This window comes from Squalius cephalus (genome assembly GCF_949319135.1).
Source record: "Squalius cephalus genome assembly, chromosome: 21".
Classification (NCBI taxonomy): domain Eukaryota; kingdom Metazoa; phylum Chordata; class Actinopteri; order Cypriniformes; family Leuciscidae; genus Squalius; species Squalius cephalus.
The window spans coordinates 19,245,022-19,353,607 of record NC_137142.1 but is presented as its reverse complement, the minus strand read 5'-3'; the positions used below and the strand labels follow the sequence as shown (position 1 = coordinate 19,353,607).

General features: G+C 36.9%; 5 protein-coding genes across 17 annotated transcripts; 3 read left to right on the top strand and 2 right to left on the bottom strand.

The window, feature by feature from the left end:
* Positions 1 to 3,049: 3,049 nt before the first annotated feature.
* wdfy4 (WDFY family member 4) lies at positions 3,050 to 49,476 on the bottom strand. Its single transcript, XM_079855400.1, has 62 exons — positions 49,326 to 49,476; positions 48,137 to 48,373; positions 46,881 to 46,992; positions 46,444 to 46,550; positions 45,733 to 45,885; positions 45,277 to 45,466; positions 44,523 to 44,712; positions 43,482 to 43,642; positions 42,123 to 42,584; positions 41,932 to 42,033; positions 41,536 to 41,726; positions 38,565 to 39,172; positions 38,228 to 38,318; positions 37,756 to 37,970; positions 37,551 to 37,633; positions 37,188 to 37,407; positions 36,788 to 36,864; positions 36,358 to 36,570; positions 36,089 to 36,267; positions 34,430 to 34,661; positions 34,194 to 34,345; positions 34,002 to 34,113; positions 33,704 to 33,894; positions 33,467 to 33,619; positions 31,995 to 32,065; positions 31,662 to 31,823; positions 31,411 to 31,502; positions 31,197 to 31,287; positions 30,874 to 31,076; positions 30,595 to 30,761; positions 30,364 to 30,483; positions 29,902 to 30,063; positions 29,604 to 29,774; positions 28,572 to 28,698; positions 28,260 to 28,411; positions 27,929 to 28,167; positions 27,086 to 27,207; positions 26,593 to 26,784; positions 26,286 to 26,398; positions 23,320 to 23,397; positions 23,038 to 23,229; positions 22,563 to 22,647; positions 22,276 to 22,448; positions 19,287 to 19,435; positions 18,577 to 18,697; positions 18,293 to 18,378; positions 18,129 to 18,185; positions 13,914 to 13,956; positions 13,643 to 13,762; positions 13,443 to 13,560; positions 13,099 to 13,208; positions 12,047 to 12,200; positions 11,824 to 11,915; positions 10,620 to 10,832; positions 8,906 to 9,038; positions 7,413 to 7,570; positions 7,120 to 7,278; positions 6,843 to 7,022; positions 5,503 to 5,685; positions 4,949 to 5,045; positions 4,155 to 4,275; positions 3,050 to 4,045 (listed from the first exon to the last, which is right to left on the bottom strand). The coding sequence occupies exons 1-62, from the start codon at positions 49,344 to 49,346 to the stop codon at positions 3,979 to 3,981; spliced, it is 9,525 nt and encodes a 3,174-aa protein (XP_079711526.1). The 5' UTR covers positions 49,347 to 49,476; the 3' UTR covers positions 3,050 to 3,978.
* lrrc18a (leucine rich repeat containing 18a) lies at positions 14,900 to 17,183 on the top strand (the record flags this gene model as incomplete). The annotated part of the gene is made up of 2 exons (XM_079855809.1): positions 14,900 to 14,932; positions 16,334 to 17,183. The coding sequence occupies exon 2, from the start codon at positions 16,338 to 16,340 to the stop codon at positions 17,181 to 17,183; it is 846 nt and encodes a 281-aa protein (XP_079711935.1). The 5' UTR covers positions 14,900 to 14,932; positions 16,334 to 16,337.
* Positions 49,477 to 51,094: 1,618 nt separating the features above from the next.
* LOC307149585 (uncharacterized protein) lies at positions 51,095 to 59,793 on the top strand. 2 transcript variants are annotated; one of them, XM_079855970.1, is made up of 10 exons: positions 51,095 to 51,409; positions 53,681 to 53,816; positions 53,929 to 54,039; positions 54,198 to 54,330; positions 56,902 to 57,080; positions 57,415 to 57,488; positions 57,575 to 57,737; positions 57,835 to 57,917; positions 58,010 to 58,200; positions 58,983 to 59,793. In XM_079855970.1, exons 1-10 carry the CDS (start codon positions 51,301 to 51,303, stop codon positions 59,439 to 59,441), a joined length of 1,638 nt encoding a protein of 545 aa, XP_079712096.1. In that variant the 5' UTR covers positions 51,095 to 51,300; the 3' UTR covers positions 59,442 to 59,793. The 2 variants fall into 2 exon arrangements, with proteins under 2 accessions (XP_079712096.1, XP_079712097.1); XM_079855971.1 differs by having other exon boundaries at positions 51,158 to 51,409; positions 53,664 to 53,816.
* On the top strand, positions 59,061 to 89,633 carry arhgap22a (Rho GTPase activating protein 22a). 5 transcript variants are annotated; one of them, XM_079855968.1, is made up of 10 exons: positions 59,061 to 59,120; positions 67,292 to 67,479; positions 69,786 to 69,873; positions 81,933 to 82,061; positions 83,638 to 83,845; positions 84,629 to 84,761; positions 85,824 to 85,897; positions 86,002 to 86,123; positions 86,196 to 87,087; positions 88,221 to 89,633. In XM_079855968.1, the coding sequence occupies exons 2-10, from the start codon at positions 67,306 to 67,308 to the stop codon at positions 88,441 to 88,443; spliced, it is 2,043 nt and encodes a 680-aa protein (XP_079712094.1). In that variant the 5' UTR covers positions 59,061 to 59,120; positions 67,292 to 67,305; the 3' UTR covers positions 88,444 to 89,633. The 5 variants fall into 5 exon arrangements, with proteins under 5 accessions (XP_079712094.1, XP_079712090.1, XP_079712091.1 ...); XM_079855964.1 differs by lacking the exon at positions 59,061 to 59,120 and adding an exon at positions 61,161 to 61,259; XM_079855965.1 differs by lacking the exon at positions 59,061 to 59,120 and adding an exon at positions 62,942 to 63,100.
* Positions 89,634 to 92,609: 2,976 nt separating this feature from the next.
* On the bottom strand, positions 92,610 to 106,767 carry mapk8a (mitogen-activated protein kinase 8a). 8 transcript variants are annotated; one of them, XM_079855973.1, is made up of 12 exons: positions 106,685 to 106,767; positions 104,714 to 104,883; positions 104,491 to 104,620; positions 104,328 to 104,386; positions 104,016 to 104,154; positions 101,310 to 101,475; positions 99,553 to 99,624; positions 99,138 to 99,320; positions 98,416 to 98,540; positions 96,385 to 96,448; positions 95,450 to 95,527; positions 92,610 to 94,773 (listed from the first exon to the last, which is right to left on the bottom strand). In XM_079855973.1, exons 2-12 carry the CDS (start codon positions 104,833 to 104,835, stop codon positions 94,628 to 94,630), a joined length of 1,284 nt encoding a protein of 427 aa, XP_079712099.1. In that variant the 5' UTR covers positions 104,836 to 104,883; positions 106,685 to 106,767; the 3' UTR covers positions 92,610 to 94,627. The 8 variants fall into 8 exon arrangements, with proteins under 8 accessions (XP_079712099.1, XP_079712100.1, XP_079712103.1 ...); XM_079855974.1 differs by lacking the exon at positions 99,553 to 99,624 and adding an exon at positions 100,848 to 100,919 and having other exon boundaries at positions 106,546 to 106,754; XM_079855977.1 differs by lacking the exon at positions 99,553 to 99,624 and adding an exon at positions 100,848 to 100,919 and having other exon boundaries at positions 92,610 to 94,698; positions 106,546 to 106,754.
* Positions 106,768 to 108,586: the final 1,819 nt, after the last annotated feature.

Here is a 108,586-nt window from a genome sequence, read left to right as displayed (position 1 = left end):
ATGGTTCTGCCTAGGTGCTATAATTTATTTGATTTAATTATTCAGAAGAGCCCAAATGGTTTGACATTTAATATCATAAAATCAGCGACGTATTAAAATTGAGATGGCTATTGTCTTTTCAGAAGGTCATTTGCTTCTCTTCGTGAGATATACGGTGATTATTTTCCAGTCTATTAAGCGCCTCTACTTAGCACAATTAGCCGCATGCACAAAGGTTAAAGAGAGCGACTCTCCCCCCTTCCTCTTCCTCGTGGTCACAGCGCATATTAATGAGCAGATGCAGCGTGAGAGAAGGATGGCAGAGAGGGAGTGACAGTGACAGAGCGAGATACAGTTTCTCTTGCGCCCTCAGCTCTGGATCTATCTGAAACATTAGCGTCAAGCGTAAACACAGCTATACTCTTCATCAAACCCTGCCTGTGTCGTCTCATCTAAACTTACGATGGCCTTCTGCTGCCCCGTTTTGTTTTTGCTCTGCAGGAGCATTTTCTGACCGGGTCTTCTCAGAGAGAGAGAGAGAGAGAGACAGCTGAGAGAGAGAGAGAGGCCTCATCTGTGCTGTTTTGTATGAATACGTGCAGATGTTGCGAGCACAAAACCCAGAACAAAGCAAGAATTTCAACTGTTCTCAAGGGAGAGAAATCCACAAACACAGTTCACCACAGAGATGCTAACATATAAGGCCACCAAAGCTGGGCAAATTCATCTGCTCTCAATTCTATTGTGTTTTTGAACAACACCCTTCCTTGACTAAATAAGGCAGAAAAAAAAGAAAAGAAAAGAAAAATCGCATTTTTTCACCGCTCCGAGCTGCAACTTCAGCAAAAAAGCAAGAGTCTGTGATTATTTACTCGCACTCATGTCATTCCAAACCCATATGTTGTTACTTTCGCGGAGAAACTCCAAAAGGGCAAAATCTGAAGGATTTTACAACGCTCTTTTCCTCACAGTGACATATAGGGAAGATACAGTGAGTAACATTATTTTACTCGAGTCGGTCATAAAAAATAAAATAAAAAAACACCACAATCCATTGACCTGCCCACTGTAGTATGGGGTATGGACCCTTCACAGACTGTAATACGCGTTTTAACTGTGATCAGCATCGTAAATCCTGCAAAGTTTTTATTTTATTTTATTTTACATATTTTATTTAATTTTAAATGTATGTACATTTATAACACTATACTTTGTATTATATTACATTTGCATCAAATTATTAAAATATAGTCAACGCTGCTCTGGGTGTGTTTCTAAGACAATGGCTGTGATTGACTGATGGTAAAATTGACATAGGCCTATTTCTCTCTTCTGTTATCAATATCTCTATTTTAATAACTCTTTTTGAAAGTTGTGAAAACACTATTGTGGGGTTTTGCTATTTGAGTAAATGGGGGGGGGGGGGGGGATTAAAAAAATATATAGGCCTATATATATTATATATTTATATAAATAATGTAGTCTTTCATTTTCCTCTATAGAAGTTTACCCAACTATGACTTTCGCTTCTGAGAAACCCGGAAATGTGAAGGTCTCGGCCTCATTTTCATTCCTGTCAAAAATTAAATATGCCGCTAAATTATAGTCTATGATTCTGATTGGTCAATCGCACCATCCAAAGGTCCTGGCATTTACGAATATTCACTGTTGTAGGCCTACAGTACTTGTCCATAGCAAACGCTAAAACCGCCACTATTTCATGCCTCTCAGTGAATGGCTGATATGTACACTTTGTGAAATATGATGTTTTGTATAAGATATATATATATATTAGGGCTGTCAAGCGATTAATCGCGATTAATCGCATCCAAAATAAAAGTTTGTGTTTACATAATATTTGTGTGTGTATGGAGTATAATTATTTTCTATATATAAATACACACACATGCATATATATTTAAGAAAAATGTGTTATTTATATATAAAATATTTATATATATACACACATACACACACACACACAAGTATATATACTGTTCAACAAGTTAGCTTGTATATAGTCTAATATACAGTAATATATATAGAGGCCTACACAAAACATACATAGCATCTTACGTAGGCCTACAATCTTACTGCAGTGATTACAGTGGACATTAATATTTCTTTATTTTACGCATTTTGAGAGCAAGTATACATTACATTAAATCCGGTCACAGTGGAGATATAACCTCATGAAATGGTTGATCTCAGATTCCCACCCCTGTTTTTTTTAATGGGCCGACCCCCATCGCTGGATTATTCATGCTGCTTAATGATGACTATTAGGAGAAGACAGTCTCCAAAGGTTGGAGGGGAGCAACAATTAGCCCTCTTCCCCAGAGAGGGAAGTGGAGCGTGGCCTGGTGGGAGTTCCCAGTAATCACAGCTCTTTCCCTGCTGTCCGCCTGCTTGAGAGATCCAGACTCGGACTCACTCATGTGCCAAAGAGACCCTTAACACAGCAAAGTTACACATCTGGACAGCGGAAGACCAGAAGCTTTTTCTGCTGTTCTGTTCAACAAGTTAGCTTGTATACAGTCTAATATACAGTATATGATATAATAAATACATTTATAACATATAATTATGAAAATAAGTATATTAAATAATTATACTATGCATTTCCAGGGTCCACATTGCAATTTTGTTGTAAAAGTTTGTTGTTCTGCATGCAGTGACCCATATTCTTAAACTTAATGGACATCTGTGTTGATTCTATGAATTTAACTACTCCAGCAGCCCTGACAACTACCGAAAACATTACATCAACTGCTGGATGCTGCCAGGGGACCACATGTACAAACGGACAATTCACAGAGAGCTTATATTCGCTAGCATTCCTATATAATAAACATGCTCGCTCATTCATTAAGGATGTCAGAAAATACAGGCTATTATTAATCGTGGCTGCAAGCAAACAGAAGCGTCATTCAAGGTCATGACTAAATGATGCTATTCAAATCATAAGATTCATTAATATTCCTGGCATCTTTAGCAGATGATGTTACACATTTACACTTTATGCGTTTGAAGACATCTGAGAAATTAATCAGATTAAATATGCATTAGTGGGTTAAATAGATATATTCTACATTGTAAACCTGATGATTTTTATTTATCAAAATTGATCAAAAGTCAAATAAATTCTGTTCTATCATACATTCTATTAATCACAGAATTTGAAATAAAATGCATCACAATTTTCAGAAAAATATTAAGCAGCACAACTGTTTCCAACATTGATAAGAAATGTTTATTGAACACCTAATTAGGTTTTAAAAATATATAAAAATGGAAAGTGTTAGCAACTATACAGTCTATGGTTAGCAATAATAATCCTTTACACGGATAAAACAGCATATCACTGTTGTTTCCTACATGCCATAATTTTGTGGCATTTATTTCAGAATTCCCCACATCATGGAATGCGTGTAAATGCAGCTTTACACATCCGCACCCTCTATGACGGGAACCCGGGGCACATCGCCAGTGGAAACTCTGACTCTAATTGGCTGAAGAGGGGTTGATTCAGCCCTATCAATAACTGCTGCTTTACAAAGTACACATATCCATTCAGTATGTCCACCAGTGTAATTTCAAGCAAAAATATGAAATGGCACACAAGCGAATGGCTTTGAAACTCCAGTGTTTATAAAATAAACATTACTTTGGCTTTCTGAGAGTCCAGCGAGAGAAAGAGAGCTACCATACAATAAAACCGATACACCAAATGGGCCTAATTTTTTATTTTTTTTTAAATGGCATCATCTTTCATTTCTTAAATAAGCAGTGTTGTGTTTCCGGCCCTGGCCAGCGAGCCTCACCCAGTCCAAGAAAGAATGCGTCATCCCTGTAATTCACCAGACCCAGAGTGGGTCTCCTGAAGTCAGCAGTCCTGCTGGAAGTGGTGAGAGCAAAGTGCATACGTAGGCAGCTCTTAAGATGGACTCTCCGCTGGCATTCAGCTGCAGTTACTGACTGACGGAGGATTGATTGATCCTAGCTCTCGCAGGACCAGCTGTACACCCTGCCCCAGGCATCACCTACCAGCAGCGTGCCATGCGTTCTGAAATCACATTCAAAAGATACCTTCAGAAGAATCTTGACTTTAATCCTGCACTGAATCATTTCAAAAAGGAGAGCTTTCAGACCACATTTTGGTCCGAGAGCAATACCTGGATATGCCCAGAGCCGTAATCGCAGGGTTATTTTTGCAGCGTCGCCGAGAGACGGCCTGGTTGCGGTTTAACTCTCGGCAGAGCACCAGGTGTCTTTCCCACTTCCTCGAGCTGCTGTCTAAGAAAAGCAAAAGCAAGAGTGAGATATGAGACAGAGATTATTTATGGTCAGCATGTTGCTAAATTGAGAGAAATACATCTAATATAAAGCCTTCACTGTTACAACGAGTTCCCCCAATTTAATTTAAACGTGTTGATACTTACACGCGCTGACGCTGTGCTGTAACCAATGTGTACCAAATTGGATTTGGTTATTATTGCTTTCTAAATTGCATGCCTACATCAGCAAAATTGCTCATCAGTGTTTACAGGCTGTATGTTTAATAACTTTGCCCCATAATTCCTCGCAGCTAGCCCTAATGCGTCGCACAAAACAGTAGATCATTATGAACTTTTCTTGCGGATCGCTCAAAACCGAACCTCCGGCTGAGTGTCTGTACTATCACACTTAAGAACACACGTAATCCGATTTTTACGGCATTTTTGAAGGATGTCTAGTATTTGGTCTGGCTATTTAATTTCAAACATTACTTGTGTATTAGAAAATAACGATTCTCGTGACGTCACAAAGTACATTGTTTTCCAATATTCTGAGCGAGCTCCTGTTATTTCATGCTGGCCATTAAGGAAGCTTGTGGGTTATACCGCTCCTATGGCCGGAGGCGAGAGCAAAAGCGCATATTCACGCTCTTGTTCAATTCTGCACTTAAGGTGAAGTGTATTAGTGTTACCTGCTTCCTCAGGAGCTGACGACAAAACATGCCCTTGAGACACCGAGCACTCCTCATGTCCAGGTAATTGTACTCTACTATATTCAGTCTTCCATATCTGGAACAGAACCACACGGTTAATGAAAAAAAGGGGGGAAACAATCGAATGCAATTGAAGCTATATTCATAAATCAAATCTGCCGGCCATTGATGTCGCAGGTCCAGGCTCCAATTGATGCCTAATTTAAGAAGCATTTTGATTTAATAACTGCTCTTACCTCATCTAAACTGAGCACATGTAACTATTAATGCTTCAGTGGGACTTCTCAGCCAAGCCTGTGAGCCCCATTTCAATATCCCAGTTACCATATTTTAATATTTTTTCAGCTATATTACCTGACTATTAAGCAGGAAACACTACAGGAAAGATTTATTGCTTAAACACAAAGGTGTAGTCTTTGGAGAAGACTTCTCATTTAAACGCTCTCATTATAAAGTTCGCTACGCCCTATCATCTTTCAGTCAGAGCTTTCGGAGGAGCATTGAAAAGGCCCGTTCTGAGGATCTGCCCGTACCCGGACGATGCCATCTGCGCTGCCGGTGATGATCACGTTGCGAGAGTCCCACTCGCACTTCTGTGTGAAACAGCAGCACAGAACGTTTCCTTCAGGCCAACAGGAAGGGTTTACGGATGCCAGCAGCTGGCCCTTCATGGTCCACAGGTACAAATGGGTCCCGGCACATGACGCAATCTCACCCTGAGAGAGACAGAAAGGCCATTAATGATGCACATATCAGGCAATGATCTATATATCCATCTACACTTCTGTTCCAAAGCTTAGGGGGTTTTAAAATAAATGACTACTTTTATTCGCCAAGGATGTATTAAATTGATCAAAAGTGACAGTAAGGACTTTTACATTGTTGCAATTTTTTTTTCAAATAATCTTGAAAATCATGGTTTTCACAAAAATATTAAGCATCACAATTATTTTCAACCATAATAATAAATGTTTCTTGAGCATAAACCCAGCATATTAGAATGATTTCTGAAGGATCATGTGACACTGAAGACTGGAGTAATGATGCTTAAAATTCAGCTTTGCCATCACAGGAATAAATCATTTTAAAATGTATTAAAATAGAAAACAGTTTTAAATTCCAATATTTCCAAAATATTATTTTTTACCATAGTTTTGATAGAAAAACACAGCCTTGGTGAACATAAGAAACAGACTCTAAACTATAATTTAAACGTTCAAACAAGCCAACCATCAAAGCTTGACTTGACAAATGTTGTTGTTCTAGTTAAAAATGACACTTACATGAATTTATTTCAATTTAAATTAATTTAAATGCTATTTACATCAAAATTGCAATTCTGCATCCTGTGTGCTACAAGGAATTTTATTTAAATTTAAAAGACATTTAATTCATTTAAGGCACACAACTCTGATATTTACAGTGGCCCAATAACCTATTTGGACATTTAAAATGAATGAAGAAAAAATAACACATGGTTAAATGATCTTAAAATGTATGAAGAAATAATTACACATGGTTAAATGATCTTAAATACTTTCAATTTGCTGTTTTGGAATCATTCATCTATACTTGTCTCTTGTGTTTTTAGTAGGGGGTATATTTCACACTGTGTAAAGGGGTTTAAGTGTTAAAGCAGGTCTGAAGGGAAGGATGTGCCCACCCTTTCCTTCACACAGCTGGCTGAAGGGAGTTGCAGAAACCACTCTGCGAGTGCAAATGAGCCGGTATAAATGTGTCATCCAGACGCAACACGAGCCGAACGGCCCTAACCAAATTAAATGTGCGGGAGTGAGATGGATGGAGAGAGATTTGGGAGGTAAAATGCAGGCTGACCTCAGGCTGATGTATGTTTTTGCTGGAGGGTACTCACGGTCAGGTCATTAATAGCCAGGGCAGACACGGCAGAGGAATGTTCTGGTAACTGTGTGATGTAGCTGAGGTCCTCCAGGTCCCACAGGATGCAGGTCTGGTCAAGAGAGCCGCTAATAATCACGCTATGCGCTTCTGATGCTACCAGACATGTCACAGTGTCTGTGTGACCGTACAAGACCTAGGATGGAAAACAACAGAACATTTATTTTTAAAAAATGAAAAAACATCACAAACCTGCTTTGTGACACCTAAGCGTGAACATGGCTCTTAATGACCTGTTTGAGTCTCATGTGTTTGAGTTTGTCCTTGCCAACGGAGACGTCCCACACACACACTACAGTGCTGGTCCCGGCCGTGATGATGGTGCTGTGGTTGGGACAGGCAGCACACACAGCTTCTCCCCAGTCCGACAGGCTCTCAAACACGGCAAAGCTCTGCAGCACAGGCAATAAAACTATCAAACCTTGTTAAATCATAAACAATAATTCAGTTACACAATAGGAAAACATTACAAGCAGGGCCGTCACTTTAATTTATTTATAGATCTAGAGAAACTATAAAAGCAAACCTTTTCGGCTGTGTAGCTCCCAAAAGAGCAGGTCTGGTCACAAGATCCCCAGCTGAAGTATGTGTTGCAATGTGGAGGGATGAGAAGTTTGTTTTTTTCCACGACCAATACATCCTTCTCTCTACACACTATTTGACCAACAGGCCCCAGCGAGAGCTCTAAGAAGAGAAACAACAGGAAATATCAGCTTCATCAACATACTGCAAAATGTTTTAATAAGTATATATATATATATATATATATATATATATATATATATTTCTTCAGTGTCACATGATCCTTCAGAAATCATTCTAATATGCTGATTTGGTGCTCAAGAAACATTTCTTATTATTGTCAATGTTGCATTCTTTAATGAAAAGTTCAAAAGAACAGCATTTATTTGGAATAGAAATCTTTTGTAACATTTTTTTACTGCCACTTTTGATCAAATTAATGCAGACTTGCTGAATAAAACCATTAATTTCTTTCAAATTTTTTTTACTGATGCCAAACTTTTGAAAGGGAGTGTATATATATATATACAAAAATTGTTAATAATACATGAGTTAATTTAATTTGTACGTTAATTTGTCACAAAACTATTATTAAAAGTAATATGTCATGAAAACTATTTAAATAAAACCAAAACACTAAATGAAGATTAAAAATATTGGAAAACTTGCTATTACAATAAAAGGTTGTTATTAATTAATAAACGTGGTGTGTAAGTGGTTTTAAGACTTTTTGGAACTCATTGTATTTACACAAAAATCTTGATGTTGAAATGACCATGTTTTTTGTCAGCCACCTTTTTAGACTGTTATTGTATCAATCTATCTCAAATTTTTGAATCAGGCATTTGGGACCTTTTATTTAATTTGGAACGATGTCTCAGGTTTAAGGATAAAAGTACAAAAAAAACAACAACTTGTGGTCAAGAGGAAGGAGTATTCTACTTTCAAATGACCTACATACTGTATCCGAGGACACAGTCAATCTCCTCGCTCACTGACAGTAGAACAGTAACAGAAACCATAATGAAGCATGAGACGATTGCAAATCTGTCTCGAGATGCCCTTTAAATCTTTCCTTGTTGGATTTACTGATCAGTATGATAAAGTAACGCCTGATATGAGAACAAGATATTGAGTGAGAGACAATAGAGCGAGAGAGATGGAAACACAGCGAAAGAGAATCATCTAATTTTCTATGAGAGATCCTTTTGGGATATTCAGATTATTAAATAAGCCTCAGTGGCTGTATCATCAAGAGCGGCCTAACAAATAGCAGGAGCTGAATGGAGCCGAGCTGAGCTATGACTGAGAAAATTAGCCTGTGAAAAGTCTAGCCAGCATCTTCTGCCTCGCGGCTCCTATTGCTCCCTGTAGACGTGGCCCCATCTTGTAAAAAATAATTGAGGAATGGAATAAAATAACAAGGTGACTATGAATGATTAAATGGGGGGTCTCGACCACAGAGCTGAGAATGTTCATTTTAAGCAGGCAGTGTACCTTTTATTGCCTGGGTGGAGGGCTTGAGCTTGTCCAGTTTAAAGAAAAAGGGGGTTATCTGACTGGATACCGATGGCTCTTTCGCAGCAGGACCCTTGTAAGATGTGCGGCTAGGGTGTGGTTTTGTGTAGAGCTGCAAGCATAAAACTTCTTTCAGTATGGCATTTAACATGCAGTACCACAATAAATCATCTCATTAAAGAAAAATGTTCTTTTCCTCAAAAATGCTAGTTAATGTCTTTGCCTTGAACTGATTTTTAGTTCACACAGTGCAAGCTCAGATCAACGAGGCCTGCGATCAATTAGTTCCAACAATAAATACAAAACCTGTTCTAATTAAAAGAAAAGTTAGAAGATTTAAAAAGACTGAATCCTATATTTGATGATAATATAGCATAATGAGTGTTTTAAAAGCAATTAAAATAGAGTGCTTATTTTTCAATATTTTTCAACACAGCAGAAGGGTTACACTGTTTTTTGCTATTTTAGCACATATTAGGCATGATATTTTGGAACTGTATTGGTTATTGGCCTTTATTGGAGATTTTCTTTTATCTGTCGATATTGGATATTTAATTGTGCATTTCCCATACTTTAGATTACCTTTGGTGTCATCTAATGCTGAATTTTTAAAAATAGTAATTTAATAACACTGTTAAATGTGATATTTAGCAAATCTCAAAATGAATATCTATTTCATACTGCACATTATAATCAGGGCTTGACATAACTTTTTTTGTTTTTCCAAAGTAACTAGTGCACTCAGCATTGTCACTGGCCATGAGAAAAAAACGCCATATAAATATTTTCAATATTATCTCATAATTTGGCAGCAGGTTTATTAGGCTGCTGTTACTTTAAGACCTGACGCATGGATCCATTTTACTGCTACACATGCGTTTTCTTTCTTAACTTTTTACGTTCACTTAATACATAACAACTGAGTTTACGTGATTATTCGCCAAGACCGGTATTTTGACGTTATGTTGTGAGTAATTGACTGTTTACGCGCAATGAACAGTGAAAAATAACTAAATTTAGTACTGAGAGATGGCTTTATGTGCACACACTTTGGGTGTGAGCATAAAATCTGTGGGAGTGAGTTAAATCCCATGCTGAAATTCAAGCCCTGTAACAACAATATTCAACCGGAGCAATTGAAACGATTGAGTGAGGGGAGGCAGGTTTGTGTCAACTCGCTGTAGGAAAGATGAGAGAACGAGAAAGCGCAGCTAGTAGCGTGCATCTATTCTGCGGAAAATGAGTATTGAAAGCATTTCAGATATTTTAGTACCGATATGTATCGAAAAATCTATACTATAACACTACATTGCACTTATTTCAGATGCCTTTTTAAAAGACTACAATTGAAAAATGTATTACACGCCACTACCGAAAGCCACCCGCATTTAGCAGGTTGGCGAGTGTTAATGTTAAGCCCTGATTATAATGTTGTGATGCCTAAATTCACTTTTTGTTTTATTTTAAATTTATTTAGTCAAAACAGAATTCTAAGATTTTCCAGTTATCAGCCATAACATGAAATAATTATGGGCTTTTCAGTACTGGCCAGAAATATAATATCTATGCATCTCTCTCTAGTATATATTGCTGTGAAAAGTGCTTCAAAATTACATTCTGTATTTACAACCAAAATAAAAATGAGAGGAATAGAGGTTCTCCTTATTTTCTTTAAACTGTTCAACTGGCGTACCTGTTTTGGCATTTGGCCAAAGTTGTTGATATACCCAAGCACGGTACTTTTCACGACAGGATCCTTCATGCTCGCTCTATCGTGTTTGTCAGTGTAGAAGTACGGGTGAAAGGTGTTGACGGCCTCTACTGCAGGCGAACCCTGCTGTCTGTAGCCGAAGATCAGATCAATCCAAAGATGCAGGCGTGCACTCACGTAATCGCTCTCAAGAGCCTGCAGAGAGTGCAAACTCGGTCAGTCAGCAGATCTGGATGGATCTAAAACACTATCAGTGATGCCGTAACCTTTATTTCTGTAGCAGTGCAGGCGGAAAAGCGTACCCATTTCAGGTCAAAGAGATTGCACAATAATGCATTTTAAAAAGATATTATTCCATCCGGGCGACTGATTACAGTTCGAACAATCTGATCTAAAAATTATATTCCAAAAGTTTGTATTCCTATTCCATGTTAATACTTATATTTTGAAAAATATTGGAAAAATAACTTATTTTAGAATTGGTTAAAGAGCCCAAACATAACATAAACATACACAAAAGCAAAAAAAAAAAAAAAAAAATCACTTAAAATAACAAGTATAATCAAAGCAGCTCTAAGTCACAAGCACTAAATTGTGGAAGATCCCTATATTGCCCTTCATTTGCATATGAAGGAAGGCGAGCGGACAGAATAGCTCATTTTATACTATCTGGAAATGATACAAATATTGCTCTGTAGATTGGGAACTGATAAAGCCTGGCCCTTATATGCCTGCAGGCATAACGTAGTGAGAAAGAAAGCATTCATTCCAATAACCAGCAGGCTTCTGTAATGGAGTTATAGGAGAGTGCAGATATTGTACTTGCGCTGAATTGGGCCTGTTATCTTCTAATTACAATGGCGTTAAACAGAGTAATGGGGCTTCCTTGATGAACTCAACAAGTGCTTATTATCTCAGGAAAGGCAAAAAAAATAAAGCAGCTACAAAAATGATTTAACTATTGCCAAGTTTAGCTGGATATGAATGGTGCAGTGACACTGATACCGTTTAACCCTATGCTTGTTTTCATGAAACTTGGTATGTGCTCTGATTGCACTGACCTTTGTTGCCTTATGTATAGCCTAAGAGTAAGTATAGCAGCCTTTAAACTAGAATTAGATGATATGATGCTTGTGGTCCACAAAACAGGCCCTTTTTTAAGACAGCCTTGACCAGAGAAACTGACCTCTCTGTGTACTCTGATGAACTCCTGTGGGTCTCCTTTGGCCCATGGTGGCAAAACCACATCATCTAAAAACGTCCCATCCTGCATGCAACCTATATTATCAATACACACATTTACAGACTTAAGAAGCAGGTAATTAAAAATAAAATATATAAAAAAGCCTCTTTGACTTCCATTGACTTCTCATTTCCATTCGATTGTTGAGCTAATACTGATATCTTACCGAAGTCAAATTGGTTTGAGTTGACAAGAAAGTCTGGGAGGTAGAAAAATTCTGGAATGAGCTCCCTGACATCACTCATATTGTCCTTAGATGCAGATTCCCACTCGTTCTGAATGCTGTGGAACATCCGCTCTGGGACGTCAAACGCTCCACCCTGCAATTTTTTTTTATAAATTAATAAAACAAAATTTGAAACTCAAGGAAGGGAGCACTTTTCTAATGATATTTGAAACCAAAGTGGCACAATGAAAAGGATTCAGAGCAAGGGAAATTATTAAGGATGAAAAAAGACATGCCATCATATGTGTTTGTTTAATGCATAAGCCTGGGAGCTCCACCGCCAGCTAGTCGAGAACACTAAAACGGCCCCATGTGTGTATATGAATCACAGTCAAGCAACAACTGCTTAGATTCGAGACATTTTCAAGCAATTGATTCAGGCTTTTTATTTTTCAAGGGATGTTATATGTCCTGATGAAAATCTCTGGAGAAGTTATGTAATTTGCAGGAAAAGCAAATGCCCTAATTGAATGAAAGTAATATACTGTTAGTGGCACAAATATGATTATGAATATTACTGTACGGAGGAAAGCTGCTCAAGTTAAGCAAATATCATTGCCAAGTGTTATCTTAATGTTTGCATTACATTACACCGGCTATCAAATATGCATGACATTTTATTTTAATCAATTGGTTCCATGTGTATAAATGAGATATTCTTTAAAATCTAAATGCGGTTTTGCAAGCAAGTGATGCAAAAGAATTTATTTATTTGCATACATATTAAAATCATACCCTAATTCAGTTTTGGAAAGAAAAAAAGAAAAAGCGCACCCAAGCCCAAAAACAATAAAGCTTGTTTCATCAAGTAACTTCAATTTAGAAAAATTGAATTTTATAGGAGAAGTTCTGTCATGAAGACATGTTTTGTGCTTCATTTGATAAAGAAGAGGCCAACGCATATTATTTATTTCCGTTTCTGTAGCACTGTGTGCCCTGTAACAACAGTAGTGTGATGTATTTGAGTCTGGTCACACAGGTGAGAAGTTTACCTGAAGCTGGATGAAGGTCTGGGAGAAAGGCTCCATCCTCACCAGGTATGAGGCCACTATGATGGCTGAGGAATAGTGCGTGCAGTAATGACACTGAGCCGACAGATCACCTGTAATCATGATATTCATTAGTAACATAAAAGCATTTATTTGATCATTTAATCCAGTCCTGCTGCTTTTTTTCTGAAAAACAGCCCTGTCTTTATGTTTCAAAGAAAGAAAACAAACAAAAAAACATGGGCAGGTGAAATATCTGCAGGTGAAACTGACAAAGCTATGAGCATAAGGTCTCAGTTACAGAATAGTTGCATATAAAACAGGTGCATATAAAAAATATTCTTTACCATCATTATTTTCCACTTCAAGGAATCTCTGAATGAACTTCGCTTTTCTCTTCTCAGTTTGAGCTCCCATTGGTTTGGACAGATCTCTGAATGTAGCAGGACAGGACAGATCCAGAGTCTAATCGTCAAACAAACAAGAATTTTCAGCATCAAGTCCTTGAAATTCAAAAGTTTCAAGTTCGCATGCATGTTAACTTTACCTCTGATTCATAATCAGCAATGATCCACGGAAAAACAGGATATTGCATCAAGTCGTTGTATGTCCGTCCAGCAAGAGTGTTTAGATGCATAAGGTATTCAAAGTTACTTATTTCTCCCCTCTAAATAGTGTCAAAACAGAAGAAAATAAAACAAAACACATCTGTAGAGAGCTTATGTTTCTATTACTGCATTCAATCAATTTGCAGGCTGCAGGATGTATATCACAATTGATAATGGTTAATAATGGTAAAAGTAACTGAAGACTCCAACCTGCCATTTAATTAGGGCCATCTTCTCAACTGCTGCTGTCCTTCTGTATGAACACAGCAAAGAAGTATTTAAAGACAAATATTATTCAAATATTTTATTGTGAAGAATTTGACATCTATCTGACATCTGCGATGACACCTGACATGTAATGCAAACAGAGCTGTTTTCTTTTAATTCTTAACAGTGCCTTGAATAAGGTGGATTTCGAAATAGTCATCTGAACCAAGTCTACTATAGTTGCACAGCAACAGGTTAAGGAATAAAAATAGCTTATGGTTTTAAACCAAGGAGGTACATCTTTCATCAGACAAGGGGCAATAGAAACATGTACTGTACATTCTTGTGGAAATCAGGGTTGAGATTTTTTTCAGTCATGTCGTTCCCTCCTTTAAAGGAGTAAATAGTGCCATCTATAGGTTTTTTAAAATGACTGTGAACACACAGTAACATATTACCTTGATAGTTTGGCTGCCCCTTCACCCATATTACTGAATTACAAGATTACGAAGAGTGGCTCTTACAACAAGCAACCCAAACATGCAAAATCAAAGCTGTTTTGACATGCATGCATGCTGATGATCAAACACCACGACTATTGAAACTGGTTTGCATTTATCACCATTTATTCCCATATGTAAAAAGAAAGAAAGAAAGAAAGAAAGAAAGAAAGAAAGAAAGAAAGAAAGAAAGAAAGAAAGAAAGAAAGAAAGAAAGAAAGAAAGAAAGAAAGAAAGAAAGAAAGAAAGAAAGAAAGAAAGAAAGAAAGAAACTATTAACGTCCCAGACTTCAAAGAACATTCTGGAAATGTAATCTGAGGGAGTGTACACATACACACAACAATTCTTTCTCGCCTTTCTTTTGTGTGCGCTCCGGTCACAGGACAATAAAACTCTTGGCACCCCACGCAAGTGTTGCTTGGTAACAAAAGTTAAACAGGACAAAGCTTCTTTTTGGACTACAGTCTGAAGATCCTCCCCTGATTCTCAAGCAATTCAGTTGTGGACCTCGTTTAAAAACCGTGAGTAAGAAAAACGTATTTAAGTCTTCCTTCACACCAGAAAGGGGATGAAATGAATCCTGGGTAACAATAGCTGGTTGAGACAAAAATTACGTTTTTTACACACTTTTGCGTTTTACCCTTTTACCTTTAATCCTTTTAGACTCTCTGAAGTTCTTGTGAAGCTTGTTTATGCACAGAGAATTTGTTTTTTAAAGTCTCACAAATGACAAAACGTGTTATGGTTAATGATAAACCTATAAAAATATGCTTACAAAATGTGCCCAGACTGTTACTAGGTACAACTAGTGGCACAACTAGCAAAGTTAGACACTGAAGCTTAATTCTATCACAGTGTTTATGTATTTTTTCTATTACAAAAAATAGCCATTTCATATTAACAATTTGGATCATACAGTAGTTTAAAACAACAAAAATTACAAATGAGAAAGTGACTGTACTCACTCTTATCTGTTTTAAGTAAGTATGTTATATCATTGGTACAACATTCAAAACAATTAAAAAAAATTATTAATGTTGATTTGGTAGAATTTTGAATACTCTAAAAGACTTACTAAACAATTGTTAGTTTTCAAAAGCATATTCATCAATTAGAAAGTAGCCTAATATTTTGGTTACAAATGATATCTGGTCTTAAACCATGTAGTTGTGGCATCTATTATATTCCATATGTCACGAAAACAGCAACACCATCCAATTTTCTCTCCGTTTGGAGGATTCAGAATCAGCGAATCACAAACAACATGAAGATGGATCACGTCGATGGTCAGCTCTCTGTAATTGCACCTCTCGGATGCAATGGATTCAAAAACAAAAGGTCTAATAGAAACAGGATGAACCGTATTAGCCCATCTACCAATGTGATTAATGAGTCGCCAAAGGGCTTACAATGCAGACACTCCTCCTTTTTAATGGGAAGATATGAAGGGAGCGAGTTTAAATCTCTTACCAGTGTCATTTATCAAAGTACTGATTTGACTCTCTTCACACAGTCACACGGACTGCTAGCGCCGCCCTGGATCAATCAGATGGAACACAAACAGCTTTTTTCAGAATATCTTTTGGGCGCTCGCCGTACCCACTGTTATCTGGTATTAGCCTTAATTAGAGAACGACATTATCCTAAATTTTCCCTTTAGGGTGAGTTGGGTGAGTGAATCGGGGTTGTAAACATTTACACCCCTCTCATTCCCCAAACGGCCCGACACCTCCTCGCCCCCCGATACTGCCTGCGGGCATACATGATACCTCTTTCCCAATGCAAACAACTAAACTGTCCCGTCATTAAGTCATACATGTTTAAAGCTACGAGGTCCTGAGATAATAATTACATGACTTGAGTTAAGACTTAATCAAATTGATGCTTCAGAAGCGTTTAACCATTAATCTGTGTCTGTACAGCTCCATGGCTAAAGGGAAGAGAGCAAGTGGAGCCAAAGGTACGAAGATAACATTGAAAATGGCTAAAAATGCTCTCAGAGTAACTCCAGATGGCAAACTACGACTTGATCTGAGCAACGTAGGCATCGCCACATTTCCCAAATGCCTCCTAAAGTTAAGAAACATAGAGGAACTTGACCTGAGCCGGAACCAATTGAAAACAATCCCAGAATTCATTAGCCAGCTGACTGGACTGCGTTGGTTAGACCTTCACAGCAACCAAATCGAACAACTGCCTGAAAGCATCGGACTCCTGGGATCTCTAGTCCACCTCAACCTCTGTAACAACAACCTTGACTCTGCTGGCTTGTCACCTCAAATAGGAAATCTGAGAAACCTCCAGGTTCTCAACTTGGGAATGAATCGTCTAAACGCTCTCCCGCCCACCTTGGCTTTCCTGACAAACCTGACAGAGCTGGGACTTTTTGATAACTTGCTAACACAGGTACCTGAATGCATCCACTTACTGCCCAACCTGATCAAGTTAAACACCAAACGCAATCCTGTGGCCTACACACAGCAAGACGGCAAAGACTCTGAGTCTGTAAGGATGACCGGAAGTCTGCATTTGTTGAGAGAAGGAGATTTGTGCAATCCTTGTCAAGAGAGGAGCAGAAGGAAAAGGCTGCTTGATAGGTCGCAAAGGAAGATTAATTTTTCAGGGCTGATCTCGCCAAACTCGGTAGCTCGAGGTATTCAAGAAAATTGGCGGCAAAAGACTACTACCTCACCTCCAAGTTTTCACAGAGAACATGACAGACCTGCTGGAGACACCAATAGATTGTCTTTTATTAATAATCTTATTACATAATGACTGTTTTAACATTTGAATCTACTCCTGAATTGTTATTAAATAAACTGTAGGTTTTGCAAGGGGGGGGGTCCACCAATTATGGTTTGATCTCAAACTCATTTGTGTGGAAAACAAAAAAAAGTGTGTCAAACTAAACTACGACAAATTTAACTTCAAACGAAGCTAAAGTTTAGAAGGTTCAGCTAGTTGTTTCATTGTCAAATTAAATAGAATTAAAATGTTATGTACCAATATATGAATTTGTACATCATTCATGATTAATTAAATATGTAAATGCATTAATTGTCACTAGTAGAAATGTTTTTATAGGCCAGGTTTAAAAATGCAACACTTCGTTTTTCACAATATGCTCCATCTCTCTGTCCATCAAGGGGTCCTTTGATCTGTAATCTGTACAGTCTCAGTAAAAAAAAAAAATGCATCAAATTACTGTACATTTCCCACTGTAAGAAAAAAAACTGTGGCTTTGAGGAAACGGTACTGATATTAAGTCCATTCCCTCTTCATCATGTCAAAAAGTCAGGGGAACTAAACATAATAAAACTAAATTGAGCAGAAATTGAAACGGTGAGTTAAGGAATGATAATTTGAAACAAAACAACATATGAAATAACAAATAGGTAGAAAGCTTATGGCTCCCTTGTAGACAATTAAAAACTATAAAATCTTGACTATTGGCAGCTTATGACTTCGAAAAGTTACTGAGGCTGTTTTAATTGGTAGCAAGTGCTGAAGATGCAGTAATTGTAGTTTCAGTGTAATGCCCGGATATTGTTGAGGGGATTGAGAGTCTTCCTGTCAATATTTAACCGCACACATATAAGAATGTCTTTTCTGGAAACTTTGAAACCACAAAACACTGTTTTAATATAAAAGCATCACAGTCTCTCCAACTGAAGTGGCAGCTGTCTGCAAGATCTGGTAGATGCTTTTGACACTCACCTCACATTAAGTACAGTCTCTCCCCTTCCCTTTAATGAGGAGACCACAGAGCATAGCCTGGAAAGCAGGACAAATTGAAAGAGAAAAAAAAATCAAGATAAATCAATTTAGTCACCTCACACAGTTCTTTACCTGGCTAAAACACAAGCACTATCTCGCTTTACCTCTTATATGCATTGATGTGGTCATTGTTGAAGAATACCAGGAACACCGAAGTGCCATTTTTTAAGAATATTTCCAGAGCGTTGTCCTAAAGCATCATAGAGAAAAAGAAAACCAAAAAAAACATTTACAAACTACAAAAACATAATGGCTAATAACTGCACTGGACAACACAGGCATGCATTCTAAGACCAACTACTGTATACAGTAATTCAGTAACAAAGGTACAGGATTTGTGCTTTAAAATAAATATATTTAATTTAACTATGGGCTCTGTGAATCTCACCTCAAGCAGAAAGCGCATGAAATTGGCCTCTTTGATGTCATCATACAACCAGCGTTTGCAGCTCGGGCTCACTGAGTTTTTCTCTTTATTCATCATGTTGCAAATATATGAGTCTCTCACACTATAATAAGTACAGAAAATTTAAGATACTGTTGTATCTATAAACAAAAATAAATAAAGCTTCTCTATCTCAGTAAAATGAATGTTAACCTTCTCATTTATCATGCTTTAATAATAAAATAATGAATTATCACATAATCATATACACAAAGCTTTTTTTTTTTTTTTTTTTTACCATTCAAAGTCATTTTTAAAATGAATACTTTGATTCAGCAAGGATTCATTCAACTGATAAAAAGTGAAAGTAAAGACGTTTATGATAGAGATATATATATATATATACACACATGTATGTATGTATGTATGTATATATATATATATATATATATATATATATATATATATACACACACACACATACATGTATGTGTATATATATATATATATATATATATATATATATACACACACACATACATACATACATACATGTATGTATGTATGTATGTATGTATGTATGTATGTATGTATGTATGTATGTATGTATGTATGTATGTATGTATGTATGTATGTATGTATGTATGTATGTATGTATGTATGTATGTATGTATGTATGTATATATATGCTGAAAGAAAACAGTTGCTTTTACTTGGTCTGATGATGGATTCTACAGCACACATCTCCCGTGGAGGTCAACGTGAAGCCCTCACATATGTAGAGGTCAGCTTTACCAAACAACAGCACTCCTTCAGTCACCACGTGACCACTGACGACCACCACGCAGTGTTTGGCTTTGACCTGAAGTATGGACACATTACAGCAGACAGCATGTGTATCAAGTAGCTTACACAGGAATCCGGATTGTGCATTGAACTGTCTAAAATAAAGCTGTAATTTGTTTTACAAGCTGCCGAAATCAATGTATGAGTAAACACGATGTCAAGCCAAGTTTTCAACAGTTGTACGAAGTGTCACTGCAGCCTGCCTTTTGAATTGTGCCCTGGGGCTAAGGTGTCAAAGAAGCGCCACCCTGGCCTTGATTGATCACTGTTACCACTTCATTATCTAAACAACATGGTGAAAAGACAAAAATTAAAGGGAGAAAAAGGCAAAATGCTGAATGGTTGGGGTGTTTGTGAAACAGGGCCAATCCTCCGCAGGCGGAGTTCGCACGAAACCTCTCGATTATGCACGGCTAATTGTATTGTCTCCCTTCATTTCACACCAAGCAGCTGCACCTGGCCTCAGCCCTGAGTCACCGGGACTCTGGGCTCGGGGGATCCGCGTCCCCTAAACATATGGGGTCCAGCCGTACTGCCAGCCGCTCCACAATTAATACAAATCAAATCAGAGCCTCCTCTCCATGCAAGCGCCCCCTCACCAGAGCAGAGAGAGGGCCCCACTGTTTATTACCAGAATTAATCAATGACACAGCAACAATAGCAACACACTAATTGATTAAGGCCCTGTTTAAATATATGGTCCACCTGGTGGGGGTTTGGTTTCAGACAGAGCTTTAAAACAGAATCAGCCCTGACCTGAGTCGGTCCTAATTCTGTCTGGTCTTGGTGATTTACAGCAACAACTTATTACACCCTGCTACAGAATGTTTTTAAGAGTGTTCGTGGTAGTTCACATTAGAATTGATATGCACACACACACACATACATTCACTCACACATTCATTCGCACATACATTTACACATACACACACACATGCATACATTCTCACACACACACGCGCACATAGATAGATTCACACACACACATATACATACATATACATACATACATATATATATATATGTATATATAATATATATATATATATATATGTATATATAATATATATATATATATATATATATATATATATATATATATATATATATATATATATATATGTATATATAATATATATATATATATGATGTATATATAATATATATATATATATATATGTATATATAATATATATATAGTTACGTCCAGAGCCATAAGGTTTGTGTGTGTGTGCCCAAGCTGTGCTGTTTCTCTCTCTATCCTTGTCTCTCTTCATAGGAGAAATGGTTTCCACCTGATGCAAATAATCAATGCCCTGCTGTGATTGGATGCTGGGAGGGGAAGGAGAGAATTTAAACTGCGACCATCATCAGAGCCGTGTTGGTGGTGGCTTGACTGTGTGCAGCAGCTTTGAGGTCTCATCTTCAACCCCAGACCTGATGTTCTGTTGAAGCCAGTGGTTGATAGTGTATCTCTACCTCATGTTGTGTTCGACTTATTAAAGTAGTTTTCTCTCATTAGTCTCTTTTTGATCACACTATGATTGAGACTTAAAATGCAGAAGTGAGTAACTTTAATGATTATTTATTGTATGGTTAATGAATCCGTTTTTCTCTTAGTTTATATGAAATTTGCTAGTTAATCATTTATTTCTTTATTTGTGGGGTTAGTAGGGAGGAGGGTGCCATTTATTTAGAATTTGACTTTTTCTCCTGTTTATGTTAGTAAGGGAGTTAGCTTATTTTGCTGTACTCTTGTTTTCTTTTCTTTTAGTTTAGGTACTCTGGGTCTGGAGACGGGGTGGCTTCATGCTGTTGCACATTCATTTCACCACCATCCATTTTTTGCTGTTGCTTTCCTCCCCTAGATCAACCAGGAAATCGTAACAAAATATATATATATATAATGGTATGTAATAATGAAACTGGTTTCAGACTGGGCTAAGCAATCATAATGACACATCTAATGTTACATCTAGAATGAGCTTTAGGTATAAACAATACTTTAAATGACTACAATTCTTTTTTCTCTTTAGAAATGGTATTGTAAAGTAAAAAAGGTGGAAAAATATTGATATTTATAAACAAATGTACAGCTTTCAACCCTTCCATCAGATTTTTTTTCTATTCATCACCAAACCACACACAATAAAGTACAATATTATTAATTTCCTCTCTTATCTTATCTACTCCTATAATAGGTGCCAAAATAAAAAATAAAAAATATTATTATTATTATTTATTAAACAACAACAACCATTTGTTTTGCACCTATTGATAGGAATAGTTAAGAGAGAGCAGGAAATGATGGGTATAGGACAAGGATTGGGAAATTAAATGAGCTAGATTCAAACTTACATTGCCCACATGAGCACCACAGCTAAATGTGTCAGCATATGCACTTAACAGCCACACATCGGCTCTGTATAAAAGCAATAATTAACAACTCGTAAGATTGCATCTGTGAAGTTATTTCCTGTTTGAGTAATAATGAAAAGCTAAGCCTCTGAGGACATGGTGCCTGTAAATTACAGTCATCACATTGCCTCTGGAATTGAGGCGTAGGCCGCGTCAAGCGTTTGCATTTCTGTATTAATAAGTAAGGAGAGGGCAATTCGGCTGGCACGCAGCACAGCAGGACACACCACCTACTGAATGAATACAAGACAGGAGACATCACCCCCTACTGTTCCTTATTAATACTTCTGTCAGCCACTCTCTGCCCTGTTAATGCTGAAGAGCGCTGTCAAGCTCAAAACACACACACTGCAGCTGTCCACACTTAAGCTCAGGAATGTTTTGTTTTTTTTCATACCAAAGGAATGTGTCTCCAGTTGAATATATGATCATTCTCACCTCTTCAGTGGGTTCCAGCTCCTTCAGTATGAGCTGAGTGTCCATGCACTGATCTGAGATGTCCTCGGGCAGAAGTGAGGCGTCGTTCAGCACAGGGAAAAAGGTCAAATGCTCACAATCTAAACCAGGCTCCTCATCAACCTCCCGGCCTGCCTCACACAGGATCCTGGGGTCTGGGACACACATTAAATATATGCATTTAAAGAGATGTGCAGATTCAGCTGTTGCTGTCCAATATAAAGCATGTTATACAATTAATCATAAAAATGACATGAAAAATATGATACCTGAATCAGCCTCAACAACTTCAGCAGCTCCTTTGCTTTCTTCAGTGAAATTCTTCTGAATAAGGCCCGAAGTCAGTGTTGGCATCTATTTAAAATAAATATACAAATAAATATTAAAAAAATATATATTTAAAAAATCTTAATATTTATTTAACAGTATAGAACTGAAATTAATACAGAAGACAAATCATTCTCCAAGCATACATATTCAACAGGGATAGTACTTTAGGAAAAATTCTAATAAAATACTTATTATTATTATATAAAATTAAAATAATACAAAAATAAAACCTGCATTTGATGATTATTTAACAGTGGTAGGAAAAACACTATAAAATAATAAAAATAATAATAATAATAAAATAATATAAAACCTGCAATTGATCTTTATTTTAATTCACTGCTAAGAATGTTATGCTATTAAGATTTTCCAGTCAGAAATGATTATTCTTTGGCATGACAGCAATTAGTTCACCTTTTTGGATCGACGTAACTGCTTTCTGCGAATTCGGGATCGTGTGCGGTTGCGGCCTTCTGCGGTGTTCTGCACCCAGCCTCTTTTGAGGAAGACTCCTGGACCAGGGCCGAAGAGACCCCTCTCTCTGAGCAGGTCTTCCTCTATTCTTAGCCACTGAACGGCCATACGATCATTCTCACTATGAGTCATCTACACAAAACATAGAAGTAAAAGAATGAAATGTTGGATTCCTGGGCCACAGCATTATACTGTATGTACAAGTGTAAAAAAAAAAAAAACCTGTGCATGACTCCTCAACATGCTATCAAATATGGTCTCACAAGTTTGCCAGTGTGATTCCATGTCCAACACGAACCCCTAATGGAAACGAACACACACACAAGGTACATTACAACAAGCAGACTGTTATATGTATGTAAACGGTCCTCTGTAGCTATTAGGTTTGCACACAGTTACAATAACATTTCACAAATTGCATTCATGTGGGAAAAACAAGCTAGTGGCTATTTAACCATACAATAAAGCTGTCTCCAATAGTCCTCAGTGTGCTCTAATTAACTTAAAGTATAATATAAGCACAGTGTGAGGTGGCTGCTGGCCCTGCGCCATGCGCTGTGTCCTGCTGATTTATTATACTGATAGGCATTAGCCCTTCAGGAAGCCTGTGTACTTCACCACCGACCTGCTCATATCCAGATTTACTTAAAGGCTCATTAAACCAATCATCACAGTGGTGTCCTCTCGGAGCCGCCCAATAGCCACACTGACTGCAGTTCAGAGACAAGAGGAGCACTGAATCCAGCAGCTCAAACTGTGATAAGTATGAGTTAAGAAGGCACAAGATAAAACTAAGATGAATAAAAATCATCTCAGATCATTTTATGTTTTGTTGATTTACAGTGGACTTAATCTGGCTTTTTGGTACTTAAAATGGATGAGTATTTTAGCTATATGCAAACAATACATTTTGATTGATTTGTAGAAATGTTTTTCTGTTATTTTTATGTGAAAATCAGAAAATTAAATCATCTGTGGTAAAATATTGGAAAATAACAAAACATGAAAACTTCCTAGCCTAGGTGGCGTATACTTTTTTTAATAGGCAGAGTGCAAAAAGGATTTTTGCATGTAAACAGGAAAACAACATCTCAAAACATCTACAAACATGTTATTAATTCACTGGGAAAGCAATAAAATAGTTTTAACTATTTTAAAAAGTAACTCAGTCCACTTGTTTCACCAATGCTGCTTTGCATGCCATAGCTAAATGAGAAAAATCCACACAAAAAAAAAAAAAAGAGGAAAAATGCAATTTGGGAGACAAGTTATAAAATATAGTGACAAGTTATAAAACTAGAAAAATAGGAAATTGTGCATTTGTGTGTGCCAAATGGATGGCGGGATTAAGAAGTGTTACAAAGGAGTTCACAGGAGTAATTACGGCCCTGTGTTGACAGATAAACACTGAATCATCGCCTAATCATATTCTTTTATTTAGAGAATCATAAGTAATATATAGCATTAATTACTCCATTTACCCAAACAGCAAACTTATTGGCCTTGTACGAGCGGCACATTAAACAGCATCCCCTCTGCAATTAACATCACACTGATTTCCATTTTAATTACTTTCCACAGAAAAAGACTACCTTTGATGATAACATAAAATAATGTCAGCATCATTTTAGGCTGTTGGTGAATGTGTAATAAACTTAACTTGATCATTAGCTATGTTAATTATCTTTCCATTATGAAGATATAATTAGTCTGTAGCATATATCTGAAATGAATCCAGAGGAAAGTTTGCCTTGCGCCGTGCTGTATGGGTAAGTTTTGTGGCGTACAGGCAACTGGATTAAACTGTGTATACCAAATATACATTTTAAAATGATGAAATGGATTTATCACCCATAAGACACAAATTATGTAATAGTAACAAATAACTAGTGTAAAAAAGGTCAACCTCATCAACTGACGACATTTTGACCAGTGATTTTCTGATCTTTTTTTTTCTCCTTCAAATTTTGTAGTGAAATAGGAGTGGGGTAAATTGTACCATTTTTACTTACTGTAAGTTTTCTCTTAGGCAAGGAGAAATGAGAGGTAAAACTAATATTCATAATTATTTTTTACCGCGCTATTAACTAAAATCAGAAGAAAGTGTCTATTGCATATGGTCATATAATCAGAAAAAGGTGCCAACTAGCCTCACATTATGGGAAATGCATTAACGATGTATATATCAAATAAAAATGTGAAAATAAATGAGAGATATTATCTCTCAAAGCCTTATCTTGCTGGACATTAGTCACATTTTCATAAAACACCTAAGAAAAGGTTTAATATTTAGAGTATTTGAAATAATTGTCACTGATTTATAATACTGTTTGTAATAGCATATTCTGCATTTTGAGCAAAAATTACTATTAGTTGAGCAACTAACAAATCTTAATAATTATGCGAATCTTGCTTTTTCTGTTATGAGCTTAAGTTAACTTTCTATCAAAACTCAAAGGAAATTAAAGTATGATGATCTGAAGTATGTGTGTACCAGTACCACATGATGTACAACAAGACTTTTCAGGAGAAATTCAGAATCCACAAAACTCACAGCAAATTTTAAGCGGCACGTTTCTGAGGAGGACAATTCATCAAGACAGCTGATAGGCTGTCACAAACTGATATGATACAGAGTAACAGAAAATGAATGTTTTCATCGGATCGGGACTGCCTATAATTACCGCCCCCCTGTTTCTGAGGCGGAGACGGAGATAGCAGCAGTTGCAAAGAAACAGCAATTTCATGCCCTTGTGCCTGAGTAATATCTCTGTGCATCCTTTTCCAGATGGCGACGTCTTCAGTGGTGGGAACTAATGATGTGGGCTGCGTTTTCGGGGGGGAAAAACAACAATAACAGCGTCTTTAACCTTCAACAGCAAACGCAATGTTCTAGTGAGTGTTCCCATGGAAAAAATTAACAAATATCAATTACATTGCCCACTGAGGTGTACTCAGCTGCAATAATCCAAATTGATTTAGAGACAGGATTGAGACAGAGCCACGGGGTAGGTGGTGGCGTCCGGCTGCGGTGACATTGGGACGGTGTGAGGGCACCATGTGAAGGAATTCTCATTGACTGAACCACTCACGTTTCTGTATGTCCAAAGTGGTTCTGGACGTGCATCACGTAAAAGCACCGGAATCCAACAGATACATTTGTGTTAAAACAAATTTGATTGTCCTACCTCAGTGCTGCCGGCTGAATCCTTCCCAAACCTCTTCTGAACAGATTGCAATGCACTGCTGAGAAGTCCTGCCCTCTTCTGGTGAACGTTATTTGCTGTTTTCTTTTGAGAATCTGAGAGAAAAATGTTAAATGTAATTCTATGCAGGAAAATCTTTTACTACTTTTGCAACATGCAGTATAGAATTCATGTGTATTCTCCTCTGTCATGTCAGTCAAATACAACCGAAACTGAAAACGAAGGATCAACATAAGAAAGCTGACAGTAATCTCAAATGTTGACACACAAGTAGCAGTGACTGACTGACCCATAAAGAGCTGCCAAGCTTTCGTTGCCGTCTCCTCCCACAGAGGGCTCACATCACCCATAGAGACCTGGCCCTCCTTGCCGGCCGGCTTAGCGGACAGGTCGATTTTGTAGGCCTCCTCCAGCGCCTGTCTCCGCTCCTGCATGACTCTACTCCAGGTGTTTTCCACAAGCATCATCAGCTCTGACTCCACTACAAGGATCACAAGCATATTCAAAACTTTTCATTTTACTCATGAGCCTGGCACTTAACAAATTAAAGAAAGAAAGAAAGAAAGAAAGAAAGAAAGAAAGAAAGAAAGAAAGAAAGAAAGAAAGAAAGAAAGAAAGAAAGAAAGAAAGAAAGAAAGAAAGAAAGAAAGAAAGAAAGAAAGAAAGAAAGGAAGGAAGGAAGGAAGGAAGGAAGGAAGGAAGGAAGGAAGGAAGGAAGGAAGGAAGGAAGGAAGGAAGGAAGGAAGGAAGGAAGGAAGGAAGGAAGGAAGGAACAAACGAACCTTCTGCTGAATCAGCGACATTGGTCTGCGACATCACCCGGCTGTTCTTGTGTGGGAAAAGATGCCTCCAAATGTTTCTTGAGGGTTTTTTATGGACTTCACATCCAAAGCCTTCAAGAAAACTAAAAGACAGTAATAAAAAAAGAGGGGAAATTCTTTAATATTTGACTTATTCAGAAAATGATCAGTGAAAAGATGTTCTTGACTAGAGGAAAATGTTGCTCAAACTAAATGCTGTATTAGCTGTTTTATGTTATATATTTTTAAAAGTAGATTTTGCAACCCTGTTATCAAAATATTGTAAAACATACAGTTTATCTAATGTCAAAACACCTGGTTTATTATTTTTTATTTATTTATTGCAATATTAAAAGCATTGATTATGGATTATGAGAGATTGTGGCCTCTAAATAAAGACTTTTGAAGATTTCTCTCGAAGGTTTGCAAGTTTTTGTGCTTTTTTATAATGTTTTCTCTAGCAATAAACATTAATAATAATAACAACAATAAAACAATGCCAGAATGGGTCATAGAGTTGCAGTTTGGGATCAAAACACTGGTTGATAGTTATTTATACTGTATGTGCCTAATGAAGACTTGATGGTCGAAACGTTGCGCTTTCCATCAAAAGTTGTTTGGAGCTGTTATTTGCAGTGCGCGGACATCATGCTACCTTATATTTTCCATAAATACAAGAACAATAACCAAAAATAATCATTCAATAACCAAAGAAATTGCACAAATCTTGAAAATAGAATGAGATGTGGAATTTTCACCTTTTAATATAAAAATTTTTTAGTGGAAAGTGACAACTACTTTATGATCACTAACAATGAAACCCACCTGCCAGAGCGTATAAGGACGAGGCAGTGCATGAGACAGTTGATGAAGTGGACATTGGCATTGTATGTTGCCATGATCACATCCCAGTGCTGCTGCAAAACCTGAAGTGTTTGAATAATGAGTTCCTGCTCAGCTTGAGTCTGTCTGGATCGGGACAGGAAGTAGAGCAGGGCCCGGTTCAAGCTTTTGTACAGAATGCTGACCGTTATCTCCCGATGACCTGGACCTCTCTCCAGTGCCTGATGTCAATACAAACATGCAGTGTAAATTACAGGTGTGTCTAGGCTTAAAACAATCATATGGTATAAGTGAAATCAGAAGATAAACTCACCACTGCTATCTGTTCAACCATGAAGACCAAGAGGTTCTCTGGTTCCACCACAAACATGCCAGAGTAGAGTTTTTCCACTAGCTTTTTACTGAAGAACCCCACATTCTCAACCAAAACGGCAGCTTTTCCTTCCTGCTTGGACTTGGACGGGTCTTAGGATAATTTAGTGGGGCATGTTAGCAGTATAAATGCACCCTTAAAACCTTGCTTATTATTTTTTAAATATAATTTCATCGAAAAAGATGAAAAACATTTCTGACAATCAACGAATTCATTAAAAGCATTTTTATATAGTGTCTGATATATTTTTACCATCTCTGGCCACATGTGTAGACTGGCCCTCTTCCTGTCCTGTCATGTGGATGATGTCCATCATAAACTCCAGGAGTTCAGTCTGAAAGCTCTGCCTCTGCTCTTGACAAACACCATCTTGGGAAAACTAAAAACAAAACCTTCAGAATGTTAAAATAATGGCTTCACTATAGTCCACAAGGGCACTACTGGCTAGACTGTATAAACCGTAGTTATCGTCCTCCAGTGAGCAGTAATGTGCATCTCGTCATCAAAACTGAGCAAAGAGTGGCACCTTATGGAGGAAAGATATTATACACAGCATCAGATGCTGCTTGAACAGCTCATATGTGACCCCCGCATTACAAAAGTAGTATCTTTTATTATTAGTTGTATGTAATAAAATAATTTATATAATTATTATATTAAATAATAAATAAATAAAATTATACACACACACACATATACATATACATATATATACACATACATATATATACACATACATATACATATATATACACATACATATATATACACATACATATATATATATATATATATATATATATATATAATTGATAATTGCAATAAATAATAATACATAAATTCTTGTTACATTTATTTATAATTTATTTAACAATTTTTTCTAACAATGCCAATTAATAATAATCATCATCAACATCATAATCATAATAATAATATTTCTAGAATTTATCATTTATACATGATTTATAGATACATAATTGTGTAGAAAATATATATATAGTGCTGGGCAATAATTAATCGCATCCAAAATAAAAGCTTGTGTTTACATAATATATGTGTGTGTATTGTGTATAATTATTTTGTATATATAAATACACACATATGCATGTCTATATTTAAGAAATATTTGCATGTATATACTGTATATATATATATATATATATATATATATATATATATATATATATAGTTATATATAAAAATATATACACACACATGCAAATTAATTATACACAGTACACACATACTTTGATTTAATAAATGTCAATATTTGTCATCCCTCACCTCTAGCAGTTGCATTAAAGGATGAATGCCGTCTTTGGCAGGGATGTTAATGAGGCTGTCCATCAAGAGGATGCGGATGAAGTCACACACCTGTTTCCTGCCTGGGTGGGACGGGCGAAGCTCCCCCACCGCATCGCTACTTTCTTTGATACCCTGAGCACCTGTAGTGTTCTGTACGATAAGATGAGAAGAAGAATATCACTTCTGTAAACTGCTTGCCTTTGGGGCAATAAAATGTCTCTTGGGTATATTTTTAAGTTGCACAGAAAATGTACGGTACAATCCCCAAAAGTCTCACCTCTGGGGTTTCAAAGGGGAAAACAGCACTGGCCAGTGAACTGAGGAAATCAGGGGAGGTCCAGAGAGGATCTTGAGGAAACAAACTGTTCACCAGGCAGAGGAACTGCATCACACTACCTGGGTAATGGACTTCCCAGCCATCTGCACTTTCTGTAACAGGCTTATTTGAGAAATAGAAGTACACAAGAAAAACTTGATTTACTGGTATTGCATCAATGACTATGCAATGGATTATGAAACCTGTTTGCAAAAAGGGACTGTAATCATGCAAACTGCCACTCAGATAATATGTTATGTAATATTACATCCAGCAGACAAAGAAACTGTCTGCAAGTCTATTTTAGTATTGCCTTTTTGAACACTAGGTGGTAAAATACCTCATTTAGTATGTAGAAACTGCTATCCTATGATGTAACATGTTATCTTATGCCAATAAATTTAGCAATTTAGACACACTTACCTTAGTAATGATAATCTTAATCAACTCTAAAAGGACACAAGCTGTTTCTGCACATAGTTGAAAGCCCTCAGATCCACTGCAGCTGTCAATCAAACTCTGAAGCATCACGTCAATATCAACCTGCCATCCAAAGGACAGATAGGGGAGTAGGTCATTTAACATCACAAATAAATATACATGCCAATAAAATACATTTTGTCACATGAGACAAATAGGCAATGTGAGCACTACCTGTCCAGCAGGAACCTGGAAATCAGATTTTCCTATAAGCAGTGCAGCTAGAGCTCCATAAATTTGAGGCAGGTGGATATGGCTGACAAGAAGCTTCTGCAGGACTTCAAACCCTGGGCAGATACAGCTCAAACACTCAAACGACCATGAGCGAGACTTCAAATTATCTAGAGGAAAATGGCAAAATCAAAAATACAAATATTTTATTACATTTTTTTAAATAGTCACATACAACCATATTAATGGACACTTTTGAAATTCCATCCAGAAATACAGTACCTGTAATACTGGTAGGCATCTCCATGGTCTCCACTAAAGTTCCTGGTGACACACCTTCTCTAAACTTGCTCAGGATGTTCGGATACGACAGAAAGTGAGTAAGCAACGTGAGAACCAGCAGCACTGTGCTAGTGTGGATGTGACCCTGTAAGAAGAGGAGAAACCAATCCGACCCCAGTGCGAAGAACACCTCTTCCTGGTTACTGCCATTTGAGAAACATTTGAGAACGTATTTAGAATTCAAGATATGTGTCGATGGGATCACGTAAACAAGGATAAAGAGAGCAAGAGTTGTCGCTGTTACATTGCTAAACTCGACTCACATGCTAGAAGTGTTTGGGATGATTAGAGAAGACAGCATTGAGAGCAACTGGTTCCTGATCCAAACTGATCTCCCAGGAGTCTGACTCCACCCTAGAGCCACAAAGAGTTTAAAGAGCATGTAAGGAGTGAGCCTCATTCAAAAGTCAAGATTTTGGAGTAGAGCACAAATTTAAAATCATGAACACAATGAATGTTTATTGCAAAAATTTGTACCTTGTGATTGATCATCAAAATCCAAATCAGAGAAAGTGCTTTTCTCGTTCAAAGTAGGAGGCAAAAGACTATGAACTAAGAAGAGTCCAAGCCTGATTGAACAAATAAAAATGTCAAGATATCACACTGAGTGACTTTTTTTATTCATTTGGTGCCTTAAAGCTTTAGCGATTTTCTCAAAATTGTCATGAAAATTGAGCTGAAACAAATGATTCAATTTAAACTGAGCCTGTAAAAGTTAACAGACATGCCTCTTGATGTCTGTGGTGTTGAAATGTTCCTCGAGGAGGGATTTGATGATGGTACAGATGACTGACACCTTCCTGCGGGTCACACTGGGGTCATGCAGGAGGATCAGGAGTTTGCTCATCATGTTGAGTATGTGCATGACTTCAGCATTCTTTTGACTCCCACTGGAAACAAACTCACCATCAGACACACGTATCCACAGCGAACAGCATGTTTCCAGTAACAAGGTTTATGCAAGGTGAAAAACAGGAAGTGGGCAATGCGTTTCACATCACTTTATGCTGCAAACTAAACATGAACTCACAACAACTTGACATCAGTAGCCAACAACGTACCTTGACTTCAGGATAGCAGCAAAATGATTTAAAACACAAATGTCAAGATTGTCTGGAGCATGCTGCCACACCTACAGAAACAATATAAAGGAAACTTCTTATGATTTAAGCAAAATGTTGCTGTTGTTTCTTGAATGACAATCCTGTTGCAATTTAAAGTTTTGCAAAACAACAGAGCTGCTAAGCTTGTTGTCCTAAAACAAAGAGAATTATAATTTGGGAATTCTAAATTCTCCTATGAGTTTTTAGAATGGCGGTAAAATATGGTCTGTGTTTAACATTGCTTGATGAGAGATTTCCCCTTTTTGCTCTATAACATTAATTATGCACACTTGCACAGTCATATCTCAAATCTGACTTTTGCAACTGCTATGTGCTTTAAAAATGTATCCTACCATTAAAAAGTAAGGGGTCAGCAAGATTTACTTGTTTTTTAAAAAAAAGATATTAATATTTTTATTCAGCAAGAATGCATTCAATTGATCAAAAGTGACAGTAAAGACATTTATAATGTGACAAAAATATTTCCATTTCAAATAAATACTGTAAAAAAAAGTGTTGTAATTGTTTCTACAAAAATATTAAGCAGCACAGCTGTTTTCAACATTAATAATAATAATACATATTTTTGAGCAGCAAATCAGCCTATTAGAATGATTATATTTTTTACCAAATAAATGCACCCTTGGTGAGCCTAAGATACTTCTTTCAAAAACATTTTACAGATTAAAAAAAACTTTTAAATGGTAGTGTACATTGCCAAAAAGTTGCAACATAAGGACGATACGAGTTGTTAGCTTAATTGCACATCATTAATCAAGCATGCACACTTGCATTCTTGTTTTGCATGCAGAAAGTAGTGTTAGTGCTATTTTCACCCTTACAGAAAACCACACGAATTTCACATGTGCAAAAATACATGTGGCCACATGTGAAGGACGTGTGAAACACATACATGTGGTTTTGGAATAGTTCCCATGTGAAATCCATGTGATCACATGTGAAACGTGGTGACGTTGTCCACATGTGATCACATATGGAAAACATGCAAGCCCCATGTATTCAATAACTGAAAAAAACAACAACAAAAAAACAGAAACGGAACATAAAATAAACCAGTCAACCAGTCGGTCATAAAATAAACCAGTCAGTCATAAAATAAACCAGTCAGCGCAGTCGTCCAGCAGCTAGCTACTTTCTAGCTAGCTCTAAAAAGTGAATTTCTATGTGTCATCTCTTTAGACTGCCTGTGGTTTACACTCTTATTTAAAGAACAAACTTATTTATCACTAAATATAGACTAAGCCATGACCAGCTTTTTATAGAGACAGCAAGTTGCCCTCTGGGTTAGTCTACAAATTGACGTCATGACTGAACAGCTCTATTAAAATTCATTCAGAAAGCTACTGCATTCATCAAAGCAGATAATATTGTAGCTGTGAGGAAACACAGCACACCAATCTAAAACTTACCTCAAAGTCACAGAGGACGTCCTGGAAAGCGCTGATGTTTGGGATACTAGTAGTGACAATGCCCAGCTCCATTGTGCCCACTATAGACAGAATGAGCTGAAAAATCCTGAAGCTGATCAGCTGAGACTTCATCTTCAGCAGGAAGGACAAGAGCTGACAATACAAAACAAAATCAAATCTGCAGCATGGATTTGTAATACTGTAAAGTCTTAACTTGCTTTTAATTGATAGCACTACCTTGTAGCCATTAGTACGCTTCATCTCCTGCTCCATCACAGGATTTGTCTCTAAAACCGAGAGCAGAACTTTGACAGCAGCATACAAGGATCCATCATCTGAGGCCATCGCCACCAAACTCAGAATGGCAGAAGGTCCGCCAATATACTGGAAGCTACTAGCAGCACTGAATGACTTGAACGTCCTTACACCTGGAAATAAAAGAGTAAAATCAGAAGTTTACTACATAAACAAATGCTGTAGTCTTGTCTTACAGTAAGCACTTTAGAGCAGTAGCTAGTGGGCTTTTGCTTTTTACCAAAACAACCAACCAGGGCTGCCCCAATCGTCCGGGCAGTTCCACTGAGGTGCTTGCTGATATTATGAGCCAGGAAGACAGGAGTAGAGTTATCACGTGACGTAATCCCAATCTGTGATCAAAATAATAGAAGAATCAATCATGATTCAATCATCAAAATAATTAAATCCATGAATTAAAAAGGAAAAGCACCTCTTTGGCTATAAGGCGACAGTCCACCTCATTGTACTGGTCTCTAATATTTACTACTGTTGTCATGGTGGAAACCGCTGTGTTTATGGCAAAGGAAATCCTCTCTGGGGAGACCATCCTATTTTGGGACATTGCACCGTCTGTCTCACCTCCTATTAAACATATGTACGTGTGTGAATACGGATTCCCATAAAATTCTGGACTATTTTTGGACAAAGAGTAGCAAACTTTCTCACCTTGAACATTGAGAGCAAGGTAGTTGCCAATGTATTTGGTGCCTTGCCCATAAATAGTCTCCACCTGATCAGAACTCAAAACTTCCTCGAACAAGTATGTAGGACCGACACGCCAGACCAGAGCTGCATGCTGTTTCCATAAAGATGGAGTTCCAATAATCCCACACACGTCAATGACTGCAGAGGGATCCATTGAGATGGACTGACCGGGAAACGGCTGAATGTACTTAACCTGCAAAAAGAGCACGAAATCATATTAGAATGATTTCTGAAGGATCATGTGACACTGAAGACAGGAGTAATGATGCTGAAAATACAGCTTTCCCATCACAGGAATACATTAAATGTTCAAATATATTAATATAGAAAACAGATATTTAAAATTATAATAATATTTCACAATATTAATATTTTACTGTATTTTTGATCAATTAAACACAGCCTTATTAAACATTAGAGACTTCTTTCAAAAATTATTATTATTTTTATTTATTTTTTACTTCTAACTGACCCAAAACTTTTGAACGGTTTGAATGCCCGTTTCACACATACTCCGTCTGCAGTGTGTATGCGGTGTGTATTTTTTTCCGTACCCATGTTAACAGGTTAGAGCTTTCACACTGCACGCGGTTGCAGTCCGTCGATCCGTTCCAGGTGCGGTGCGTATATAGCAGTGCAAACACTGAATTAAAGTGACCGCGCATGTTTCGTGGTCAAAATGAACACAGATTGACCTGAAAATGTAGTCATTTCACCATAAATGCGTTTAATTAAATAAAATGTAGTAATCTCACCATAAATGCGTTTAATTATATACTACTATTTTTCACAGTCATCTTTTTACTTACCGGGGTCTTCATTAGAAGACCGGGGTAAATCAAGAAAAACTATAATTTACTTCAACAAGGCGACATAATGAACACTCAGTCTCAGTGGAAAAATAAGTTATTTGTGACATGCAAGATTTATTATATAAAGATTTAAATTATGCAAAAGAAAGGCTATGAGTCTGCTGTATTTGTCAATTTTAAGTTTTAATTTAAAATGTATGCGATTTTAATATAAGTACATGGTTAAATATTTTACCACTTGCTTGAGCAACTTAATATATAATTATATAGAAGTAATGCATTGAATAATACGTTGTTTAAATTGTGTTTAAACGTGAATACGTCTATTAAAGAGTGTATATGTGTACAAAGAGAATCGCAATCCTGACAAAACTTTTTTTTAAATAAAAGTTGCTGATAACTTCTGGATTTGAAATACAAATAGTGAGTATGTGTTTGTGGTACAGCCGCGGATCAGTTACGCACTGCAAACGCAGCATATGTGAAAGCACTATAGTGCGTGCTGCTCCTGTGCCACATACAGTACACAGAGTATTCACAGAGTATGTGTGAAATGGGCGTAATGTGTCACAACGAACACATTCAACTATTTCTTTTTTTAAATATCCTTCATATAACAAAACATCAAACATTCATGCAAAATGTAATTTAAGTCAAACATTCATTAAATTTTCGAAAAATTCACTATTTGTGTTCGACAGGAGAAAGTCAGTGATATATAGCTAGTATGTTTGAAACAAAAGGACAGTGAGTAAATTATTTTTTGGGTGAACTATTCTTTCAAGTAAAATAAACTCCCTGCACCAACCTTTGCTGTTCCGATTGGTGTTGCATTCAGATAAACAGTGACTAAACATCTCTTCTTGATTTCTTTGGCCATAACCACACAAAGTTGGTGCCACTGGCCTGGTATCAGCTGTTTGGAACAATTAAACCGCACTGAGGACGGCAGGGTGCTGGGAGTCTGCACCTCTGGCTCCATCATGTCTGTAGAGTAAAATAAATACTGTAAATAAGACATAGCTAAGTTTGTAGAAGAAAAGTGCACATTAAAAGTAATCTCAAGTGAGATTTCACCTAAGAACTGATATGCTTCCTCCTCGGTGGAGATCACCAAGTAGCCTTCAGAGATACTGACAGACAGGCAGCTGAACTGCTGCTCAGCACGAGACATGTGGCGCACTACCGTCAGCAGGCGCACAGGGTGGGATTCAAAAGCCGAGCTGAACCTACAGATCATAAACCAGCAGGAGAAAGACAAGCCAGCTGAAGGAGGGAAGCCTCTGCAGTCTGTGGAGATAAAAAAAGGATATAAAAGAAGAACCGGACATGCATCGCGTTTTCATGTATATTATAAAAGTGTCTGGTAAATGGGATCTTTATGAAGCAGATAAATCCATTTGGAACCAACCTTTTATTAGTTTATTAGTATATTAGATTTTCATACCAAAAGAATTTTAGTTGTACTTATATGTCTCATGTGATTTTATTCTATAGTATTTCTTACCAGTGCCCAAGCCTCCAGTGGAGATAAAGTCTGCACTGACACCTTTCACTGTGGCAAGGGATGGCAGGAACAAACACCTGTGGAGACAAAATAGTTTTTTTTGTCATTTAGCAGAATAAATAATTCTAGATTAATATATCAGTAGTTTTACTTCCAGTGGCATCTTGCGTTTGGCAATAATATGGTAAATTCAACGTCTGGTGCAAAACTTCTTTTCTTTTTTTAGTTTAATTCATCACTAATCATTTTATTTTTAGATAAAGCCCCTAAAGCAGTGGTTTTTAACCATCTTGATTCGAAGGCTCCATATTGCCCAACACAATATTCAAAGGAACTGTTTATTCTTTTAAGGACATAAATCTCTACTGGTATGTCAATAAAGCGATCTGCAAACATTTACCCATAGCCACTGTCTGTCATGTCAAACTCCACAAAAGAAGGGGAAATGGAGATTTTGTGTGGCTGAAAGGACCGTGGTGATGTGATGGAGACAAGACTTATTATTCTATGAAGAGGAACTGCCATCCCACTGTCTGTAGAGGTTTTCAGTAGACTGAAACTTCTTTTCATTGCTTTTTTCGAGGATTTCCTGTTATCCTCTTCAGAGTCTTTTGTCTGGTCTGTGCAATAGATAACAGAAAAGTATAAGTATCAATACAGTCTCTTCAAACAATAGATGTAACAATCTGATCAAATGCTTTTTTCTTCATGAAACAGGAAGTAATCCAAAAGGGAAGTCTGTAAGGACTAGGAGGAACTGTACTTGTGCTGTTGGCCTCTTCACAGGAGACAGACAGCAGGTTTTCTCCACTACACATCAGAGGATCTCCAAGACACAGGAACTGCCTAAGATAAAAGTACACTATTGTAATGGCATACAAAATATGCAAACTTATTTTTATCCTATAGTATATTTAACATTTTTCATGAGGAATGCATGAGCGTGTTAACTGCAAACGTATGCTGACCTCAGGCACTTGTGATCCATGGACTGAGAGGCGAGTTTCTCAAGAATCCGAACTATGGGCAGCTGTAGTGAATGGGAATTGTCGATGAGGATACGTTTGCAGTGAGTCAGCAGTGTGGACACCAGACCAAACTCACACATGATCTGCCTGTTTCTCTCTGACTTCACCAGAGTCTGCACATGATGAGCCACAGCCAGCTGCAGCTCTTCAGACAACTATAGGACAAAATGTAGCCCATTATTGTAAACTCTGCTATGTGTTTGTTCGTTTAATCTCAAGTTTCAAGTTTATTTATTGGTCATATATTCAAAAGACAATTTGTACGTTGAAATGCATTTGGTTGAGGCTCAGGCATTCAACAGTAGTGCAATATAAACAATTCAATACAATTTAGAAAGAAAAAAAAAGAAAAAAAAAATACACCAAATACAAATTATGTCCGAGGTATGACTGTGATTGTGGTCTTACTTACACAAGGGTCACTGGGACAGTAAATACTAGGCAGGAGAGTCATGATCAGCTTAACAGCTCCAGGATGAAGAATGGTGAGGTCAGAGTAAACCCTGAATAAACAATGACACGTTTGTCAATCATAGACAGACAGACAAAGCAAAGATGAAATTGTCCCAGTATTGATTTACTGACTTTTCTGGACAACAGCAAATCCATGGCAAATTACTGTAATGCTGTACAGCCATTTTTTGTTTTTTTTAAATATTTTTTTTATATATGTGATTAAATAAATAAAAACAGCTATCTAATATTAATAATATAATAATCATAGATAAAAGTTGATTGAGAGTACCTACCTCCCAGAATCTGTTGATACTAAAGACAAACTTGCGGCCTCAGCGCGATTCAACAACTCCTCCTCATTGGATGGCTCCCTTATCCTCTGACCTGAGACTGTGATCTGACTCTCGCCAGCATGATTATTCTCCTGCAAGCCAGTGCATGGATCTGCAGCCAAGCTCACACCAGTAGCAAACTGCTCCAGAAATCCCAGCAGCTTAACACAGTCTCCTAAAGGTGGTGGCAACTGGGGCTCTGGCCTCTCCACTGCTTCCACAAACTCCTGGAAACTCCTGAAGTCTGAGCTGTTTTTGTCTGTTTCCACAGGGACCTCTCTCTGAAAACAACCTAGCTGTAGCAAAGCTTCACCCAGCCTCTCGCAGACTCCGGTTGTGTGAAAAAAGTGTCCGTTGACCGGGTGCACGTGCACCGCAAGAGCAATGGTGTGCAGGGTGAGGAGAAGCAGCTCAACAAGGCTCTGGCGGCTCAGTGAGGCCCACATTCCCGTTGGGGCTTCCAGCAGGGATCCTTCCATGTCCACCACAACGGAAAGCAGACCGTTAAAGCCTCCAGCAGTGCGGAAGGCGTTCCAACTGGTTGGGTTCTCCAGAACTTTCATAATAGACTGTGCAAAGGCAAGATGCAAGGGATTATTACAACAATGGGGATTTCTTTAAGACTGCAAGGGAAGCTCGGCTTCCCCTATAATGTCAAAAAATTAATGGTCAAATATATACTATTGTGTTAACATTTTATTGACAAAAAATGCGTTAGAATACGTTCATCTCGAAGACGAGTTCGTTCAGTATCAGTTACATATAGCAGGTCGGCTGACTCGATTTTCTTCTCATACATTCCCGTAGCGTCACAGTGCATTTCCCTGTTGAAGCCTAGCATCCATTGACTTCAATGGGGTTGCTTTGAACAGTTTTTTTCAGTGCTTCGAAACTAGACGGTCATTGGATAAATGCTGCGATTATGTCCCGCCCATGGACGCTTAGCATCTCTAGGGGTGAATGGAGGAGTGGGCTGGCCTGGACTCCGGGCTTCTGCGTGATGATTGGAGGGTCTGTCGAAAGACTGCATCTCCTTTTGATTGACAGCGATTTTGTACTATAAAAAGTCACTTTTCGAGCTCAGTCCCATCGCGGATTTTGCAAGCGTAGTCGAAAGACAAACTGCTGCAACCTATTTCTTGGTATTTGCTTGGCGAAATTGCTAGCCAATTTTCATCATACATTTCACAATTATGCACCACATTCCTTGTTTCAGTTTAACCTAATTACCACATTTCCTCCATCGAGTTTAATATGAAAAATAAATATATTTTATTTAATTTATAAATAAATGTTATTAAAAAAATAAATACGAAAATGGGCTTCCCCTCTTTGAAAGACCAGCCGCCACCACTGTATTACAAGTACACTACATTCAGATGTTTGGGGTCAGTATGATTTTATTAAATGTTTTTGAAAAAGGTCTCTTATGTTGCTCACCATGGCTGAATTTATTTGATCATAAATACAGTAAAACAGTAATATTGAGAAATTTTTGTATTTATTATTTTATTATGGCAAAGCAGCAGTCATTACTGCAGTCTTCAGTGTCACATGATCCTTCAGTAATCATTCGAATATGCTGATTATCAATGTTGAAACCAATTGTGCTGCTTAATACTTTTGAGGAAACCGTGATACATGCAGGATTCTTTGATGAATAGAAAGTTCAAAAGAACAGCATTTATTTGAAACGGAAATCTTTTGTAATGTATAAATGTCCTTAATGTCGTGCTGAATTAAAGGTTTTTTTTTTTTTCATTTTTCTTTTTTTTTTTCATTTGATTTTCATTGTTAGAGTAGTTCTACGGAGCTCCCAAAGGGACAAGGGACAGGTTTTTGCGTTCTCTCAAATATTTTGCGTTCCCCGAGAAATTTTGCGCTAAGTTTCTTGGGGAACACAAAAGTTTTGCAAATAAACAAAAAAATTTTACATCGATTTTTTCCTCCAGTTTCATGTTTTTCCACCACCATGTCCCTTTAGGGCTCCGTATAGTACAGACGTTAATCTTTATCAAATTTTATTATTGATCATCAATATAATTGGAATTAGTTACAAGGTTTTACTACGCCTGCCTAGAATTGTTCAAAATATCTGTTCGAAAATAATGCATCACTACAAAAAGTGAAACGGGAGGGGTCTCATGTTTCAAAGAGCCCAGCACAAAATGGATTAGCCCTTATTCAATCTACCATGCTAATACATCAAAGAGCTAATGTGTCATAAAATGAAGCCCAAACCTAATTAGCACCAATAGAAGTAATCAGAATGGCTTTGACACATTTCACAGAGTGGTCGGGGTGAATCCAATTGTCAGCAGCCTTAACCCAGTTACACTTTAATGGTCTGCAGGTTAGTATTCCTGAGCTTGAATCTAAAAAATGGACATGTACAGTAACTGAATAACATAGTTATACATAATTGGATTTCTCTCACATTTTCTGATCTGATATTGCTCATAATTTTGTGTGTGTCGCACCACAAGGCTGCAGGCTTAATCGAATGAAGCTTGAGTTAACAGCTAACTGTATATTAGCAAATCAATCTGAATTTGGCTATAATGGAATCAGGCTCCCAAAAGCTGATATAATAAATTCACCGGCTCATTATGCTTTAAACATGTTATAATTTGTTAGAATTAAGAATGGAAGCTACATTTACAGACAGTTACAGGCTACCCAAACTCACATTTTAGTTTTAGTAGGTTGTATGAGGTGCCCTCTCTATTAAACCCATCATGTTTTGGAATAACAAATTGTGACTTGCATTTCAATATTTGTACATGCATAATAAACAATACTAAAAAAAGCAAAACAGCCCAAACCAGGAAGACCAAAATAGCCATGGAAATACATAATGGTCTTTACAGTATGTAAATGTGACTGAGGAAGTGGGAGAGCCAAAAATAAAAAGCAGCAACTGAGGAAATACCTGTAAAAGATCCTGTTTGAGTCTGAGCTCACTCTCAGTGGAGGAGCAGATGGCTCCGATGGCGGTGCTCATGTATTCCTCTGGATTCACCTCCGAAAGCTGCTCCAGGATGCACAGAGCAGGACCGCGGAACTGCTCAACATCCAGAAAGATCTTCACATAGGGAATCATCCCCAAGTCCCTGATGAACACTATTAAAGCCAAGAGACTGATCAGACGCCATGACTTGGATGAACTCCTTTCTTCAAATATTACTTGTGCTCAAATACAGAGATTGTTTCCTCCATAAAGGATCTTTATTTTTGTAAAATTTTGTCAGTCTATTTTAATCTTAACATTATTTCATTTTTATTTTATTGCAATTATTTAATTATAAAGAAAATGGCTTCAACCAACCAGTGTTCCTGACTGACTGCAAGGCCAGGGCTGCAACCACATTCAAAATATTCGCGGTCAACTTCCTCTCATAGTTGTCAGCCTTCTCTTCATCCTCACCTGCTGTCGATAAATGAAACCTCAGATCAGCATCAGAACAAACTGTCTTGTTTTCATAATTCATAGTACATTGTAAACCCCGAAGGACTCACCAGCAACACCTGCCTTTCTGATTATCTTCGCCCTTCTTTTAAGCTCAAACAACAGTTGCTCCATCAGTCCTCCATCACTCAGGACTTCAGACAGCAATCCACTGTGCATGATGAGTCTGTAGAAGCAGTCCAGAGCTGCGACGTTGAAGGCCTCCGAACATCCCTGCTTCAGCACAGCTTGGACCTTCTTGAGGGTCTCGTGTGGGATGTAGGAGAGCTGGAAGATGACGGTCTCAAACAGTTCGAAGAAAATGAGGTGAACAGGTGGCGATTTCTGCCACACACACTCAGCCAGCTGAGCCAGAGTCTGAAGAGTCCACTCCAGCAGGAAGAAGTTAGCCTTTTCCCAAGACCAGATCATCTGTATGGTGCGCAGGATTTGGCTGCAGATCACTGTGTTGTCTGAGCGCAAGAAGGAGGACTGGATGATTTTGAAGGCTGTGAGGTTCTTTACTGGCGAACCTGAAAATATGAAGACAGTGAGGCGCTTAGAAAATGAGAAGGAAAAGGGGCAACTGGTCGAGTGTTTAATTAAAAACTATCTAGGCAAAAAATGGACTGTCAATTTTTTGTTTTTATTCAAATAAAATTTTTAAGAAAATAAGAAATAAGGAAAAAATTAAATAAGTAACCATAAAATACACCCAGATAAAATGAAATAAAACTGATTTGAGATGCAATTACTTGACTGGACAAAAAGTACTTTGCATCATGTTTGAGTAGAACAACCTTGTATTAATTGACTATGTAGACTACACATTACATACACAATTTGTAACGCTATTCCTAAAAGTACGTTGTGAGAGAGCAACGTTATTGATGACATTATGAACAAGTAAGAGCTCATGCAAATGAGAAACTGCATCAGTATTGAGTTATTTACACTTATGCTGTCTGAAACTGTGTTATATGGCACGCATTAAAGAGATTAAACCACATTTAGAACATTCCACATCACCACATTTACCACATTCTATATCAACATTCAAATGCGTCAACATATGAGAAAAGACTGATTGGCTCTTTGGACAAAGGTGCACTGATGTATATGGCAAATAAATATAGCTGCAGAGGGTAATAAGATTGAGTTTCACCCATAATTAAAATCACATCAAAGCCAAATTAAATAAAGCTTAAAAAAGGTGCTGTGTTTCTCTCTCTCAGGAGTGAGGTGCTCTGGTGGTGATGAATGGGGAATTGCTGTATGTATGAAGAGAATGGATGCAGGGTGGCTTAACCAGGTTAGTGAGGAGAGCTACACTTCATCATCTTGGACATAATTGCCTTTTCTGTGGCGTTACTATGAGGTGGCGCAGCAGAGATGCAGAGTGGCACTCACTGTCTGTCATGACGGCTTACCGTTAGTCAGGGTGGGGTCAAACCTGAAGCCTGGTGGTTGGGGGTTGTTCACACATATGGCCACCTTCAGCTCAGCCTTGCCAAAAAGCGTAAATGATGCGATGAGGCCTAGAAGGTCTTGAACGGCTAGAAGGTGCTCATCTGTTACTTCCTCCTCACAGCTGCAAAAGGTAAAAATAAATCATTCTCTAATCCAGTATTTCATGTTTATACTTGTACATGTTTGCAACAGCTCAAAGAAAAAATATTTAAATTCTAGTAAAATAGAGTATGAAAGGTATTTTGTATTATTTTTTTCTTTACAACTCACTAAAGTCACTTTGGTCAAAAGTACACTACAGGTCAAAAGTTGTGTGTCAGTTTATTTTTTTTTATAAATTAATATTCTCATTCAGCAAAAAAGCATTATATTGATCAGAAATTACAGTTAAGACATTTCTACTGCTTCTTTCCAAAACATTAAATAATCTTACAGACCCCAACGGTAGTGTAAGTAACAGAGAACTAGGTAACAGTGGTCTCATTTACTAAGCATTCTTACAGTATGTACACACAAACATTTCTGTGGGGTTAAATGTAGATGCTCGCACACAGGTTTTACGTACAAATACATGTCTAAGCATGCTTGGTGAATGAGACCTATTGTTTATTGAGGGCGGTCTTGTCCTGTAGTGACCCTTGCTGTGAGGAAGCGCAGACACACAGTGAGTTAGAGAGAGCTGGCATGTTCAGTAATATGATTGAGCTCAATTTACTGCTGATCTCATTACGAGCTCTTTAATTATTGAATTCTGCGGCATGCAAAAAGAAACTTGCAGGAGGAAGGAGCTGAGAATGAGATGAAGAAAGAGAGCTACAGAAAGGAATGGAAAGTACCTAAGAATGCATTAAGCAAATGCATTTTCTCGAGGTGGTGGTCTACCTAATTTTTTTAAAGCTTCAGAGACATTTAGTCTTCAGATGTGCCTTTCATATGTGCACTATTTAGTGACAATCTCCAATTAGATTGATGATTTTTCCCAACAAAACTCATGAATTTACCGTAACAAGATGGCCTGAAAGACGCCATAGCCGTCGTTGTTCTCAAACTCCTCAAAAAGAGCAGGGCTGGCTGGATAAGAGTCCTTCACAAAGCTGAAAACACTCACAGCCACCCCAGCTAGAACATGACCAGGGACGTCCTCGCTGATCTTATGCATGTTCTGGATGCAGATCTTCATGCAGTTACTAGCTAAAGGAAACAAAACACTATAAATAAGTGTAATAGAATTAAATAAGTACCTGAGGTATACACTAACAACCCAGGAACTAAGTTTCCCCAAGTCAGTCTGTAAATTTGTCCTTATTGTCACTGGCTCCAAGATAGGAGATAAGATCTAACTTGGATTATGTTCAATATAATATCCTAGACCCAGGACCGCTAAAAAAGGGGGTCAACTTGAAGCTTTTGTATGGTGCACTGCCCAATATTTTCTAATTGCAACCTACTGTACCAAAGATCTCCAGCTAAAAACTAAAGTATGGGACAACTAAGTAATTTAATTTAGCATCATGTGAAAGTAAATCAATATCATAGTCATCTGACGATGTGCTTATAGTCTCTTTCCATATTTAGCCAAAATACAATTATTTTGTTGATAAACGTAGATATTACCAAGATATTAAAGTAGAATATTACACCAATGCACTTGTTCAATAAACTAAATTTGAATCATTTATTATGAAAAATACAATCTAATAAGATGCCTTCAGTTGGCCGAAGAATGGACTGGGGCTCGTGTGTGTGGTTGTTGACCTTGCAGTGCAGGTACAGTGTTGCGAGCTTGTGCAGCAGACACTGCTCGGAGCACACGGGACGCCTGCTGTCTCCATGAGGGGCTGCACTGATCCCACAGAAGGGTGAGAGAGACCATCACACTCGAAAGCTCCTGGGTCTCCAGCAGAACCTCCACAAAACAAACATGCCTGCAGAGCTGCAACATCACCTGAGCAGAAGTTAAGGTTTGAAGAGTTATATTTCTATTAGTTGGACACAAATGCATCAGATATGTATGAAAACGTTCTACATGGTCATTCACAGTAAGATTAATTAATTTTTTGCCACTTTTCAAACAATAATAATACTAAAGAAATAGCTTTCTGAAACTGGATGTGCTAATGGAGAAACAGTATCCCATTTTGATACATAAGATGAGCATCTGTAGCGTAATTGCTTTACAACATCAAATAAAGCATATCAAAATGTAAAAACCTGAATAAGAGTGTCCTGAAAAGAGCATTTGACTTCCACTTCGTCATTCTTCTGATGGTCAAAGCTCTCTTTTCTGGGAGGCAAAGCTACAAACAGGTACAGACACTTGACTAATGCAGCAGGTAGACCTGTCTTGATCATAACACCAACCTCCTGTCAAAGAACACAACAGCTTCCTGTCAAAACATGACTACACAGGGTCGAGTCAAACAGAAGACTAATTTAATAATAACAGAACTAATTTTTGTATCAGCAATCAAAACTCGTGATTTAGATATTGATTATTATTGTAAAAAAAATATGATAACGCTTTTCAATAAGGTCTGATTTGTTAACATTAGTTAATGTATTGAGTAACATGAACAATACATGTATTTATTCAATAGTCGTTCATTGTTTGATTGTTAAATCACAGTCCATTAATTAATGTTAACAAATACAACTTTTGATTTTAATGACGTATTAGTAAATGCTGATATTACAATAACTAAGATGAATAAATACTCAAGTATTGTTTACTCTTAGTTCATATTAACTAAAGTAGTTAACTAATGAAACCTTACTGTAAAGTGTTACCTAAAATACATCAAATGCAACATAACTGCACTTTAACTATATCTTTAAAATGTGTAGGTATTGGTAAAACACTAGCAAAACAATTACGAAACTGATTGCATAAACAATTACATCCGTTTTCAAAGTACGACTTACAGTGTCTCTGTTAGACAAAAGAGATATTGATTTGAGCAGAAGCCATCCTTGGTTGCTTTTGACCTCTGACCTCTGAAACAACTGCTCCAATTCATACCGGGCTTCCTCTATTTTAAACAAAGCCATAAAAGCAGCAAAGCAAAATTAAAGCCATTTGATCTTACTATATATTAGCACACAATACATAAGTGAGGTTTTAGGTTCTTTACACACAGACAAACACATTTTGAATTATGTAATTTAAAGTAAATATAAGAAAGAAGAACCGAAAATAAATGCACACGAACAATAGCCAAAATGGTCAACATTCATTTTGTTGCATGTTTGTGAAATAAAGAAGTGGGCTACTTCCCTTTAAACACAGACAGTATTTGCCCTTTAGTGACTTTGCAACTTTATTAACATACTGCGTTGAACTAAATGTTATTTTTAGGTACCTGCCGGCTTTTCTGCCACTCTCTGCTGTATATGACAGACAAGAGCTTCTCCAACCTGCAGCGCCAGGCCCTGGAGATCCAGATCATCGAGGACGCCACCGCTCTCTGAGACCTTATGAAGAGTTAGTGGAAAGATTGTTTATGCTAATATTTAAACATGAACACAATAATTATAAATGGGTTTGAGAGGTTCATGACAAGTTTCTCACAAAGGTAATCGTGTATATAGTAAATTGATAGCATAATCAGCACTTATCACAAGGCAAAAACAAAAACATCTTCACATTTTCAGTTTCATTTCCCTAAGCTGAATTCCCAACTTCAATCCCTACTTCTGTGCGACTTTCAAGCGGATGTGGTGCCTTACTCCTTACTCTATGGTTGGTTAAATCCCAGTAAGAATGCATGAGTGGTAAGTCAAATGAGTCACACGTGTGTGTGTAAACCTCCACACATGCACCACCACAGCCTGTGAGTGTGATTACATCTCAATAGGTCATGAGTGTTTGTCAGTGCAGCCACATACCAGATCAACTGTCTGCTGGTGACAGATCATTGATGGAATTTAAACGGGAAATGAAAGATTTTAGCTTAATCGATGTCAGCATAAAGCAAAGTGCCTCTGTCAAAGGGACGTGAATTTTATCCAATCACTGAAGAGCAGCTAATATTATGAAAGGTGGTATTTAGGTTTTAAATACCTAGGTTTTCTTGGGATTTAATCTATATATGACCAATATACATTATCAGTCAAATGTTTCAACACACCGCACTTGACTTGGATTCTTTTTATGGTGAATTATAAGTTTTTTTAAGTAATTAATACTTTTATTAACCAATTTTCATTAAAATTACCAAAAGTGATAGTTAAGATAGTAAAGTGATTGAACATTCTCTTCATGAAACAATATTAAGCAGCACAACTGTTTTCAACTGATAATAAGCTGAAGCCATTCTAATAAGCATTAGAAGGCATATTATATTATGCTTATTCAGCATATTCTGAAGGATTATGCAACACTAAAGAGTATGAATGAATGAATGACTAGATGACTGCTGAAAATTCAGCTTTGCCATCACAGGTATAGTACATGTGTCTCTCTCTCTCTCTCTCTATATCTCTCTCTCATACAACTATACATATTAAAGCTATTTAAATTATTTTTGTGAATAATTTGAATAGGCGTGTCCAAAACTTTTGACTGCCAGTTTATAAAAATCAGTTCTCCTTCCTTCCTCTCACTGATTTTCTGTACCTGGATGAACAGAAGCAGTAGTCGGCTGAGCTCTTGGTTTGTTTGTTCTGGTGACCAATGGCCCAACTGAGTTAGCTGATCTCTCAGAAACATCACTAGATCCTCATCTGCTTTCAGGTCCCCATTTGTCTCACTGTTCATTTGGGTAGTTTTCAGTTCTGTGCTCTCTGAACTCTCCCCTGACGCACTAAGTTCCCCGTTCTCCTTACTGATTTTGTCCATTTCTCCACCCGGCTCCTATAAAAAAGAAAAAAGGAGATGAATGAAAGGTTACAATGAAATGCTCACACACTGATATCAAAACTCTGCTTTCTCAACAAAGTGACTAACAAGGAAGTTATTGCACAAATAACTGCTTCTCTGATTTTTATCCTTTTTTTTAAATGATTTTATCCATCACATTCTTTCAAAAACAAATGATCTGGTATATGTTGTTATTTTATTTTTAGTTTTAGGGAATTTTAAGTGAAACATCTGAGACAACATTATAAATGAAACATAAAAAGGAACATAATTTATTATTGATGCCTAAAATATAAAAAGGAACTCAAGACTCTATAGCCATAAAACATTTTCTTTCTAAGAAAATAGCATAAACATTGAAGCTGAAGCATATGACAATATTAATTTAAAAGGCAACCGCATTAAGTTGGAGGGCTTTCCTGCAACTTACAATCAGTTGTTTGCACGTTAATGTGATCTTGTGATGTCAAGTCGTAAGCTTGTTTAGCTACAGGGAAGACAATTCACATTCCAGGAGAAATGACATGTTTGCACAGCACATTCCCACCGGTTTATTCACTCTGTGGCTAAATACAGCACATGAATGTCATCTCGTTATTGTATCCAAAGCCTTGATTGCGGTAAAGAATATGTACAGTAGCTTCCTTGTCTCTTACTGAAATGTTTAAACCTGATACAATAAAATATATCTGATAAAATAAATTAGTTTGCGGACAAACAAATTAGGCTAAGAAAGTACTTGACAAAAACCAGTCAAGCTTCCTTGTTGTTCCAGCAAGTTGAGCCGCCAAGCGATAACACTAGTTTGAATACACTTAAGTGAGACAACTACATGACAACCACAGCTGTCAACATTAGTCTCTGTGAGATATCTGAATTAGCCTCTCAAACTAATATGAACCCCAGGCGAAACTCCAGTTCAGTCAGACTGTAACCCGACACATACCTGTTGTTTGGTAGGTGGCATCTCAAGTCTTTGATAAGGCTTGTGTACGTAGATTTATGGCTGGACAGAAGGCTTTCCTCTGGGTTCCCCACATCACAACACTCAGTGAGTGGCCAGCTGAAACATGCCGCCTAATCCATGAACTTTGCACAATGTGAAACTCTGACATCAGCTGCGCCTGGTCATGTGCCTCACTTCCTAGTGAAAAAAGCAGAAGAAACGCTCTATTGCGCATCTGTGTGTTTTCCACATGTTAATAGGCTCAAAATAGGATAATTTGAAGAAGACTATAGTGAAGCAATCGGGCTGATTTTCCTTCTTTTATTCCAAAAGGGAGATTTAAAATCGACCAATCAAAAGTGAATTTGAGGGCACGTAAATAGTATCTGCCCTCTGGTGTTTAAAGTTATTCCAATATTTTTCACTAAGCGCTTTAAGATGCGGTCGATGTTGAGCAATAGTGACATCGTGCGGTGATTTAAGATAGCTTACAAATATTACACGGACTTGGCAACAGTGAAACGTTCTTATTGTTAAAAAATAAAATAAAAATTTCTAATATATAAGCACAATTAAAATCGTAGGCCTACAGCTTTATATGGTATATTCATCTCATAGCATATGTTTAGACAACTGTAACATTTAACAAACTGATGGAGTGGAGAAGTCAAATAGCAAAGTGTGTTTTTTCTATGGTAATGACTGGAGCAGATTTTAAACAGACTGACAGAACGCAACTGTCTCTGAGCGTTTGGCCATGATCAGTCGTAAGTAAGTATCAAATTACATTCATATTACAGGCCTTGTGTGTCCCTGGTATTAAATCAATTCTCAAATTGTCTAAGTGTCGCTAGGACGCTAATCCTTATTTAAGTTTGAGTTATTGGTTGGTTTAGTTGGACACAAAAACATAGTAAAAATCTAAATACCCCCACACATTACTGTCAGACAAAAATAGATCTTCAGATATGTAACTTAGAAACCACATTCGACCGCTCCAGACACGATGTCGGATTATAGAGCAGTGAGGCAACAAGTCAGATGCCTATGTTTTTGGACACAGTGATGCTCCCTGGTTTTCACGGTGCATTGTAGGACTTCTAGGGGGCAAACGTTTCAGTGAAGTGGAAGCATTGTGTGATTGAGACAGCCATTACAATGACAGACTCCCTGATCAGTTGCCTGGCTATTGAACTAGTGAGCTGATTGAGACGTAGCCTATAATTTTATTTTTTTAAAGAGTGTGTTGTAATGGGCGAGGTTTAGCAGCTCGGACGTTAACGTTAACAATTGTCTCTAATTAGCCAGGTAAGATATGTGTCTTAAAATATTATTATTATTTTATTTCTTTCCTCCTGTTTTATTACTTAATTCATATTTATTTCTTAATGAAAATCTGAATGTTAATGTTATTAAAATATATAGTGGCGTTATTCCGGTCTGCAGTTTCATCAGGACGTCTGCTAGATACTTTTATCATGTGGTACCGGTGACGTTTCCCTGCGCTGTCAAGCTGGACCAATCACAGTCGTTTGCGGTTACACCATAGGCATTAATTCCTTTTTTTTTTTTTTTTTTTTTTTTTGATTGCGGAGGTAATAAACATATTAGTATACCATGTTCAACCATGCATTTAAATATATTACAAACGATTATACTGTCTTCAGTGAGGCAAAAAAAAAACCAAAAACCTTGACATTTAAATGCGGTTCAGGGTTTTGGGCCGCCGAGCGCCCACTAGAGGAAACATTAGACATTTCTCTCCTTTCACCTCCAGAGGGCGGGGTTTCCCTTAAATCAGTAGTACAGCATATTTGCATATTATCAGATTCGCTCTTTTATCGAATGAATTATAATCTAACGGGGCGAATTTTGTGATGGATGTAGATGTTTCCGCTGCAACAAACTAACAGAACAATTACATTTGCCCGATAATTTCTTCAGTCGACAGAAGGCGTAAACAAATGGTGGCAAAATGTTGCAGGCTTCTTCAGGAAGTTGTATATTTGAATCCACTCAACGGGGTGAGATCGATCGAGTTTCCTATTTATTACAGCAGGATCGGGGCGTATTAAAACAAAAAGGTGAGTCTTTTGTTTTAAAGGGTCCACAGTGACAGATGATGGCAGAGATTGCACTGATCTAACGTTACTGGTCAATAGAGCTTCATGTAAGCGTTTTTCTCTCTCCCACCTATCGTTCGGTTTATCATCTATTAATGGCCACTATTTAAAGAAAAAAACAAATCGTGCGATAAGTTTCAATGCATGTCGTTTCAATAGGCAGCTTCTTCCAGACTGTTTCCGTCCGATACCTGTTACGCTTTGAAAGATGTCCTCTAACATGCCTACCTTTTGTAGTTCTATGGTAATTCAGTTCAATTCTCATTTATTTGTATAACGCTTTTCACAATACTTTCACGTTTCAAAATAGCTTTACAGAGAAAATGCATGTGTCTACATTACAATTAGTGGTCTGCTATCAGAGGTCACCTGTGTCTACGTTATGTATTTCAGAAATGTACATATAAATCACACAATCTGCTAACAATATATTAAAGGCAGAAAGCAATGAGCTCATTGAAGTTGCTCATTGATAATGAATACATGTTGTTAACAAATGATTAGGATATAGAAAATGTAGCATTGGTTCAGAGCTTGCTTCATCTGAAGTCCTTGCAGGAGTTAGTGCTCTCTCTTTTCACAGGTGTTGGGCATCTGAAGTCTTCATTAGAGTTTGGATCCAAACTGGAGCTGACATACTCTCTAGTTACCTCAGGATGGGCATCCCGAGACAAAAACAGAAAAGCAAATGGAAAATAATTAGCATTGCTGCTCTTCGTAGCATTAAGCAGATAATCATGTGCATTTGATCTGATCTAACTGGAGTACAAGGTTATGAGATGCATTAAATGAATGCTTGGCTAAAGAGATGCATCTGTAATTAGATTTAAAATGGCAGAGAGACTATAAGCCCCGAACAATATCAGGAAGGCTATTCCAGATTTTAGGAGCCAAATGCTAAAACGCTGTCCCTTCTTTAGTGGATTTAGATATCCTAGGAACTACCAAAAGCTCAGCGATTTGTGACCTTAAAGAGGGTGATGTTTTGTAAGGCGATAAGAGATTGGTTAAATACACTAGAGCTAAACTGTTTAGGGCCTTATAGGTCAGTAGCAATACTTTATAATTGATACAGAACTTAATAGGTAACTAGTTTAGAGATGATATAATAATTGATGTTAGCCTATATGATCATATTTTCTTGACCTAGTAAGAACTCTAGCAGCTGCATTTTGGACTAATTGTAGCTTGTTTATTGATGATGCAGGACAACCAACCAGATAGTAATGCATTACTGTAATCTAGCCTAGAGGTCATAAATGCATGAACTAATTTTTCTGCATCTGAAACAGACAGCATGTTCCGAAGCTTAGCGATGCTTCTGAGGTGGAAGAAGGCTGTTTTTGTAAAATTAAATATGACAATGAAATATGCTTCCTTCATTTGCCAGCAGGATTTGCACCGGCCCACACTGCCAAAATAACCAAAACCTGGTTCAGTGACCATGGGATTACTGTGTAATTACTGTGTGATTTCATGTAATATTCTAATTTTCTGAGATTTTGATTTTGTGGTTTTCACAAGCTGTAAGGCATAATCATCAAAATTATAACAAATAAAGGCTTGAAATATCTCACTTTGCATGTAATGAGTCTATATAATATACAAGTTTCACTTTTTTAACGGAATTACTGAAATAAATCAACTTTTTGAGGATATTCTAATTTTATGACCAGCACCTGTGTGTATATATGTATATATATATATATATATATATATATATATATATATATATATATAAGAAGCTGATTTCCATCTTTAAAAATTGTGAGTTTAGTACTGTATAAAGTATATTAAGACATAGCTCTGGTCCATTAGGCCTAAATAATATTAACAGACACAACTTTGGTTTTGATATTGAATTAGTAAATGTTGAAATCAAGTATTTTTCGTTGTTAGTTCGTGTTAACTAATGGAGCAAACTAATGTTATCTAATGGAAGCTTATTGTAAGGTGTTACCCTGCTAGGCATTAACATCATGAAACTAAGTAAAGCTGCTTTAAACGGTGTATATTGTGAAAAGCACTATACAAATAAAATGACTTGACTCTAAACTTTTATAACTGATGAACAATACAGATACATAGACATCCATGAGAGATTATTTTATGTATACACAACTTTTCCACTGCATGTTTATATTTGAATTGTCAACTTTTTTGTTTTGGGATAGTCACAAAAAACTTTTTCAAAGTCTTTTTTTTTTTTGTAAAGTTTTCACATTTCCCCAGGTTGGGGAGGTTTCACAGCCCTCCACTTTGCTGCTCTCCATGGAAACCGGCCAGTGGCTGAGCTTCTGCTGAACAGTGGTGCTGATCCAAACATTCCTTGTGATGCAGGTCAAACTCCTTTTCACTTTGCTTGCAGGTACGAGAGACCTCATCCATCTTATGTTTGTGATTTTAATTAAAACATCCATCATTAACTCTGCTTCTCCTTAAAGATAATAAGTGCTTACTGTACTGTGTTATTCTAACAGAAATGGCAATATTTATATCATGCACAAAATGATGCAGCATGGTGCAGACTTACAGATAGTAGATGAGCAGGGGAAATCGTCTCTTCATCATGCGGTCGGTGGTGGAAGCGTGTAAGTAACTGGGCCTGTTGCAATAGTGGCAGACAAACTAACACAAAAACACTCAGGATTGTTAAAAAGAATTATAGACTTGTTTTGGTGTATGCTGCATACTTCATTATATTGTTCCTCTATGTTTTTCTCAGTTTCTCTATCATTTTCGTTCTCAGTATTGCCACGCAGTACCTCTGGGAGACTGGAATGTTCCGATTCTCGGATGCAGATAACTATCAGGTCACGCCGCTGCATTTGGCAGCTTCCACGGGAAATACTGATGTAGTCCGGTATCTCCTTAGAGCGAATGTAAGCACTTTTACTTTACAGCACTGCTTGTAGTTCTCTTATAGGGTGCAGCTAGGCTAAATGGCCACCAAAACACTGATAGCCAAGAGCAAAATGGCTGAAAACTGCTATAAATTGCTCCTATCACAATGGAATTTCATTTTATTGGAATGCTATTTTTTTTTCTTTATTTTTTTTGTTAGGGTTAGTTGTTCCTAAGGTTTAAATGTTCCTTAATTGTAAACTAGAACAGACTGTGATTAAAGAGACTTACAATAATAGGCTTAGCTGCAGCACCATCTTAAACTTATATATGTTTTAAAGTCGTCATGAAATGGAAATTGCGATAGTCTTTTCTTCTCTATAGAGTGCTACAGTTTTTCGGAAGTAAAAACTCCATTCATTTCCTCCATAAGGAAATTGATATTGAACGATGACTTATAAACCTTTAAAGACAGACCTACTGTGGGCTTTGAGCTTGTCAATCCAGCCGTCAGCTTACATTATTTCATCTTATTTTTAAAATAATCCTGTTTAACATTGGGATTCCTGGTGAAAACTACATTACCCATGATGCTGTGTAGAACATTACACCAATCAGAGAGTCGGAAAAAGAAACATGGTCCAAAATAGCTCTTTAGCTCCGCCCACTCCCACGAAGCAATGATGTAATCAAGCCCATCTCCCTACTTTTTCAAAATTCTGAAATGTTTGTATGTATATATATATATATATATATATATATATATATATATATATATATATATATATATATGCATATTTTGCAATACACTTAAATATATATTGTTTTTGTATATATAATCAACTTTTGTAAATGAGTAGTTTTATATTTCTCCATTGTTTTTAATTCGATTATGCTGTTCGCAATGCTTCATGGGATTGTAGTTCTTTCCCTCACCAAAACTGTTAAAGGGTACATAACATGCACAGTTTTACCTAATCTCATGTTAATCTTGAGTACCTATAGAGTAGTAGTGCATCCTTAATATATCCAAAAAGTGTTTAGTTTTATTATATTTATAATAGAAAAATACAGCTTTCCGATTCTCTCCGGAAAAAGCCGAGGTCCTGGAGGCGGAGCTATAGAGTCAAGCGGTAGTGCTTGATTTCCAGCAAAAGACAGAAATCTGATCCAGTTGTACTTACATGAATGGGGTCTTTTATCACTGGGACCACTCCACGTTTTAATAGCAAACGATTTGCAAATCCAGCGTCGACCTGGGCCTTGTTAATAAAACATTCGTCACTGAAATGACCAGAACACACAACCGCACTTGGTACACTCCGTTGCTGCCCCGGAAAAACAAACTGCATCCACTGTTCCTGTAACACTGGGTTATTTGGAAAACTGAACACGGTAAGCTTTCCCTCACATCCAAAAACACACTTTTTTGGAGACATTCTTGAACAAATCCTATGCAGCGCTGGCTGCCGATGATTTCCTGTTGAAGCGCGTTGATGTGCACGGTCTCGCTCTCCTCTGGTCGACGTGTGCGCGGGCGAGCTTTTCCGGGAGAAATGCTCATATAAGGAGTTCCACTCTGATCTACGTCATTAGATCCACGATCGAAAAAAAACAGCCGAAACTTGTACCAACCCGGAAGTAAGATTTTCGGCACAGAAATTCTCCGTTATTCGTCCAAAATATTTTTTTTAAACTTTGCACATGTTTAGCATGAGAATCCATCTCTTTAACACTGTAAACAACTCTGAATACATGAAACACCATTGTACCCCCCCTTTAAGTACACAGTCTTGTACCTTTGTCTTTTTGGCCAATTTTGAAAAAAATGTTTTTGCTTCAAATCAAAGTTTGTAGTGTTGTGATTCACCTCGTAGCTGATTGGCTTGGTTTATGGCTTATAACACTTTAACAACTATTTTAAAATCCTTTTGGGAAAAAAATACTTTCGGAATCACTGCCGCTGGAAAAAGGGACGGGCACTCTATCGTGACGTATATCCATTATCCAAGTGAAATGTATGGTGTCCCTGAAGTGCAAATGTAACTCAGAAAACATAATAGCAAATCAGAAAACACAACAGCAAATAAGAAAACAACAGCAAATTATGAAATGAGTTATTATTTGTAGGTCCACACATAAGCCTAAGAATTTGCCTGGAAAAGCCATCGATACAGCCATCAACAAAGCTTGTCTAAGCGGTTTTAACTTGTCATACGCTTCAACGTGCCAGATATAGTTTGGAGTAGTATGTGCATCTCACAAACCTACGCCGAGTCCTCCGTTCGGTTCCTTGTGGGTTTAGCTCACATAACAAATGCATCACAGGTAAATGTTTCACCTGCAATCTGTGCTTCTATTTTTTACCCAATTTATTTCTTTGGGATTCTTGAATTCCTGTGATCTCATGTGAATGACAGGTTGTCCCTCGCGACACTAAACGCATCAGAGAGAAGCGATATTGTTGAAAGAGGGAGGGGGAAGTTGAAAGTTCTGAAATCACAGTTTATTGTTTCAAGTATGTGTTTAATCAATGTATTGTTTATATAGTGCTTCAAGGTCTTTTCTTTTTGTGTCTTTTTGTGTCATCTGTTTATATCTTTAACCAGAGGTGCACGCCAGAGGCAGTTGACCACCAGGGGGCGTCAGCACTTCATGTGGCTGCAGAGAAAGGCATGATTGAGGTGTGCTGGCTACTGTTGAAGAGTGCCGGACTCCACATTTTACACATGAAAAACCACACTGGGCTCACACCTCTAGACCTCTGTAATCAAGGGAATACTTTTAGGTCTGTTGAGAACCAATGAAAAATTTAAAGGCTCTAATTTAACTCAGATTATTTATTTATTTATTTATTTATCTTTCCAAGATTTGTAGAAAAAACATTGTGGAAATTCATTCAAGTAAAAAAAAATGTGCGTGGTCAGACCAGGAATACAAAAAGATTATTTCAATTGACCTTCACTGCAATTAACATATAGCTTTAAATGGGGCATAAATATATATATATGCTGTATATTATTTTCGGTTTGTTTTGATTATTTGTATTTCGCCAGTAATGACATTTTATATCGTTAACAGAATAAGATATCTACTTTTTTCTCTCCCTCATTTTTGTGTAGACATCAGCAGCTCTCCAGGATTTTGACACAATTCAGTCAACGACCGAAAGATCTGATTCCTAAGGACTCATATGGTATCATTTTGTTTCCTGTGGGATTATTGAATTGTAATGATATTCATTGGCTGTAATGTTTATTCATGAAATGAACTGTTCTCCAGTGATGTACTTCTGGGTGCTGTTGTTACCGTCTCTCAGCGGGGCAGCGGTTCTCATTATAGCTGCGGCTCTTGGTGAATATGGGGGTATCTTCTCTGCAGTGCTTTTCCCCTGTATGGCAAAAGTCATTCTTTCTCAGTATCACAGACTGAGCAGCTTTCAAAGGTTAGAGGGTTGTTATTTGAAATTGCTTTATCACCGATAATGTAAGTGATGTTGATGGCGTTATAATAACCTTTTTAATCTTTGATTTGGACTGTAGGTTACCAAACCCTGTTTACCTGGGAACACTGACTGCAGGCCTAATTCATTCCACAGCTTGTTTTCTCTATAAAATTTTACCTAATATCCTTTGCAGATATAGCTTATGTCATCAACCGCTTTTACAAGTTGAATCATTTAGAATGTTTTATGTAAATGTTTCCTTAACTGCTCACGTTTTTGGCCAGCTCATACCCTCTTACACATTTCACTTGTCCATTTTTGTGTGCTTGTCGGACTTTTTTGGAAAGTTCTAAATCAGAACCCAGGACAACTCAAAGAAGCTGACACTGATTCCCGGTTTTCCAGCATAGGAGACTTAATGGAAGCCAGCCAGAGCCCAGCCAGATTCTGTATTTACTGTGAGGTGAGCACTTCTTTAACCAGCACTGTTTGCTGACTAACATACTTTGATAAAGTTCATTTATTTACTGCATTAAAATGGTTTTCTTTGGAGGCTTGGATCACCAACCATTACATTTTATATGTTGTTATTATTATTAATCCAATTCTATTATTATTAATAATACTAACAGTAATATTAATTATTATTATTATTTTCTGTGAAGGCTTGGATCATCAACCAGTTTTGGATGGTTAAACAAATCCTTTAAATACAAATAAAAAAATAATCAAATTGAATAAATAATAATAATAATAATTATTATTATTTAATTTTACTTATTAATAAGTCATATTTAATAATAATACTTAACATTTCCATTTGTATTAATAATAATAATACCATTTTATTATCTTTTCTGTGGAGGGTTGGATCCTCAACCACTTTGGTTAAACAAATCCTTTAAGTAAAATAAACAAATTTATTTAATTAGCTATAATAATAATAATTATTATTATTATTATTATTAAATTTACATTATTAATAATAATACATTATTAATAAAATTACATTAAAAATAATAATACAATTAAAATGTAATATTTTAAATAATTATAATAATTAGCACTGGATCCTAATCTGATTGATGACTAACATATTATCAGAAAGTCAATAAAACTATATATATATATATATATATATATATATATATATATATATATATATATATATATATATATATATATTAGTATTAAACCATTTGTTTGTTAATACTTACAAAAATACAAATTTCTATTCTCTTTCAGCTAATTCAAGTGGACAATTGCAAACACTGCCGTTTGTGTGACGTGTGCATCCAAGACTACGACCACCACTGCCTCTTCCTCAATCAGTGTGTGGGACGGGACAACCACCGCATCTTCATCCTCTTCATCATGTCCATGGTAATGGCTCATCTCATCTTCATCCTCAGTGCCGTTTACTACCTCTACCTGAAATTCTCAGGCTTGCAGCTGTCTGACTGGGGCTCAGTGGTGGGGAAAGAGGCTTGGGTCGTCCTGCTGGCTCTGCTCAACATCCTCTCTCTGATCTGGGTGGGATGGTTGCTATACGAGCAGCTTGATGCCATTTCCATGGGAACCACCACCTACTTTAGGCGGTACGACCACAAGGGGCCTTCTAAAAGACAACGGTTGGCAACAGTCCTCTCTTTTCTGCTTGAAGGGAAAAGAAGACGGGAGCACAGTCAGTCTTTTAGCATATAGAACCTTTAGAGACTTTTTGAAATTATAAAGCAACATAACAGTTTAGTCTGTATCTTATTGTTGTTTATAAAAGCTTGATTACACTACACAGCTATCTGGAGGAGTCAAAGCTAGTTGGCGAAAGTCAGAGCCAGCCTGCAGATTTTGTCCTGTCGCGTAGTGTATGATGGCCACCGATTCCGTTTAACAATATTAAACACAATTTAAAATAAATATATTTCGACTCCCATAAGAAATACATTATTACCTAGAGGTCACTGCTGGTTTTCCAATCCCATAATAGTATTTCTGTACTGTGAATTTTTTTTTTATATGTGAAATATTTTAAATAAACGTCTTTGTGTAAATGTATACATTTTAGTTTCTCATTTTTCTCATTAATTTTTAAGTCAAATATAATGGATGAATGAGGCCAAATAAATGAGAAAACAATCAAACAACACACTGAAAACAGATGGGCAGTTATTTATTGGCATGTTATATTGGGATAAAGTATTTATTTTAATTATTCTACAAAACAAAGTTTTGAAACATCAATTTAATCTTGTTTAACACTAAATGTATCTATTGATTTGAAAGTAATTCTTGACCAGACTTCTATTCTGGCTGCTCTGCCTGCATTAGGATTATGAAGCGCTTGCGCTGCGTTCCCAGCTCTGCTTTTAAGACGGATGTCCATCATTAATCATCTGCGAGGCCTGTGTAGTCTGCTGCTAATTTTCCATTGATTTTGCTGCAGTAATACCGTTCAGTGGGGGAATCTGCAGACCTGTATCATTGGTCTAAGTGACATGGCAATGAATAAATGCATTTTGTTTCAACTGAGTCCTGCTAATGCAGGAGAGCATATTCAACATCTTATCCAAGTCTAAGGTTTGATTTAGGACGGGTCATTTATTGTATTTTCTCAGATGCCCTCAGTCTTTTGCAGTGAATCACTGCATCACGTGCTCATCTTCAGTCCCTCTCCATCACTGGATTAAATGATAATTCAGTCTAAGTGCCAGTTTATTCGGTCCCACGCTATGCTTGTATTTTAATGATCATTGCAGACTTGTACTTTGAGTCTGAATTAAAATTTTAAAGTGCCTTTTTATATTTTCATTTCAAAAAGAATTGTCCTTTACACTTAATATTACATGATTTCAGGGCAAGCACACAGTCGACATTGCCCTAAGCTAACTCGACTCCATAAAGTAATATAGTTATTATACATATTACAATAATCCATGACTTTTTACTGGATTATTGTTACTCTTCATTTATTGTAGTTGTTTAATTAGTGCCATAAAGAGTTGCACAAAATATGTAAAACCATTTGGACAACATCTTACAAATAAGGCCATCATAACAGGCACTTGTTCACTGCACTGCTGTTTTCACTTCTGCATTAGCAGTCGTCATTTCCTTAGATGTGTCTGCCAGTCTACCAACTTTCTTGTGACTTTACACTTCTTAGCTTTTGGAAATTTTTTGGAAATAGTGTTTGTGTTAGAGACGGATTACTGAGTAATTGTCTCGTGAGAAGCACTCTTTTTGATGATGTGAAGATATTTTTCTATAAGTTGTGGATTTATTAGATCTGCATTTAGTTCTGACTTGGCAAAATCATTCTCCTCCCCTCAGTTCCTTTAAGGGAACTGGGAGTCTCTTGGTAGATATCACATTGGTGAACTTTAAACTTATAACTGTAGTTCTCCTTTTACTTACACAGATGTTTGAAGCGGTTAGTTTCAAATGCCATACATGAAGATGTTAAATTGTAAGCCCTGATGTACAACTCTCAGTTTTCACCAAGGAGACCATGGAGATTTTTAGGTAATTAGTTGACTTTAATATTCCTGTTTGACTGAAAGTGATTTGTGTAGTAATTTTCATTTGATTTCAACATCTCTTATATGCAAATTATTTGCAAAAAGGCCTGAGAGCTGAAACATTTGAGTAAAATAAAATGACAAAAGATTTTAAATTTTGAGTGCGAATCACAGACCTTGTTTAACTAAATTATTTGTAACAGTCATAACATTTATATGACCAAGGACTATGTATGTAGTATATTGTGCTTAATTGAATGCTTTATTGTTAATAAGTAATTAGAAGCTTTATCTATTACTATGAGCCTTTTAGCAAAAACTTTTTAAATGTGATTCTCAGATCTTCTGGCATACGGTCACCATATAGTTTTGCAGTCAAAACATTATTACTGTTGCAATTGTTGTGAAATGTTAAATGTGTAAAAGGGATGTTGTACTGTTACTAAGAATATATATTTAAAAAAAAAGTGTTTTATAAATGTTTGTGTTTTATAAATTCATAATCAATGCAACTACTATATGTTAATAATACTGTCAAAGCAAAATGAAGGATTAATAACAATTTAAACCTTAAAATAATAATTACGGTTACACTTTATTTTAATGTGTCATTGTTACGGTGTAATTATATATTTAAGTACTGAGTAATATTAATTAACTACATGTGCTTATTATAGGATTAGGGTTTGGTTGAGGGTTAGTTGCATGTAATTATGCATAATTAACTGTTATTACTATAGTAAGTGCATGTAAAATATGTAACAAGGACACTGTAAAATAAAGTGTTGCCAAAATCACCCACACCTATAAGCTATTATTTTTCTAATCTATTTCAAATGAACAAATTTTAAAGAATATTTACATGCAGCTCCAATGCCAGTTCACAATGACCACGTCCGAAAATTACAAAAGTGCCGTTAAAATAGCTCGTATGATTTCTGCAGTATATGCCAATTCTTCTGAAGTCATATTTTATTTTATTTTTGTTTTGTAGCCAAATTCCATTCTGTCCCTCACAATAACCTATTATATGACTTCAGAAGACTTGGAATATAGCACACACATCATAATAGGTGGACTACTTTTAGGTCGTTTTTGTCATTTTTGGAGGCTTGTTGTATAGAAATATCTGTGTGAAACTTCAAAAATCTATTTTTGTGCTCCACAGAAGAAGAAAAAAACAGCAACAACAACATCATATGGGTCGTAACTAGAGTAAATGACAGAATTTCTAGCAGAACTATTCCTATTACAACTTTTCTGTTGTTGTTTGGAAGTCATTTGAAATGAGGAAAAGCTAGAAAATCAAAAGGCGAATGTAAAGTGAAGGAGAGAAATAGAGAAGTACATACAGTAATACTCACAATCACATGCACATACATTCACCAGATTAAAGAGCCAATTAGGAGGGAGGGAGAATTAATGGCAGAAGCCCTTCTGTTTCTGCTTCACTGAATTATTGAGTGTAATCATCCAGGCCTTTAATGGCTGGTCCGGAGTGGAATTAATTTGGGTGGTGTGGGATAAATAATGCATTATGGGTAAGGGTGGATCTGAGCGTGTGCAAGAGGTCTCTCTCCTCCAGCTGCCTCTGCATGATTAGGGTGGGAGGGGCCGGGAAGCGTGCCGCTCAGTGCAGTGGGACATGAGAGAGAGAGAGAGAGAGAGAGAGAGAGGAAGGGAGGAGGGAGGAAGACAGATGCTGTCCAGAGCAGGCGGAAGAGGTGCAACAGGGCGAGGCTCAGGAGGAGAGAGTAGAGTGCGGATCCCAACATGTGGATGGAGGACAGTGTTGCTCTGCTATGAACACCATGTTAAGCCCCAAGATTAGACAGTCCAGGAGAGGTAAGACTAATATGATCTGCCTTTAATTCTCAGCATCACTGTCATGCATTCCCATCCGTAGCAACACCCTCTTAAAGCTGCGCTCACTACCGGCTCATAGTCCGCTGATCTCATAGTGATGTGCTGTTGAGGATAGTGTATCTCTGAGGCTCCATGGCAGTGATCCAACACACTGGGCGGTTGCTTGGTAACTTGATTAGTGGTTAATGAATGTAAGTGGTCTCTGGCTTTGTGTCACACTCCTTAACCAGGAAGTCATGATTCGGATCTTGACACATGCGAACGCTAATGTTTTATATTGTGATTTTGTTTGACTTTTTCATACATGATGGTGCAGGAAACTCAAGAAGGAGTGTGATCATTATATTTCCATGTCATTTTCTATACATGAACTCATGTTCTATTCTTGGTCTATGATGAATTGTAGTTTCAACACTCAAGGGACTTATAGGTGCAATAAATCATAACAGCTGAATGTCAAACTGTTTCACCTGCATGAGAAAAAAGCTCGCTGACAATAGCCTGTACTGTTAGGGCTTACAGTGTACTTAAACTAAATGTCATATAAAGTGTAAACAGTAGCTTGTAGGTTTATTGATCAGATGGCACTTCACAATAAAGTTCAATATATTAACATTGTTAGTTCATGATACCTAATGCATTAACCAAAGAACAGTACTTTTGCAGTATTTTATGATTAAAAAAAAAAAAAAAAAAAATTCGGTTAATTTAGGATTATTTATTTTAGGTTCAATTTTATTTCCAGGCATTTTTAACATTTCCTGTTCTATAAATTAACAATAGTATTATGAACATGAAATAACTATTGACACGTATATTTACAAATTAAACTATTTTGTTAAATAAATTGGATTATTTATGATACTAAATTGAGCCTTATAGTGCAGTATTACCATTGAACAATTCTATGCACAAAACAGGTGTAATATCATTTTTAAAAGTTGAATGTATAATAATTTCCTGTTTTTTTTCTGATTATTTCTCCTCCTAAATGGAGAATAGTGTTGTCTGCTTCAGCAGTTGTGCAGGAGGCTGTTTGTAGATTGATTTCTGCCCTGCTGTGCAACATAAAGCAATCGGGAGCATTTGAAGCGCACTGTCTGTCTGCTGGGCTCTGCATTTGTCATCTTGCATATGGATTGTGTCACTTTTGATGAGGGTGTTGGGTTTGCCGTGTTTTAAGCAGCCACAGCATATATCCCAGCGCAGGGACACCGCCAGGTTTCATTTGCTGACTGGTGTGTCATTCTGAGTGTCAGAAAATTAAGTGGATTTACAATTGCCTTTTAATTTTGTGCTGTACTTACACTTGATGTGTATATATATATATATATATACACACATACACACACACACACACACACACGCATGTGTATATGTATGTGTGTATGTACAAATGCAAAGGTGAACTCATTGTGCATCTTTTTAGGAACTTGTATTAGGCATTTTTATATATATATAAGTCGTGCTATAATCCTCAAGACAATTATAACAGAGCTGGATTCAAGTCCGTAGTGGAACTAAGGTATAATCCAAAACCATAAGAGCTACACAAGATTCATTATTATTCTGTTCCTCATGCCATACTCAAGGTGTCCTCATAAAACACGTCTTGTACCAAACTCTTTATTACGAGGCTATTTTAAGCAGCCTGATCATTTCAGGCGTAGATTAACTGTTGATATTAATTCTTAATCATTCTCAAAGTCTTCATATTTAGTACCAGAGCCCTGAAAGGATATTTAAAGAACAGACACACAAAAGAAAGGCTCTTTTGTCATTCCCCCCCAAAAAATGAGTCTGAATTAAATATGCATGGGCCTGGTCAGACATCCAGTATTTTTAGACTTTGAACATGTCACAGGAGCAGAAAATCCGACAAATGGAGGAAAACTCTGATGCTGACCCCTCTTCCCGGTCGGTTATTGAGAGTTGGCCACTAGGTTTATGGGTAATAAGGAGAAACATCATTATGTGTGTCCCTGGAGAATGTTGTTTAAAAGGTTGGATCATTTTAGGGGTTTTTCTCCCACCCTCTTCCTTCCATTTGTGCTCTCTCACTCTTTCTCTCCCCATGAGGCTATGAGGTGTACATTTACACTGATGAGGCTTCCATTACTTACAGTGATTGAATCAGAGTGGCAGCGTTTGCAGCCCTTCATTCAGATGGGGAGGCAGAGGAGCAGAATGTGCAGGTCATTCCTGTTATACAGTACCTTTACACTCTGTAACTTAGAAAGAAAGAAAGAAAGAAAGAACGTGTTGTAATTTAAAGAAGTCAAATTATAACGTGATTATTTATGGCAAGAAAATAGTATTTAACAGGAGGGAAAAAAAGCATTGTTCACTTATGTGATTCTGTTTAAAGGGATAGTTCGGCCAAAAATGATATTTAACCCATGATTTACTCACCCTCAAGCCGTTCGAGATGCATATGTCAATCTTTTTTCAGACGAACACATTTTCAGTTATTTTAGAAAATTGGTTATACTGTCAAGTTATGGGGTCCACTCCTTCAAGTCCCAAAATGTGCATGCATCCTTCACAAAAGTAATCCATCATAGCTTCACATTATAACCACTGAAAGATCTAAGACATTTTCTAAAATAACTGAAAATGTGTTCGTCTGAAAAATGATTGACATATGCATCTCGAACGGCTTGAGGGTGAGTAAATCATGGGTTAAATATCATTTTAGGCCGAACTATCCCTTTAACGTTTTATATATAATATTATTCAATTTGTATGTATTTTTATATATTTTTTTTCCATATTGTTATTTATATATTTAAAAAATCACAGAATATTAAAAGAAATCACAGAATTCACAAAATCCATTGCTAATACTAAAGATGTCTGGCTGCGTCTGAAATCACATACTCTCTTGAGTAGGTACTTATTTTTAAGTTAATACTTCACGACTAGTAGGCCTCTGTTCTATGTAGTATGATATGAGTGTGTGTAGTATAAATGTAATCCGGACCTATTACATTCGCCATATGTTGTCATTATCATGTGACCTACCAGCATCAGTTATGTCGCTTCACTGTCATTCACAAATCCTCTCCAGTGGCCTCATGGGATGGTAAAGTGTTCATCATATGCACACTTCAGAATCTCGCCGGAATGATCCGGGTACTTTTTGCCTACTCATTTATGAGTACTGTGAACATTCTTCTTTTTTCACATATTGTTTTTCGCCTACTATCTAGTAGGGAAGTATGCGATTTTTCGGATGCAGCCTTTGTGTTGATGTTAGTCCACCAAAAATGACATCACTTCCTAGATGATGTCATTGAGAAATTGGCTTGTGTTAGTTAAAGGGAGGTTACAAAGGACTAACATGATGAAAAATGAAATTGAGAAGTTGATATTTATTTAATATTTATTTTTATAATATAATATTTCCAATGCAGTCATTTTTTAATTCAGTTGACAAAAGGACTAAATACAATTTAAATCGATTTTTTTATATTATAATTTGCATTAAAATGACAATAAATTGGCATTAAAATGAAATAAATTACATTATTCACACAGATGTATAATTACAATTCACACGTTAAACTGTGAAAATGTGATTTAAATACATATTTTTAATATTTTATGAAAATGCACTGAATAATAGGAATGACCCACTGTGGGCCACTGATAAAGGCTAGAAAAAAATCCATCATGACTTAGCAAATAAGAGCAGTGGGACAAGACAGAAAGAGGGAGATCCAGAGTGATCCTGAACACGGCTGTACAAAGGAAGCTTGGGAGTGCACTCTCACGTTTACTGCTATCCTGCTGCTCTCAGCACACCGGAAAGAAAGGATTGATTTTTCCCTTCCGGCCCACGAGCTGCTTGTGTCACTGGGCATGCCTCTCAAAAAACAGCTACCTTTTCTGATCAGATGTCTCTGGTCAACAAGAGGAATTTAAATTCATGAATAAGCCCAATTTTGTATTGCTTTTGAGGAACCTGTCATAAGGCATACATGATACATCTTGTTTTCAGCTGTGGTGGGGAATTGCTGGCATTGCCAAACACATCTAATCATTTTTTATGAGCATTCTGTGCATATGCTTGTCCAAACTAGTGGAGGCAAATTCACTTGGCTTAGATTGAGCAGAATGTAATTGTGACATATAATCTAATGTATGTATGTGTGTTTGCGCTTCCAGCTAGGTCTAAGAGCATGGTCATGGGGGAGCTCTCCAGGCCGTCGTCCCCCAGCCTCCAAGAGAGGGCGCTGAAAGCAGGCTGGCTTAAGAAACAGCGCAGCATCATGAAGAACTGGCAGCTGCGCTGGTTTGTGCTCCGGACTGATCAGCTCTACTTCTACAAGGATGAGGAGGAAACCAAACCACAGGTACAGTGGGAGGAGGACAGACCAACCTGAGGACTTAGAATAAGGATACATGTTTTGTTATAATATCATTTATCTGAAATATAAGGTTGTCTTTTTTCCCTCAGCCACATTAATCAAAATAAAATCTGACCCTGTTGTGTCTAAACAGTGTGAAGTTAATGTTCCAAAAATAGATTTAAAAAAAAAGAAGAGACCTTGACCTCTTATTTCATATCTGATCAATAACCCTACCTCTAAAAAATCAATATGTTATTCCTCTTACTGATTTAAGCATTGATTGTGAGAGAAATAATGACTTCACTATTTTCAAGTTCAACCCCTCGACCCACAATACACACCATCTATTCTACAGGATATTGGACTTGTATCAGTGGGAGGGACAACACTGTATTTTTATTTTATTTTTCAGAAAGTGATCCTAAAAGTTTTACACTCTTAAAATGTACGCATTTCAATGCATTAGATATTTTAAGTGCTTCAATAATTTTTGAGCCACTGTATGTTAAAAGTTTATGAATATATATATATATATATATATATATATATATATATATATATATATATATATATATATATATATATATATATATATATATATAGGCTACTATTGTTCAATAGTTTTTTTTTTTTTTTTTTAAATGAAAGAATTGTATACTTATATTCAGCAATGATGCATTAAACTAATCAAAGGTGATAGTAAAAGCATTTTAAAAAAATCTATTAAAAAATACTGCTCTTTTGAACTTTCTGTTCATCAAAAGTCAGATTCCACAAAAATATATTTCAAATGTGATGGTAATAAGAAATGTTTCTTGAGCACCAAATCAGCCTATTAGAATGATTTCTGAAGGATCATGTGACACTGAAGTAATGATGCTGGAAATTCAGCTTTGCCAACTCAGGAATAAATTACATTTTAAATATTAGAATGGCAAACATTTATTTTAAATTGTAATAATATTTCACAATATTACCGTATTTTTGATCCAATAAATTCAGACTTGATGAGCATTAGAGATGTCTTTCAAAAACATTACAACATTTTTTAACCTTGTAATGTAACGTATACATTATAAAAAAATTTTTTAAATACTCGACACCACAAAATATAAACAATATTTTGTAGCCGAAAAGGATTTTTTAAAACAACAGCTAAATAAATTTGTTTGTCATTTTCAACTCCCCTAAACCCCTTTTCCCTCGTTGCTTCTCGTGTATTTTTTGTTTAAAATTATGAAAGAGTTCATGCGAAATAGTTGATATATTGTATCTTTTTTTGTGTGAGTTGTACGCATGTTATTTGATTTAGTTTTATTCCGAAAAATAATCACCAAAAATGAAGTAAAAAAGAAAAACGTAGAAAAATAGGAAACTAAATATCACATATACACTAGGGATTCATTCTCCCCTGTCAGCGAGGCTTTGGAAACAAAGCTCTGTCCTCCACTGTCTCCATTACAGCAAGATGACATCAGCGTGCTGTTAGCCTGACAAACTCATTTGGAAACAGCATGCCCTCCTGCTTGGCTGTAGTGTAAGTCAAAGCATTTAGCGGATACAGAGCAGCTGACCTATGACCCCTAATGCAGCATGACTTTACTCTGGCTCGTCCATCCTTCGATTCGTGTTATTCTCCTCTGGAGCCCATAAACTCCCTGTAATGCTCCTGCTCTCTTTCTCTACCCCCCTCCCCCCTGACCCCACCCCACCTCCATCACAGCTAAATTCAATCTCCTCTGCAGAAATGTGCCCAGCTTGCATTTGAGCGTGTAACCCTATAAGCATTTACCCTTATCAATGCATACCCTCTGAAATTTCATTTAACTGTATCTGAATGGGAAAGAGCGATGCGAGCTTGCATTGCTGTGTTAATGCAGTGAAGGATGGAGGATGAGCTAAAGGAGGCTGGTGCATAATTTATGATTTGACTGTTGTTGTGTCTAATTATGCATGACTCAGCATTACTGATTACGGTGAAAAATTAGGCCACGCACACAATAGAGAACTCAAATCACACAATGCCGTATCTGCCCTGAAGTACAACCCCCCCCCCCCCCCCCCCCCCCCCCCATAGGTTCTTATTAGCAACACAAATCAATAATCAAATTACAATAGACTAATGGAACACTGATCTCCAGTTATCACTGCAGAGAAATTGTTCATTATGCTAATGCTTTAAAAGATAAAACAGCTTAAAATGTTGAACAGTTCTAAAACCGAGTGACTTGGACACGAACTGTGCTGAAGACGTGACTTTCAGCCCTCTTTTCACTGTAAAGTCATCTTTTCGGTCTGTTTCCCTCCAGGGATGTATCCCGTTGCAGGGTAGTCAAGTCAACGAGCTGACAGCCAATCCTGACGAACCTGGGCGGCATCTTTTCGAAATAGTTCCAGGTAAGAGATAATTAAATACTCCTGAATCTTTCTGTGGTCTGATTTAAAAACCATTTAAATGGTTTGTGGCATCAGGGCTTAATCTGTGCATGTTATATTTATACTCGGTATGCTCTTGGTCCTACTTGTCACTCAAGGAGGAATATAATGGCAAAGTAAGAAAACAAACAAGGCACTGTGCTCACAGGCTTGCATATTGTTACTGATGAAATACAGCTTCCTCATTACCAGAGGTAATCACTAGAGGGCATGAGGTGTCCTCTGAGGATTCATGAAGGACATTCGTGAAGACTAAAAGCCATTCATTTGCAAAAATGCTGACCACCTACTGTGAGGTTCAAAAGTCTGAGACCGCATTGAAAACCTTTACACCTTAAAATGAAAAAGATGAACATCAAATTAAAAATAAAATTGAAAAATGTATGATGTTGAAAAGGATGCATAAGAAATATTTAAGACAAGAAAATGTAGGACATTGCAGCCTGAATGTTAGGTGGACATACTGAATTTTGTAAAATTATGAAATCTGAATAAATTTTTTAATTCAACTTTTGACTCTAGTTGTTATGCTAATAATATAATGTAGTGTATTAACATATTTTCTTGTAAAATAGAAAATAATAATAAAAAATGGACCTTTTAGATAACACTTTAGTATTAGTCCCTCCATTGACAGTCTATGCAACTACCACTTTGACGATCACTTTATGAACTTTTTGAAGTGCCAAAGTGGTAGTTGCATAGACTTTCAATGGAGGGACAGAAATATCTCAAATTTTATTCAAAATATCTTCATTTGTGTTCTGAAAATGAACGAAAGTCTTGAACGACATGAGGGTGAGTAATTAAAAATGGTTAAGTCTTACTGGTTTGTCTGTTAAGTTGTCACTTAGCTTGTTTGCCACACGTTATCCAACAGTTATTCACTTTTGGAATGCCACATATGAGCAATAATATATGATAAGCCAGAATTCCTAATTCAAAGCAAACAATCTGTGGTGTCACATGGGTCACGACTCACGCTACGGATGCAGCAGGATGTTCCCGTGGGACAGACTCTGCTGAAGTGTCTATTGTTTGCGTGTACTCTGGGAACCTCTGCATATCATATCATTTTGCACACCCTGACCCAGTATCTCATAAGCAAAGGACGTGACCTTAGTAAACCTTGAATTCGGTATGGAGTGTCATAGGCTAACTTGAGCTGTTGCAGGCAGTCCCCTCATATGGGGGCATTCCTTGATTAAAATAAAGAAATTTGCATGTGTGGTCCACAGTGGAGATTCATGCTTTTACTGCATTCACATTCACAGCTGCTTGTTGTCGAAACCCAGGAGAGCGATCATTGACTGTCAAATATTAGAAAATCTCATACACTGTATTTTGAAGTGTGACAGCTGGACTTTTTTCTCAACTTATCCGTGGCCCTAACAGTCGCTTTATTCATACCCTTCTGTAACTATACATTGCTAGAGACACTTCTTTTTAAAAACGTGATGTTAGGTTTTGATGCTAAGTTTAATGATATTTTTGCAGAAATCCTAAATGAAAAATCTGTTTGCATTATGTAACTCATCTGCTAGGGTCAAGTTTATATAGCTGTGGGTGATGTTAATGTTGTTGTCTTTGTGCCTCTTATTGGGATATTTTTATTTAGGTGCCTAGCAACACGCGGACTCTCTCTCGTCTTTGTCGTAAAAAGACTGATGAGAGAATTCTTTCATTTACTAGAAGTAAATATCACAAGCTGTTGCTACAGCAATCAAACCTGAACGTAAAAGTTCAAACTATACCAACACGTGACTTGGCATTCAGGACCAAGGTGTCTGTGTTATTTTCTGAGAATCTAAGCGCTTAGTCATAATTAACTTTAATACTTTAATGTGATGCTGAAGCAAAATCTAAGCATGAACAAGTACATGATGGAATGAAAGAAAGAATAAATCATTAATGTTATACACCACCGTTCAAAAGTTTTGAAGTCAGTAATGTTTTTTTAATAAATACTTTCTTTCAGCAAGGATTCATTAAATTGACAGTAATTCAAAAAGTGACAGTGAAGACATTTATAATGTTACAAAAGGTAGTAATGATGCTGAAAATTCAGCTTTGCCATCACAGGAATAAATTGCATTTAAAATATATATTAAAATCCAAACAATTCTTTTGAATTGTACTATTATTTCACTATATTACTTTTTACTGTTTTTATACGATAGTTTTTAAGACTTCATACTTAAGTGAAACATAAACTGCCATGCTTAATCACACTTTCTGTGTAAATATAAATCTGAACAGTCATTGATTATTTGGCATGAAGAGTGGACACAAAAACCCTGTCTTGGTGGTCTTGCATTTCAGATAATTGAAATTGAGATTAAAAGTTCATAAAGGCTAAATCCCCTGAGAGTTTTTGCACACTTCTTAGGAGTTCGAGAAAGAATAGCTCTTAAAAAGGCCAAACAAAAGGCAAGTCTTAGCATCTTCCGCTGAGAATGAAGCATGCATTAGTTGTTGAGATTCAACACTGGCCTCCATTTATACATTTTTTTACATTCTGCAGTTCATTTCTTTCACCTTGACGATTATTGTCACCCCTATAATCCTTTTGCAAGGTGGACACTGAACTTCTCGGTATAATGGTGTTTTGTTATGTACAGCAAACTAAACCCGCTTTCCATAAGTCCTGGTCTTTTTAAATCAGTCACTCAAACAATGGCTCTATTTACGCCTGGTCTCAACACAAAAGCATGACTGCAGACTGGAGTAGGAAGGTCTGATCCGAGCATGTCCTTACAGCTGACAGAAGCATCACGCTCTGTCTGTGAAGATTGCAGTTTGGTACATTAAAAGCTCAGATCTAAAGCCTTCTGGCAATGTGCAATAAAAGCATCTGTGTAACACACAAAGCCCCTTGTGGTCTCTGAAATGTCTTCAAAGAGGGGAAGTTTTAATTAATAAGCCGTTAGATTTAATAGGGGAAAAGATCCAGGCAACATGCAGAGATTTGTGCGTCAGGCTTACAGAAATGTTCAACCGCCCTCTTATGTGAAGTCATATCAACCCCCAACAACACACACACACACACACACACACACACACAGATTGATTAGCCAGGTCTGTTTGTGTTTGGGGGGGGATGTTTGGCAAAGATGAGCACTGTGGTGGCTCTGCTTATGAGGGTGAGCGAGGGCGAGTCTGACAGACCAGGGGGGCGGGGAAGAAAAAGGTTGGGAAAAAAAAAAGAGAGAACACAACAACTTCTTTTTTTGAATGAATGAATGAAGCAGACGGAGGACTTGTTTTTCGGGTTTCTGGTGGTGATGGTACTGTGGGGTTCTTTGCGCTCTCTCTTTCACTTCTTTTTCTTTTACTCTCCTATCCTCTCTATCTTACTCTGTCCCATGCACAGTTTTCCCCTCTCCTCTCTCTCTCAATCGCATGCATCCAGCACACACCTATGTTGCGTATTTACCTTCCAGGAAGGCCAGAGATGTAACTAACATGGCACAGCTGTAGCGCTGCCCTCTTTGGCACCCGTGTGCCAACATGGGACTCGGTTGCCGCAAGCTGCAGGAGCACCGATCTGTTCACGCTAAGGGTAAGGACACACTTTCCTCATAAGGACGGCAACTTATATGGATCGGTTTGTGAGATTTACCGTGGTGGAAGAACAGTACGGCGTTTATAGCAGGAAAGGAATTTATGGGCGATGGGAGTTTTGTTTTTTAACCTGTAAATCATCTATGTTGGATCCAGCTGCGGCTTGTAAGGACTGTAACATCTGGAGTGTCCGATGCATGAAAAAGATCCAGGAAGCTGTGGCTTTGTGAGTTGTGTATTTTTGGAACAGGCTGTGAGGAGTGGAGCTGCTGCTGGTGAGGTAGTCTTGCATGAATGTGAGGGCCTGTAATTTTGCCTGAGCTATGCTGAAAGGTGTTCGTCTGCTCTCTGAGCTGAAACTGACACTTTAACCCTTTCCTTGCTCATTTTGATTCACATTTCATATGAAGTTAGTTCATGAATGATTGTGATGTGCCAATACGGCTGTTTCTATTTGTATACTATTTGCAGGTGTATACGTTTTACAGATGGGTTCCAGGAGGCACTAGGAAATGCTTTGATTTTGCTGTGTTAAACCAAAAGAGAAAATATGACTTTAAAAGTATATATTGGGGCTTTCAGAAGATTTAAAAAATAGATTGAATTATTTTAACATGTTAAATGTAATTTATTCCTGCATTGGCAAAGCTGAATTTTCAGCATCATTACGCCAGTCTTCAGTGTCACATGATCCATCAGAAATCATTATAATATGCTGATTTGCTGCTCAAGAAACATTTCTTATTATTATCAATGATACGCAAACAGTTTTAAACTAAACCTTTAGTTTAGGGGCCAATTCTCGCTATTAACTAGTTGCTTATTAGCATGCATATTACTAGGATATTGGCTGTTTATTAGTAGGCTACTTATATTAACGCCGTATTCTGCATGACCATATTCTACATTCCTTAATACTCAATACCTAAACTACCTCACTAGCTATTAATAAGCAGTAATTAGGAGTTCGTTGTGGCAAAAGTCATATAATACCCTAATCTAAAGTGTGAACTTGAAAACAGTTGTGCTGCTTAAAGTGTGTTGAATAGAAATGAATAGAAAGTTCAAAAGAACAGCATGTAATTGGAATAGAAATCAAATGAATGCTGTAGAATCACATTATTAATGTCTTTTCTGTCACATTTGATCAATTTAATCAGTGCATCGCTGCTGAATAGTATTAATAAGTATTCAAATCTTATTGTGTACAGTTTATGTACTTGCTCTGTACTTGTTTCACTCTTATCTCACACATATTATTTCACTCTATTTACTGTCATTGCCCCATTTTAATATCTCAGCCATTCAAACCAATGTGCAGTTATAAAATACTGTAAGAGGTTCTATATTTCTCACAGTGCTTCAGTTTAAAACTAAGCTACTTGTTTTCTCACCTATACAGTATCGATTGTTTATAGTGTATGTATAAACATGTAATGGCCATTTTAATAATGGCAATGCTAAATATTATTTAGTATAAATAAGTTAAAAAGAACATTTCTTTTTTGATGTCAGTGAAGGGGTACATAAGATAAAAATGGTTGAAACATTTTGTCCCTGCTTTATGTTTAATTAAACATCTGTCATGTAGACATAACCATGGATATCCCTCTTCTTAAGTTCATAATAATCCTTGCATTTCTCTACAAAGTAAAAACACACAGGAAGAACTAATGGCTGTCAGAATGTAAGGAAGCCATTGTGGGTCAACTGATTTTATGACAGTGGGAGTCATGGGGGCCCATCAGGAGAGCAGAGACTCACTAAAGAGTGACTCCCATCTTCACTAATCAGAACCAGAAACAACAGCCCCACAGAGAGAGCTAAACCAACAGCACTGATAAGAGTTTCCAAATGGCAGATTTTTGGAGCATGTTGGTTTTGCTGGTTTCTCTACATAAAGAATTCAAACACAATTGACACGCATTGTGTTAGCGATAAGCTAGGTCGTTCAAATAAAGTATTACTTAGAAAATATTTCTGTGAGCACTCTGAACTTAATTGCATATCTGCCTTGAATGTTACAGATTCTCTCTGTGTGTGTGCATGTGTGTGTGTGTGTGTGTGTGTGTAAAGAACTTTAGGTAACACTAGAAAATGTCAGTCTGAAGTTTGAAAAAAAAATGTTTTAAAGGGGTGTAACCTTGTTAGGTGCTTGCAAAGGTGTTTTGAATGGTTGTTAGGCTGGGGTGCGTTTCCTAAAAGCAACGATGTTCGCAAGTTCCGTCGTTACCAAAAGAGACCAATGGAACTTGTGACCATAGTTGACTAACAATGCTTTTCTAATAGATAGATAGATAGATAGATAGATAGATAGATAGATAGATAGATAGATAGATAGATATTTCTCATTAAGTTAAGACACAGACTTTCACCTCTCAAGGCAAATGTGTCTACAAAGTGCTGGATTCAAAGTAAAGATCTTCATCTGAAAGCCTCAGGCCTGTCGTGCTGGATGTCATCCCAGTCTACTGCTGGCCAAACCACACACTGTGCCTCCTCAGGCTTCTCTCTGCCTGATATACATCTCTCTCTGATACATGACAGAGGAAGACACACTGCAGCTACCTAAAAGCTGACTGAGCTTTTATAGCGGGATTTCATGGTGTGTTTTTAGATGATACTCCAAAGCATTTGTTACAATAAAAAAAAATAAAAATAAAAATAAAAACATTTTTTTGTGCTTAAAGGCAGCTAAAACTAATGAATATTATATGTAGGAAAGATTTTTTAAAAGTATGATATGACCCCTTTAAGCATTTACCAAATTGAGGTTAAAGGACATCATAAAGTATAAACAATGTCTTGCCTTTTATTTTGCACATCAAAAAAAACAAGAATTATTGTTTTTATTATTATGCCCTGATATGTGTAATAGTGCTAATGGGACATTAATGAAGAAGGTTTGGCTCACTCCAGTACAAAAACTCTCCAAGTGATGAAATTCCCCAAGTACATGTTTTATCTTGAACAATGCATCATGTAAAATAGGCATAACAGTTTGGTTCTTTCCACCAGTGGAATGCACATCACTGTTCAGTCCTTCATTTTAGAAATAGTCCATATCCATGACCTTACCATAGAAAAATGCTAAATTTCATATAGTAAAATCATTGTTTGGGATATGCACACTCTGAGAATTTGGATGTGAGCAGTTTAGCCCAGCTTTTGGTAGCAGATAAGGGACAGCAAGGCCATGGGAATTCAAAATTATGTTGTGAATGCAGACTGATTATTTCTGACCTTGACTTTGGCCATGCAAAGTGAGTGAGCCTGATGCAGTTCACTTATAATGCACTCAAATTCATTCAATCCCAGCAATTTCAAAAACATTTCAATAATATGATACTGATTAAAAGTTATATAATTTACAAGAAATTACAGGAAATTATGATTAATATTGTAAGCCTGTTTGTCGGTCCAATGGTGGTTTTCCAATAATACGGGTGAAGGTCTTTGAGCGTTACTGTCTTTCCTTTTACGTGACACAACAAGATTAAATGAAATACATTTTCTCATATGTATTACCTCGTTATTTCATCTGACAAAGGTTATACAATTTTCAAAAGTCTTGTGAAGAAATAATCAGTATGTGTTTCATGACCTTATTTCAGTGACAATTTATTTTTTATTTTTTTTCACAAACCACACATAAATTAGCCTAGAAATCTAGACGCCCCTAGCGGCAGCGAAATGTATTTTGCAGCCAGGGTAGCAACTCTCCGTTGACTTTCGGAGCTGTAAAAACCTAAATTGGGTCAGGCCAATCACATCGTGTATAGAGTAGGCGGGCGGGCTTACCATAATAACGACAGAGTTGCGATGGTTCCCTGGCTGCTACGTTACTTGAAAACAAAGAAGAGCTGCTGCTGGCGAACAGTCTTTCAAATCGGCTTGGTCCGTGACTCTGGAGGACTTGGAGTTAAGTTTTTCTTTGAGAAAAGAGCAAAGAACGGCACTTAAGTCATTCTTAAAAAAGGAAGATGTCTTCGTAGTTTTGCCGGCCAGATTCAAAAGTTGAATCTATCAACTAACGTTAGCTCCGCTGTTGGGAAAACGCTCTGGTTGGTTGAAGCGCTGTCCTATTGCGTGCAGAGGGAATTTGAAAGACAGACGTTTATCCCGCCCCTCGGATTGAGCCGTGTCTATGGTGAGTTGCCAGACCTAACATCTTGATGTAGGTCTGGCTTGCCAGGCTACACATAAATGGCATTATCTCAAAACTACAAACTTTTACATACATGCTGCTGACATATTATTGTAGCAGAGTTTGTGCTTAATACAGTGTAATCAGACTTTAGCCATGAAAATGTCACAACTTCAAGAAACAGAAATAAGCACAAATGTCAGAGCATGTCAGAACACCTCCAGGGCCCAGAAAACACCTCAGACCCCAGAGGGTTAATGATATCTGGGCATCATTAAAATTGAGCGAATGTTTGATTATTCTTTTTAACTCTTTAATTATGTTTTACCCGCTCAGATTAGGAACCTATGACATTTTTGAGGTCCTCACTTCTTCTGTTTTCGCGGGTCTCACGATCACAATCTCGCCAGCTTTGGTCACTAAACAGGTAATTGGCTATAGGCTATACCTGAGATGGTCGCATTCACGCTTACACAATCAAAGATACTTTGGTATAGCCCCCATGGAATTGCATACACTTGAATTTAACTTAAACGTTTACTTCAGTAGAGGTATGGCCACTAGATATACTGTAAGTCGATCAACTTTACTTCTCTTATAATAGCTTTGGATTGGCCATGCCGTGATTTCTCACGTACACTTATCTAAAGTAAGGTAAGACACACCCAAATTTAAAACGGAAATTCCCTTCTTGTCTTCACAAAGCCAAGTACACTTGAATTAGCGCCAAATATTAGTCGTCACTAATCTGACGCAGATTTGAGGTAACATACGAATCCGTTTAATCTACTTGGGAAAACAATTTCTGAGCAAGTCAGAATAATCAAATGTAACAATTTATTGTGTCAGGTAAATGTATCATGCCAATTTCATAATCAGTTGAAAGATAATCAATACAATAACATCAAATGCTCAGAGATAAAGAGTAAAAAATGTAGGTGAAACCCGACATTTAGAAAAATACATAATGCTAAAGTCTTTGAGATCCTTCAACATTATGGGCTGATCTGAGTTACAGAATCGCGCCGAGCCTCTTGTTGCAATTCATTTTAAACCCAGACCAAGACAGAAACTCCTTTCACATGGAAACATTTGCTAACAATGGGAATTTGCATTCAGAGTTCACACCTTTTGAGAGCAGGAGGCCATTTTGCCTGGAAGACTCACCCTACTTTATGTGCAAGTTATCTCTAAACTCTTAAAAACTTTATTACCTTTTGTTTTACTTCTTTGGGAATGATACCTTTGTACCAGTCGCACTGAGACATTTCAAATGATACCAAACATGTGTGATAATTATTCACATTAAACCAGATAGATTCTTGAGTGAATTTTGATGATCTCAACATGAGAAAGAAAGAATGGGGGAAGAGGGAAAGAGATGTAAATTAGGATGATTCTGAGGTGAGACTTGCGTCTCGAATGGTGCACAAGAGTGAGTTCAAATGTTAATTTCCTTTGTTCTCTCAGAGAGTTGCCCTCTCTTCCAGTTTCTCCAGTCAGTACATTTATATATTAACACACACACACACACACACACACACACACAAACACACACACACACACACACACACACACACACACACACACACACACACACACACACACACACACACACACACACACACACAATAAATCTTGAATTTATACAAATCTTGAATAGAGCCTGGTACTTTTATGTATGCCTTCTGGATAATTTTATTGTTTATTTACGAACTTTTGTATGTAATAGTTTATCTGACATGTATTACATGAATGTGGTTAGTGTTTCTGGCACCTTGCTGCAGTCTTAGTTTCCCTATTGGGACTATATATATATATATATATATATATATATATATATATATATATATATATATATATATATATATATTAGGGCTGTCAAAAGATTAATCGCGATTAATCGCATCCAAAATAAAAGTTTGTTTTTAATAATATATGTGTGTGTACTGTGTATAATTAAATTTGTATATATAAATACACACACATGCATGTATATATTTAAGAAAAATGTGTTATTTATATATAAAACAAATTATATTTATATATAATATAAACTATATAAATATATATATAGTATATGTATGCAAATATTTCTTAAATATATACATGCATGTGTGTGTATTTATATATACAAAACAATTATACACAGTACACACACATATATTATGTAAACACAAACTTTTATTTTGGATGCGATTAATCGCGATTAATCTTTTGACAGCCCTAATATATATATATATATATATATATATATATATATATATATATATATATATATATATATATATATATATATTCAGACACCAGATATTTTTTTACTAGCGGGTGCGGACACTATTGTTCATTTATGTAAGTGAGGATAGCAAAATAAAGTAAACTGTGACATATTATACCCCAAAATTCTTCATACAGTGGACTACCAGTAAAATGTATATCAATTTGGGACTGAAAATTATTCAGACACTTTGACCTGACCATGTTTTGCTTAAGTGTTTTTTCTTTAATTGCCTTTTTACACCACAGACTGAACAAAATTAAGCATTGCTTGGTAATTGGTTGACCTAAATTGGTATTATCTAGTTGTGTACTTAAATTTAACAGCTGACAGCTATTCATTCTAATTCATTTGTGAGACAGTCTAACAGAAGGATGGCCAAAACCAGTGAAATTGAATTTGATAACTCTAAGTTCTTGTCATATTTTATTACCATTTTCTAAACTATAGCGAATAAACTGTGATAATGTGAGAAATGCTGAAGGTGTATACATACTATATCTGTCTAATTCAGTTTGCAAATGACACATTGTGCATTGTGGTGTGCACATTTGCACACCAATGCAAATGTGCCAATATTAGTAAAATCAATAAGTCAAAAGACCCATTTAAACAGAAGGTCCCAATGGTATTGACAGCTTGTGTTCTTTGAAGAGGTCACTTTTACTTCCCCACAAAGTCAGGCCTTTGATTATTGCCATTACATGTGAGACACAGACAGTGGAACTGCATCTTCCAAGGACACAAACACAGAGGCAATGCATCATCCACTCCCTGTCTTTCAGACATGTAGATCAGAGACAGTCAGGCGCTCCTCAGGGAGTCCTACAGTATGTGTGCTGTCTGACACAGCCACTAGCTATCTTCCAATACTCTGCAGTCTGCAGTCAGTCTCAGACAGATAATGGAACCATCCATCCACAAAAACTAGGTTGAACAGAATTTATGCTGAGGATATTTTCGGGAGGTGGAGAGGGAGGGCTTTTTGAGGAAGGAAATGAAAAGAAGTCACAGTTCCATAATGCTATGAATTTAAGAGGAGCATTCAATGCTTTGCTTTGCAAAAAAAGCAAATTCAAAAGCAAATCAACTTAATACTGAATTATTTAGTTCATTTGAATAGAACACTAACAAAATCAGATCAAATGATAGCTTCTCCAAATGTCATGGCACATTTCAGTTCATCGGATGTCCTCTTTTTAAGAACGATATACCACTTTTCTTCTGTGCTGCTATGGCTAATGTCTGGTATGAAGGATGATGTCATTAAGAGAATTCACTATTTTGGCCATTTGAGATTTCCCTATGACTTTAGTGCCATCTAGTGGTTAGTTAACTTCAATATATTTTAAAGGGAATATGTATATATTCCTGTGATGGCAAGACTGAATTTTCAGCATCATTACTCCAGTCTTCAGTGTCACATGATCCTTCAGAAATCATTGTAATATGCTGATTTGATGCCCAAGAAACAATTCTTATTATCAATGTTTAAAACAGTTGCGCTGCCTAATATATTTTGTGGTAACCATGATGCATTTTTTTCAGGATTCCTTGATGTAATAATCAGAGGAATAGCATTTATTTGAAATAGAAATCTTTTGTAACATTACAAAAGTCTTGACTGTCACTTTTGGATCCTCCCTACTGTCAAATGACTGTACCCTTGCTAAATAAAAGTATTAATTTATGAATTATTAAATTCATATTTTTTCTGCACCATCATTCATCCTAGAACACTGATGTTTGAGTCATTATTTTTACATTTTTAACATAATAGCGGTTCAGTCACTTACATGAATTATATTATGCAACAGAATTAGCAATGTGTTTTTAATGATTCCCCACATATAATTATGTAATGTTTTTTTCATGTGCCTACAAATAGCATTTGCAATGACATAAATTAATAGAATTATTCATGTTTTGGTATTTATCTGTCATATGAAGTGTCGAGGGACTCTGACAGACTGAATGCTATCAGTGTCAATCAAATGATTTATTTGTTTTTTCCCCTCTCTGTCTCCATAGGCTGTTCAGGAGAGAAGGACAGATCGGCTCTCAGCCATGAGGCTTTCCTGCTCATGGCAAACTCCCAGAATGACATGGAGGATTGGGTCAAAGCCATCAGACGTGTCATCTGGGCTCCCTTTGGAGGAGGTAACATATACCTGGACATCATACATAAATAAGACCAATCACTAAGCATTAGTTTCTCTCTTATGAGGCAACATAATCTGCTGATTTCAAGAAAACGATCAAACTAAACTAGCAAGCTGATCTATATCTGGCACGGCTGATACACAAGCTCACTAAAATAACAACAGCACTAGCAGAGTGTGAATGACAGTGTCTGAATCTTTAGGCATTGTATTACAGGTCTTTATAACATGGATTATTTAGGGGTGTCTGAATAATGGCAAACATTTTAATATTATTTTAATGGTATTAAATATCCACCACAGACAGCCTTTGTTATATATCATAGGACCCAGACAGTTTGCAGTTCTAAATATTGAAGACAATATTTGAGGCAAGACAGCGTGGTGTAAACGACCTTGTTTTTAAAATAAACATAACAGCTTCAAAATTTGTGTTTTAGATATGGGTGTGTAATTTACGTTTTACAGAACAAGGCGTCAAAGTATCATCAAGTGTTTTCCTGTAGCTCAAACAGTAGAGCGTTTCCGCTTGCAACACCAAGGTCATGGGTTTGATTCCCAGGGAAAGCAAGAACTGATAAGAATGTAAATGTGTAGCTTGAAATGCAATGTAAGTCGCTTTGTATAAAAGCGTCTGCCAAATTCATTCAAATTCAGACCTTATTTTACTCATAAATTGAAAAATCCCATTGGAAAATCTCGAGGGAACCACTGGATTCTTCTGGGTTTTGACGTCACGCCTGCAGCAGATTATTAAAATAAATCCGAAATCAAATAAAAAATAAATATTAGATGAAAAACTTAAACTTAAAAGCGTAAAAAAAAATGTTTTCCTTTGCATCTGAAACAAAATAAGTTTTAATTTAAGTACTACAATTATTAAAACTAAATATAAAAAAACGAGTTAAAATTGACAAAAGCACTATAAAACTAATAATATAAAATACCTAGTAATATTGCAAAATGAAATAAGGCGGCGTGATACCAAAAGAAAAGTCCCGGTGCTGTTGGACTATATATCAGCACTTATGGAACATTGTGATCACAACAATTGTCATATTTAAACCACCCTAAACAGTATGATTATAAAAAACATTGTGTGAATCTGGGCATAAATGGGTTAAGCAATATGATGCCTCTCGGTGTAATCTCTCACGCCCACATTCCCTCCACGCTCTGTGAGGCTGGATTACCATTACAATGAAAGAGGACAAAAACAGGTGTGACTGCTGACGGCTGCACACTCTCACTGACACACACATTCACATGCATCACTGTTCACTTGTGCCTGAAGTGGATTGCTGCCTGTGCCAGGAGGGACCTGCCATGTGTCTCATACCTGAAGTTAAAACCTTGTCATGTCTGTTCGATCACCGTGGCTTGTGTGTGCGTGCAGAAGATTGTAAGATACGAGGCAGAACTGTACTGCAAGGTAGGATAGGATACTGTATAGATTTTGGAGATTTACTGGGATTTTGTAAAACATATTTTGATTTCTAACATTTTGATAATGTCATGGTTGCAATGACCGAATTTTATTTTTTAATTTTCTTTACATTTTTGCATTACTTTAGGTATCTTTGGCCAGCGACTGGAGGACACAGTACAATATGAGAGGAAGTTTGGACCACGGCTAGCCCCTCTCCTGGTGGAGCAGTGTGTGGATTTCATACGGGAACGGGGTCTGAAAGAGGAGGGTCTCTTTAGGATGCCAGGACAAGCCAACCTGGTCAAAGAACTCCAGGATGCTTTTGACTGTGGTGATAAGCCTCTGTTTGACAGGCAAGATGAGATCAAAACATCTCTACAACAAATAAAACACTTACATTTCCATTTAGGCATATAGCAGAGAATTTTATTCAAAACGAATGAAGAAATGCACAAGCAATTTATGAAACGGGCCAACAATATTTGCAGTACATAAAGTTTTAAGTATGAGCTATAAATAGTATACAAGCTGTAATTCAAATGCAGACAAGTAGCTTTCTTTGGAAGGTCCCATAAACTGCATTTTAGAAAGCATTTAGACTGACGTGGATATCAGAAACATCCCACAGTGTCATAAGAGCATTAAGAACGGTTGTGATCGGCTTTCCTTCCCTATTGTGACACATATCCTCAAAAAATGGCTTCTCGAACAAGAGAAAATGTGGGGCGGGACTTGATTTTGTCCATTGAGAATTTATTGGATCTTTGGATTGCTGTGATTTGCTATTGCTGTGATCTCATGTGAGTGACAGGTTGTCCTGGCTTCACGCCAGTAAACACATCCTCATCAGACAAGAAAACAGATGTCAATGCAAGTTATTTTGATTAAAATTACGAGGGCATAAAAAAATTATGTGCACTGATAAATCATTTATAATAATACATTTCATGACGAATTTAAAGATTATGCTTCCCTCTACCAGTTTTAACCAGCATTAGTTTCTACAGTATATAGGCTGGCTTGTGCTGGTTATAGGTGCTTTTCAGGGTGCTGGACCAGTTTACATACTTGCCTAGTCAAGAAAACTAAACTGATGTATCTGTGTATCCCACTGACCTGTGTGTGACCTCTTGCAGTAACACTGACGTTCACACTGTGGCGTCCCTCCTGAAGCTCTACCTCAGGGAGTTGCCTGAGCCTGTGATCCCCTTTAACAAATATGAGGACTTTCTAACCTGTGCACAGCTTCTGCTAAAAGATGACGAAGTGGTGAGTCTGATATACATCAGTATTTCAGTGGGATGAAGTTGAATTAAATAATGATTGCCCTTGTAAAAACAAAAAAGCAGTAAACTTTTAAAAGAGTACTTGTTATGGAAATAATATAATTTAGTATGAACTGAATGTAATGTTTCCGGGCACTTAATTGCATGTTATTTACAATTTTATGAACCTGTATCATATTTTAAATTTATATTAAATCAATTAGTTGAAATTGAGTCCTTTTTTGACCCACTTAAGTAGGACTTAAGTACATCTTTATCCACTGGTTTCACAGATAAGGCTTAAGCCTAGTCACAGACTAAAAATGCATGTTTGAGCTGTCTTAACTGAAAGCAACTTACACTGACATCTTAAAATATGTCAGTGCCATTGTTTTGCTACTTAAATGTCCTCATAATTGAACTAAGGCCTAATCCTGGCTTAATATAAGCTCTGTCTGTGATACCAGGCCTATATGTAATTTCACAATTACTTCTGTTGTCTTTGAAAATAGGGTTAAAGTGCACTGCTGAATGTTCTGACAAGCATTTATGGTAAACTAAAATATACTTTAATGTAATTTCTATTAAAACTTGTATGTCATGTATTTTTAAATATATTTGCAACTACACATTTGTAATGATGAATTTGCATTTTAGTATGTTTAAAATATATTAACTTTCAATGTAATATTAACACACTACAGTTAAAACTCTAAGCAAGTACTTTACATGAGCTTTAGTATGTTAGTCATCACATCAAAATAAGTTTACCTCTTTAAATTATGACAAAAGATTATCAAAACCACTTTTAATTATGATTACATAGTGCATTTTTTAAAAGTGTACTTAAGTGTGTTAAGAAAAATAGTTGTGAAAGTGTACTCTATGTACACTTAAGTGGCCTTTTATCTCATTAATATTATATTACCTTTAATAGATTTGAAGTGCACATTCAAAACTATTTCACTTCTTTTTAAAATAGATGATTTCATAGAAAAGCTCAATGCATGTTGTTCTTGTTTCCTGGATCTCTAATGTATCATGTTCCCATGTGTGTCTCCTAAAGGGACTAGATGAGCTTGTGAAGCAGGTGTACACTCTTCCTCAGGCTAATTATAATTTGTTAAAATACATTTGCAAGTAAGTGAATAGAGTACATGTCAATGTTTTTGAAATGATTGCTTTACTCATTTGAATAAATGATGAATGAATATCTGTTGTCTATACTGTATGTCTTCACGTAGATTCTTAGATGAGGTGCAGTCACACTCAATTGAGAACAAGATGAGCGTCCAGAACCTTGCAACAGTATTTGGACCAAATATCCTTCGACCTAAAGTAGAGGACCCTGTTTCAATGATGGAAGGTAAGTATTTGCAGACATTATAATATTTACACCTAGAAACTAATATCTGAGTCATTTTAAATCATTTTTTAGGAACCTCCCAGGTTCAGCACCTGATGACGGTGTTGATCAGTGAACATGAGCGTCTTTATGTGGGGACTGAGGGAGATATGTCTTCTGAGCAGACCGGAAGTTGTCTCCGGGGTCAGCGCAGCATGGCGGAGTGGATCTCCGATGAGGAGATGCTGAACTGCTCATCACTGAGCCAGGCGTCCAGAGTGGCAGAGAGTACGTGCGACAGTGCCACGTCTTTAGACATCAGTACAGGTGCCCCTATCACTGCCAAAATGACACCTCAGGGAAAAGCTGGAGTGACGGTCAGCCCCAGCAAGCAGATGAAATCCCTCCCCTCCTGGAAATACTCCTTTAAGAGTGGAGGTGTACGCGCTCAGCCCCCGAAAATAGGGGGCTCGTCCGTGGACGTGTCCACCTTGCCCAGTACTGGCAACTGGTTGATGAACGGGCTTTCTTCTCTCCGCAGCCATCGGCGCACTTCTTCAGGAGAGCGCATGGGAAAGGATTCAGCCCTGTCGCACCGTCTGTCCACTTACGACAACGTGACCTCATCCAGTCTCAGCGTACCCAGTGTCGCGAGCACGCCCTGGTCCACGTCCTCTTGCGAGATTTTAGTGGCCGACTCCGTAGCAAGTGACCCTTCTGGGCTGAACTCTGTGAAGGTGGAGTGGTCAGTTGGAGGGTCTGCCCAAGGGCAAAGTGAGGATAGGAGTTCAGAGGTCACGGAGAGCAGCGAAGCACTGGAAATGTGTGTGAGCAGTGCAGGCTGCAGTGAGAATGGAAATGTTGGAGATGTGGTGAACGCCACGGGAGATGCTGACACTTCCACAACAGCACTTAACAGCCTGGTAACAGAGCTGAAAGATGAGTTGAAGAAACAGAAGGCCAACTATGAATCACGAATACGAAGGTATGTTCCACAGCACACTGATGATTAAAGTTTACTTGAACTAATTAAATGAAGTGAGCAGTATAAACTCTCTCATCGTTCCTTTAATGTTAGAATCTTTTCAAAGCTGAAGTGTGTAAGTTGAGATGTTGTTGCGAGGGGAGGGGAAGTTAATGTTTTTGATTAAAGATTACAAGGGCACATACATTTTTAGAAACTAAGGATGACATTGAATTGTCATAGAGAATTGTCAATTTTGATTTCATGGTGGCTTTAAAATTCTTTCTCCTAGCCCAGTTTTAGGGGCAGATTTACTAAACAGGGCAAATTAGCGTGAGAGCGCAATTCCAAAACAGCGCCATTGGGAGTGGAAAGTTCTGCGTGTGATCTACTGAGGATGTGTGATTTAAAGAACACAGACGCAGTCAGATCATTTCCATAATGACCAACGCAATCTACCAGGTAGTATCTGGTTTAAGACGTGCTTTTTTGGGGGGCGGTAAATAATGGCACAAACACCAGTACGTTGACGAGCACAAACCTTAGTAAATCACCTTGCGTGATTAATTTAAATACTCTCCTCCCATAAATTTTACACTTGAAAGGGAAACTCCTACAAATGCATATGCAATAAGGTCAGCTGCAAAAATATCTGTCCACGCATTTTCAGCGCAAATTTTTCACTGTGTGCCTTTAGTAAATCCTGACAGTAATTTTTTAACGCCAAAAGAAGGTTTGCGCTGGTGCAAGCTGTTAGTAAATTTGGCCCTATATGCAGACATGAGAAAGCCATTTTGATCGTTGATTTCTCCCGAAAAGAGTAAATACTTTGGATTTTTAGGATTTTTTTTAGAAATCCAATCAGCCCAACACAGCAACAATGGCTCAACCAATGGTGTACGTTATCTGCCAATAGCAGAGAGTTTAAGAAACCTGCTTGACAATTATCATTTTTGCATTTTCATTTGGTACTGCTAGCAGCGCAGAAATTACACACTTCACCTTTGTTTAAATGAATTCTTTTGACAATGAATAGTCACTTATTAAGTGAATTAGAATAAAAAAATGTATGTTTCCTTTGTATTTCCTACACTATCACATGGTGTATTTGGCATTACTTTTCAAACGTAATTGATGTAATTCATTCATCTAAGGCTGGAGGAATCAAGCATCATGCTGCGTAGCCAAATGGAGAGACTAGAGGAGGAGTTTGACCAGGAGAAGAAAAAGTATCGCATGTTGGAAATCAAACTCCGCAACTCTGAACGGGCCCGTGAGGACGCAGAGATCCGCAACCGTTTACTCCAGAACGAAATGGAGGAGTTCTTCTCCACCTTGGGAGATCTTACGTTGGGAACAAGGACAAGCAAAATTTGACTTGCGGTTTGACAGTCCTCCTGATTTAACACTGAGAGACTGCGTGTTTGTTGTAGATAGAATTTTGAAATCTCTCTGCTCATGCATCATGAGTATTCAGAGGTAATTTTGTGCTGTTTTGTAACGGCGACTTGATCGTGTAGCAGTTTTACTTTTATCTCTGCTCTTCAGTCTTACATTTTAAAGGGATAGTTCACACAAACATACATATTCTGTGATCTACTTCCCCTCATGTTGTTCTAAACGCATATGCTGTTTGTTTTCTTCTGCAGAGCACAAACGAATTTTTGAGAAATCTTAAAAAAATGTCAAAAAGCAGTGCTTTATTTTGTGAAGAACAAACCAAATTGTGCATCTTGTTCTTAACGTCAAACTTGCCATCTACTATTTGTAAATAGTAACAGTTTAATTTTTTGGGTGAACTATTCCTTTAAGGTAAAGCTCAATTGATAGCAGTCATCACTAGCATAACCTGCACAGATTATACCAAAGCATGACTTTTCAGACTGTTCCCTCACAAAGGCAGGTCATGTTAATGCATGGTATGAAAGAAGTCCTGATAAACCTTGATGTTTTGATGAAATTATCACACAATCCTTTTTCATACAAAGTCTACTTCGTTTAAAACCATTAACAGGCTGCTTCCTATCACACTTTGCCTCACACTACCAGACATGAACAAGCCATCGCTCATTTAGATCAACTGTTACACCGTCAGACTTCAAACACAAACTCTTTTCAGCAAATCCCTTTATTGTAAGTAAAATGCACTATAGAATAAAAGATTAGATGAGGTGACACCATCCAAACTGTACAAGTGTTGAATTGTACAACTTGTCCAAAAGTTATTCAAATCTCAACTATATCAAAAGATTACTTGCAGGATTGCCAAGGCTAGTATTTATTTAAGCTTATTAATGTACCTAGAACTATTTCTCAGGTGTTGTTTTTCAAAACACTCAAAGAATGAGTGTCTTTATATAAAATAGATGATGGAACTAAGGCTGACATATACTTGAATGTGTTAGTTTTTTTTTTTTTTTAAGTATGCACATATGTTCTTGTGGTTGTTTTTTTGTTCATTAATTCCTGAATGCAGAACGTGCCAAAGTAGAGGTCTTCAAAAAAATGGGTATTTCATTTCAAATGAAGACTGGCTATAGTCTTCGTAATAAATTGCCGTTGTCATTAAAACTGTGTAATGTTGTGATTTTATAATGCATCAAGGAAAATCAGGAGTTGGATAATGAGTAATATAACAACTCATTATCAAATCATATAATGATAACAGTGCAAGGAATTTTTTTTTTGTTTGTTTTCTATCAAATGCTCTCAAGAACATTGACCTCCATAGTATGGAAAAAATAGCAGTCAATGGGATCCATCAACTGTTTGGTTTCAACAGAAGAAAGAAATGAATACAGGTTTGGAACAACTTGATGGTAAGTAAATGATGACAGAATTAAAATTTTGGGTGAATTATCCCTTCAAAGGGGATAGTTTATTAAAAAATGTAAATTCTGTTATCAATTACTCACCCTCATGCCTTTCCAAACCCATAAGTCATTCATCTTCAGATCACAAATAAAGTGTTTTTTTTTTATGCAACCGGAGAGATTTCTGCCCCTCCACTGAAAGTCCATTTTAAAGCTTTATTAAGTTAAATTTACCATATTTGTTGTGCTATATCATATGTATGTGTGTTGATCAATGTTTACATATGAGAATAAAAGCCTAAACAAATCTGTTTAAACCTATAGCCAAATATAAACCAAAGCTATAGCAATCTCTTCAGAAGACATGGATTAAAGCACTTGAATCTCACTATCTAGTCTCACTATGAACCTTTTGAAATGGTGGAATGAACTTTAGTAGAGGGACAGAAATCTCTCAGGACTCTTTTAAAAATATCTTCCATCGTGGTTTGAAGATGAACAAAAGTCGGCTAGAAGGGTACATAAATGATGACCAAATTTTCCTTTTTGGATGAACTAACCCTTTAAAGTGTTTGGTAAAATATTTAGAAAGCAGTTCACTTTGAAAAAAAGATAAGATTTAAGTATAACTCAATGAGGACAAAAAAGACGCAAGCAAACCCATTTTTCAATGGTTTATTTCCATTTTTCCAGTTGTTATGATGTTAACAGTTGAAGTTCAGTGCATTCAAATGAGGTGGTAATCTGCTAACCCTAATATAAAACAACTGCATCAGTTTGTGAAGTCTAATAAACCCAGCACCATGATCTTATGGTTCTTGTACAGTGTTCTGGACTTAAAATCAAATGCTAAGCAGGTCATGCAAGATACCGCCCACTGTCGAGACTGGGGATGAGAAACATTTCCTCTCCATTTTAATCATTCTCTTTTCTTTTTCTCGAAACAGCAAAATACGGACAGAACCCTTCTAAACATCTTCTGAAATAAATAGAGTCTGAAATAAGATGGTTCCTTGTTCAGCTTTGAGTTACTGCACATAAGCTGAATAAAACAAACAAAAAAGTCTAGAGGAAACAAGGACACACACTCGTTGAATTGTATACACATACATACAATACACTCACAGATTCACACTAACAAACTATAGACACTTGTACACTCATATTCTTCTGAATAAATAAATAAAATGAAATGAAGTTTACAGTAATACTTGTAAAATGTGAGCTGTATGGTGTCAGTGTGAGGTAGTTCAGACTCGACCTTCAAACGGCTCTTGTGTTTTCATGCCTAAAACATCACATGTTGAGAAGCTTTTGCTTTTTGCAGTTACAGTAGGTTCAGGTTTCCCAGGCAAGTATGTAGGGCTTAATATCATTGCCACTATTAAGAGCACTTAAAACAAAAACAATAATATAAAGTAATAGCAAAATATTTCTTTTTTTTTACCCTGTGCACAGGTAAATAAATCCAATGGGCTAAACCCCAGGTCAACAACATTCAGATTCCCACTTTTCACTCTTCAAGCCTTTTCAACGTTCTCTCTCACGTTCACATTCAAAAGCAAATGTAAAAGAAACCCACTTCCCTGATTTATCTTAATCTTATCAAATAATACATGGCACTCCACAGTATTCAATATCACGAGTTACAATTCATATACGTACAGTAGGTCAATTCAGTATGTCCCGTTCATTTACAGCACATAATGTGTCATTACAGACCTTTCAACCTGACGGGGGAAATAAAAAACAATAATAATAAAAACAATCTAGAGATAAATTATTTCCAAATTTGCTTCATTTCACTGTTGTACAAAAATAAGTAGCTTAATGGAATATGCTAGAAATTAACTAGTGTAGACGTTTTTGTAGGTCTTCCAAAATAATAATAATAAAATAATTGGAAAACATTTGCTCTACCAACTAAGTAGTCACAAAACAAACCTTGTTAAAGGAGAACTCTGGTCAATTTTAACATTGAGCTCATTTTTTTGTAAATTTGGAGTGCTGTCAGTACAGAGAACAATGACAAAAATGCTCGATGGTGTTTTAAGCCCCCAATGGCTCCTTAGAGGCAGCTAACCCTACCCTCAACCTTAAACCTACCCATCCCCTCGCTGCCTGGAAGGCGCCGTTGGGGGCATAAAACACCAAAGACCGACAAAAATCGGTGTTGCCTACACCTTGTTATCCTCTTTTTAAAATTTGCACCTACTAAAATTCACATCTACTGCAGTCAGATTCACCGTGCTCACTCTGAAGGAATCACTCACATGGCTGTGCACTTGTAATGAAACATCAAGGATGTTAAGAGGCTAAAAGCAGGTTTAAAACTTGCCCCATTGAAGTCAACAGGGTGCAAATTTTAAAAAGAGGATAACACGGTGTAGGCAACACCGATTTTTGTTGTTGTTCTCTGTACTGACAGCACTCCAAATTTACAAAAAAATTAGCTCAATGTTAAAATTGACCGGAGTTCTCCTTTAAGGAATGGAAAAATATTAGAGAAAAACTGCAAAATCTAATATTGATATAATCCCAGCTACAGTCGTGGTCAGAATTATTGGCACCCTTGGTAAATATGTTCAAAGATGGCTGAAAAAATAAATCTGCATTGTTTAAACTTTTGAGCTTTCATTCAAAAAAGAATATCACAAAAATCTAACCTTTCATAGAAGTAAAACTAATAAATGTGGAGGGGAAAAATCACATTATGAATTTTTTTTTTTTCTCTAACACACATTGGCCACAATTATCGGTAACCTTAGAAATTCTTGTGAGTTATATATATCTGAAGTATATTCCCCTTCATATTTTCAATTTTGTAGCACACCATGGTGACTAGGAACATGCCTTCCTGTTCCACAGGAGTATAAATATGAGGAAACACACAAGCCAAATTCCCTTAATCATCCATCACAATGAGTAAAACCAAAGAATATAGTTCTGAATATAGCTTCACAAAATAGAAAGTGGCTGTAAAAAAATAGCTAAAGCGTTAAATATTCCCATTTCCACCATCAATAATTAAAAAGTTTCAATAAACAGGTAAATGTTACGAATCTGCCTGGAAGAGGACTATGTTATCTATATTGTCTTAATGCGCAGTGAGGAGAGTTCTAGTGGCCAAAGATTCTCCAAGTATCACAGCTGGAGAATTGCAGAAAATAGTTGAGTCTAGGGGTCAGCATATTGTTGTTAGACACTGATTGAACTTCAAAAAAAAAAAAAGTACTTCATGGCAGCGAACCCAACAGATGGGTTTGGTGCAACCAGGGATAAAAAGTACCCCATGCCCACGGTTAAATATACTGCTGGATCTTTGAAATTGTGGGCATATTTTTTGCTGGAGGTCATGGACATCTTGTTCAGATACATGGCATCATGGATTCTACCAAATACCAACAGTTAAAAAATCAAAACCTGACAGCCTCTGCTAGAAATCTTATAATGGGCCGTGGTTGGATCTTCCACCAGGACAACGATCCAAAACAAACGTCAAAATCAACACAAAAGTGTCACTGAGCATAAAATGAAGCTTCTGCCATGACCATCCCAGTGCCATGACCTGAACCCTACAGAAAATGAGTGGGCTGAACTGAAGACAAGAAGCACCAACATGGATCTGGGAATCTGTAGGATCTGTAGAGATTCTGTATGGAGAAATTGTCTAATGATCTCTTGTCAGGTGTTCTCCATTATAGGGGAAGACTCTAGAGGTGTTATCTTGGCAAAAGGAGGTTGCAAAAAGTATGGAATAGAAAGGTGCCATTAATTGTGGTCAGTGTTTATTAGAGAAAAACATTTATTTCATGAGATTTTCCCCACATTTTCAATTGTTTTACTTCAATGAAAGGTTAGATTTTTGTGAATTTTCTGAATAAAAGGTTGAAAGGATTAACAAAGCAGAATTATTTTCACAGACTTTACCAAGAGTGCCAATAATTCTGACCAGGACGGTATTGAAGTGCAATGCTTGTTCTATATGCAGATTTTGAAGGGGTAAAATGAATTTAAATAATTAAAAAATAAAAAGGTGCTGAAATCCCAGATAACTAGGACTAGAACAAGAACACCAGAGACATATGGACAAGCACGACACATATCACAGTCTACCAGGAAATTAACCAGCAGCAAAAGTATTCATGAAAAACAGATCAGCCTGACAAAATAACTCAATGTACATATAAAAATATTTTTTCGATGTTGTGAGTTATTATATCTAAACGAAACTGTACAAAATTTAAATAAAATGTGCTGTGCACAAAGATGGAAAACATGACCCAGAAAAAGCCACCTCAGGCAAGCTGTCAAAATGTACTTAAATACCTATGTTGATATCAATTTGTGCAACATTGTTATGTCCATTTTAAAATACTAATATTGACAATCTACAGATTTTCATATCCCAGGTGACTAAGAAAATTATACATTGACCAGGGAAAAAACAAAAGACTCTTGAAGAAAATATATTCACAATTCAATCTTTACAGATTACCTTCCAAAATCACTCTACGACAACATGACAAAATACTCTAAATGTAGCTTATAAAAGAAGAGTTTTGTTAAGGAGTTCACTATCATTGGCTAAACCTGTTAGGGCTGTCGCTAAAAAGATAAAATTGTATAGTCATTTACAGCATCTACAGCAGAACTCAAAAAGCCATACCCGACCCAGAATAATGTATTAGACTGGCCTAAATCTGATACCATGCCACACACACAGAATCTCCAGGGGAAGGTGATAGTCATCTGCAGCAGCTCAGGGGTCCCGCAGAGGCCTCCAGGCTGCTGTCGGTGTCCGAGGCCACGGTGGGCTCTGTGGACATGGAGGAGACGTCATTAATAGAGGAGGAGGAGGAGGGTTGGGGTGAGCCGTTGATCACTGCTGCACCTGTGCTATGTGAAACATAACAGTCAGTTAGATTACCTGCACATACACCGTAAAAAATTATAATAGTTGTTTCAACTTAAAAAGCAAGTGTTCGTGCTGCCTTCACATTTTTAGGTTTAGTCAACTTGAAATGTGAAGTTGTACTAGTGACAACTTGGATATTTGAGTTGAGTAAACGTACATTTTTAAGGCACTTACTTTTTTTTAAGTTGAAACAACTATTTTTTGTACGGTGTAATGTGTGATTATATGCAGATGGGGGCAGATGCAGGGCCCGACAATAAGGACTGCCTGATCGCCGAGGCCAGCGTGAAAGATGTTTGGGACAGTTGACAGAATGTCTATATCGTCACGAAAGTTTATGATTTGCACATTCTTTTTTTGTAAGTCTTGCCAATTTAATCATGCAAGTGATTGTGATTGAAATGTAGATTAGTTAGGCTAGAAATTGTAATTGAGAATTGCGAGATTTTACTGGTATCTAACATTTTGGTGTTATGGGTCAAAATCATTGAAAACAATAACATTTTTTTTTTATTTATAAAAATGTTGTGGTGGGGCCCAGTGAAAAGTTAAACCACAGACTTGACCAGGCCATTAACAAGAATCCTTAGCATTGAGCTCTTAGATCAACATAAGCAAATGTTTCTGCATTAGAGAAACTCATCTAACTAACCTAGAGGGGAGGGCTGACCTCGAATAACACCATTCTTCACCCGTTCTTCCCAATCCATAACTTCTTTATAGATCAGCTCTGATGAAGAAAAACAAAGAAAGAACAATTAGATATAATAAACAAAAGAGTGAGGCTACTCTTTTTGAAGTACTTAGTACACACTTTTTATCCAACTTCAGTGAAGCCATTTAAGGGAATGAAACTTTATAAATAAGTTTCTCAAGCATAAAAACCATAAGGATTTCAGTAGGGTTAAATTCACATTCAGGTACATTAATAAGACTAGAAAATAATACTAACTAATTAACTTGAAAACATGGTGATGAACAGTGACATTAAATTACATACTTGGAAGAGAAAAGAGCAGGGATTGAAATAAAAGTGAATTGTTTGTTTGACTGATGAATCGTTTATTGTATCGTATAATAATGACTGATCAATCGTATAACCCTGCAAATGAACTGATTCACTAAACGACATCAGACTTCGCAACACTTTTAGGAACTTGTGAGGGATTTTTGTACTGTCACGAAACAGTAGCTTCTATTTGAAAATTTTGGATAGTTACGCTGTCTTGAAAAGAGCTGAGCTACTGTCAAGTAGCTAAAAGAAACAATCCAACTGAAGAAAAAAAATGTGTTACTCCCCAAATCTGGATAGATGAACGAAGTCATGGAAACTGGCAAGGTTTATATTCAACAGCACATGCTCCTCTCCATGAGTTGAAAGAAATATCAATCTTTCTAATTTAAGCATCTGCCGTCAGACATTTAAACACGCAGAGGAGCTTATTAACACTATTCAATCAGGTGACCGCTGCAGACAAGATTTCGACCGCGTGTGCAGTGGGCAAATGATGTTTGTTCTAAACCTCTGGCACTTTCCTTTGCATCGGATTTCACTCAGTGAACTTTAAAGTTAGAAAAACAAACCACCTTTCCACTCATCCACTGTGTGTTCCCTCTCATCGAGTTGTTTGTCTATGATCAGAGGAGGTGGCTGAAAAGAGAAAGATAAGCGTACATAATTATACTGGTGAGATAAACAATTAAAATAGGCACAAACTCTATGTTTCTGTTGTGAGAACAGATACACTACCTTTCATAAGTTTGGGGTCAGTAAGATTTTTTGTTTTTGAAAGAAATGAATACTTTTAATTTGCAAGAACATACTAAATTGATCAAAAGTGACAGTAAATACATTTGTAATGTTACAAAAGATTTATTTTTCAAATAAACACTGCTCTTTTGAACTTTAAATTCATCAGAAAATCCTGAAAAAAATACACATTTATCATGTTTTCCACAACAATATTAAGCAGCACAACTGTTTTCAACATTGATGATGATAATTATAATAATAATAAGAGTTTCTTGAGCACGGAACATGTGACACTGAAGACTGGAGTAATGATGACTGCTGAAAATTCAGCTTTGCCATAAATAAATATTATTTTAAATTGTAATAATAATATTTTTCACAATATTGCTATTTTACTAAGGATGCACCGATAGAATTTTTTTGGCCGATTGTTAAACAAATCTAATTCTAATACAAGTTCCGTCATTAAAATAGATTACTTTTTTGATCATGTTTTAAATTAGCAAAGTTTAAAAAAGCAAGTATTAATGTATACTAGCTAGTTTATTGCTGCATCATCAAATCATCTTCATTAAACATGGATTGGATCTATTTAACATTCAACAGGCCAACATAAATACATAAATACAACAGAACAAAGATACATAAGAAATAAACAGTGCTTTTCAGGTAGGTCTACATACGTCTGTTTCACAGTGGATGCGTAAACAGACTAGAGCGAATTTTTTACGGTGAACATGTTCAGATTATTAGAGCATTCACACTGCACACCAAGGCAGCGCGTAGCAGAAGCAGAGCAGAAGCAGCAGTCCCGCAATTGTTCCGGACCGAGTCTACTTTTGTTGAGCCGCTCACGCTGAATTAAAGCCACTGTGCATTTTTCTTGTTCAAAATACACCCGAGTTAAAACGAAAAATAACAAATTTTCCCATAAAATCATATAAATGAGGTGTTCCGTGTTTCACAATAACCATATGACATTCAGAGCAGTGAAAAAATATAATAAAAGATCCACAGATCCAATATACTGATATACACATGTTTTATTTCTCAACTGTTTATGTTCACTTAAGCCATAACCAGCTGCATTTACTAGGATACTTACCAAAATGGGCATTTTGATATAATTTTGTGTGAATTTGTCTGTTCAAGCGAAAGAGAAATCAATTCTGGCAACTGGGCAGTCCGTATTTTCGAGCCCTGCTATATTTTGTACAGGTTTAATTTTGTTTTGGCAAGTATCGAACTATTTTACCCAAAGAAAAACGTTGGATTATGCAACAGACATAATACAAATCATTGCCTTTAAGCAGTTAATTAATGAAAACCATCGATATCGGCCTTTTTCATGCTATAGCTGATATGCCAAATGCTTTAAATTGATTAGAAATTAGCTGATATATATGAAGACTTCAGATGCAAAAGCCTCTAAGTGCCATCTGAAATTTTCTTCTAAAATGAGCATTTTTATCAAGCTTGTATATTTAGGTTCAGTAATTTCACTTTAATGACAATTAATAGGTAATTTTCATTGCCATTAAAGTGAAATAACTGAACATAAACATATAAGCTTGATAAAAATGATCATTCTAGAAGAAAATATCAGATGGCATTTAGAGGCTTTTGCATCTGAACTCTTCATATATATATCTGTGGTGGATATATATCTGTGGTAGACACCCATTTATTCTGGCACAGTTGTAATTTATTTTTAAAATAGCTTTTGTACATTTATAGCTTAAAAAAATCAACACTAATTATGTAGATTATTCAAAAGTGCAACGACTTGAAATCACAATGAGTTTGCATGTGTACTTCACAGCAATGGATTGGTACTTGGTGTGTGTGAATGCGCATAAACTCACCGCTTCCACTTCAGCTGGGTCGTACCACACATTAATGTAGGGGTGCTGAAGAGCTTCATCCACAGAAATCCGTTTAGATGCATCTATTACCAGCATTTTAGACAGCAGGTCCCTTGCCTGGCTCGCTGCATAAATCACATCCAGTACAAAGAGAAAGAGTTAATGGTGTTTCTGAGGTTCTCAAGTGGCTTGACATGTCATCTCAAAAACACAGCAGATTATTCAGGCCACTTCACTGTGAATACACTGGAAATTATTAGAATTGCAAAACAGGTTGTTTTTGTTCTGCAAATATATCAGTTGAGTGATGGATTAAATATTTAATTTCAACACTTGCACAATACCAACATTTTGACTTTCCCATTTGCAAACAGCAATTGCACAGCTGCCCAATTATTAAACAAGTAATAAAAACTCAGTGAGTGTTTTAGCGCAATTTTCTGACGTCATGGGATCACAACACTAAGAGATAGTAAATCTTTTTATGTTTTTTTTTTTTTTTTTTTTTTGTGTGCGTTCCCGAGATTAGACCTTCCTTAACATAATGCCGAAAACCCGAAGTCTCTAGGTGGTCTGGTTGAGGAGGAGATAGAAGTGCAAGATTGGTGGGCACAGACAGAACAGAAATCATGAGTTAACAATCGCAATTTTGTCCGTAGGAAAATTGCGCTAAAAAGTGCTACAGAAAAATGTCACCCATTTAAACCTTTAGGCATATGTACCTTTCAGTTTGTTGTGTTCTGAATCAGCAGGGAACAGGACGTCGGGAAACAGCTTCTCAAAGCTGTATCCGGTGTACCGTGGCCTGTTCTCCACATAGGTCCGCACAGACTGGTTGAGTTTCATCAGGAACTCCTGGGATGGTGTTCCCAGCTGCTCGATGACTTTGTTCCACTGATCAATATCTTCAGGCATTAGAAGGTTAAGAAAATAATAAATAGGCCAACAATATCTAAAACGATCTTCTTGCAGGCTTTCCACAAATCTTTTACTTTGCACCAATTCATTTTGAAGGCTTATGCTAAATCTATTTAGTCCTAAAAACCATAGTGTACCATGGAAAAACAATGTATTGTGTGTAACAGAGAGAAGGGATGACCATGGAATGGATGACACACGATAGACATGTAAGGATACGATCTGAACCCGGAAACAACACACTACCTCTGACCATTTCAGCCATGATACAGCCAACAGACCACACATCCACTGAAAAATGAAATGAAAGTGAAATTAGCATGCAACACAGAGCTAAAAAAAGACAAATAAAATGAAATCAGATGTCAAGAAAAGTGATGTGCGTCATGCAGGAACTGTCATGTCTAGCAGGGAAAGGCAGTGAGGATGGAGCACAGACGTAACACAGAATGATCATCGCAACACTATAAATAAACTGGAAACAAGCCTTATAAAGCATCACAGGCCTGACCGTTTTCATTCATATTGTGACTCATCAGCTGATTATGATGGAGAAAATAAAACATTGGGCAATATTACAGATTTAGACTTAACATGACCATACACATATTACAGAATATTATTTTCAGAATACACCAAAATCCTGACGTAGGCTTTTTGGGATGACACTATAATGTGTTCTCAAACACCATCAAAACTCAGAGTCTCTACGATTTTTTGTGCTTTTAGTCCGATTTAGTGCTGAAAATACATTATTGCCAGTGTTGAAAACAGTTGTGCTGCTTCATATTTTGTAACATCTTTTGTAACATTATAAAATGTGTTTAATGTCACTTTTGATCAATCAGAATCGTTTTCTAATTAGAAGTATACATTTCTTCTTTTTCAAAAATGAAGCTTCCTGACCCCAAGCTTGTGAACAGTAGTGAACACCATAGAGTGCAAAACCTTCAAATCTAATAAGCTCATAAATGCAACTGATCCCAGTGTTCAGGGGTAATTTATAATATGAGACTAAAACAATGTCAGACCTTTATCACAAGAGCAGAACACAACAGCTAGAATGCCTGAATGTTTCTTCTTTAATTTACCATGACACTAAAACACATACCAATAAGAGACAACCAACCAGTAAATGAAAAAGCAGGTGGCAATCTAAAAAAAAAAAACTAATCCTTCAATATAGTGGTGTTCACTAAAGGTAAAAGCCAAAATTAAACAGTAAGCCAACTGAAAAGTCAAAACCACACTTCATTGAAATAAATATTTGAGTGAAATGCAAAAGAAAGAGCTATAATCAACCCAAATTTGATGAACGCAGCATGCATAACAAAGAACACAATATAGAACCTTAATACACATTTATGCCAAAATTGGTGGGGGACTATACAGTATATCTAGCTTAATATATACCGCATGACTCTTCCTTGTGAGAATAATACAGATTCTCAAAATGACAACAGACAATCTAAGCGTCAATTATGCATTTTTGTAATTTTGTGGCTCAAGGATACAGTCCCTCCCAGGAAAAAGGATTTTGTGACGGACCATTTCTGCCAAAATGCAGCCCACAGACCAAATGTCCACTAAGCACGTGCAGCAGAGGGAAAGAGAGAAAACGGTTAAGCAGGAAGTCAGGGGGTGTTAGTATTTTTGTACTGTTGCATAAGAGCTTGTTTTATTCATTAGAGTTTGGGGAAGAAATGAATGAGCACACCAAGCCATTGTCTACTCATCACACACTAAACAGGCTTCACATTTTAACAAAGACAGAACAAAAAAGAATGAATTCCCAACAATTTGTATGCCTTGTAACACATTTTGGTGCTGAAACCACAAAGCTATTAGTGCAAGGAAAGCATCAGAGAGGCCTATAAAGCGTGAATTGAAACCTGCAACACGAGGATGATATTGGTAGTTAAGCATGCATAGGATGTGTCAACTAGGCATTCTGTAAGCCTGTCAGCAGCACTGACCATTGGCTTGATATCCCATTCCCAGGATGACTTCAGGGGCTCTATAGTAACGCGTCACCACATATGGTGTCATCAGCAGACCCGTAGCTGCTGTCCTGGCCAGACCGAAATCCAGGATCTTCAGAGTACAGTCTGACTTTACCACGATGTTGCTGGGTTTTAGATCCTACAGAATAACAGGACAGAATATTAGTCGAATATTTTGCATTCTCATTTATAGCATTTGTTTGTTTTAAAATATATAAAGTATATTGGGATTGGTAAGATTTTTTTAAATATATCTATTATGCTCACCAATGCTGCATTTTTTTAAATAAAAAATACAGTAAAAACAATATTGTAAAATATTATGGCAATTTGTAATAACTGTTTTCTATTTTAATATACACTCACCTAAAGGATTATTAGGAACACCATACTAATACTGTGTTTGACCCCCTTTCGCCTTCAGAACTGCCTTAATTCTAAGTGGCATTGATTCAACAAGGTGCTGAAAGTATTCTTTAGAAATGTTGGCCCATATTGATAGGATAGCATCTTGCAGTTGATGGAGATTTGTGGGATGCACATCCAGGGCACGAAGCTCCCGTTCCACCACATCCCAAAGATGCTCTATTGGGTTGAGATCTGGTGACTGTGGGGGCCATTTTAGTACAGTGAACTCATTGTCATGTTCAAGAAACCAATTTGTAATGATTCGAGCTTTGTGACATGGTGCATTATCCTGCTGGAAGTAGCCATCAGAAGATGGGTACATGGTGGTCATAAAGGCATGGACATGGTCAGAAACAATGCTCAGGTAGGCCGTGGCATTTAAACGATGCCCAATTGGCACTAAGGGGCCTAAAGTGTGCCAAGAAAACATCCCCCACACCATTACACCACCACCACCAGCCTGCACAGTGGTAACAAGGCATGATGGATCCATGTTCTCATTCTGTTTACGCCAAATTCTGACTCTACCATCTGAATGTCTTAACAGAAATCGAGACTCATCAGAGCAGGCAACATTTTTCCAGTCTTCAACTGTCCAATTTTGGTGAGCAAATTGTAGCCTCTTTTTCCTATTTGTAGTGGAGATGAGTGGTACCCGGTGGGGTCTTCTGCTGTTGTAGCCCATCCGCCTCAAGGTTGTGCGTGTTGTGGCTTCACAAATGCTTTGCTGCATACCTCGGTTGTAACGAGTGGTTATTTCAGTCAAAGTTGCTCTTCTATCAGCTTGAATCAGTCGGCCCATTCTCCTCTGACCTCTAGCATCAACAAGGCATTTTCGCCCACAGGACTGCCGCATACTGGATGTTTTTCCCTTTTCACACCATTCTTTGTAAACCCTAGAAATGGTTGTGCGTGAAAATCCCAGTAACTGAGCAGATTGTGAAATACTCAGACCGGCCCGTCTGGCACCAACAACCATGCCACGCTCAAAATTGCTTAAATCACCTTTTTTCCCATTCTGACATTCAGTTTGGAGTTCAGGAGATTGTCTTGACCAGGACCACACCCCTAAATGCATTGAAGCAACTGCCAAGTGATTGGTTGATTAGATAATTGCATTAATGAGAAATTGAACAGGTGTTCCTAATAATCCTTTAGGTGAGTGTATTTCAAAATGTAATTTATTTCTGTGATGGCAAAACTGAATTTTCAGCATCATTTCTTATTATTACTATCAATGTTGAAAACAGTTGTTCTGTTTAATATTTTTCTGAAAATTGTAATGATAAAAAAAAAAATCAGGATTCTTTGTTGAAGAGAAAGTTTAGAAGTACCATTTATTTGAAATAGTCAATATGTTTCAATTCTATTTTCCACTCAAAATGTTATGCTGATAATATATTGTAATATACAAAAAACAGAAGCAGACTTTTGGACCAGTGGCAGCAGCATTTAACATTCAGGTAACATTAATGGGTGAATATAAATGTTTAAAATAAAAGAATAATTCTAAATAAACTGCCAAAGGTGGTTATAAACTCTGTGCGCTTTGGAAAGGGTTTTATATGTCAGCTACAGTATTGAGTTTTTTAGGTTTCACTTGGTCCTGTCTAACTGAAACTCAACCAGCAATACACATATATTTCCAGAGGCTAAAGTGAACTAAAACTAATGTTCTGTACTCCATTTTCAACAAACAAATCTTTCCACATCATTAACCTTGAAAAAGACTTTCCTTCAATGTCCCTTCGTTTTCTCATCACCTAATCGATCTGTCAGAGTGAAACCATTTTCATTAATTTAATGCTTGATTATCCACGGTTGCAAATGAAATTAGCATCTTTAATGTTCAAAGGTCGCTGTTTATAAACCATGACCTTGTGCAGTGAGACAAATTTATTGTATTACATCCATATAAACGTCTTCAGTCATTATCCGTGCAAAAGCAGTACACCGTATAAGACAGAGGTAAACTCAAGGTGAAACAGGACTACAGGACAGCGATGTTTACTGAGGATCACTTGATCGCTTCCCTCCTGTCGCCTCTCAACACGTCCCTGCCTCAACAGCGCAATGCAGTCCACAGCAGCAGCTGCAGTCAGGCAGTCAGGCAGGCAGAGGTCTGGCTTTTTGTAATCAGCCCAGGGGATGAAACCCCTCCCCCTCCCTCACCTTAACTGATTATTAAGCTTTTCGCCGTCACTGCAACCTTGGCTGCGTACGGCAGTCTTTTTGTTTAGGCGGACAGGCTTTAGGCTAAAGAGCACCGACCCTGTGGATGATCCCTGCGGAGTGGAGGTGTTTTATTCCACACAGCGTCTGGTACAGAAGATAGGACAGCCGCTCGTGGTCCAGCTCCATCTGAATGACTTGGCAGAGGTTGGCATCCATCAGCTCCATTACTAGGTAACTGTCGTTGGGGAAGGGGCGGGAAGGGGAGGGACAAAAAAAGAGGGTGTGATGGGGGGGTAGGAGAGAGAAGAGAAGAAGGGGAGGGTGTGTGTGCGGATGTGAGAGAGCATTAGCGGGGTATCAGCTGGGGTCTGGCGTTTTTAACTGTATGAATGCACAATGTATACTCACACATCTTGGAATTCTTCTAATGTTTTTTGGGGTGTAAAAACATTTAAGAGCCCTATTATCTGGGAACGAAAAAGACAAGCATATCTATTAGCCCTGCTGGATGCTGGATAAATGTCTCTCTTTGCATGCAACATGCACCCATTTTGGAGTATTGATGACTTACATTTTTATGGTTGACACACTTCATGAGCACCAGCTCTCTGTATGCGCGTTTGGCATGAGTCTGATTCTGAAAAGGCCGGCTGAGTTTCTTTATAGCCACGTTTCGCTCAAGGTTGTGGTCATACGCTGAGCTAAAAGAGAAAAGCGTGCATAAAACAGATGAAAAGATGTGGCGACTGTATAACGTCCTTGGTTTGAGGTGGAATTTAAGCTCTAGAACGTACCAGACTATTCCCTGAGCACCCGAGCCTATGGGTCTTAGATTCTGATAACGCTTCAAGACTGTGAACGTCGAATCACCCACATCTACGCTGTAGAACTCTTTTTCTCGCTTATTTTTGTTCATGATGAAGTTGATGTCCTAGCATCCGAACCGAGGCAGACTTTTACAAACCTAGACCACAAAAACAAAGTAAAATGCACTATAGATTGCAATTGTTGTGATATCCCTAGCATCGTAACATCATTTTTCTGCATCTTTTGTCCTAGCATAGCAGAATAAACTGAAAGGACAGCACAGAGTGGTCTTGAGCCTTTTTTTTGGCTCTGGGCTTTATCTCTCTGCCATCAAAAAGAAAATAACTAGAGCATACAGCTGTTAGAAATATACACACACACATAAAAAGGGGACTCGCACGCCACCAAAGAGTAGGGCAGTATCCTAATAGCTATTAACCTGAGTTTAAATAGCAGGACTAACAGAATGACCCAGATCCACAGAAAAATGCTCCCACATTTCTTTTTTTTTTTTTATTCCGCAAATGGCATAATATCAGGGATATTTTTTGTCTGACATGTCACAGTACATTAAAAGTGACACAGTTCAATGTGATGAGAGGAAGTAGCACTGAACAACAACAACAAAAAATGCATTTGGATCCATAGCAACAGAGAGAATTTTGCCAAGATTTGATTCTGGAAAACACTAGACCAGGAGTCTGTGGTTGTAACCTTGTATAATCAAGCAAGTGAAAAAAGAAAGAAAAAAAGATCATTTTAAAATATTACAGGCCCATGTTTAATTGTACTTTAATTTGTGCTTATGATTGAATATTAATGAATGCTTACATTGTAGAATCTGACATGCACCCAAACAAACCAGTTAACATAATTTCTCATTTTAATCAGATCATAATAAAGGCTTAGACTTCCAGGCAAACTCACAACTACTCAACACAACATTCACAAAGAGAATAATTTCAAACCACAAGTATTATTATGCACCACCATAGAAATGATCGATAGAAAGGAATAGAAACAGCCTTCAATTCATGGAATTCCTTCAGCTCTAATGTGATATCAAATTATTTTATTAGAAATAAAATATTACGGACAGCCTTCCTGGTGAAAAGTAAAAACACATCACAAGTGACCATTGGCTGGTAAAAAAAAAAAACACTTTTATAGAGATATCAGTCAAGTATCAAGTTAACTAGAAATTTCAACAATATGACAAATTCTGATTAAGATACAAACTTTAATCATGTGTTCCTGCTATAACTTTAGGGGTCAGTTTTTTGTTTTTGTTTCATTAATAATAATGACAATTTTACTCATCAAACTCACAGATATAATGGGCAAATTCTGTCAAGCAATATTTAATCAGCCTGTTGCCAATTCATTTAAAATTGACGTTTAAATGTTTATAAATCAGGATACATGACAGTACAGGCCTGCAAGTTATGTATAAAATAAAATATATATATATTTTTTTTAACTTGGACAGTGATCAGTATAAATGCTAAACCATGTAATTCAATCTACATTCAAATGTTACGTTATTGATTAAAATATATCTATAATACACACAAGGTATAGTATGCTTACAGTGGGTGGGTGGCAAAGCGAGCAGCTTGACAAATAGCATTGTAAGCGATCTCACGTAACCAGGCTCATTTATTAGTCGCAACGTTAAAAAGCCTCATCATTCAAAACAGCGACATTGTCGTATTACACTTTCAAAGGAAGGAAAATCAGCTGTGATGTGTGCAGATACCCTCCCCCACTGCGAAACAATACCACGTAGTATCAAAACCACCTTAAAACGCTTACTTACCTGCTACGATTGAAATATAAACACTTCCTGTATCCTAAATGCGACTAAATATTCGGGCTCTTCAGAAATGATGTGGTGAAGTCTCTATTGATTATTAATAGCGCTTATTCGGCTGCTGGTTTCGATAACATGACCTCACCGTATTGAAAGCGCTTTCTTCCACTGGCAGCAGGCCTCGCGTGCACTGCGGACGACATGCGCTCTACGTCACCAAACCCCCACGCGCTTCCGTGCCATCACGCAGGTCTATTCATAGATACATATTTTTCTTTCTTTCTTTCTTTCTTTCTTTCTTTCTTTCTTTCTTTCTTTCTTTCTTTCTTTCTTTCTTTCTTTCTAGGCTATCTGTCTGTCTGTCTTAATCTACAAGCAAAGTCTAAAGACAATCTAGTATTCCAATCCATCCACAGTTACTAAATTTTAATAATGATCTAAATTTTGTTGTGCATCCTTTTAAGGATATATTAATCTATTTAGTTTGTATGATCTATTTCACAGATAGAAACTTTAATAATTAAAATGTGATAATCTATTGTAAATATATTTATGATCTGAGAAATGCACCAAACTATTATTCTCAGTCGCTTTGGTGCATTTCTCAGATCACAACTGAAATTCTCAAAACCATTTGTTCAACCTCGACATCATAGTCACTTGTCACTAGTCAAATACATTATCAATTGCTTGTGTCATGTCAAAATATATTATAGCTACCGGTTTCCTGTTGATAGTCTTACCAACCTAAATATAATTTGTTCCTTGCATAAGTGCAAATGCTTGAATTAGTTGTCATAAACTGTCAAGCATATTTTCTATACATTTCTATCAGACTTTTTTTTTGTAAATGTGTCTTGAATTGATGAATTGCGTAGGTGAGTTTTGAATTTTACTAACAAAGGGAAAAGTAAAAGGCTAGATACCATTGATCAACCAGCTCTCTAAAATAGTTCAGAGGTGCATCTCATGAAGCTTTATTTGGTGAGCACAACAGTGTTACACATTCTGACAATGGAAAAACAACAAGGAAACAAATAGGGTCAACAGTCAGGAAGAATGACCTTATAATTGCTGAGGCGGGTCGAAAGGTACAGTCGAATATTGGGAGAACAACAGCGTCCTCAATTATTCAAACATTTGTAGGCAGGACATGTCAGACTATGTTCACTATACTGTAACAGAGTATACTGTAATGCTGTATAGTCCACATGCATTTTGCAATACAGTAAATATTCTTTATAGAGACCTAATGTAACACACAAACACATACACGTGTGTATATACTACATTATTGTATACTATATCCCACATAGAGTAATGTGTAAATTTGTACTGCTGAAATGCCATACAGATAAAGTGCAGTCTTGTTTATTTTTTTAATCACTGTCATTAAAATTTTAGCCATGTTTACATTTGGATATAATGACAGAGTAGCTACACTGTTATATTGACAACATGACTAAGCATTTTGACTATCATGTGTGTGAACAATGACACAAGGACTTGTCATTCTGAGATGGCACTGATATGTTCATTGACATAAATAGTTTTGAGAGATGAACTAATGATTTTGAGCAAGGTACAGGCTTTGGCAGTGTGGTTAGTTTGGTTTGTAGGCTACGAATTGCTTTCAGGAATGCACTCTGCAAATCTTAAGGATGATAAATTTAGGCTACCAAAATTGACTGAAAAATAATCATACATCTCTTCAATATTTATTGCGTGAATATTGAAATATCGGTTTCACACACAAAATAGGGACTGTCCACAGTTGTGGTACCTAATAAAGTTTTTTCAAAATGTAGTGTGTTTGTTTATCAAGGAGACAGCAGAGGCAGAGGAGCTTGATGAAATATAAGACAGGTAAACACCACTTATTTTTATATGCATTTTTATTGTAAGTTCCAGTCAAGATGCAAATGTAAGCAAAAAGTGTGCAAATGTCTAATTGTCCAATTAAACATTTGCACACTTTTGCTTACATTTAAGCAAAAAGTGTTAGCAAGTGCTAGCGTTAGCAAGACAAAATAGTCTTTTTTATTAA

Coding starts and splice junctions, on each gene's coding strand:
- wdfy4 (XM_079855400.1), bottom strand. CDS start 49,346: ATGCCACCTACCAAACAACAG. Junction 46,551..46,880: donor AGTGGCAGAAAAGCCGGCAG/GTACCTAAAAAT, acceptor TGTTTAAAATAG/AGGAAGCCCGGTATGAATTG. Junction 4,276..4,948: donor GTCAGCTCCTGAGGAAGCAG/GTAACACTAATA, acceptor TGCTTTTCTTAG/ACAGCAGCTCGAGGAAGTGG.
- mapk8a (XM_079855973.1), bottom strand. CDS start 104,835: ATGAACAAAAATAAGCGAGAAAAAGAGTTCTACAGCGTAGATGTGGGT. Junction 104,155..104,327: donor TTAGAAGAATTCCAAGATGT/GTGAGTATACAT, acceptor CCCCAACGACAG/TTACCTAGTAATGGAGCTGA. Junction 95,528..96,384: donor CACAGTGGATGAGTGGAAAG/GTGGTTTGTTTT, acceptor TTTCTTCATCAG/AGCTGATCTATAAAGAAGTT.
- LOC307149585 (XM_079855970.1), top strand. CDS start 51,301: ATGTTGCAGGCTTCTTCAGGAAGTTGTATATTTGAATCCACTCAACGG. Junction 51,410..53,680: donor GGGCGTATTAAAACAAAAAG/GTGAGTCTTTTG, acceptor ACATTTCCCCAG/GTTGGGGAGGTTTCACAGCC. Junction 54,331..56,901: donor GGTATCTCCTTAGAGCGAAT/GTAAGCACTTTT, acceptor ATCTTTAACCAG/AGGTGCACGCCAGAGGCAGT.
- arhgap22a (XM_079855964.1), top strand. CDS start 61,214: ATGTACAACTCTCAGTTTTCACCAAGGAGACCATGGAGATTTTTAG. Junction 83,846..84,628: donor GATAAGCCTCTGTTTGACAG/GCAAGATGAGAT, acceptor GACCTCTTGCAG/TAACACTGACGTTCACACTG. Junction 85,898..86,001: donor TTGTTAAAATACATTTGCAA/GTAAGTGAATAG, acceptor GTCTTCACGTAG/ATTCTTAGATGAGGTGCAGT.